This window comes from Colletes gigas, unplaced genomic scaffold (genome assembly GCF_013123115.1).
Source record: "Colletes gigas isolate AHSC1104 unplaced genomic scaffold, ASM1312311v1 Colletes_gigas_Sc00010, whole genome shotgun sequence".
Lineage (NCBI taxonomy): Eukaryota > Metazoa > Arthropoda > Insecta > Hymenoptera > Colletidae > Colletes > Colletes gigas.
Window position 1 is genome coordinate 4,948,329 of NW_025106639.1, and position 144,179 is coordinate 5,092,507.

At 44.8% G+C, this 144,179-nt stretch overlaps 4 protein-coding genes across 12 annotated transcripts; all 4 read right to left on the bottom strand.

Annotated features, from left to right (window-relative positions):
* Positions 1–5,594: 5,594 nt before the first annotated feature.
* On the bottom strand, positions 5,595–11,564 carry LOC122398037 (RNA polymerase-associated protein CTR9 homolog). The gene is made up of 14 exons (XM_043397635.1): positions 11,474–11,564; positions 10,873–10,971; positions 10,557–10,796; positions 9,907–10,479; positions 9,712–9,831; positions 9,322–9,632; positions 8,725–9,250; positions 8,454–8,648; positions 8,261–8,377; positions 7,881–8,191; positions 7,466–7,806; positions 7,212–7,392; positions 6,524–7,132; positions 5,595–6,341 (listed from the first exon to the last, which is right to left on the bottom strand). The coding sequence occupies exons 1-14, from the start codon at positions 11,513–11,515 to the stop codon at positions 6,242–6,244; spliced, it is 3,765 nt and encodes a 1,254-aa protein (XP_043253570.1). The 5' UTR covers positions 11,516–11,564; the 3' UTR covers positions 5,595–6,241.
* A 758-nt stretch (positions 11,565–12,322) lies between these two features.
* LOC122397840 (solute carrier family 35 member F2-like) lies at positions 12,323–16,428 on the bottom strand. Of its 2 annotated transcripts, none has more exons than XM_043397279.1 (8): positions 16,292–16,428; positions 15,698–15,807; positions 15,398–15,591; positions 14,656–14,818; positions 14,426–14,582; positions 14,014–14,224; positions 13,707–13,834; positions 12,323–12,530 (listed from the first exon to the last, which is right to left on the bottom strand). In XM_043397279.1, exons 1-8 carry the CDS (start codon positions 16,408–16,410, stop codon positions 12,323–12,325), a joined length of 1,290 nt encoding a protein of 429 aa, XP_043253214.1. In that variant the 5' UTR covers positions 16,411–16,428. The 2 variants fall into 2 exon arrangements, with proteins under 2 accessions (XP_043253214.1, XP_043253212.1); XM_043397277.1 differs by lacking the exon at positions 12,323–12,530 and adding an exon at positions 13,178–13,407 and having other exon boundaries at positions 16,292–16,422.
* A 594-nt stretch (positions 16,429–17,022) lies between these two features.
* Positions 17,023–55,431, bottom strand: LOC122397745 (ryanodine receptor). Of its 4 annotated transcripts, none has more exons than XM_043397110.1 (58): positions 55,254–55,431; positions 51,979–52,374; positions 43,020–43,124; positions 42,158–42,256; positions 41,257–41,271; positions 40,642–40,719; positions 40,496–40,571; positions 40,304–40,416; positions 39,771–39,970; positions 39,284–39,466; positions 39,028–39,199; positions 38,728–38,897; positions 38,447–38,571; positions 37,993–38,363; positions 37,605–37,936; positions 36,434–37,542; positions 36,159–36,367; positions 35,304–35,403; positions 34,051–34,249; positions 33,605–33,978; positions 33,152–33,383; positions 33,053–33,082; positions 32,779–32,923; positions 32,357–32,652; positions 31,748–32,281; positions 31,451–31,683; positions 31,286–31,388; positions 31,057–31,212; positions 30,773–30,888; positions 30,146–30,691; positions 29,267–30,085; positions 29,049–29,203; positions 28,820–28,988; positions 28,162–28,439; positions 27,872–28,092; positions 27,539–27,629; positions 27,154–27,470; positions 26,774–27,077; positions 26,551–26,704; positions 25,698–26,489; positions 24,621–25,639; positions 24,185–24,556; positions 23,940–24,052; positions 23,341–23,434; positions 23,012–23,257; positions 22,003–22,414; positions 21,520–21,924; positions 21,233–21,449; positions 20,316–21,174; positions 20,052–20,257; positions 19,737–19,980; positions 19,377–19,664; positions 19,024–19,310; positions 18,894–18,954; positions 18,536–18,814; positions 18,309–18,465; positions 18,081–18,246; positions 17,023–17,999 (listed from the first exon to the last, which is right to left on the bottom strand). In XM_043397110.1, exons 2-58 carry the CDS (start codon positions 52,030–52,032, stop codon positions 17,837–17,839), a joined length of 15,363 nt encoding a protein of 5,120 aa, XP_043253045.1. In that variant the 5' UTR covers positions 52,033–52,374; positions 55,254–55,431; the 3' UTR covers positions 17,023–17,836. The 4 variants fall into 4 exon arrangements, with proteins under 4 accessions (XP_043253045.1, XP_043253048.1, XP_043253047.1 ...); XM_043397113.1 differs by lacking the exon at positions 35,304–35,403 and adding an exon at positions 35,831–35,930; XM_043397112.1 differs by lacking the exon at positions 41,257–41,271 and having other exon boundaries at positions 17,024–17,999.
* A 9,326-nt stretch (positions 55,432–64,757) lies between these two features.
* LOC122397611 (tyrosine-protein phosphatase 99A-like) lies at positions 64,758–92,469 on the bottom strand. 5 transcript variants are annotated; one of them, XM_043396872.1, is made up of 17 exons: positions 92,121–92,469; positions 87,046–87,612; positions 76,045–76,245; positions 75,358–75,638; positions 74,680–74,936; positions 72,961–73,232; positions 68,441–68,661; positions 68,193–68,318; positions 67,776–67,948; positions 67,377–67,668; positions 67,129–67,300; positions 66,921–67,045; positions 66,575–66,852; positions 66,370–66,505; positions 65,761–66,187; positions 65,631–65,708; positions 64,758–65,040 (listed from the first exon to the last, which is right to left on the bottom strand). In XM_043396872.1, the coding sequence occupies exons 2-16, from the start codon at positions 87,194–87,196 to the stop codon at positions 65,641–65,643; spliced, it is 3,180 nt and encodes a 1,059-aa protein (XP_043252807.1). In that variant the 5' UTR covers positions 87,197–87,612; positions 92,121–92,469; the 3' UTR covers positions 64,758–65,040; positions 65,631–65,640. The 5 variants fall into 5 exon arrangements, with proteins under 5 accessions (XP_043252807.1, XP_043252806.1, XP_043252803.1 ...); XM_043396871.1 differs by having other exon boundaries at positions 67,776–67,951; XM_043396868.1 differs by having other exon boundaries at positions 67,776–67,951; positions 72,961–73,256.
* Between the last annotated feature and the right edge of the window lie 51,710 nt (positions 92,470–144,179).

The window sequence follows — 144,179 nt, forward strand, 5'->3', positions numbered from 1 at the left end:
TTGTGGGACAATTAATTTCTCGGGTAATCGCGCACGACGCGAAGATCAATACGACAGACGAACCGAGATAAACAATTTATAAATTGTACTTAAAAGCTTTTGACCGTACGATGCGATCTAGGTAAAGAATTAAAAGCTGCTTTAATGTTAATCGTCGCCATTAGTATTTATAATTGTATATTGCACGGCTGTATGCACGCAGAAATGTCAGTACAATAGATCGACCCTGTAATATTTCGAGTAAAACGCGTAATAGAACGAGTTACGTCGTCTGACGAATAATGGCACTTACTACTACGAACACGTTACAGAGACATTATATCGTTCTAGTGCATGTCTGCTGCCATTAACAAGTGCTGCCCTGTAAAAACCAATATCGACATAAACATAGGTGCAAAACTGTATCTCTGAAAACGATTATATAAATAAAATGGATGAAAATGTTACGTGTTTAAAATTACAATTATTTACTGGGACGAGTTAGATAGTATTTTCGTGGCAATATTGCGAGCTCTGTCGCGTGGGCATTAATTTTGCTAGCTTAATATCGGGCTACCGAGCTAGATTTAGAACTGTAAGTCGCTATTGATTAAGCGCGCTAATTACTCAACCGAAGACAAGACAGGTTTCGTAAGGCTAGTCCGATTACAGATTTAACTTCTTAACATCTGTTCTATGTTACGATGTACATACGTGGATTTTATTTTTCGATACATAATAATTTCTTAAAATAGCGCGATAGAACATTTTTTTCTTATCGACAACGTTTATTGAATTCTGTATAATTCGAGACACGCGAGGACTATGTTTTCCACACATTGAAGAAAATTCAAGACCGACAAGGTTGCTATTACGCCGTCCCGGACGCCCACGAATAAAAACTGTTACCAAAAACAAACGTGTATTTACCCGTCGGCGACGTCGCGCTGCACGGCGTCGATGGATCTAATAATAAAGCAAATCAAGTTCGTTCCAAGTTCAATTTGTGTCGTTGGAAAGTCATTCGTGTAAAACATTCAAATCAAACTAAACGATCCTGAAACATATCTCCAACCCTGTCCGATCAATAACGGCCTGTTCTACTGCGAACAGTATTTTAGTAGGCTCGATTATTAAAACGAGTTCTACCGAAAACTTCTGCTAACATTTTTGTTTTAAAATGCCCGATTTTAGTCGCTGCTCTAAATATCGAAACAATTAACGCGAAATCAGTTTAATGGAAGGTGATTGCGTCGAAATGGTATCTGTTTTGTAAAGTGCATAATCGATCTGGGTCGCTGACGATTTCGTTGTGCATGCAGACGACAATGCGGATTAAGGGAAGAAAACAGACCGTCGACTTGCGTGGAAACTTGTAATTGCCAGATTGGTACGGTGGAATGAACATAATCCTGTTCTCACCGGTGCCATGTAACTCGAGTTTACCCTTTCCGCTCCGCGAGGATTGCGTCGGAACCTTTTGTAAGCGAATTACGTCACGGTTATTCAAATGGTTTCGGTTTTACCGTTAGTTTTTACAAATCCCCCTGTCGGCGGTAATTTGATCCTTTTCAGAAAGTTGGAGGGGCCGGCCGTTCGCGGTTTCCGCGATAGAAACATTCCGCGGAATAATCCAGATATGGAACTCATTTAGCAGATTTAAAGCGCCTGGGCTCGTTGCGAACGGCAACGAAATATTCCGCGTTTCGTGGTTCGTCGGGGAGACAAAAGAGGGGAGGAAAGAAGTTGAGGTTTTCGAGCAAAAACTAATATTAATAATTAGCCATTCGTTAAGCAAATTGCGAAACGAGGATAAAGACGGAGGACGGTACGATTAATTTCAGCTACTTGCCCTCTATAAACGTAATGAGAATCTCGCATTTCGAGACCAATATCTTTGCAAAACGTTGCAATATCGCTTAATACGGAAAAATCGGAATCGTTCTTGGCATCGGTGCTCCCGCAATTTCAATTTAACTCTCGTTACTTCCATGCTACCGTTTCCGGGAGATCTGTGTACGTTTGGTTCCAATATAATTAAATCCGTATTCCGTGCTGGGCGCGCTTCAGCTTCCGCGAGCAAAGGAAGTACCGCTAGGCACTTTTTATCTTCGACTTTTCGTCAGCCTTTTCAAGATCCAACGAAATTCCCCTGCCCCGCGGACCGAGTATCTCTTCCTTTCGCGAAAAGATGCCGTTATCACTTTGCCACGGAACTCTTATCTTCTCTTTGTCCGTTATTGCGTCGTAATATGCGAGCTATCAGCTATTTCACGGTCGTATTTTCATATCCCACGCGGCCATCAATCGCGCTCGAGACTTTTATCCTTCGTCGCGAAGCTGATTCAACGTCAACCGCGTATATCAATCTGCGTAAAACGTACACTGCGTCTACGCTTGTGCCTTTTCACGCGTACGCGTATTCAAATATTAATAAAAGCTTCCTCTCCGTGAAAGAGCACGGAATTGTTTAACTTTAATTAACGTTTTAAATGGAAATTGTATATTAAATATATCGCAGAGGGGAAGAGATATTAGTTCCGGCGTGAGTTATTTCTCGTACCGGGTCGGTCCGACTAATTGTGAGCACATTCCCCTTACCGATAATTCGAAGAACGTATTTAACCTGTACTTGTCGGGCAATGATACGAGAACTGCATCGAATTTCAATGATAAACGGTGGAAATTTTCCGACCGTACGGCGCGGTATAATGCGAGATGCAGTGCCGATTCGAAGGGATCGTTCGAGAAAACGTTCATTTTTCACATCCCTTCGGTGTATAAGTGGGTCACCGGTGTCTGCATAATATCGCTCGATTCCCTCTGTGCAGAAGAAATATTGCATTCCGCATCTTTTTAAAACGGGGTCGAACGTAAGCTCGAAAGTTATAGAAGGTGGTAGGTTCCCTGGATTTCGTGCACTCATTGTTATCTCACGGATACGTAATGGAGCACCGTGTCCAGTGAATAATGGACGGGGCTTCTGTTTTTTTCGAGGGAAAAGTTTCGCGTACACTTAACGTTCCTCGCGAGAGAGGAGGTCGAAGAATGTACCTGTATCTCGGAGGATTAAAAAGGAACATTCCTGTGAAAGTGTCCGTGGAATCGTCGGACCGTAATTGATGAACAAAGAAATCTGTATCGTACGGACTAGGGATGGTAGAAAAAATATTAATTAATGATACTTCCAGGTTTTTGTCAATTGCTAATACGCTTTTATACACGGCTGACCCATATTTTCGGAACGTTCTCGGTGAAAATAAAATGTTTCAGCGTGGTCACGTTCGCCGGATTCCACTTTTTTTCGGAGAAAACAGGAATGAGAACGGTTAAGTTTACAACAACGAATGGGATTAGTTGCATATTTCCAGAGTGAAAATAACCCGGACTTAATTCTGACCTAAAAACGATGCGGTAACGTCCGTAATAATCGTATCGCCGCATCGGTAATTAACGAATTAATTAAATACTCTGTTCCGCGGAAACGGGGGTTCAATTACGATGAAAAAATTCCACCGCGTTCTTTTCTATTTGCTGAAATCTTTTCGATGCAGCGTTGTAAGTAGGTGGAAAGTTGAACATGCAAACGAGCAAGCGTAACCAAACTCGCAGTCGCGAAACTATTCTGTTATCCAGTTTCAAGGTACCCGGAGATAGTAAATAATTCTCTTCCGGAAGTTTCGAACTTACCAACGAAGGTAATAATGCCCAAATATCCGTCGTACATTATGAGTTATCGCGCGAAAATTCAGGAAGACCGATTAAAAACTTCTGTTTCTTTCTATAATAATTAACATACTATTCTATTTCCGTGCTAGCCCATAAGTAATGTTTCTCGTTTTAATGTCAAATGTGAACTTCGACGAAACTGGCTTAATTAAGAAAAATGAGGATTCATTCGTGGTCAACAACGGGGGAAAAAAATCTGTGAATTAACGAAGGTCTTCGTTACGGTCTGTGAAAATTATCACGCAACCAGGAGGTATTAAGGTAATTGAGCGATGCGACGGAATAGAAATACAAAAACACGGTAAACGGGGAGCACCATTCAATGAGGAACGAGGATCGAGGGTTTAGTAGGCGAACAGGAAGAATGGGGGAAATAACTCCACACTCTTGGGAGTCGGATCGGAAGAGTAAACATTTCGAGCTGCGAGTCTTCGTAGTTTAGATAGAGCTGGTATTCCTTTCTCCGTGCCCTTCTATTTCCTTTTACTCTTTTCTCTGTTGCTTTCTCAGCAAACTGGCTTAAGATTTCGTCGTGTGTACAGCGTGTACTATACGAATGATGTATACCCAAAGGCTCAAACGCTATAACAGAACGATGAGTGTTAGTTCCAAGGTGATATCCACCGCGTACCGATTTTTCAAATGTTATAGTTCTGTTCCCGGAATACACAATATCGCTTCTGAGGATAAACTAAAAATAACGTGGATCGATGAACGACGATTATTTATCAAAAATTTAAGTTCCGAGGAGAAAGGGTACGAAGAAAGTTTCGACGTAAATTTTGTTGGACGAGTTTGAATAGCTCTAAATTGCTCACGAGGAATTGATTCTATCGCTGGACAACGTTGTTATGTTTGTACGAAATATAATCTTGTATGAAATAGAGAGCGAGATTTGCCGAGGTTTATGCACCGTCGGGATTAAAGCAGCCACGATAAACTACACTTGTTTCCCGGTTAGGAATTTTGCCAGCAAATAAAGCGCAACCGAGTCTGAGCGTATGCTCGATGAAATTGTTTAGCAGGAATGCAAAGGGGTGAGAAAAGGTCATTTCACTGGAAACGGGGATCGAGCTGGCGTACAAGGCGAGCAACGAAACTGTTTCACACTTTGACTTTGATGTTCCCGAGGGATGAACTTTTAAACAGCTTCGTGTTCGAAACGATTCTACAACTGAATATTATTCTCACTTTCCCTTCTACAATTTATCGATAAATAATTGTAACAAATACAACGATACGGAACATTAGAATTTTTCTTTTATTTCAGAAAATATATTTGAATCTTCCCGCCAAACTAATGGGGCACGATAAATTTGACCAAGTACACCCTGTATAACCTCGAAATGCAAAATATGTGTATATTTGTACTTTTCTGGTAATTGTTGATTGAATTCGACGATTACTAATAGGAATTATAAATTATTGAATAATTTGTATTTACTAAGAGACGCTGCGACAAATGATGACACAATTGCGTCGCGGTGTCGGGCGTTATGCCTATAAAAACTACGATAAACAGAGAATGTACGAGTGAAATAAAGTGAGAGGTCATTACGAGTATAGACACTGGAAAATTGATGTTAAAAGCAACAGGAACGCGTTATTGGAATTGTGCAAAGTGACGCTGTAGGCGTGTCACTCACCTCCAGAGAACGTTCATAATTTATTTTGTATGACCGTTACGATCAATACGCAAATATACAGCATACAAGAAGCATATACTATATGTACACGGAATACCTTAATCGTACATGTCAACACGGTCAAAACGAACGCAACGACGAATCAATTTTAATATTTTTTTTATTTGCGATTTTTCAATATAAAACGATTCGTTCGTTGTTAACACAACCTTGTTACACTTTACTTGCACAACGATGGCTAACGTAATCGAAAGGATGGTTTTACTATATTTTTTTGCACTTTGTTTAATAATAATAATCAACTTCAATGTATAATATCGATTAAAACTATCTGTTTATTGTACAAAGTATCAATAGACTAATGATGAGGAAGAGTAACGTCTGTTTACAAATTAAATTCATTTACATATGAAATCGTAATAATTTTTAGTAAAATTATGATTCGTATGTAAAAAAAATAATAGTACGTACGAAACATTGTGAACACAAAAGATACGGTCATCATATTTCCGCCGTTAAAAACTGAAACTAAATAATACCTTGTCAGATTGCGTACGAAATAAAAATTACCTTGATGCGCATCTACGCTGCAATGTATAATACCATATTTAAATCAATCGATTCCGTGATCGTTTTAGCGCGTCCAGGGCGCGCGCTTCGATAATCGAAATAGACGCGCGATATCGAACGGTCAGCCAATAGCTCTCGCACGCCATCTTTTTGTAACGGACTTTCTCCAGCGAGTGTTCAAAACGTCCGTTGAGAAATATCGGGAAAATTGTATATTTCATATGTAAATTCACTCTTACAAAAAAGTATATATGTGATTCGTCCCGACAGTGTATCTCTGACGTGTATCGACAGTTATCTTCGACCGAATGATGAATTTATTCACTTTCGCTTCCACCGCCAGCCCTTTCCGAACTCGAATGGCGGGAACCGACATCGCTGCCAGAAACCGATTTTCTGGATTCTGGAGTAGCAGACCTGGAACGAACAAGTTACGATTGTCGCGATTCAGGGAATGGACCACCATCGTTGGAGATGCTGCATTCAACGGGGTACGATTATGCACACTAAAATTATCCTAATTTCTCGAACTCGAAAACTTTCTTTGCTCTCGTATAAGAGAGAAACGGGCAGGGGTAAATGAGATGAATATTATTTACCTGGCTGATCCACTTGGACTGCGACTTCGAGATCCACTCTTTGACCTTGAACCCGACCGGGACCGCGATCGCGAAACAGATTTAGATTTCGATCGACTTTTGCTTCTGGATCTATGTTCCTCTCTGCCTGATTGCGAGCCACTCCTTGACCTCGATCTCGATTTCGATCTTGACCTAGACCTTGACATTGCTTTTCTGGAACCACTAGGCGACCTCGATCCACTGTGCCTAGACCCTGATCTTGATCTTGGCCCACTTTTTCTTGAGCCACTTCGCGATCTTGACCGTGACACGCTCTTCCTCGACCCTGATCTTGATCTAGAACCCGACCTTGAACGGGACCCACTCTTCGCCGAGCCCGATCTCGATCCGGACCGACTTCTCGATCGCGAGGGGCTTCTAGATTTCGATCCCGATCGAGACCTGGACCGCGAACGAGACTGTGATCTCGACTGTGATCGTGATCGTGATCGCGATCGCGAACTGCTTCTAGAACGACTTCTAGATTTTGATCTAGAACGAGACCTAGAACGCGATGCACGTGAACCTTCGGAATCGGATGTAATTTTTCTGCTTCCACGTGGGCGACTTTCGTTGCCGCTCTCGCCCCTGAAAATATATTAAAATACATCAAATGATCTCCTCAGTGTGCAGTTCAATATAATTTGTTTCTCAGAATCATATTCACCCGCTAGCAATTTTAAGACCACCCGAATCACTGTCGGATTCACTGGTCGATATCGTTTCCTTGGACAGGAAACTAGTTTTACCCTTAGAAGGCTCGGATTTATTTTTTCGAGAACCTTTGTGCTTCTTAGTACTTCCAATCTTCCTTCCACGTTTTGGTTTAGGTCGATCACTTTCTGAACCTGAATATCCAAATGTTTAATTTAATCCTTTGAACACTGACTAGTAGATGGGGAAAATATTGGTTTATCTTACCACTTTCACCACTCGACATATCCTTCTTGCGTTTCCCTTTACCCTTGCCTTTTCTTTCCTTACGTTCCCCGCTTGCTTTCCTTTTACGTGATTTCCGTTCTCTTGGAGCTTCCTCTCTCCCTTCGTCTCGTCCTGAACCACCGCTGTCGCTGATGTACTGGTCTGTACGTACCTTCTTTCCTTTCTTTCCTACCTTCTCCGAAGGCATACCTCCAAAGACCAAAGCATTCTTAGTCTTTTCAACGTACTCTTGCCGTTTCTGTAACATCTCCTCTTCTTTCTGGCGTCGCATTTCTTCAAGCTTCCTTTGTTCTTCTGTCTGGCGCATTTTGAATGCTTGTCTATAAAATATTTAAAGGTTGTCGATTACGTTAGACTGATTACTAGAATCATTTGATTATATTCGCGTTATTACCTTTCTTCTTCTTGTTTCCTTCTAAGCATCTTCTCTTCTTCGTCCAATCTTCTAGCTCGAGCAACATGATATTGTGCTTGCGACAATAAATCTTGACATCTTCTGGCTTCTCCTTCTGCGAGCTGTTCCATCCTGTCTCCATGCGTTGATAAATATTGAAAATATTTATGTGAAAGTCCCAATTCGTGAACTGCCTGCAGCACAGTTGTTAGAGTCGATTTCTCGTCTTTCAAAATGTACGTTGCCAAACGTTGAAGTACAAGTGCAATATTGTACAACAATACGGTATCCTGTGGAGCTACCCTCCTAGCCTAAATAATAACATTAGTTATTTAACTTCTTCAATAGGCATGAATATTTATGGAATCTCCTTTATTTACCTTCAATAATGTTAATTTTGCTTCCTTTAATTTGCCAGCCTTAAAGTATGCCCTTCCAAGGTATTGCAGAACTTCAACGTGGTGATATTTATAGAATTTGCGAAGGCAATTTTCGTACTGTAAAAGCACATTTATTTTATAGTATCATCACTACGAATCAGTTTGTAATACTGATTATGAGATAATGAATTACCATTTGAATAGCGCTAACAAATTGTTTTTGTTCCACATAAATGTGTGCGATATTTAACCAAACGTCACAAAACTCTGCCGTTGCTTCTCGAACTTGAGCGAAAATATCTCTGGCTTCATTCACACATCCTTTATGTGCTAATACCGCTCCAATGCCGTTCGCTGCCCAAATATTTTTAGGATCATTTCGTAAAACCTATAAATTTCATATACACAGTGGTATACGTGCGAACAGCACATCATAAATTTTGTAATATTTCATATTGCAATACCTGTTTATACATAGTCAATGCTCTGTCTTGATGACGTTTTTCTCGGTCCTTATCTTTTCCGCTTTGATGTAGAGTCTGCAACCAAATGTTGCCCAACGCAATCAATGAATAAGCATCTGTACTTGTCGTTGGATTTTTGAGAATTCTCTCGAATTTCTTTTGACCAGGTCCCCATTCCATCTTCGCCAAATGCAAATTACCCAGAAGAGACCACGCATCTGGATGTTCGTTGTTGATTCTCAAAGCGTCTTTAAACCAATCAGATGCTTCATAAATTTGCCCTTTATCTCTAGCCATGCAGCCAAGTCGTAAATAACAATCTACATAATTTGGATGCTCCTTTAAAATGTCTTTGTACAACTTTTCTGCTTTATCAAAGATACATAAAGCTTCGTTCAGACGCGCCAAATTATAGGTTGTTGTAACGGCAATTGAATTATAGTACACAGAATCATGTAAGGCATCTGCTTTGGAACGTGCCAGAGATTCTTCCAAATTTTTTCTAGCTTCCTCTAAATTTCCAAGCCTTAAGCATGACGGTAAACGTTGAATTTAAATAAAAAATAAAAGTAAAATTTAGAGAACAGAACAACTTACCTATAGTGTAGAGCCCCAACATTATTTAAAATTTCGGGTGGTATATCCGCTTGAACTTTCTCTTTTAAAATTCTAGTTGCAGTACCGTATGCGTTTAAGGCTGCATTAAGGTCACTTTGTTCTAATATTTGTGCAAGCTCAATCCACGCCTCAACATCATCGGGGAATTGTTCTGTTACTTTTCGGAGATGATTTTTGGCAATATCACGTTTTGACTGAGAACTTGAGTTAGCATATAACGATCCAAGAATTTTCATTGTTTCGTAATTTCCTGGTTGAGCTTTCAACACTTTTTCAAAACATTGCGCCGCCTAGAAGAAAATAAGAATTTTATAAATCTGATTATAGATCTTCTTTATTCAATTGCGAGAAATAATACGTAAAACCTACGTTTTCGGCATCGCCACGATAAACATACATTTGACCTAAGCCAAAGTGTGGTAATACAAAAACTGGAGGTGCAAATTGAGTTGCCTGGTAGTAGTACTGAAAAGCTTGATCATAGTCGCCCTAAAAAAATTTGATTTTTTGTAAAACGAAAACGCTCAGAATTTCCGAATACAGTTTATGCGAAAGCATACTTACTTGAACATGAAATGCCCTGGCTAGCTGGTAGCAGCTCTCCGCGCGCATAGCTTCGTTTTCAGTATTGTGAAATGCATGGAGTGCCAAGTGTTGCACTTTGTTGTAATCTTTTTTAAAGAAAAAATGATTTGCCAAATGGTTTAACACCATGGGATTTGTTGAATCAATTGTATAAGCTTTAGACAACATTTGTACTCCAGTTTTGATGCTATCAGGCTGTTGTTGATTCAGTTTCAAAACCGAAAGCCCGACCAATGCTCCAACACATTGGCCATCTAATTGTAAAGCTCTTTCAAAGGCTAGACGCGCTTTTTCTTGGTTATTTAATTTCATAAAACAGTGCCCCATTCCCAATCTAACAGCAGCTGGGCAGTTCGGATTTGTTCTTAAAGCTTTTTTATAAAATGCAAGGGCACCACGGTAATCTTTTTTATTGAATGCTATACACGCTTTACCAAGTAAAGAAGGAATATTATTCGGAGACTGATTCAGTACAAAATTGAATTGGGCATCAGCTTGATCCATTTTATCGCCTTCCAAGAGGCAAAAGTAAGCTCGGCCAAGCAAATGATTCTTTAACATAAATCATGTTTATATAAGTCACTTGAACATTTAGGAACATTAATGGAATTAGTATGAACAAGATATACCTGGTCATACATAATGATCTTATCAGCAGTTGTATACAGTAATGTGGCTTTTGTAAACAGATCTCTTTTTTTATCTTTATTCTTTTCTCTGTTGGCTTCTTGGACATAGTAAGCAGCCAACATGTCCAATGCACGCATTTGATCTTTCTCATAGTCACGGTAATCAATATTTGCATCAATCCGAGAAGATTCAAGTATTTTAATAAAGTCTTCAATTTTGTGTTGTTTATAGTATTCAAGCTGCAAAGAAAGGTAACATTTTACTTTCTCTGCCGTTTGATTATGACTATTATAACTTTGTACATTCAATACGTACGGCCAAATTGACCCAGATATTAAGCTGGGCATGTTCTTGGCGTAAAATTCCAAGAACTTCATCTCCTTCTGGTAATTGATCAAGGTAGAGTTCTATTACCTAACAGAATGCAATTTGCAAGTTAAGAAGAGCATCTATGCAAAATACATTAATGCAATGGCATGGTGAGGCATTCAATCACACAAAGAGTAGATAAAACATTCAATTTATTCGAAATTTTTAATTAACAAATGGCTAGTGTCCAATATTTTATCATACATCAATAAACCAAACATACTGAAAAGAACATGAAAAAAATAAAACTAACAAGATAAAAATAATTTAATGAGACTACGTAAAATGATAGCCATATATGTGTCGCATTATAGAATAAATTCTGATGTATTCGATCAACATTCTATGCATGTACAGCTACGTTGTATGTGTACGCTTTATTGCACAAGTATCCCTGATAGAGGTTAGGTTCATTAAAAGGTCTTCTTTTCAGGACTGCAGAACAAACTTTAAGTCGCAATTAATGAACACGTAACAGGACACGTTCAAGTTTCTCCTAGGGGCTTAATAATAACAAATATAGTGCTCAAAAACAAAAAATATTCACCTCGTCTGTATCACGAAGTGGAATCTCTATGGAACCCGCCATTGCGGCATCGTCACTGATTTTCACGTAGCGTCACGTAGCGTGGCCAACAGATGTCCCATTAAATGAATGATATGTACAGACTGCGGTCTTCTCTCTCACTCTAGTTGTGAGAGTGGGGGAAGCGGCCATGTTGAGATTTTCCCATAGTAAACACCTCGAACACGCGGTCGATTTAAAATTATCAGGCTACAAATAATGAAGAAACAGCCTAGAACTACGTCAAAGTTTCCGTCGAGGCAGAAATTGAATCTGTTTTGACGTATGTTTATTAGTTTATTTCAAAAAAATATACACAATACATGAATTAACGTTTTGCCACGCGAATGGACGATACAATTTAAGTTCAGCGCAACGCGGTTGCGAACAAAACCAATCGAGAGAATCATAAAAAGTAATCGTCATCGATTCTTATTATTTCATAACGAGAAATCAGTTCGTCTCCGAATCTATTATATAAATTCAATAACAATCTGTTGCGTTACTCTTATACTTTACAAACTATCTTGAGCAACAAGGGTATATAATACTTATATATCGATAAATATTCAAATTAGCAATAAATATCGCATTTATATCACTGATCGATAGTAAAACGGTTACATTCTTAGAAAAACGTTTTGATTAATCGTTACACGATAACGTGCGTTACAAACTTCCGCGACGAACGTATTATCTATTTGTTGTCGTTATTTGGGGGTAACATCGTATACGCGGTGCGGCGCTTTTCCGCCGTCACCGCTTTAAAATTTCGCGTAAAACTTTAACAGGGACGAACTCTTGGCCGCTCTGCGCGTTTCTCACGGTGGTTCAATCGTAGTAGCTTCCGTAGAAGGAGGTGAATTCCGTGTCAGAGCTTACGCTCGGTGGTAAACTCGTCGCGTCCATAGTTTCCCTCTCGCTCCCGACCGTAGACGCCCTTACGTCCAGGGTGCCGCTTACACCGGACATCCCTGAACTCGTCGCCATTTCCACTTCTTCCACGTCGGGACGATACATGTCTCTTAAAATGACGTCACTTTAATTCACAGTCAATTCTTTGTTAATTTCTTGTCAGCCGTAGAGGACCGTTAATGGTAGTGGGAGTTAGGTAGGGGAGAAACTATTTCTGAAACGTGCAACGGATTCGAAGACTGCGTATTAGTAGAAAATTTGATCGAACTTGCGCTTATTGCTGCAATAAATTCAACATATGAAAGTCACAGAACGTAAAAGGGGGGCGTTAGAATGTCACGGAGGAAGGATGATTGCGTTAATGACATTCCAAAGTCAATTATGGTTTTCGGTGATTGTGTACTGTGTCGACAACCCCATCGATTTCAAATTTGAAATATATTGAAGGGAGAAGTCACTGAGTGTTTAGAGGTTGAAACGAAAATTAGGATATCATTATTAGATGACTTTAGTGATCTCTACGGCTGTCGGTATTCGTGGTTCTCATACATACACACTCATACGTATACATACAAATGGATCAGAAATTAAAAGAAACGGTGGAAGAAGGGTTGGTTCGATAAAAAAAATATTTTTAAAGAAATGCGAACGAAATAAGTCAGACAAAAGTTACAGTGTATTTTCGAAAAGTGTAAATAATACATATACATAATGTACATTATAGTAAATAATATAAGTATATATCATACACAATGTATATTCTCGTCCTTATCTATGATTCCCTGAAGAACACTTTCCTTTCCCTAGCCTATTTTATTCTAAGAATATAGTACATATATAGATATGCATATACAGCGTATATAATAAGGTTTCGGGTCAACAGTAGCTATGTATGTAATAAAGATTTGTGGAAGGAGTGTGGAGGGGAGTTTCAAAGTTGCGCGGATTGTCAACTACGCGGTACGTCGACGTTCCGAATCCCTGCGTTATTCGAGGGACAACTGTAATTATTAGAAAAACTTGAGTTATAGTATGATTCGGAATATCTCAAACTAGGAAAATCTTAATTGGAAGCACGAAGAAGAAAATTACTTTCAACCTAGAGTATTACTTTTTGTTATATCGCAAGGTCGTCGACACGATACATAACAACCATTCATTTTTTAAGTTCAATACTTTTCGAGCTTCGAACAAAAACACTTTTGACCTCCTTCGACTCCGTCATCCCCTTCGTATTTAATTCGTTCAGTTTTGAGGTACGTTTGGAGCAAAATTTATTTTCGATATTGAAAAATATTACCTGTAATCCGGAGCAGGGAGTTCGATGTGCTGTCTCCGCGGGTTCGAAGACATCGGCGTTCTCTTTATCGCGTAAATGTATATGCCAGTCATAGTAAGCGTGTACGAGACGAAGTACAATGCGTGAAACTGGAACAGAGATCGAGGGAGCGCATTAGCATATGCAGATATACCGGCATTGTGCGTCACGCTCGTTGCAGACAGTTTTGCAGAATTTGTTCGGAGCGTATAGAAGAAATTGAGAAAGGAAAACCGAGGATTTCTCCATGAATTGGAACGTTCGAAGAAAGCTCAAATGGAAGAAGTACCTTGTATTCGTGGATCAACATGCCGGATAAAACGTTGAAAGAGTCTGCTGTCAGCAATGCCAGCTGCAACGCCGTCGCGCCCGACTCGAACAATATAACAGGCACCAGAGAGAAAAACACGAACTGCATGATGCAGTAAACCACCAAGAACGTGATCACGGGCGCGTTGTTCCAATGGAACGACTCCAATTTCAGACTTTCCAGCACGGCCCTGAAATATCATTAGCGACTATGAGTTATTATCTATGTTGTACAATATTCAGACACCATGGAACATTTTTGTCACGTTGATTTAACCCTTTTTGTATAAATAATAATATACGGAGTACCATGGTGTCCAAATATAGATAAAGATTTAAATGTCATCTCGAATAAAAGTTTGCCCATCTTTGATCTTTTCCAGCGGACTTACGTTTGCAGACAGCTCAATATCATGCCGAAGAAACCGATCATGCCCAGATACTCGATGATATCGACTGTCTTGACAGCCAATTCCTGCAGCACCGTCGTCACCGAGAACAACACCGCTCCGCCGAGGCACAGCATGTCACCGACAAGCTGATTTTTTCCTTCACAGAGAGAGTTGGACATTTAAAAACGCCATCACATATTCTATCAGCGGAACGGCGATTAAACGATCACCTGTGGATGCAGGATCTTTATTGTCGTCGATCCCCGCCCAAACCAAACATCCCACCCCCATCAAGCAAACGGAAACGCCGACGATGTGCACCATTCTGTACCTCACGCCGAGGACCAAGCACGAGAGTGCCAACGCGACTGGTATGGCCACACAGTCGAGCAGCTGAAACAAATTTTCCAACGTCAACCATCGACGGACGTTTACATCATTAAAACTTCAATGCTGTGCGGATGACAATGACGAAGTTTGCGAGGGCTGCATCCACGTTCGATCAAGAATAGCCCGCCGCGGGGCGAGCGTATCGGGTCGAAGACCCGGCGTCCTCCTTTCATCGGTGGTAGTATATATTCGATACAATGGATGTTTCGCGCCATTCATTACTTCCACGAATACTACGGCCCTTCGATTGACGGCTAAACGACAAAAGTTTACGCGTTAACGTCTGCACGTAATTTCACGAGGATGAAAATCCCCTTCTCGTCTTTTAATTTTCTCCAGAATGAATCGTCTCGAGCTAGTTTTCACTTGGAAGTTACTTTTTAATAATCAGGCGAAAGCTGTTCTCTAGTTAGAAATTGAAGAAACGAAAGTAGTAATTCGTGCGTGGCAATTTTTGCTCGAAATATTCTCGGGGACGCTAAAGTCTCGTTCGTGCGAGCTGACCCGAAAATCACGAACTTCGTCATCGTTTTTTTAGCGAGGTGCAATGCTGAAGTCACGCGTGACATCATTAGCGCATACCTGTATACTAGCTAGGCTGGTGAATTGATGCGAGTATGTTACAAGTGTGCATGCTTCGACGTCAATGAGTGCCAACAACAAGTACCTCCATCCGCGGGCCCTTATGACTGAAATTAGGCCGTTCCCCACTCCTCTGCAGGACATCCAGGTTGTGTACACAAGGCTCATCATAACGTAATGCGGAATGTTTTGTCCTGTCTCGCAGAAAGCATTTACCAGCTTATGATACCGCGACATACCGCTCGATCCCTGCTCGTACAACAATAATTTCGCGCGAACGATCGCTCGTTAGTCACTTACCGGTCGGAAGCAAAAGCTGCAGCGAGGTGTTGATGTGATGATTTACGAGCGTCATGAAACACATCACCAGGGACAAAAATTGCCCCATTATTATCGTTCTCCATATCGCCCTGCGAATACAGAGAGAAAACATCGAAACATTTTCGAATATTTATATAATCCGTAACCGCGGCGTATTTTTCACCGCACGGCATCGTTTATTTTCTACGAGCAAACAAATGAAAATGTACTGAAGGATCGAGTAAACAACCGAAGGTACACACTTGCGGCCGACAATTTAAACGAAAACGCGTTTGCATAAACGAGACGTTCGATCGACCGACAGGAATCGATTGATGAGATCGGAAATTGTCGAAAAGAAAGAATCGCCTACAGCGAAAAATCAAGTGAAAATTAACACTGCGAACGTATGAATAAATCGTTCGTACGGGTAGTCGAGGTACGCGTGAAAATTCGTCGCGAACACCCGCCACTTTTATCCTCGAATTCAACCCCTCCCGCCCCCTGGTTGCCGCCGTGTAGCCGGTTCGTGGGCGGATCGACGGTTTCCTTCCAGGATCCTTCTCGCTGGCCGACGATCCATCACTTACGTACCACTGTCCGAGCTCGGATATGTAATTTTCGATTTTGTCGCAGATCCCATTCCTCGCCTGCATCGCCGTATTTTGACCGCAACAACGATCGCCCGTTGACACTCCCATGGCATGGTGCATTTTCGCCCTGAGGCTCTTAACCACCGGCGCTAGAATAAGGGCGCTTGCGCGACCTCTTTCCCTCTATCGGGTCTTCCAGCAAGGAGGGACCTCGGGTTTTTCGTTTTTCCAAACGCGACGAGAAACTGCGTACGCGGCCGAGAACACATCACTGCCGTGTTGCTTCGCGACGTCTTCTCGTTATTCTCGAGTTCGCATCGATCGCGAGACGCGCGTCACCGGAAGGAAGATCGATGGATGTTCGACGGTGCAACAGCACACGCGTCCCTATTCCGCTATTAAAGCTCCGCGCCCCTTAGATCGATCGATCGTTGACGACGAGCAACTTCCGTCCATTCCGTGGACAGTTTCACGCGATAAATCTTTACTTCGAGTTATTTTTTTTTGAAAGAGAACGTATTGAAAATGAGTTGGTTTTGTTTCGAGGGTTAATCGATAGCTTGGCCTCGTTTGCCGCAGGCAGCGATAGTATCATCGTTAGGGGAGGATTGGTAACGAGAAAGGCGATTTACTACGAATATAAAAAGAAAAAACAATACCTAAGTGATGTAATAGCTAAATAAAATATGTGTAGTCATAGGACTGGGACAAACTAGCGATCTTTTGGCGTCGTTAGAAACGGTCGATCGATAGAATCTCAGGACAGAGTAAAGAAGTATGTCTTTCTTTATTCTCAGGTAATCTCGTCGTAGATCGTTATTTACAACGTATTGACATCTTTGATTATATCGTAATTTCAGTCGTCAATGATCATTTAAAAAGTTCCCCACGTGTGATCGCAGAGATTCTTTCCGCAATTTATATAAACTTTAAACACCTTCAACTTACGTAATTATCTTATGTATGTATATCTCAAACATTACGTTAATGAGTTAAATTATTTATGCACAAGTGTGGTCGCCCGACGTATGAAAAGAAGGCAATCGTAACGTTTATGATAATGTAAGAATTTGTGCAGTCGGTTCCCGTGATCAATGATTAACAACATTTTGCAATTACCTATCTAAGGAGGAAACTGTTGGTTATACGATCCAGTCACCCTTACAAAGTTGGAAAAATAGGTTGGAAAAATATTTCACCAGTCTCCCAGCCTGATTCGCTCGTACGCGCGCACGCGACTCTGTAAGATTTTTTTTTTTTTAATGACAACGCGCTCTACGCGCGGCTTAAAAACTTGGCGCAAGACTCGAGGTAACGATAAATGTCGAATGCAAAACGTTCCGGTCTATCTAAGCAGCGTACGAGCGAAAACGTAGCTCCCTAAAGTTCGATCTTAGGTAGTCAAATGTTATTAATGCATCCCTTTTTGCGTGAAGAAGTTAGAGACTACGATTATCGAAGACGTTTCAGGGAAAGAAATCTTCCTCATCGAGTAACGATCGATTGGTCGTCCAGACGCGTGTACAACTACACGAGCTAAAGAATTTTATTTCTTCTTGGCCTCGTCCTCTACCGCTTCGTTCTGTTTGCGGAAGCAATCACCGACCGGGAAGAAGTCCCAACACCTTTGCTGATACATGTTCCACACGTACGTCTCTTGACCGGTGTACTCGGTGTCTGGTTTGTTGATTAAGTGCATGAGGAAGAACCTGGAAATAGAAATCAGTGCGATCGAACGTTTGAACGTGACGAGATCGATCGTATACGAGACCTTTGCATCGACGACTCACATATAATTAGCAAGATTATGCTCCTGTTGAACGTGCGTATCGAATCCATGGGGAACCGTGTCGAAATATTCCTTTCCTAAGCCACATATGAAGCAGTTGCTCTCCATGTTTGTCTTAACGTTCTCGAGCTGGTCTCGAAGCTCACCGAACGCGTCGATAATCAAACCTGAATGGGAAACGAAGGGATGATATTTCAGATACCCTGAAGGAATTACGAGTAAGACTTACCTTGAATAATAGCCAGCAAAATAACAATAACGAAGAAGAAGAAAGTGATGTCGAACATGATACGATAGACTTCGTAGTCGTCGCCATCGGGTTCTCCAATCTCGTCACCGATACCACCACCAGCTCTGACACCTTTGTACAAGTGGAACACGAAGCACTGCGACAAAAATATTAGTTAAATATTCGCAAAGGACAAAGACACACGTATAGTTTCTTTTAATTCGTACCGTTAACATGTCGTGACACTTCTTGTCCACCTCGTCGTCTTCCTCTTGGATATAAAATTTCCTAAAGAAGTTAAACGCTATGACCGTGTATATGTAGACCACGATAGTCAGCAACATCACCGTCAGCACCAATTGTTTGCCGTTGTGCGTAACGGATTGCAAGATCGTTCGTAGCGTCTTGAATCCAACCGCCACGTCCAGCAAGTGGGCCGCGAAGAAGAAGTTGTTGTAATTCCCGAGGATCGAGAAGATGAAGTACCACAAACTGTACAAAAATGCCTGAGGAAACACCAACACACGATGTAACGTACAAGTCACGACGCGATATTGTTTACAATCTTGATCAAACGTCACTCACATTGTCCGTGATGGTGACACCGGCCTTCCAAACCTGATACCTCCAGTCGATATTTACAATGCTGAAATCAATCGACGTATTATAGAAATTGAAATTGTCGCGTCCAAATTATCACGATAGTTCCACTTACAAGTGTATCAAACCAGAACCCTCCTCTTCCTGTTGGCTGAACGAAGTCTTCTCCATACCAAGCAGATTGCTGATGTAGTCGAAGTCGTAGGTCTCGCTGTACTTCTGTCGAACTTTCTTCTTCACGAATTTGTCCCAGTAATTCACGGGGAAGGTTTTCGCCGATATCACCATCTTGTCCCAGTGTGCCTTGATGTCGTCCTCTTCCGGTGTCTCGGCGATGTACAGACCGTCGAATTCCACCCTTCGCGCGATTTCCTTTTCCCGTTTAAAGATGGCCAGCGGCACCTGAAGACGTATTTTCGTAATTCGAAGCTCTAACGCAGCTGTTCTCGAATACCTTGGTATTCTTACCTTGAGGTGATAGTAGGCGACAAGCATAGCAAGCGAGACGATCGAATGTAAACACGCCATGAGCCTCATAACGTGAGCCATGTAATAGAAATCCTCGGACACTTCCACGTATTCCAACGCGTACGCGTCCTCCTCTTCCTCCGATTCGTCCTCCCCGCTACCGCTTCCCATTTCCACCCCGCTGCCACTTCCGGAACCAGATGGACCCTCGCCAGACATCTCTGCCAATATGTCCGCCATCACTTGACCACTGCCCTCCTCGTCCGAGTCGCCAGCCAAAGACGACACCTGTGAAACAATTTATGACGTAACGAGAATCTCACTCGCGCCAAGGTTCCGCGTGCATAGAATCGTCCTTGCCTTGTAGAACAGCAACATGAAATTGATGCAGAAAGCGAGGACCAGAGCGACGTATTTCAAGTTGTAGAAGTTCCTAGCCAAGAAGGATACGATACGATGCGTGTACTCGGAGAAGTCGATGCTAGAGGACGACGTCTCCGTGGTCGTTTCGTGTTTCGCCTCAGCTTCTACAGCAGCCATTGCTGCTTGTTGCGCGGCTGCTGCTTCCGCAGCTGCTGCAGCCTGAGCTCTAGCCTGTTCGCCACTGTTGACGAGCAAGAATATTTAAATCCACGTTCAACGTTGGTGCAGGAAGTTATAGAATATTTATCGTACCCTAGCAAGTCGGCCAAGGAAACGGGAGCTTCCGAGTCCCCGGTACCAGCTTCCGCCCTCGCACCTTCTTCTCCAGCAGCCTCTTCCGGCGTGCTCTCTCCAGTTTCCTCGATGCTCGATTGCGGAGTCGAAGCTGCCGATTCGTGCGGCGCGATCTTTATCTGGCCGCCTTCCTCTTTCGTTATATCCATTCCGAAGGCTTGCACCTGTGCAACGTATCGTTAAAATCCTACCTTATACATCGAGATAATCCAACAATCGTACCTGTAAGTTAGACTCGTCCGGCGTCGGTGGCAAGGCGGGTAGATGTCTCGAGGGTTTCTCTTCCTCTTCCTTCACCTCGACGACAGGCTCCTCCACGTGCGGTCCCTTCATCAATGCCAACAGCAGCCTCATAAAGTACCCAAGTATACAGCCAAACCCGAACCCGGAATAGTAGAACGCGTAGAATATCATTTTGAAGAATCCGATGAAGAGTTCCAGTATCGTCATCTGTTGCATCTCGGCGATCTTGTTCTTGATGTTGCTGGGCGAGAATATGGAGAAGAAGAAGTAAATACTGTCCTTGAATGTCTGAATGCCTCTTCTGATAGGATCCTTGTTCCTCTCCTCGTCGTCGTCCGTCATGTAAGTGTAGGACGACTCTCTCGCTTTTCCGATTCCTCCACTTTCTTCCACGGCCATCAACGCGCTCGCGTGTTGCATCTCAAAGATGGCATCCTCGCAGAAGTTGATGAAGGTCTCCAGCTTCTCCTTCTCCCCTGCCTCCACGACGGTGTTGTAGAAGTACGTTCGCTTCGACTCTTTGATCTGCGGCTTCTCCCATTGCTCGATGTTCGACTCCTTGATCTCGAAGTAGACACGCTCGATCTTCTTGTTGCCACCCAGGATCTCGATCCTGCCGAGGAAAGGCTCGAAGTAATTCAATACTGAGCCAGCTGTTTCGAGGAACCTCGCCAGTCTGGGCTCGTTGGGCATGTGCTCGGACAAGTTGGTGAGCAAAACGGCAAGATTGAAGCCGATCTCTTTCGCTGGCTCGTGGAAACGGTCCATGAAGGCCACGTAGTCGATCTTGCCGTCGTGGTTCGTCTCGCAACAGGCCAGTAGAAACTCGATCTCCTCGCTAAAAGAATTTTATTAAAAGTCCTGTTCGTCTCTATCCAACGATCCGAAGAACTTACTCTGTGTAACTCTTCTGCTGTTCCATTTTCTCCTTGAAATCCTTGGGGTACACCCAGCCATCGCTGTTGAGGTCCACTTCCAGGAAGCTGGGGGACGATACCAGGTCCTTCAGCTTCAGGAACATGTCGAAGTACTTGAGAATTAATTCCACGTTGCCCGCAGACTCTACCAACGTGTCCACCATCTGCTTTCCGATCGTTCCATTTACAACGTTACCTGCGACGAAAAATGTTGTAAGAATCGAAGTAGAAGTCATCGAGTGCAATTTAGAATCTGGGAGGAATACCTTCCAGCATAGACAGCATCATGGTGATCATGTCTTTCTGCAAGTTCAACAACTCCTTCAGAAGATCCACTTGACTCGAGTGCTTCGATAGTTTGTCTTGCATATGAGAGAACAGGAAGAGGAATCCACCAACGGCGTCCCACAATCGAGAGTGCGCCAGTGCCTGTTGATTCTGTGCACAAGGTCCCTGGATCACTTCGGTGAGGGTGTTGAAGACTTGACTGGCAACGCCTATGGCTTTGAAGAAGTTAGCCTTGCCAGCAGGGTCGATGAGCTCCTTGCTGGAGTAGTGCCAATAGAAGTCCATGATGGACTCCTGAAGTCGCAGAAGGTAATCGACGGTACAAATGACCACGTTCACGGTTGTCGTGTTACCAGCCTGCGTTCTCAGATAGTTCTGCCAGTCTATCAACATCGAAAATCCTCAGTAATCGTGTCCTACAGTTTCGTTATTGCACGAAATCTTAATATAAAGCAACGTACCAAGATTGTGACCCTCGCAAGTCAGTTGGATGAATCGAAACAGAGCACACGTGAACTCTGCGTCGTGCATGTTCTTCTCACCAGCTGCACCCTCAGAACCAACACCGAGTCCTTCAGCTTTCGTGTTCCTTTCGAACGCGTCCAGGTCCAGGACGCTGCAAGAATTCATCAAACCAGCGATCGAGGTGAAGAATCCCACGTCCTTCTTCTCCTTCAAGTGGTTCAGCATTCCTCGTTGGATCTCTATGTTACCGCCGCGTAGAATGGAGATTCCCAGTTCCAAGGTCTTCATAACCATCTCGCTGGGCAATCCTTTACAGGCTGATATATGAAGCAACACCATCTCCGCCACACCGCGATTCGCCAGACGCGTTTGGTGGAAGAGAAGCTTCTGCTTCTCCATTTCTTGTTCCTGGAAAAGCAACGCGAATCGAAGGATCGCTAATGCGTTCTCGAGTATTGATCTTTAAGCATGTATGCAAGTGTCTTACCATGAGTTTGTACATTGGTCGCTTCGGGAAAGCATTAAAAAAGCATCATAGTGTTGGTTAATGAGATTAGCAACAGGTCGAGGTTCGGGTGAAATGAAGGCAATCAAAGGGGAGTGTGATTAGGGATTCGGACATCATCGACGCAAGCATAATTACGTATCGTTAAACACCTATGACCGTACACAAGTTAATTTTGATTGGGTAGTCTATACGATGAAGGTTGCTTTGCACTTAGCAATGGTAGCATTTCCAAGTCTGAATTAAGGAGCGTACACATGGATGCGAATGAATCTCCGCGATAACTACTTATTCTTACCATAAGTAGCTTATGTGCCGCCTTCTACAGGGTTAGTACGTGAGAAAAAGACAGGAAGTTGTTAATAAGTTTCACGCATAGCGGACAATTTTCCGTAATTCTCATTTTTTCTTAAGCATCATGTAATTAAGTTTACGTATCGTTTACGACTTTCGAGAGTCTCGTTAGCAAAAATTGCGACAGAAGCGTTTCGAATACTTACGTGGATCGAGGCACCCCCTTCCTCTTCACCTCCCCCACCCTCGTCTTCGCCTTCCTCTTCCTCCTCGCCGCAAGATTTCGATATAATTTGAGCGTAACTCATGTACAAGGGATCCTCTTGAAGAGCACCGGACCGTTCTGTCATGGCGCCACGGCAGAATGTTGTTACGAGTTGCGTCAGAGGATCTGGTTTTCCCTCATCCTCGGCTTTGTCCATCTTCTTCAGTTCTGCGTCCTCGAAAGATTGCTACGGGAATACGAAGGGATCGGTTCTACGGTTCTGCATCAAAGCGTACAAAGATCGTTTTGGGTAGAATTAATTAGAAGTACCGTAAGGTCTTCAATCATAACTTCTTGACCGACGTTCTCATCCTGCAACCAGAGCTCGTAGTACGTTCTCGCAAAAATGTTTATAGCCCGATGCCTGGAATACCAAACCCCAATTATTGTATACAGTAAAGCGTAGTATCAGTATCAAACAGTTACTTTACCTTCTTAACTTGTAAAGCGGCTCGCTACGCAGACATGCAATTGCTGCCCTCTTTCTGGCCGCACACAACACGCGCTTCCATCCATCTCGAGATGGTGGAGGTTTCGTTGCCTTTTAGCAGCATGCACACACAACTATAGTTGTTAGATCACTAGCAAATAATCAAAGGATACGTCGTCGACGGTCAACGTTACCCATTGCTACTCTTACGCAAGCTCTCGTGAACAGTACGAAAACCAACCGAAGTACTTGGTCACTGGTTTCCATAAAAGTAGAACGCAACACAAACAGAATCAAACGTAAAACAAAAACGATAAGTTCCTAAGATGCAACAAAGGCATAAGGAGCGAACGGTGAATTCGATTTCTCGTCGATCACGATCGAAGCAAACGCAAGTCTCGCGTAACACCAGTAACGCGATCGAACCAAAAGAGGATACCTGGGCAAGGAATGTAGGGAAGTTTGACGGAAACAAGCGATCACCGCTCGTTTACGTTGTATCGACACCACGGATCGATATTGACCCTTGCTCTGCTGTTGCGGATGATCTATCTACTCGAGAACACAAAATTACTAAATGAATCGATCGAGGTCTCCAACGAAGCAGCTTCAACTATTTGAGAAACAGTGGTCGTGGAATAAATTATGTTCAGCTACCGGAAGGAACATCGAATCTCTACTCACCATGTGAAGACCGTAAAGAACTTTGGCCATGTCGGTGATCCTTGCAACGACGTCCTCTAATTGCTGCGCCTTAACCGGTTCCATGGAGTCCTTCTTCTGGCCCAACTTGGAATACAAATAATGCTGCCAGGACATCTCATCGGCTGGATCGATCTTGTCCGGCAACGTCAGCTGCGTCTTGGCGAACTCGGCGATGTCGTATTCCGGCATCTTCTTCAGAAACCTGTCCTTGCAATGCTGCACCAGCTCCTGCTCGCGTCCAGCGAACAAGTTCAAACCGACTGGTAGCAGCCTCTTCAAGCAGGCTACCATCAAGGACGCTTGCACCTCTTTGTCCTTGTCCCTCTTCTTGTCACGGTGTTTCTTCTTTTTCTGTGGACCAAATAATATTGCAAGTTAAAATAACTTCTCTCTCGAATAAAATCTTGACACCGACCTTGCCTCCGCCGGATGGTGCAGTTCCATCGGAAATAGCGGCAGGCCTCCTGGTCGCCGTTGGCATAATGAGCACCATGTTATCGATCTCGTTCGCGGATATGAAGTTCTGTTCCTCCCGCAAGAAGTACTGGGACTTGGACCAAATGTTAAATATCGCCGCCACGTGATTGTAAAGGTCCTCGGCCTCGGAGATGTTATTCCTCAGCCAGTGATTCCTCTGCAGATCGACGTACTTGATCAGAAGAGGATAGAACGAGTAGATATCGCGAACCAAGAGTTGCCAGTCCTCCTGAATCTGAGCCTCGACCTGCGACGTATCGTCGGTGGACGATTTGATAAAACCTCGTAAAGATTCTTCTTTGTGGAACATGTTATCGGTGCGTTTCCTGACGCGTTCAGCGAGTGGCAAGAAGGGATCCTTCAGCAGCTCCTCCGACGAGTTGATGATGATCTGTTGAGTATACGCGGCGATACGTGTCATCCACGGAGCGTTCTCGTTGCCAATGTTCTTCTTGGTCAATTTCAAAACATTCTTCAGAAGCTGGTTCATGTGATCGCTGGTGACCATGCTAACGTACGTTCCCTCCGTTGGATTCACGTTGTCCGGTCCCTGTGACCACCAGAAGGGCAAATAGGAGCAAAGCAGAGGCAGAATGACGTCGACCACCTGTGGAAGATCGTTGTAGGTCTTATCGGACTCGACGAACTGATCAACCTCTCCCAGGATCGTTTCCAGCGTTGGCATGCTCGACTCCATCTTCGACATTATGTCCTGGGCTTCCAAGGAATGGTCGGCGATACGATTCAGAAGGGAAAACTGATTGTGCTTGTTCAGATGCGGCTCCAGGAAGGCTACGGGGAAGCAACTCGAAAACGCGCCCAGACAGGAGCCCAAGTTAGGCTTGTGGCGTTCGATCTCCGTCTTCAAGTACTTTCTGTCGTGCGTCAGGGACGAATCCACGCCCAGGGTGTACAGGGACGCCAGCATTTTGTAGGACGCCACTTGAATTTCGTCCACTGTTAAGAAATGAACGAATTAACGCTTGTCGATTTAACACGAAGATCGTTTACTTACGTAACAGATCGCTGCCATACTCGCATGCAGCCAGATGATCGAACATGGCTGTGAGTACCGGTAAGACGACGCTGTTGATGTACGACAAGGACGTCGAGGTTTTCAAGTGCGTGCCTCTGAGGTGGCTGTATTTGCCCTCTTGAAGATTCAGGATCGTGTGCCCCAGATCGTCAGCGGTGTTGTTGAAGAAGGTCAACATGGACGTTCGAATGAACTCGGGGCAGTTCTTCACCAAGCTCTTCGCGTCTATGCCTTTGACCAGCACCTGAAGACAACGGACGGTGATCCTAACGTCAGGCCCGAAAGCAGCGAGTCTGGACCTGAGCAAGCTGGCCAATTTGCAGAAAAGGGCTGCCACCATTTCCTTCTCCTTCAAGGACGCTGCCCCGACGTTGTTGGTAGCCGTGGCCACGGCGATGAAATAATTCCTGTGAGTGCTGAAATACTTCTCCATCAACGGCAGGACCACCTTGCTGAAGAACTTGATGTCCCGCGTGGATGTCTTGAAACTGTTGCGTCGACTGAACGTGTCGGACGGTTTCAACAGTTTCATGTTGATCGTCGCTTTGTCCAAATAAGCTATCAGTTTCTCCAGCAACGAGTAGGCGAATCGTAGTTCCACGGAGGCACCAGCGGTAGTAACCTCGGATTCACCGCCTCGATTAGGTTTGTGAAGCTTGTATCCTTGATACTGCAAATACTTGAGGAACTCCTGGGAACGTTCGCGATCCTTTCGTTTCTCTTTGTCGGTGAGCAGATCGTACGGTACCAACTGTGGGTGGATGCCACCTCCTACGAAAGACAACAGATATTTATTCGAAGAAGTTATTTTGGATTTTCTATCGACACGAACCGCAAGTGATGAGCTCTTCCTTCTTCTTCTTGGCCCAGATGTCGTGTGCGTTGTCTGCGAGACGCTCGGCCATGTTCTGCATCTCTCTGCTCAGCGTCAGGTTCGTCATATCGACCGGATGAGGATTGTAATTAAACGGATTTGCAGCATCACCCTAAAATTGTACGGTGACGCAAAAATCGACACGTTGAGAGAAATATTTCTAAACGAAGCGTCGACTCACTTGACTTTTCGATGATCGTCTCATAGAACTACGATTGGTCGAAGGTACGTCCACCTCGGCGTGTTCAACGCTCCATCCTATAGCCAACAAAGCTTTCAAGCTCTCCCTGACCGGTTCTTTGTAGCGTTCCCTCTCGTAATCGTTCAGCATGTTGTACGGTTTCAGTCTAGGATGAGTTTTATTTGCATCTGACCACTGTTCGCCATAAGTCCAACCGTTTTCTAGCTTCCGGCTGGCCCAAGCGTCGTGATAATGCTCGGAGAACTTTTGTACGATTTGATTAAGATCGTTGTTGAGAACCACGCTGTCGAAAGTAGAGAAAATTTAAGCGTTACTCAAAGTTGATCGTTGTATCTCGCGTGTTTAGGACAGTAGAATACCTAGAGGTGTTGATTGGTTGCGGATTGTAGGGTCCATCGGGCGATTGCGTGGACGCGGATTTGCTTCCGTACCACTCGTCGTCGTAGTTCTTAGACAAGGAATAATCGGGCGGCAGAGCACAACCAATGGCCGTGAGACAAGGCAGAGCCTTTCCAAACAATTCCGGATCGTAGTCCATTTTAGACAGCGAGTCGAATATGTTGCTGAAGAGAACCATGGTCAAACGTTTCTCTTCGTCGCTCGATGCACCGTACGCGCCTTGCCCACCGGTCGATCCGTAGTATTTTGCGCAACGATCGTAATGCAGAGTCAGCAACTGTCACAAAAAATAATTTACACGTTGCTCGAATTAGAGAAATGAATTATCGAGAACGAGATTCTCACCCGTAGAGCGACCGTAGTGTATTCCGAGAGCTTGGACACGTCCACGGTCAACTTTCGGAGTAGCTTCAACAGCATGCTGGGTTGCATTTGGCTAAAAAGAACCGGGTGAATTAGGAACGACTCGTCGACGGATTGCGTTGATAATAAAGAATGCTATAAGCGCTGATCGCCCTCATAGCTTATTATCTGTGACGTTTATCGTAGGCGGGGATAAGCGGTTTAAAATAATGTTGGTAGAACTTACGAGACATTTAACTCGTGGACTTCTCTTGTTAAGCAACAAAACGATTCCGTTAATTATTTTAATCATGTGTCAAAGAAGCTCGTGTTTACCTGGTCAGTGCCACGAGGAAGTCCGACACAGCCTCTCGCTGACCCTTCGTTAGCATTCTGTTCTTGCTCAATCTATAGACGGTGTGCAGCGTGGCGTCCAGTAAGCTGGCGTAATTGTCCGCCTCGTTGTAGAATTTGGAATGCTTGATCAGCAGAGGCAGAATACTGTTTCCTATGTAACGGTTCATCGCCAGGGCCATGTCGGATTCGTAACCATCGTTCTGTAGCAACGATAATAATTTTCAATGAACAATCAATGATCAATGATCGATGTCCAGAGTTCTACTCACCCTGTCGAGCATAGTGGCGGCTCTCAGGTCGGGCAAGAAAGCTTCCTCGAGTATCTTGAAGAACAGCTCCTGCGTTTCGATGCCGTAAACGCGTTCCAAAAACAGGACGATGCTTTGCTTGTGTCCTGGGATCAAACCTGACGGCATGTCGCTCTTTGGTTTTTCTTCGCCAGCCGCTGGATTCAGCAGGGTGAACCTCAGAGACAGGACACCCTGTAGGTCGTCGAGGGGCACCAGAGAACGCAGAATAGCCCTTGCTCTCAGAGACTCGTTCTTCCCTGAAATGCGTGCTCGACCTCAGTGTCGTTCTCAGAATGCGATCGCAACGAAAAGAAAATTTTTATTACGTATATATTACCGACGGATTCTGTAGAAGCCTCTGTAGCTCGATAAAAAAAATAAACACTCTTGTTAGATAGTTCTTTTCAATAACGAGTTTTTTGTGGAAACATGAAGGAGTTCGTGATACACTGGGCCACGGTTCGAAAATGAAAATAATCGCGTCTATCGCTTCCGAGGTTCTGGATTTGTGTAAAATGACGAAGCAAGTGCTACGATCACGACACACAATGCAGATATCACCGCCATGCTTATATTACAAAGAGTAAATCCATGAGAGTATGGTCGAGGGGTGCTTGTGGTCCCAATTTTTACTCACCTTGTTCGATAACGGACGAATCAGGAGCACAGCGTCCTAATAGATCTACCAGGGTACAGTAGAAGTTCAAGATCGCTGCTCCAGTGTCTATGTAGTCTTCGTCGTCGTCTGATTCTGGGAGGGGATGCTCGAACTGCATCATTGATGTACCTTCCGCTTCGTCGTGCACCTGTGTTATCAATTAATTCGATATTGTATCACTCGTTAACGATAACACGATGCAACCTACTTTTCGTCGATCAGCGATGCGTTCGGACATTTTGTTGGCGTCTATGATGGCCCTCAATAAACCTTCGCCCTCACCTCGAAGGGCTGGTCCCAAACATTCTGGTCTTCTGATCAGCAAACGTATCACCAGATTTGCGTTTTCCTCGACGCTTTCGCCTGAAAAGATAAATAAACAATTTACATATCTTAGCTAGAGGAGTGGTCAAATTCGACACTCACCGTTAACCCAAACGCAGAATCTCAAGAAGTCCAAATATCGTTCACCCTCCACCGGATCCCATCCCAGATCAGGGTAACCTTTCTCCACGAGTTCAGAGTTCGATTGCAAGCCACAACGGGACAAATAGATGGCGATTTTCTCGAGATAGTGTTCCCTGAGCGCCAACGCGAGTTCCGTGTTCTCCATCAGCGAGGAGTAAGCCACGTCCAAGGGCGTGGATCCTCTCAAAGATGGCCTCGACAGCAAAATATTACTGTTCTCCAAGAGAAAGTCGAAATGATCGAACATCGCCTTCTGGTTCTGCCTGGACGTGCGACAGAAATAGCAAAGGAATCTACAGCAGGCTACCACCATCTCGTGAGACGTGTCCTTTTCCTTGGAAGCTGGTTCGCCTTCCGTGGTTTGAGGCTGCGTCTGAGCGTCAGACTGAGCCTGCGCGCGTCTGCCCAGCGTGTTCATCATGATCGCCATCACGTTCTCGTGAATCCTCAGCACTCTGATCAGATCCGGATGCTGGAAGAAGGTGTGATTGTTCACCAACTTCCAGAGTCGCTCTCTGACCAGCTCCTCTTCCTCCTGAGACATTTGGACGGGCAGCAACGCGCGAATCTGGCTCAGACCGACCCACATCAGGGCAGCGTCGTCTCTCGTTTTACTGTTGATCACGTACGTCTTCTCCAGAGCTCTGATCAGTTCGCCCACGGTGTCGTACTGACGCACCAATAGACTGAACATCTCTCGAACCAACTTCGGAGTCTCGATCTGGGATTCCTCGGCCCAGCTAACGATGGTCGATATGAGGACTTTACGGAACACCTCTGCAAAAAAGTATGAGCACAGTTTGAGAATGGAGACCACCACAATTTTAATCTACTCACCTTCCGGAGTCTTCCTTTCCGGTTCAGGTTCTGGCTTGGGCTCCTCCTCCAACTCTTTCACAGCGTTGATGAAGTTGAACAGTTTCTTCATAGCGCCAGGCTTCTGAACGTCTTCTTCCGGCTCGTTGGCGGCGTCAGCAGCGTCTTGAAGCGCGTGCAGGGACACGTAAGACATCAGATTGGTGTGGAATTCGTTCATCCTGCCTATCAGATCCTCTCCGCAGGGCACGTTGTCCGGATCGTCCGCGAAGTCCATGTTCTTGAAGCTCAGAATCGAGTTCATCTGCTCGCGAGGAGGGCACCGAAACTCCTTGGTCTTCTTGGCGGCCACCGCCGACGGTAAATCGGACTGCTTGATCTCGATGTAACGACGAAGCTGGTCGGACTGCAGGTCGCCAACGAAGTCGTGGCTGAAGGCGATGATGGACTCGACGCGATGTCGTAGCTGGATGTCGTTCAGATGATGAAGCAGGTAGCACATCTGCAGCTTCGCTCCCTCCGCCATTTTCATGTGGAGTAGTCCCTTCTTGTGCTCGTCTTTTCCCTCTGAAATTCGTTTTTAACAAAGCACTGAGAATAATATTGGATGTCTTCCGTTTAGGGATCAAGGCACGGTCAAGTGTCTACCTTTGTCGAACGTAGGGTCCCAAGTTTCAGGATGAATCATGATGAGAAGCTTCATGATATCTTCGTTCCTAAGCATTCCAACTAGGAGTAGTCTATCAACGAGTTTCAAAAGCGGCCTGTAAAGCAAAACGATTGTATCAGTGAAAGGCGTACGAACAAGGTTTGAGCCTGTAGCAGTAAGCAGCGCAAATTATCCTGAAAGCGTCTTCTTCTTGTCGCGATATCGTCGAGTTTAATCATGCAGAACATAGCCCAGGCGTGCGCGCGTACAGAATCGTACATACAGGAAAAGATTCTCATTGCTGCCGCCGATCGGGTCTCGATTGTGAACTTGATTGACCTCGACGGCTTCGTTTAAAGCCTCCATCACGTAATCTCGCACCACGTCCAGCGGGAAGTGCGGACTGTAGAGGCTCCTTATGTTCTCGATCGTTTGGTCGCTGGAAGGAATTTCCCTTGATGTCGACTATTAGTTACGGGGTTCACATCTAGGTTTCGATTAAATACACTTACCTGATGTCCGTCATTTTCATCTGGGGACGAACGGACTCGGTCTCCAGGTACCTGAGGCTGTGCCTCATCTCTTCGTTTTCGTATAACTCCTTCAATTCCTGACCTGGAAACGTTTATCGGTTGGACGTATGGGAATATTTATCGAACAGATAACGAAGGTCTTACCTAGAGGAATAATGTACTCGTTCTTGCACACTTCCATCGTCGTTGCGTGCGACTCGAGGTGCAGAGCGATCAGCAGGTCGTAGAATCCTTGTCGTAGGGGCCCGGACATGTACTCTGCTCGGATAGCGTACAACAGTTGTTTCTGGTCGACGTGTTGGCACAGAGCGTGGGCTGCTCTGTAGTTCGACTGATAGCACAGAGCTGCATACAGCGTCAGGGTGTGCGCGTGGAAGCTGTTGCAATCGAAACGTTAAAGCGTTGTGAAACAGTATCAAACATCGTGTCTTTACAAATTACCTGAGTAATTTGTCCATTTCGATGAGCTCCAAAATGTCGATGCACCTGTCCTCCTCGGGGATGTGCAGGGCCAGCATCGATATCGCGTCCTCGCACAGCATGGACCAGCCTCTGATGTCGGAGAGCTTCAAAGCGTGCACCTGGAGCGACTGATTGGGCACTCTGGCCCACTGGTGGGGTTTCAAGCATTGCACCTTCAACCTGGGCGGGAACTGCGGGATAACGTGGCGTTCAGAGTTCTGCAAAACGGCCGCGGACAACGGCAGCGTGGTCGAGGTTCTGCCTAGCTCGATTTGAAGTATCTCTTTGCTGGTGGCCTCCACGAAGATGGCGGGGAACAGCTTCGTGTCCGGTTCCATTTTGAACTTGTGGCTGGTCTCCTTGCCCTCGCAGGTGAAGGACACCCAACCTGTAGCTGTGTCCACGAAACAACCGACGAACATTCCCTGGGACGCTCCTTTACCGGAAGCATCCTGCGTGACTTCGTTGTAGAGCTCGTCTGCTCTCACCATGTAACAACTCTGTCTGTCCACTCTGTAACGCAAACGGGGATATTATATTTGTTTATTAGACAGCGCTTTACGCGCGGAGCAAGTGATTTTAACGTACTGTTCCACGGGACGTTCGTAGTCGTCGGTGATGACCACCGATCCCTTTCTCACGCGAGACAAATTGAAGTCCTTGGTGTGTAGGTGGTATTGAGACGTGACCCAACCAACGTAAACGTGAGTTGGGTCCTGTCCAGGGAAGATCCTCACCCCGTAAAAGTACTCGTTCATCAGCTTCAGACACTCTGCGTCGTATATTTCGTTCCCAATCGCCTCGACGCCAGATCCGCTCAAAACGGACATCGCTTTCGGAGCGTTGCGTTCCGGGATCTGCGGTGGTATCACCTTCAAGTCCGTCTATGGAAGAATCGAACGGTTTAATCGAAATTTCAAAACGAGTGTTTCAATTTTTGTTCAGTTTTGCTCTGAAGATTTAGTTCCGGCTGGATCGCAAAAATAAATAAATAAAATAAATGTTTTTACGTTTGATATGCGAACTTGAGGTGGCCGGCTACTTGCTTTGTTCATCTGCAGAGTTTTGGTGCTTTTGTCGGAGACGTCGGAGCGCACCGGTGGTTCGGGCGTTTTCGATTTCGCGTCCGGGGACTTCGCTTTGCGCGAGAAGAACCTACGAAATTTCATAATTATCCTCCGACGTTATAGATAATTTCACATTAAATTCATGCATAGAGAATCGAGCTAGCAAGGGGGAACATCTCTGAAATTCTAATAATGGAAAATTTCTAGTTTGACTTACGGTGCATCCTCCATCTCTTTGCTAAGTTTGCTAGGAAGGTTCAAATATCAGAATTCGTCCCAAAAGTTCGCCAGAAATATTTGTTTTGCTTATACTAACCGGAACGGTGAACGCCCACGCTTCTTCTTGTCATCCTTCACGTCGCCGTTCATGTCGCCGTATCCGTTCATCTCAGTCTCGCTGATGGCGTTCTCCATGTTCCCAACCCTCGAACCATAAAGGGAACCTTTTCTAGGAGGTCTGGTGGGTTTGTTTCTCTGCATGGGCAACGGCGACTCCTTCATCATTTCGTCAGCTTCCACTGCATCCTCTGAATAGTTCCTCTGCAATCCTGAAACGATCAAGATTTTATCAATTTTAGAATTAGAAATTTTTAATCTTTGTATCCATGGACTTTCTGTTACTGTATACCTTCGAGGAATTCAAACGTTGGATAAATATACACTTTCACGCGTCCAGAATAGACTTGCTCGAATATACGAGCCATTCCTTTGACATTACTCAAACTCGTTTAAATCTGGAGGGATCGACTGTGCTGAAAATAAATCCTACCTTTAATGTCACTCATGCTGAAGCCAGACTTCATGATCTGCTCCATGTGAGCCGATGGCGCGGCCTGTTGCGCTTGTTCCACTTGCTCGGACAGCAGTCTGTTCTGACGCATCTTGATCTCTTGCCATCTTCGTAACTTCTCACTCTCGGAGACGAACGTCGACTGACAGATGACTGGCAACGACAATCGTAGGAATTCCCAGTTCGCTTTTTCCATGGTCTCGAAGGTGTTGTGGGAGATCTTCAGGCATGGCGGAGTATCGGAACCGGCTGGTATTCTGGCGACGTCTATCCTCGTGTCGGCCATGTCGTCCGTGTTCTCGAAGATCGGCTGATCCTTCGTGAACCAAAATGTCACCGGGCGATTCATATTTCTGGAAGATGAAAAGACTATTGAACACCTTGCAAATTAATAAGAGCTTTGTGAGAACTAACGAATCACTTACACGCAAAATGGCTCGTATCCTTCTTGCAAACCGCAAGTCGTGAAGAACTTGAGAGTGTTGACGTCCTGTCCGAATGTTAATTTCGCTTTTTGGCCAACCCCGAGCGTGAAAGCTGGGACAAAACAGTCGCCCTGCACGTCGGCGAAAGACGTTTCACCACCGAGCGCGTCCATCAGCAATTCTCCGTTGAGAGAAAAGCCTAGACGAGATTATATTATATTGACACTAACGTCGATCAACTATAGAGACTAATCGATAGCAAGAGAATGTTCTAATTAAGAAAATTTTTACTAAAATTGTCACTGAAGCATCGTTAACACATAGATATAAAAGAACTACACAAAACTATGCAAAGCAAGTGCAAAAATTAGTCGACTAGAATGTTAGGCATGCATAGAATACTGGTTCGAAATAATAAAAAAAAATATAAAAGTAAGGCTCCGTTATCGAGATGTGTAATAAAAAAAATAATAATAAAATTTTCAGAAGAAGATATAACGAAGAAGTAGAAGGGTGGTTAATGTTTATTCAAAGTGGGATTATTTCTCCTCGAATCAGATTCGTCGCTATATATTATTCGCTGTTGTTTCTTAATTTTACTATTGTTTTGGAGCAAGCAAGCGTGGCAATTTTACAGTAATTCGGGGTCACCATTGTGGTTAGTGAGTATGACCAGTATGGATTACGTAAGCGCTGTTGTCGCTGACTGTACAACACTGACAATGAGTAGAATACTGGATACCAAAAAAAGACAATAACTGACATCAAGCTACGTCGATAGGACATGATTTTATTAACAATGGTAACGCCAGGATTAACAGGTTGATTGTGCTATGAAACTTAAACGTAAGCGCAGCTGCAGCGAAAGGGTGAAATAAGAATTGATAACCAATGAGTACTTGCTCGTTTCGCGAAAGCAATTCTCAGAGTCTATTTTATTCTTTCCTTGCGGAGTTGCTGCTGAGTTTGGACGATCAAGCGAACAACATTCGCGTCGACTGTACAAAACACGATAAACCAATCAATACGGGATGAGAGAACCGAAGGAGATTTTGTCGAATGGAAGCTACTAATTCTTGGGTGTCCAATTAGTGCGTCGTTAATGGATTTGTCCGATTTTGAATCCTCGTTTGCAAGTTTGTGGCTCTATGTTTAGAATGTCTGTATCCAGTAGTCTATCTCTGTACTCAAATTATACGTGTATAATAGCTTGAAATGGCAGCTGAAGCGTTCGCTTAAAGATTCCGTCTTACTAATCGTTCGGTCAATTAGATCCAGGAATACCCCGACAACGTCTCCAACCTGCCATTGTTTGCCAAATGTTTCGGCTGTGCCCGAGTATACTTTTTCCTCCTTTAAAATAAAATTTCACCAATTCAACACTTCCTCACACGTGACGTGACGCGAACCGTGGCAGCCATATAACAATAAACTACTCCATTCAACGTCGATTTCGTTTGTGCGCCATCGCGATAAACATCGAGACTCGAACGAAAGGGGGCGGGGGGAGGAGACATACACACTTGATCGGTACACTGTACAGATGTAGCTTTGAGAAACGATCTCCGCAGATTCCGGCGACATCGATAGAAATCAAGCCACACGTTCGAATGAAATTCCCATCGATTTCATTCACATCGGGGACAAGGATGCAGAAAAAAAGTAAACAACCAAGTCAACATGAAATAAACATATAGAGACAAAGACAATAGTAGTAGACGTGAAAACTCAAAAAATAGTGGACCTTTTAGATCGGCTATTGAAAATATTGGACTCTTACTGATCGTTCTGTCCGCGACGTCAATGAAACATCCAACAATGTCGCCCACTTGATATTTGTGGCCAAACGACTCGTGGCTACCAGCGTGTACTTTAGTCACCTGATGTTCACGATGGATATCAATTATTCATCACTTTTTCACGCAAACCGTCGTCGATAACGCGAAACGATCTATGTTTATTGACAATTTTATCTTACCGTGGACGCTGTTGATCGTAAATGCATACAATTAATTCTACTCGCGTCGAGAAACGCGCTGTCCAGAAGCTAACGTTGTCGCGAAGTTAATGTTCATCACGGTTTCGAAAGACAATATTTGAGGACTTACGTTGTAACCGTCGAAAGCCCAAGTGTTCTCGTCGCTTCCCAGCATGCTTCCAGGCATACACTCAGCTTTGGCCCAACCTACGCGCATTGGACCAGCGGTTAGAACCTCGAACTCGAAGTACCACTTTCCGCTGCTTACAGCATAGTGTTTCTCGACTCGATAGGTCCTGAAGGACGATTGTCGTAGTCTGCTCGCCTCCAGCAGTAGCGCTGAAATTTAACGAACGATTCCACGATGAGTCAGGACTGGAAACAATTCTCTTAGCAAACTCTCACCTTCGTGCTGCTCCCCTGTGGGTGGTTCCAGCATGTATCCGTAAACTAACAGCGTCCTGACGGTTTCGCTGGCGGTGTCGCGATTAGCTTTCTTGATGGCTTCGTCTACTTTCGGATACGGCACCAGATGAGGGCTCCTCCTCATCTCGGAGTCTTCGTTCAGCGCGTAAGTCCAGCCTTGGCTGATCCTCTCCTTCGCCCACAAATTGTGTGTGTTCTCTGCCAGCTGATCCACCAGTTCCTCCATCTTTGGAGTGAGCGAGATGGCGGTGAGGTCCAGAGGAGCTGGCTTGTAACCGCTGCTCTGCATAAAGGGTTCGTTCGGAAGCCTCAAGGTCTTTATTCTGGACGGTGGTTTGTCCATGGTTATGTAATATCCCAGGGCCAAGATGGTCTTCAGCGTCTGCACGGCCAGTTGTGTGTCGTAGCGTTTCTCCGCAGCCGGTAGCCTCTCGAACTGCACGATGCAGGGATGAATCTTCCTCAGGTCGTCCCTGTGCTCCCCGTAGATCCATCCGGCCTCGATCTTGTTCATCGCCCACATCTCGTGGATGTTCTCCGCCAGTTTGTCCCTGATCTGTTCGACGTAGGACGGCAGGTTGATCATGGACGTGTCGACCGGCGCGGGGACGAAAGCGGTGTCATCTTCGACCAGCCACGGGCCAGCCAACACCACCTTGTTCATGTTCCCGAAATAGAAGCAAGGGTCCAGCGACAGGATCTGCTGGGGCAACAGACTCTCCACCAAGGGCGAAAATTCTTCAGGGGGCTGGAACTTTAGACGACCGTGGTCGCCTCCCAGGAGGAATCTGCAGGACAGTTTCGAGGAGCAACTGATCGAGGGGAAGAACATCCCGTCCAGGTTGAAGTTTCTGAACGATCCAAGGATGGGCGCTCCGTTGAAGGTGAACGTGATGATCGGAACCGTCAGATCCAAAGCGCACCCGATCACGTCGCTCTTCCTGATGTAAGGCTCCGTGGCGTTGAGGACCACCTGAGTTTTCCTGCCACCGGTCCACAGGTGCGCGCCATCGAAACCGAACGAGTAAAGATCGTCGCCCACGCCGTTGCCACCCCATTTTTCGCCTCCTCCTGGATACGGCATGTACCTGATCGAAGACAGAAACGATGAATCGCCAAGTGTTGCTACGAAACGAACGAACAAACATACCCTGCCGTGTTCGCCCAGCCTATTCTCAAATGAGGCATCATGTGCGTGGTCTGCTCGATGTGGTCGACGGTGACTTCGAAGTACCACTTCTGATAAAGCGCCGATCCCTCGACTCTGCCGACGAATATGTTCGGTCTGATGCTGGCCACGTGGTCCACCAGCTGGGTTTGAAGGAGAAGATTCTTCCCTGGCAGCAGGAAGTCGCATATGTTGTTCTGCGACGATCGAACCGCGACGCCGTTACCCACGCACAGCGAGCAAAGGACGTCCAAGACTTTTGGGTCCCTTCCGTGCTTCTCCAGCAGCGAGATGATGACTTTGATGTGTTCGTCCTGCAGAGGCAAACGCTCAGAAAAATAATTCGAGCTTAGAATAACTTTCTGCTTACCCTCATCATGTTCAGAGCCTCTGGCGAGTCGATGAGGACACAGTGGAGGACGTCCAGCATCCCAGTGCCCTCGCTGGACGCCTGCGAGCCAAGGCGACTGAACAGCCAGTTCAAACGATTGCTGTTGGCGAATTGCGCGCAGTTCGTGTGATTTCCCTTGATGATGGCGGCTAGCAGCTGATACAGGTATCCGGATATTTGGTCCCAGGCCTGGCCGCTCTCGTCGCCCGAAAGCGCCACGAGGAAACCTTGCGATGTGATTACGTTGATCTTGTCGATGGCCTCCAGAATGAGATTCAGTATACCCTCCTCTTGGAACAGGTCCTGACGATTCCTCAGAGCACGGAACCTGTTCTGTTTCTCCTCGTGTTCTGAAAGAGTCGACGTGTTTCATAGTTTACGACTTCGTCGAAAGATTTAGACTACAATCTTAGATTTGGAACGTTTTCCTTACCCATGTCGTCCTCGGGTTGAGCAAAATAATTAATCAAGTCTTCCAGACACATCACCATTTCGTTCAGATTGACATTTTGGAAGAACATAGACGCTCTTCTATCTACTTGCAGCGTCTCTAGGCCTCTAAAACATATTCGGTCCTTTTAGCGATCTGCCTGTCCACGTTAATTTATCATTCGGTTTGTAACGGCACTGTACGGTTCCATCCAAGCCTCTACCATTTTTAATTTCGTATTTTAATATAAACGAATCCACTACGACTGATCGATAGACACTCACGTGATGAACTGCGTGAACAAGCTGCTGCACTTTCGAATTACTCGCGCCGTGCGTGACTCCTCTTCTTGCGACCGGGAGAAGTCCAAACCGTCGTCCATCTTTCCTTCCTCGTGAAGTACTGCTTGCTTCTCCTCTACCTTACCCACGCCCTTCTTCTTCGTCTCGTACGACTGTCATCATTGTCCAAGTCAAAAGTAAATATAATCTTTTCAAAGACCCCTTTCAACCCCATTTGTTTAAAGCCCACAATATTAAATTGCTCCTTTGCTCGTTTCACTCTACCGATGGACGAACCCTCACCTTGTACGAGACCCAGAGACAAGTAGTGGCATGCTGCATGATAACAGTCGAGTCACCATACTTGATAATCGGCATACCGATGACTTCGAGGTCCTTATCCTCGAGAATGATCTTCTGGTCATCCTTCTCCTGTCGCAGCCAGAACGTCGACGTCTCGATCGTCCCCTCGTTCCTTCGAACGCATAATGAAAAATTGTTCGCGACTAGGCTAGACATTCGCCGTGACCCTTGAACTTTATTAAAAATAAGTGTTCACCTATCGACCAGATACAGTTCGTTGTTTTCTTTCACGCCTAGATAACGTCCGGTGGTGAGGTGCCTGATCCTCATCGGGTGTAGCCAATTTATGAAACCGCCCGCCCATTTTGTCCTCGCCAGCTCCAGCCTCCACAAAGATCGCGCCTGGCTCATTACGCTTCCTCCTTCGTAGATCACTATACTGTAAATAGTGTACATTAAGTATCGGAAGCCTTACGGGTCCCGAGCCGTTCTAATCGAATTATTGGCAAAAACGGCTATCTCGACTGATGATGAAAACAGCGATATCCGTGACTGTTTATCGAGATTTTGCACACAGAGAACGCTCAAGGTTTAGCTTAAAAAAGTTCTTTGATCTTCGGTAATTAAATGGAAAGGGACGCTTCGTGGTCAAAGGGAGACAGATTTCATTCTTTTATAACACGCCAATTTTTCATAGTTTGCATAGAATCTCTCAAAGTATTTCGAATCGTTTTAAAATTTACTTTTGGTTGGTCGATGTGCTCCAGGACGACGGTATAGTGAGGCACTCGTCACCGCCGTGGAAAAATCGGAGAACATCGCCGCCGAAAACGTAACCGACGTACTTCATTCGGCTGATCCCAGTACCGTACGGTTGCACCGACCAATGGGTCACGTGGAACGAGGCGTTCACCACCGACAGATCGTTCTCTTTCGTAGTGTGCTGAAAGAAACCAGGTATGATCGATGGCACGAAATTTCTGGCACGGCGAGAACTTTGATGGATCAAGCGGGCGAAGTGGTTACGTGCGGGCACAGAGCCAACGAAATATATCGATTCTTTTCATTAAAGCGTAGAGAGAGATTATCGTCAATGAATTTTCTACGATTTATATGCCAGGATCATAAAAGGGAGTGGATGGGTCCTTGCGATCGGTGAAACTTTAACGGAGCGATTTTTATATCGGTTACGTTTCGTAATAAAAAAGCACTTCTTTCTTTATATTGAAGGAATATTAATTATTTATGTGTTACGATATTTTAAACGATCGTTTACCAAGTATCTCTCGGTGGCCACGGATACTAGAATGAGGTCGTCACCGACTCGGACCTTTTCACCCTCGGACCTCTGTTTCGACGCTGGATGCACCGTCCACCAGCATGCCTCCCCTAAACGAGCGATAGTGTGCTTGAAATTACAAGCGGGAGCTAATGCGAATTCTGAGTAAATAATATTTCTTTAGCCAACCTTGAGAATGTTGTTGCAGACCGACGTCGAAAGCCAACTTGTCGTTGGACGAACTAGTCGATAGACAAGCCAAATACTGTAACGAGAACGGGGATACTCAGTCTTGTAAAAAAATGTTAAATATCGTCCGTTAACAAATATTTTACCATGTCGCTGTTCTGATGCCTCAACAGAATAGCATTGCCGTACAATAACGTTCTGTGCCCGGATCCGGTGCCTTTTCCCTAAAAACGTAACGATCCGTTGTAAAAACAGTAATCCGTCCACGGTTCGCCTGAGATGTTCATAGATCGAAAATCGATTAAAAGAAGAGGAGAAATAAAGAAAAATAAAAGTCAATAAGCGTACTGATAAGAGGAGGCCATAAATAACGATCGCTAACGAATAATCTTAAAGGGACAGTTTGGTCGTTTCAGGATCGAATCATCGTTTTTGCATTTTTCTCGAAATAACGTTCGTTTTTTTTTTTTGTATACAAAACACCAGACTGCCCGCTCAAGTAACAAATGTCGAGCGTGTTAAAATTGTTAAACGAATGAAACGTAAAATACGCAGTTGCGAATGCATGTAATCATATAATATACAATCTGTCAGCGTAAACATAAAAAGCACAAGAACACAATCGAACTGAAAGATTAACGTTCAAAAGAAAGAAGAAAAAGGAAGGAAGAACAATAAATATAGAGAGAACGCAAGCGAATGATGTTACCTAAGCACGAACATAAACGGTGTCCTGAAGTGATAACGGAAGGTATACTTACTAAACTTTCTTGCTGCTGCAAAGAGAAACATAAGAGTTGTAAATCTCGTTCTTTGCCAATCGTGAGTGTAGAGAATGGTGGAGAATGGTAAAACACGCCTACGATGTCGTTCGATAGGTAAAGAATCGCTTTGCGGACGATTCCCGTTTAGCGAGTTGCGTACGCTTCGATTTAGCGCAACGAAAATAAATAAAAAAAGAAAAAAAAAAGTAGTGAACGAACAAAATTGGACAACAGAGTGGGACAAAGACAATGCGAATAATGATGAACATAATTCGTGACTGTTACACGGCTACATGGACGCATGCCACAATTATTGGAACAGGGTTTGCGTGCGGATGCATTCAGAAAATCGTTCTTACGCCGTTTTTTTCTCCCCCCCCCCTCCCACAAAACAAAAAAAAATCGTTTTTGCGAACCGTATCGCAAGGAAAAAATTTGCACCGCGAGCGTCTACTTTCTAAGTGCATCGTTCAAGTTTAGTGGATAAATCTGTACAAAAAAACAGGACAGCGGTTTTGTTGATTAATCTCTCCTGCGTTCGACAAGACTTTATGGCCCACTCCTATGCAGGTGATCTACGTACGGTGATTTATCTTTCATTTGACATTAAACGAATGATGCAAAGGAGGAGTCCTGTTCGTCGCGTGATTAGGATCGCGTGTAAAAATCCTGTAAAATCATTTGCTTTTCGTCTGGTCGTCGCAGCCGACCAGGGAGAAAAATTTTAGTAAAAACGGAACACGAACGTTTGCACAGGAAAAACAACGCAGTGCCGGTGATATTCGCTAGAATAACGAGCAACAGATTCCCTGAATCGTTTCACAGAGTATCGCTGATTAAGTCGACAATGTATGAGAATCTTCGTATAGTGTAGGGCGTTAAAGAAGTGGTACGTTACCGTCTCGGAACCGGCAGCAGTAACCAATTCCTGCAGCGCTCTCACCGAGAGAGCTTGTTCTATCACGAATACGCATTGCGACAGATCCGGAGGTATATTCTATAACCATAAAACAGACCAATATTAAACCACATGATTCCCAGTAGTTAACGAATGATTACTCGATCCTATTTTCACGGATTCAAGCGACTCAGAATGGTCTCAAAGTTCAAAATTTCGCGTTAAACGACCCAATATACTCTCATTTAACGCACTGACTGTCGAGAATAATTTTATTTTAACTACGAAATAGTGTCTTTAAAATTGAAATGTTAAAAGCAGTAATCATTCGAGAAAAGTTTTAATATTCGATAATTAAAGATATATGTGATTTTATACCTGAGAAAAATTTTAATGGGAAATTCTAGAGACTTATGATCTAACTTAAACGTAAGATGAACGAAAGGATACTGTTATTTACACGAGGAAGACGAAAATTTAATATTATAGGAAATTGGGAGGTATAAAATCGAACTGCACGATTAAAGAGGGTGTAGGAATCTGTGGAACGTATATTGATTAGGGGAGAGTTATAATAGTGGACACCAGAGTCGGACAAATTTTATTTAAAAAATTTCCCAACTCTGACAAACCCACAGGAAATGAATTGATCGAACTTTTTATTGATTTAAAATGTGGATGTTAGCTGTGATGGAAGTCAATGCGTTAATTACGGAAAGTTTCGATCAGATGTCGGATTCGTAGGATTTTAATTGGCTACTTGAGCTTTAAAACCTTCTTGGCGTTCCGAGGTCTAACGTTTCTCCAGTCAGTGATTATTTGGTCAGTCGACGCGTGGATGGAAACAATGAAGAGCGATTACCTTGTCTGCGATGTTCTCGAGGAAGCAGTGCCTGTTACCGAAACCCTCGGCCGCGAGGCAAACCCTTTCGCCCGTTGCGGTGCAGGACAGACACACCATATCCTCCTGAAAATTTCATTTCGACGTTCAGTTTTATCTCCTCTTTTCATTCTCGTCGCGTCGTACCACAATCTGATTCAATTTTACAAAATTGCTTCTCGCCAAACACTGATCCGTCTCCCAAAATTGCCGCGGAACGACATTTCCGGACGGGCACCGGGGAATATTAGTTTCTTAACTCTCGAGCAAACATTTTTATTACTTTCTTACTAAAAGTTTGTTACCTTGAAAAGTTATTCACCCAAAGACTTTCGAGCCAAAGCATTTCTAGCAACAATCTCATAGTTTCTATCAAGCAAATATGCATCCATGGACGATGCATTCGGAGTACGTTATTTCTCTGATTTTGTTGAAATTAAGAATTAAAAATTATTGTTGAAGATCCGATTCATTGATGCGTTGGATGCACGGGGAGCTTCGACGACGACCTTTGCGAAACGTCGAAATATGATGTGAGCCAAACGGCAGACGCTACCCACAGTGCCAGAACCAATTTGGACGCGCTTAGGAATGCGTGAACGGGTTTACACAAGCATACTGGGAAACGTTTCTCTAGATTTTAGACGTGGACTGTCAGAGAGACGGGTTTTGCTACGCAGACGACCGAGACGCGTTACTTAAGAGGCTGCAATACCACTACACGAAGTAGACGAAGACTATGAGTCAGACCGCGCTTAGAAGCGATATGAAGTTACATTTCACATCGATTTCTTCTATCTCCCTTCCTATCTTATTAAGAAAAATATGTTATTCAGAAAATTGGAAAGTGCAGGTTTAAAGTCTTCTACTATCTTTACGTCATGTCACTGACATCTTGTTTTCAACTGTTATAATAATGTAACTAATGACTCTCTGTTAAGTTGCCAAACGTTACTGTATATCGTATCTTCAAACGTTAATGATGTCAAGTGGGACTATCGAGAGGTTTATATTTGGTATTGCAACGCCCAATGTTAGCGATTCCATATGGTTCTAACCGAATATCTAAAAAATCTCTGTTAATTCTCAAAATAGGTAACCTTTCGAGTACCCTGTGCTATGTTTTCAATGTCCGTGCTTCAATTCTCCTACGTAACGATGAGAAAATCGATACATGCAAAAAACCACGCATTGTTCCAGTTAAAACACAAGTACAAGTGCATATTGCGAAACGAGACATTACAATTCCATCAAAAGACAGTTCCCATCGCGGCATTCAACATTTCCCCCCAGTCAATTTTTTTTTTGTATCTTCGTTGGGGGAAAACCGCTACTCATTGTCCCAGTTTCTGGAATCACACTGCATACAGAGTGATACCGAAATAGGTGGTCTCGCTTTAGTAGCATATTATACTTCCTCCAAGGGTGAAAAAAGGTCGGGTAAATATATGCTTGTCAACCCTTGCGTTCCGTGACGTAAACAGCTTTTGTTTACGTCGAAATTTTTCATGAACAGCTGTTAAGCGTACAATTACGTCCACGCTCACCTTTGTTCCCAGTCGGTGTCCGAATCGGGACAATTTATTTTAACACAATACTATCCCTTTTCTCGAAACGAAATTGGGACAGCCAGATTTCGTACGAGGAGGTTTAAGACTTTGTTCTTGGCACTGGTCGAGCTCAAACGGGCCGTTTAAATGCATTTTTAATTACTGCTGGCCACTCGAGTCGAGGGAACGTAAACAGCGATGAGGGCGAATCGTTGCAAGTATCCCTAACGTAGGTTGATGCAACAAGCGAGGCGGCACTGTATCGACCGACAGAAGTATTGCAAAAGTAGTTTTTGAATAACATTAATCCTATCTAATGATATCAGATTAGAAAATAATATTATAAATTGGAGCTTTGTTTACTTCAGCGATATATTCATTGCATTACGGATCCAGGATTTCAATTTCAAGGTACGGATTCTCACGAGTATCCAAAATTAGCGCATCACATTCGCTCTGTCGGACGGAAGGGGGATGATACGCGTGATAACGCGATTATCCGCTTGCAAATGTAATTGCAATGGGTCTGGTGAACAGCGTAAACGTAACAAGGTTATTTCTATCAGCGTCGAACTCTAATGCAGCATATAGCTCGCGAAGTTCCGTGTCGTTTCTCAATTTACAATTCGCACCGTCGCAAAACGCCATTTCCGCCCCTTCGCTTTGCATACTTTCACGCGGATAAACCCGGCACGCGCGTGTCCGCTCCTAAACGCACTGGAAGTAACGAGTACGCCGGGTTGCATAAATAATGCCTCTTAGAGGACGAATTAACATGAGCCACGGTGGTGCGTCGTACGAAAAGGCACGCGACTCATCCGTGCAACGCACAGCGTTTCGAATCATCGATCTGGAGGGACATTGATCAAACAACTGTCGTACTGTCGCTTCGAATCGACTGCATAAATAGTCAAAAAGAAATTGTCATTGGTAGTACGTAGAAATCGCGAAGCAATTTTATTTTTGTGCACCGGGTATATTCGCAATTCCGCCATCCTAGGCGTCTGAAGTCTTTAGAAATTTCCTCGAGGAGACTGGTGATTGTGCTCGAGACCTCTCGAGGATTCTCGAGATTTTTTAACGAAATTTCCATTCCCGTTTCTCGAGAAACTAATTTCTCTCGACGAACTTTAGAAGATGTAAATTTTATATTTGAACACGATTTGTTTTTCGAGAGTTTTCAACTACGATCCTCGAACTCCCAGTAGCAAAACGAGAGGCTCGAACATCGAGAAGCAAAAAAAGGTCCCGGGGAATGAGTAATCGCTAGACGAGATCATAGATTTTCTCTATTTTTATCCTCCACCCTCGTTCGTCGAAGTGGCGCGCAATTTCCGGTCGAACCGTACCGCCAATAATCTCCGCGACGCGCATCGTTTATGGATAACCGTGGTCGAAACTTTCAGCTACGTTTCGTTGCACGCGAACGTTTGTAAACAATACGCGACGAGAGCTACTCTCACGCGTAACGAACCAACAAACCGATTATTTCCGCCGTCTGCGGAATCAAGCGCGATCGGAGCTGCAACGTGTTGCGGTATAGGTCAAGGGTGCATCTATATTTTCTTACCGGATAATCCGGCGCAATTTTGTCCCAACGTAAACATAAATCATCTGGACTTCTGCATCCGCGTCGAGGAGCTAAACTCCACGTGACCTGTTTTCTGAAAAGTTTGATTAAGGGGTCTTCTCACGTCAACGATCTAAAAAATGGGTCAGATTTTTTTTTATCGACAATCCGTAACCCTGACCTTTCTCAATTTTCGCTCGATCTTCCCGATTACTTAACGAAGCGATATCGAGACGCATCCTACTTCGAAAAATATTCTCAGAAAGTAATATTTTTTTTTATGGAGCGGAGGCGTGTACGGTTGATATACGATGATAAATTTGCATCTCTCGTTGATGTTTGGCGGCACTATTACGGAACGATGCAACGCTCGTACGAAAATAAACTTACAAGTCTCGTCTGGTGGCGAGTTTCATTGTCTGGCTTCGGAAGCAAACGAATAAATTACGTGATTCGAATCTATCGACGATGCTAATTGCCGATCGATATCTATATTACCTTAGCGAGCTTTTAGTGCTTGCTAAAGCAAGTGCGTCAGTTGCTGCCTACGTTACAACTATGACGCGCAACCACTCACGGAGTCACCGTGTCGCTAATAGGCTCTCTACACGTTACGATTTCTCCTAAGAGAATTTCTGCTCGATACAACACACTAAACGAAAGTCACAACGCGTGTGATCTTATATAATTTATCGTACGACAAACTGTACGAAATCAAAGGCCAACAAACGGTCGGTCGACGACTAACATCTTAGAAAACGTTCCAAACACGTATGTACGCTGATATCGCATCGAGAAATACACGTTCCCCAACAAACGGTGAGTTCTAACACTCGCACGCAACGTGCAAGGTGCTTCTGGTAACTGGGCCATGCTATAGTTCTATTTTATATCAAGATACAACAAATCGTACAGAATTTTCTATGGTTTAATAACCTCAATTATCCTATGACACGACTTTTCTCCCAAGTCCATTAATATAGTTACAAAGTCCAATTACACTTTTTGTTTTAGTGGAACTGTCCGATTTCTGTGATTCTCCGTAACAAAAAACTATTCCGCGCATTCAACAGAAAACTTATTAGCCTGAACGATATGTGTCTAACTAGTTCTTCATTGCATTCTGAATATTCTCTTTTCTCTTTATACGTGAAAAGATTTCTCAACTTTAATGTTTCACACGAGTGTGCTGTTTCGTACGGAGTTGTTATTTTCTGATAGTTACAGAGTAAACATACACGCTACGATTTCGTTTCTGGGGATGTTTAAGGAGTCGAATCAACGGATTGATCGTACGATAAACCGTAACAAGCGTGGCCAATTTCCTACGTGGTTATGTGCTCGTCTAAAAAGTTGGTAAGACTTCTTGTACTACTTCTCGAACGAGGAATCGTAACGTGTATGGGCCGTTTAACTCACACGACCGCTTTTCGACGCGGAATCTTTAATGAAGAGTTGCCTACCCGCATGCTATATTATTGATCATACGGAATAATGTAACGTCGATTGCTAAAATTAACTGTCGCCACGCTCTTAAAGAAGAGCGCCAGGTAGCGCCGCGGGAACAGCGCGTATAGGTTTCGTGTGCAATTAATAATTATTTTTAATTACCGACGTCCATTTACTTGCACTCGGGCAAGACGCGGCGAGCGAAAGTGGACGGTAATTTTGAGTGGCGAGATACGATGCCAACAGTTGTTGACTTAATTAAGGATCATTACGAAGTAGCGAGGCGCCCTCGACGACACAATTTCCTACGCAACATTGTGATACACGAGGCGTTTTGTTCTCGAATATACGAAGCGATTATATTTAAAACAATGTACACACACACACACACACACGTGGTCGCACAGACGAACGACACATTAAACGTCGCGTTCGTTCGAGTCGATTGTTCATAGCGTACGAGCACTCGAGATCGAGATCGGCGTATATTAAAAAAAAAAGGCGGGAAAGCGAGTCGACACTCTTTCTCTTTTTAAAATGAGATAAAATTGACTTACTTCCATTCCCAGCTGCTCATATAGAGCAAGGTTAACGCGAACTTTAAAAAGAGCTTATCGATTTTCATCGATACCAAGGGATAAAACCATCGTTGTAAATTTCCATACGCTCGCAGGCCCCGTACGTTTTCAAAGTTTCGAAAGTAAGAGTGACGCGAATCCCGACGATAAAGTGAAACGCGCGTGAAGAATGTCGACGTCATATCGATAACATATTCTCGATGGGAATCGAGCATTCGCGATCGAGATACCGTGCGAAATCAGCCGATGGAATCTTCACATGTTTTCGGCCGTTCGGACATTTTGGTATTCTGACACACCCATCAAATTCTCAAGTGAAACTTAACATTAAATTACAGCAACAGGACATGGAGGGGATGTACAATTATGGACATGATCCGGAAGACAGGTGAGATCGCATGACTCGATTAACGAGTGGATTATATTCGACCGGGGGAAACATCGTCCATCTGGAACTCGACGCGATCGTCCCTGCGAAACTGGACTGAAAAAGGGAGGACACGGTTGAACATACACCGATTTCGACAGTACTCACTGAATTTACATAAAAAATTAGTCGACACGTGTTCGAGCGTTTGTGAAAATGAGTATTTTTGAACATTGCATCTCAATTCCGATTCTAACCCTTGTATCATCATGGGAAAAATGAATGACAGAATATCGTGCAATTGTTTATTACGTTCGTTCAGTCTACTAGCAAACTTTGGACAAATTGACGATTTATTTTCGTTCATTTCCGGAACGAAATTGGAGCACACGAAGTTCTATAATAAAATTCAGAAGGCATAACAGTGTCACCGGTAAAAATACTCTTCAAGATCGTTCCTTTTCACTGTACAAAAACGTTTCGTTGCAATAATAAGAATGTAATATTGCAGAAAAGAAGAACTCCAGTAACTATTATAGCGTTGAAATTCGGAGTAACGATAAGGCTCATTCGCGTAAACACTTATTTCTCGATTTAAATTCACCGTGCAAAAGCCCGTAACTATCGGTTGGATGATCAGCCGCGTCCTTCCTTTGCAAGCCTCTTTCCGGAAGTCAGATCGAATTTTATCGAGACGCGGATCTAATAGAGGCACTATTACTCACGCGATACCGCAAACACCGAATCGATCGCAGATTCCGTGTCCGTCGGGTTTAACCCTGCATACAGCAGGTCAACTAGCAGATATCTACTCGATAATACATATTCTTCGGCCACAGAATCGATTAGCCCACTGCTCGCTGTGTCAAATTTGGGTCAGAAATTGTACACATCTCTAGAAACTCTCTAAGGTGATTACAACGCTCGATTATAGGGTTTCTCTATGATTTTATTCGCTCAGACAAAAGAGAAATCACTGTAGAGATCAGTGATTTAGCACGTTAATTCAATAAGAAGGAAAGGAAATGTTGTAGTTTCCCCTCGGGGAAAAGTCTTAAAGCCGCCCACTACTGGTGCTTTTACCTTATAACGATTTATTTTCCACGCTTATTTGATCGAGCAGCTACTCGGATAAACTCTTACTCGTTCAACGCGAAACGTAATTGGATCGTTCGATTTAGAGTAGAATTTTTATTGGACAGCTAACGGATCAAGTTACCTTTAATTCGTCGAATGAAACTTTCGTATGCATTATTCATTATTTTTTTTCACATCGTCTGTATACTTCTTTACGAGGCACTAAATTTTTACGCGTTAGAATTTCGCCCGTCAAAAGCGTTGCTCGCTCGTAAACGTTTCCCTCGTCGGTCCTAAGAGAGCGCGAAATTTAAAATGGGGATCGATAACATTATTTTTCCCGAGAGTACGCGTTATGTTTCCGCGTCACGAACGGCTCTGGCGACCGTTTAGCACGTTGTAACTAAGAGAAACGGCGGTACACGATACCTTACGATTTCATTAGCGAGCAATTTTCACCGTTCTTCGCCTCGATTGGCCCCGAATAACAATCGCGTATGAGTTTGTAAGGACGACAGAGATACGCAGCAACGATTGTCGATTATTGAGTAGCACGATCGCGCAGACTGCCGCTTTCAGGCACTCCACGGCATAGTAATTTCCTGCGAGGCCTTGGAGCCTCGACGAGTCCTTTCTAGGAAAAACAATGCACGGTTCCAATGCATTTATTTCTCAAATTGACTTTTCTCTAAATAATCATAAGTAAGAGCCGCCGATTTTAACGAGGTTTTTATTTTCCTGCAACACCATATTACGACTACGCACGTGCACGTTTGGTGTCGACATAGTTATTTAATTACCTCCCGCTCGAGAGTACGCTACCTATTCGGGTCAGGTGATATTTACACGCAGAAAAGTTGGGGATTCACGCCCTCAGTGGAATTATAGTTTCCACCCTAAAACGCTACGCTTCGTTAACGCTAATTTGATATTAAAAAATATCAATTTAATCAAAATCCTCAGGGGATTTCAGCTCGAAAGTTCTTTTCTGAGAGCACACATTTCAAAATTAACGTTTCTCGACGTCTCCTCAGGACAGTGGAACCGCAGGACGACCAGGAACCCGACAACGTCTCGACGGGTCCGGTGGTCGAGAGGGGGCACAGATCTCGAAGGGGATGTCGGCCCCGTAGACGACGATCCCAGAGACGAAAGTGCATTTGCAAGTCCCGCAGGAAACGGAGGAAACGAAGGAAGCTGCGTCTGTCGAGCAATCCCTTCCTCATCTTTTACTTGGAGATGTATTTCAAATCGCCGGGAAGGCACGTGACGAAGGTGGCCCGCGAGGCTGGCAAGAAATGGTGCGCCTTGCCCAATAAACAAAAGGAGAAGTACATACGACTCGCGAAGCGCGTGAAATGCAGGTGCAGAAGGAGCAGGAAATAAACCAGAGGTTTCACACGAAACGATGTCGGAATGCTGGAGAAGATCGACGCTAGAAGAAACAGTGAGAAGTCGAGAACGAGTCGTCTCATTTTAAAATCGCAACCCCTAATATTTTGCGTCCCAACACGGTCGTGTCGTGCTTGACTATTGACCAAACGAATCTTGTGCTTTATACGTGGGTACAAATATACATGTTGTTTGTTGGAGGGGAAAAAAAAGAAAAACAGAGGGAAAGAAAGATCGATAGACACAAGCGCGTGTAACGGAACCGCGTGCATCGGGGGATGTATTTTTATTAGGGCCGGGTATTAAAGAGTCGAGCATCAAGCGCGTGCAGCTTACGGAAGCTCAAGGCTGCAGCTACCCTCTCGGTCACCATGCTACTGCTTGATCCTTGCGGGTCGAACGGGGTCAAGGTCGTTCGGCGCGAGAACTTTAAGTGCTTCCACGATTCATTGAATTCATCCCCCGATGGCGTACAGCGTATCCTTTGCCACGGCGAATGTCGCGATTTTATGCAAGACTGAGGCCCCCAAGAACATCGTAAAAACACCGCTCGAGGGGTGCTAACTTTAAACCCAACTAAGAAGATTTAACCCCCCCTTCGCGCCGCGGTGCGTATTTTCCGTCGAAACGCCCTCGAGCTCGAACGACTGCTTGGCCTTTTCGACAACCAAGGGCTCCTTCGTCGCTGAAATCCTTTAATAACAACGCGCGCTTTTCCCCACGTGATTCCTCGACGTGGTAACTCTCGAACGAGAGTTTACCCGCGCGATGCTCGTTTTTTTGACGGATCGGTGCTTGCGAAAAATCAACCCCCTATAATCGCGCTTTGGCCTGCATCAAAATGGATACAGTTTATCGCGTTGATCGTACCTAGAAGGCAAATGCAATTTGGGTTATAGGGGGTTGAGACACTTTCGTGGCTCGTTCCAAGTTTGACAAAAGAAACGGAAAAACTCACCGTGCGGAGGAAGGATACGTCATCCTGCTCGGAGCCGCCCTCGCTGTCAGCCATCCCTTCGGTACGTTTTCACGTGACCTGGACGAGCTCCTTCGCCGCCTCGTTCGCTGGTGTTTTCCTCGTTCGTGTCCGCACCTCTTCTCGCTGGTCGACCGAGCCCACCTCGTAGTCGATAGGGCGCGGATGGTCACACGCGGTCACGGTTCGACATGTTTTGCCCTCCGCGCCTCGCCCCGCCTCGCTCCGGTAGCTCTCTCGGCGCGGTGCAGAACGTTTCGTCACGTCGACGACGACGACGACGACCACCACGGTGTCGACGACGTCCTAACCTCCGATGGTGCACCGACGATCAGCCACTACTGGCCAGAGGTTACCTCGCGCTAACTCGACCAGCTCCTGCGCAAGCGCCCGTTCCCTTCAATCAAATTCCGCATGCTCGAAATTCCGTCGTTACGGCCGCGATGCCGTTCCTGCTCCCTCTCACCACCCCCCTCGTGTGTACACCCCTATTGTTCTACGCTTTTTAACCCCCTCGAACAACCCCATGCTCGTTGATTTTTTCCCGCACGAGAAGTGGTACAAGAACCATCCACGACGGTACTGCCCGAGTTTCTGTACGGTTAGCCATTCGAACACGGTTGCCAGAGAATCTAGAAAGAATTCGAAAAATAAGGACACTTTTGAAATTAAAATCTTTCGTTCCGTCGTATCTGGAATCGTACGATCTCTCGCGCGAGAAGTCGTCAACGCTTAGGGACGTTATTAGATCTATATTGGACTCTGCAGAGATCCTTCTGGAGATTTCGTGACTTTAAGTTGTTGCAAACTTCTCCTACTCAATTTTATTATTAGTACCGATTAAAGGATCTTCGAGGATTTAGATTCTCGGACGAGATTAACGAGCACCCATTCTTGGAAGTCCACGGACGGTCTGACAATATTAAATATGTAGTATTTGCGAGAATTTCTTAAAATAAAATTATACCAAGAACGTAGGAAGATAAACGTGGAAATATTAAATTGTAGTAGGACTGAATAGGTTGCGTGACACATTCGATATCAATAAATATGATAATACCACCGATCGATTCAAGCATAATAGAAGCAAATAATATATTATCCATGTATTGGATACTTTACTGCCTATAAAAATATTCAAATAAACAATAATATTTTACCCGTATGGTTTTCGAGACTTTCCAAAAAACACTTTACTCAATCCTGATACGTTCTCCGAGTATAGTTTCGTCTAGTAAGGGCGAACAAGCGAGAAAGCGGATCCCTGGTGATGGGAGGAGCGGGAAATATTGCGTCGAGTTCTGATTCTGAAGATCAATATGGAGGGATACAGAAACTGCATCTAACGAGTAGAAAAGTTTTCGGTCTGACGTTGCTTGCTTAGATGCCGACCGAAAGCAAGTACGGTAACCTGAAATCGCGTCTATTTCTCGTATATTTTGAAGCCAGAATACCGTGTATATTTACGCGAAATTCGATCGGATTGAAAATCCCTTATATCCGCAGAGAGTCCTTGCCGGAAAAGTTATTTGCTTATAGAATTACCAGAGGCGCGATTACTCTCGCGATATTAATCCCACCGAGATCGATTCGCTTTTATTAACAAGGCTATCCATTTTAATTCCGTAGTCGTCATCCTGACGCGTACGTTGATTAATACGAAAGTGGCTCGCGTATAGAAATCTAAATTGAGTAAAATCTCCGTTATACCTTCGATATCTCAATGTTCGACCATCCTATTCGTTCTATTATCCAAACGAAATAATATTCCAAGCGCGTATACTCGTGTCCCTTTTCTTATCGAAGCATCGTTCCACGACGATAGAAATTAATTATTACTGCCATCGAGAAAAAGAAACCCCTTTAAATTTCACTCTATTAGGTCGGATAAAGAAAGTTTCGTTGTGTTTAGTAATAATCCATCGCTCGTTGGGTTCAAGTAAAAATAGTTTTAGAGCGCCCACCCATCCCCCACGTTACTTCCGGAGTAATTTCAGACGTAACGTCCCTGACTCACCGAACGAACAGTGCTTCCCTGTCGCATTCATAGATTCGAAAAATCGAGTCCAACACGCCCCGGCGGCGTCGTCGCGCGAATCGTTTCAGTTACGCGGGCTTCGTTTCTCGATCGATATCCGAGAACGAGGAACCGTTCGAGCGTTGGTTCGGTTAATTAAATAATAATGATGACAACACGGCGAGCAACGACGCGGACAGACACGCCGAGCCGGACCTATTTCATTCTCGCGTCTATTTCCAGCAACCGGTCAGAAATAGATGCATTTACGAACACTCGTACGGCGATCGCCGTACGTGCTTGGCCGTGTTTCCGCTCGAATTAGAAGCGGGTAACGCGTCGAAGGTTAAGGATAATCGCGATCGTCACCGATGCACGCCGATCCAGGACCGTCCTGGATCGCGGGCCGCGACGCGACGATAAATCGTTCACTGGCGAAACGACTGGCAACGAATCAACGGTAAATATTGTTCGCGCGCTAAATATTTCCTCGGGGCGATTCTCACGGCTACCAGCTAGAATACACACTTTGTCATCGGCGCGAAGCGTCAATGTGCGCGACGCCCGATCCCGATTTCGCAATTTCGAAAATTCGCTGCCAGACTGTACGAACCATCGCGAAAAATTGGTCTTCCCGCCCGGTTGCGTAAATCGATCGACGGGAATTCAACACTTTGCGGTCGATGACAAGAAAGTCGAATTGGGAGGGAAAAAGAAAAGATCGTTTGCTTCGCGACCACGCCATCCGACGATGCATCTTGTCGTTTAAAAATTGACCTAAAATCTTTAGAGTACCGCGACAAGATATAAATTTGACGATGCATCCTTAACCTAAATAATTGGTCCCCCGGAACGAGATGTCCAATTGCTGGGAAAAAGTCGAGTAGTGTCACCTGGATTAGCGTCGACCGCAAAGTGTGCTAAAAAGAGTACGCGATAGCGACGAGGGGCGTCCTTGCTGGAAGCAATTTCCACGTCTGAAAATCGAAGTGCACGGTATCGAGCACCTGATTGGATCCAGCTGGCGGCCGAGAGAAAACTACTCGACCGCGTTCGTAATTAAACAGCCACCAAGTTTCGAGAAACCGCCCACGCACACGCACGTCTACACACACCTATCGTAACGCAAACGCATCGAGGTCGGCTGCAACTTCGAACTTCACGGTATCCAACCACTGCGATACACTGTTACCGCGCGAATGATAACGGGAAGAGGCCAAGTAACACGTTTGAAATTCACCTTAAGGGGGAGGAACTGACTCTTCACTGTCGGCGCACTCACTTGCGATTCGATTCTTTCGGTTTCGACCTCGATCGGGCCCAGGGGAGTGTTACGTTCGGGGTGGCTCTGGATCTCTCGATTCCTCTATCGGGGCCCCTCCGACGAAATTCGTATCGAGGCTCGAGCAGTTCTGCCGGAGCGCGGAGCCGAGCGGAATGGAGCGAGCGAGCGGCTCTACGCGGCTATTTTCAGCCTCGAGCCGAGCCCGCGTTGGCTCTCCTCGCGCGACGCGTAGCAGACGAAAGACTCGACGTTGGTACTCGTTCCACGGTGGGACCATTTATAAAGTGACCATTAGAGCGGACCTCGCGTTTGGTGAACGCTTCTCCCTGATTTTTCTTCGCCCAAAAAAAAGAAACCAATAAACCCCACCGGGGGGTTTTTCGATTCTGTACATTCCAATCTACAGAAACTATTTAGGGAAAAGATCGATAATCGATGAATTATGTGTACTAATCAGTATATTCAACGTGTTCGACCACCCTTGGGAACAATTTTAATGGAAGATTCTAGGGGCCAAAATAAGACGAAAATCAAGAATATCAATTTGTCGATAGAGGCTTCGTTATTAACCTCTTCCCGTGCTTTAACGAGACAGTCTTGTGATGAATATTTTGGCCCAAACATGAATATCACGAACCAGGCTCGCGAACAGAAAGTCGGCCCAAACGTAAACATCGCGAGCCAGGCTCGCGGACAGCAAATCACGTGATCGAGTTTTAGTTTCTATCGGTACGCCACAACAGTCGGTCGCGATTCTTGTAATCTCTGTTGCGAAGCAGTTTAGTATCAGTCTGGTCTGTTTACCGCGCGTTAGTGCCTATAGTTTGGGTCCGGATTCCCTCGAGGTAAATGACACGGGAGAGGTTAAATTGAGACGTAGTCAAGCGTATTGCGATATCCGCAAATTTAGGAATACGAATGCTCTGCTAACGCGTAATTATTTCTAATTATTCTTGTTGCTCACGGTTACTATCTATCAGTTTGATATCAATTTTACGCAAGATATTTCGAGTTCAGCTTCTGTTTGATTATAACGTGGGTATATTTGTTTAAACAAACGTACTTTTAATTCGTTGCTTCAGCTGTTACAAACCGGAGATTGAAATTAGAGCGCCATCGTCGTTCTATCGATACCATAACGCGTCGTGAAAGTTTACGGGCTGTTGGTAACATCATCCGACTGGAGCAGAGTCGACATGGGTACATATATTTTACCTTTACTGTCTTTAAATTGATTGTTGTTTGTTGGTTCAGAAGTATACATGACTTCACAGTCACTCAGTTCGAAGATCCATTAGAAAAAAGATTAATTTAGACCCTATTTTGACTTCCCAATTTCTGAGCTCATTTAGCTCGGTTTATAGAACAATAACGACTAATAAACAATGTTAATTTCAAAATAAGTTGTAATTATCTAATCATGATTCTCTTTGATTGAAAGATACGAATTTCTGCTAAATCTTAAGAGTAACAAAACAATTATTTCTTTCATCATTCAAATAAATTATATATTTTCCCAACTATTGTGCAACAATTATACTTACTTTAAAACAAAACACTGTTTCTTTTAGAGATATTCAAGGAACATCAGCACTCGTCTGCAACTCTATCACCTCTTCTTTTAGACATTTAGACACTTTTGTGTAGAATATTTGTATTGTTTTTCAAATTACAGTGGTTTCAAATAGAGTCTTATTTAGATTTAGGGTATACTGTAGAGTCAGTGTTTTATCGTAAATTGTAAATTCACTCTCGAGCATCTCAGCTTCTTTCGCTTTTCAATTGCAATGATAAAGTCACCGTTCGAAAGCTATAATCTTCGGTGGTGTCGGTAGTTTTTGTTTTATTCATATTTTTCCATTTGAAAAGTGCTTGTTTCCGGTATTAGAGTCAGTGCATCACTGAAGAAAAGCATCGGGTTATGCTGCACAACTGAAACATGTAAGTATCTTCGTACTTAACATTTAAAGATTCAAATTTTGATCATCAAATTATCAGAAAGTGTTCTTTAATATCAAGCGTAGAGTCTTATACAAATCAAGTTTCAATGGATCAGAATATTTATATCGTTTTATTTATGAATTCAGAGACCATCTTCGATGACTTCTCCGAGGACTTCCGCAGAGTCATCCACTGGGCAATATCATTGAGGTACTTCTCGATCACGTTCAACGATCGGTGAGTCAGTTGCATATAATTTTTTATTATACTTGGATCTGGACATTTCATGAGAATAATTTTGAATTTCTAACAATCTTTCTTCGCGAACTTTTCGAAAGAAGTGAAAATTTATCGACACAAATTGTTCCTTAATAATGGGAGACTGCTGTTACTTGTCTGTGAAACAGCCTGGGAGTCAAACCAACTATTCATTGCCAGAAGAGACGTATTCTGGCAAACTATCAAACTTGTTCGTGTTTCTTTGCGAAAAGGCAGTTTGTAAACTTTTCTATCATTCTCTTTCTTGCAGAATTATACTTATGCAATGTCCCTTCCATATAAAAAAATACAAATTTTACTGAAGCGAGTACACAACATAAACAAGCTACAATTTATAAAGATCGAACAGAGCTTGAAACGTAAATAGATTGTAAGAGAAAAGGTGAATACTGCAGGATTTAATAAAGTACATTTATACTTAGTTTCTGCTCTCACCGCTAATCGAGTTGCAATAAATCAATTGATACATTTACCTTTAAACTTTGACGAACATCGATGATAGAAAACAAATACAGGAAGGAAAATAAAATAAATACTTTTTAAAAGTGGGTGGTACGATAGAGGCAATAAAAAGTCACGGTTTTTTCGATAGTAAGAAGTGTATATTACTACAACATACTTGTTGGATATCGATTGCAACATTGATCGCATCGGAAAAAGGGGGTTTTTGGGGGTGGGTTCGGAGGGCGAGGTTTCGCTACTTTTCTACACGGCGGATACGTATACAACAAAGAAAAGACACACATATATTTAGCTGTGACAATAGTTTTTTTTTTTTTTTTTTCGCATATCGATACGTATCGTGTAGTCGCATTATCAGGACAGATTGCAAGGATTCGTTTCGAGAGAAGAAGAACGGAAACTATTCCATCGAATCGTGGTGTGTAAATCGCATCGAACGCGGGGTGGTCGCGTGAAAATGACAACCCCGTTTTCTCGTCTATAAAATTATCGTAAAATAGCATCGTCGTATGGCAGTCAAACAATGTCGTTTCGTTGATCGTCTAAAAAAAGAAGGAACGGAATGTGTCTGAACTTTTTTTCGTCTTTTTGCGTTTATCATCTTCGTTTCCTCTAAGTTTTACACCTTTTCTCGCTTTTGATTATTCGTGCTTCGCTTGTTCTCGTTGAAAAAAAAAAAGAAATACGGGGGGAAAAAATAAACGAAAAGAGAAGTCCGCTCGAACGATTGGCAGACGGTCGGTTGGCGATGTTTCGTTTCGCGTAATTGGAAGAAAGAAAACCGTGAAGATTCACGAGCGAGGACAATCGTCAAGAAACCTGAACGAGGGTCAGTTCGACACTTAACATTGAGTATTACGCAGGTAACTGGTTAACATTTATCTCAGTGTGTATACATCCATGCTAGCTTAGTATTTAATTGGTCAAGATACTGTAACTCTGAAAGGACATACGTGTTTCTTTCTTTCCGATTAAAGGATCCCGTGACGACAACAACTGATCGATCTCGAGGCGCGCGTACGAGTTCTTTCTATCCGCGGACGCGAGTTCGATATCGCTCGAGACGCCGTCGGTTGTTCTCTGTTTCTGTTACGTTCTTCCAATGATTCGTCGAATATTTTGTACTATACATCGAATTGAAACGTCGCACGGTGATCGTAACGCAGCCACGGTTGCGGCACCTCCGCAGCCGGATTCCTACTCTCGAGAGCTCTTAATGCGAAAGACTGTCTGGCGAACGTGATCCAAAAACGCGCTGTGTCCCCCGATACGTTGTACCTGACGTTTTCGAATACCCGATACGCTTCCCTCGAATCATTTTCCGAAACGTTGACCGATCTACGGATTCGACGATCGTAGGCAGGAGGAGAATAAACAGAGTAAAATGAGGCCTAAGAATGTTGACGAGCGACGTTCGCCAGTAGCCACGAAGAAAGTACAATAAATTACACACACTATATATTTTTCCATCGATAACACACATACACACAGCGACGCTGAGGATGAAATTAGCTGGTTCACTCGGGGTCAACGGACCGTATCAGCACTCTAGCAAAAATCAGCGAGAGTCGTTGCGTCGACCGTGAACGACCAGCTTATTTGTTCGGGCTATAGGATCGGTATACACGTAACATTTCGATTGAAAGACCGATTGCGTTGCTGAGCAGTCGAGGGAGGAACTTGTGCACGAAACGAGCAAGGAGATTTCGCGTGATTCGTATTCGGCATCGGACGATACATCTGTCGCTTTTCATTCGCTTTGTCTTCTTCGTTCATGTTTCTCTCTTCGCGCGCGATGCGGTGCATTTCCGTTTACGATGTCGCCGTGCTGGGCGGAAGTAGCATGACGTCCGATGATTCCGATGCACGATGGAGATCAGAGACGCCGTAGGATCCGTTGTATTAGGCCAATTGAAGAATCGAAACGCGTGGAGAGAGTTCGTTCCGCCGCTCGAAAGGGAGGCGCAAAAAGCTTCTCGTCGTTAATACCAAGACGTATAGTCTTGCTTCGAGAGCGCAACGCGATCGGATTTGTTTAGATTGAATGACAATTAACACGATATTTAATCGTACACGTGAAACATCATGGATACGTACATGAATTCTTATCGTAGGCCTGTGCGAATACTTGCATTTCGAAAAAGGAAACTCAAACACGCCCAAAACGAAATTCAACTCGAAGACGACCACGTGTGAACGGAGCAATCGTTGATACTCGTATAACAGTAAAAAATATCGTTCCGTCACGTCGTTTTCTTTTTCTTTTTTTTTGTCCGTTTTCCGTTATACACTCGCTACGTTCTTTGATCATTTTCCGATCGAATGTTTACTCTATCGCGCTAACGCTGGTACCGAACTTCTGTTCGTTTCTTTCGTTATTCGTTGTTCCCGAACGTTTCGCGGATTGGTGCAGCTCGTTGCAGTCCTCGTCGAGCAATTGTTCGTTAACTAAACTCCCGATGGCTGCGTCTGCAAGTCAGTTCATCGCAAAAGCTTTAAGAAATTCTCTGTTCGTTCGCGAGAAAACGAGCAAACGATAGCACGCGGCAGATTCGTAAGGGAAAAGTGAAACGTGCAACGCAACAATCACGAGCTCGATAATTGGTACGCGTTCGACGGGAAAGGGAGTAACGAAAAAAGGGGAAGTAAATCAGAGGAGATGCTGTGTACGTTATCCGTAGAGCGCGACTGCAACCGTGGTACCAGACGCGCGCGAGACACGATTCCCCGTGCAAAAGCGGAGCCACGGTTCTAAAATTAATATTTATAAATCGGGTTATTCGTAACAAAAGTTGGTGCGATGCTTCTGATTTCTTCGCCGAGGGAATCGTCCCGCTCGCGTTCCGACCCGCGCTCACAGCGACTCGCCTTAGAAACGCGCGACACACCCGGGACATTTTCTGTTGTTTTTCTTTTTTGTAAACGCACCCCCGTGCAAACGAACAGCCGTAAACGCAGCCACGCGTTCGCCCGTCCACGCGTGTATAAAACCCAAACGCGTCGAATACAGAGAAACAACAAGATGGTCGAGCGACGAGAAACAGACGTTTGTCGCGCGTCGAACGCAAAACAAATGAATAAACGAAACGAGAAACGTGTGCGTCCTCGATTACGATTGTGTTATTTTTGACTAGACTCTAAATTATCATTCTATACACACCTATCGTTATCCTCTCGAATTAATTATATATAATATTTTATACATCTATTAAACGATGCGCCGAGCCGGTCCTTGGATTCGGGAACCGATCGGCATACTTCAGCTGCTTGTTCGCGTTTATCATCAATCTTTTTTTTTTTTTTTGTCTATCTTATATTCGTATAGGTACATTTAGAGTTTACGGATATACTTATCGTAAAATACAGTACAGATCGCGTTCATGCGCCACGGGGTACCGTGGCATGCGTGAGAAAAGGGTCGTTTTCTCCGTCTATTCGTTAACTTCTTTAAATTCGTTGCGCCCAGAAGACGCGACAGGAGGGATTGGAATGGTGGTGTACGCGGATTGTCCACCAAACTATCACACGGCGTCCATTTCGACGCGACGCCCGATGAAAATCGCGAAAATGTGCGCGTGTACAAGCATGCCCGTCGCGATATCTCGCAGTGGCGTTATATCGAAGCGCCGCCGATTACAATTTTCGGTCGTGTTTATCGCAGGTAGGAAGAAAGATCGTGGGCCCGGAAGTAAGTCGTGTGCAGGGAGAATTCGCGTGTCCAAGATCTCGTAAACAAATATCGATCGACGCCATCCTCGGACACCGATCTTACCTCCTCCCCGAATATAATATATCTATATTTATATTTGCATTTATAATTATATTTATATATTTATATATTTATATATATATTTATACGTATATTTATATTTGTATTTATATTTATAATTATATTTATATACTTTTCAACTTTTTTTTATGTATACGATGCTTTATTATTCGCGCGCGATTTTTGTGTTTTTTACCGTTTCGTAATCGTTCGCTTAAACTGTAAATAAGAGTCAGTTCGTACGCAACGGTACTAAAATTGTACTAGAGCGAGAACGCTCGTCGTCGTTGATTTTTTCCTATAGGTTTTTGCGATCGGTATCGGTACGTACATATGTATGTATATGTGTATGTGTGTATGTGTGTGTGTTAATGAATTCGTGAATGTACGTATACTTGCGGCTCGTGTGCAGACAGAGACACGTCTTCGCACGTTTGGCGTGCAGATTCGTACGAACGATAGAATCGCTCGAGTCATTTAATTCGCGCCTATTTATCCCTAATTACATCGGAACCGATAGTACACGCATGATATATATAATATATGATACAAGACACCTTTAGCTCTCTTTTTCATACGGGGAGGGAGTCGATGGCTCGATCGGTTCAAAGGAATTATCTACTTTAAAGATGCATCCACCCTCTCGTTGCCCACGAGAAGGAAAACATCGTTTCGTTTCTGTCCGGCGCGAGCATTTCGCGGTCCCGTCGATCGTCACGACGGTGTTCGCGCCTCTCGACTCGACGATCGCTTGTCGATTATGCTTGTTCTTTGACCGCGAGGTTCGTCCAATTCGGCGAATATCGTCCGGGGCAGGAGCGACGCGGCCATCGAAGACAAAATGATTTTTTGTTTCGATCGTCGACGGTGTACGCTCGACGCCGGACGTGTCGGCTCGGTTTCTCTGATTCGCCAGAAGCGCCCGTCGGAGCGGGTTTCGCTTCGTTATTAAATCGAACATTTAAAACGAAGGGAACAAGTGTACCGATAAAAATTCCATCCAATCCGCGCGGAAACAAGAACGATCTTTCAACGACTCGATCAGCGAGGAAGCCTCGGATCGAGCAATCGTCTTTCGCCCGTTCTACCAAATTCACGCGTCTCCGAACATCGTCACTTCGATTTTCGTTGTCTTTTTTCGAGCACCCCCTTCGTCTCCGCCTTCGCTCGTCGTTTTGTTTTTTACGTTCGTCGACGCCCCCAAAAGTTAGCAAGAAATACGCGCGGTATTCGCCTCCTATCTTTTCGACGCGCGAACAATAATATCTAGTATATTTTAGATTGTAGTCTTAAATTTTAGGCGAGTCTTTTGTCGGGTTTCGACGGGCTCCTGCGAAACGCCAATCGACGTCCGGGCCTCCGACCCGAGCGCGTTGTCGAACATCCCGATATTCGTCGAGGATGTCGACCGATCGCTGGCTCGCGTGCGTTCCCTCGCGCCGATCGGCCCCGACGAAAGACGCGCGATTACGGTTAGAGGATTACGTTATACGAGTTAAAACGGACGAGCCGAGATCGTCCTCTTACGCACGTATTTCTTTTTTATTTTCCTTTTTACACGCATGCACACACACATATTCATATTTTTTTTATTTTATTTTGATTTTTAAATATTCGTTCGTTTCGCGTCGCGTCGTTGATAGGTAAATGGCAGTAAAACGGATCGATGGATCACAAATATTTCGTAGAAAACACGTGGTGGGTCGGTTTGTTTGTTTCTTTTTAAAGCTGTCCCGGTGCGCGTTCACAGGCAGTCTTCGTTTCCGTTATCACGTAATTTGTAACTTAGCGTATATATTCGTAAAAATCCTAGATGAGAACAGTCTTCGTAAAGGTGTTGTCGATAGAAAATGATCGCGCGGCAAAAGGAACTCGTTGGCAAGAAGAAACGGGGTACGAACGGTCGTCGAATTTGTTAATTTCGTCGATTTTTCCCTTTTGTCTGTCTTTTTTTCTTTTTTTTTTTGTATCACAATTAAGGTTTTGTTCGATCACATAATTTCGTACAGCGTTCGCCGTTGAGCTGTTCGATCGACGTCATCGTGCGCGATCGCGAGCACGCTCGTATAACTGTTAATTATCGAACGCTCAAGATTGTCGTCGCCGTTAGTGTTTTTCGTTCGTTGTTGTCGCGCCTCGATGGTCGATCGGCGTGGATCGAAAGTCGCGCGGGAATACGAATACTACCGTGATTAATCGTGTAAAATTGTTTACGTGAATGTTACGCGAGCGTCTTACGTTCGATCAGGACGTTATTCGTTCCCTTAATTAACCCTTACGCGTTATTAATCGATTAAGATATTTAATTATTTAAATTCTACGTGTTAGTTCCCGGACGTGAAGCATAACCATGCACAGACATTACACGTAAGTTTACACTTATATCGGTTATTAGTTTTTCACAGATTTAACTTGGTAGCGATCGTGTTTACGATTTTCTTTAGTTAGCCGTTCAATGATTTACATTTAATCGTTAAGCGTCTACGTCGCACGACTTTGTTATACGTTCTCGCTTTCGGTTTCGTTCGTTATCAAAGTCGTGTTCGGTCGAGCTCGACCTTACTGATCTTCAATTCCTGGTGACATCGCGTATCCGCGAACGATCGGTAAGAGACAAAGGGGGTGGCGTCGAAACGGCAAACCGGATCGTACGTCTAAATCCGGATGATCGAACGGCGCGAACTCGATCGATCGATCCTCGGCTCGAATAATCACAAAAAAAGAGAGAAACTTAAAAACGAAACGAGAGCGAATATTAAGCGATTCTTTGGTAAATAAGTGGTCGAACCAACTTATATAAACGTATTACGCGTAATATGTATATATATGCATGTATGGCCGTGCGTGGAGATTGTTTTGCGTGCATACGTGATTATGTACGTGTGTGTGTGTTACGCGTGTATGTACAAGTAACGAAGAAGAGCGTACACTTTTCACGATGAAACAACGTAAAACGAGGGCCTCTTAGGCGGCGTGCCTTAGCACAAGTGTTCTTGCTATCTCGTTTTCTTTCTCCTCCGTTTTTCTTATTTTTTTTTTTTTTTTGTTTTTTTTTTTGTGGCACCCAGCGACGCTGGAAACGAGGCCCCCGGGCGATTTCGTAAATGGCGCGCGTGCACACGTACGATCCTCGCGAATTTTTCTCGCGCACGCGCTACTATAACGCGAATGATTAATATTTACACTGAACGTGCTGGGGAGAGCATCCTTCTCTGGCCGATCCTAGAATCGAGTCGCCGATCGTCCGTTAGTGCGAAGACGTGTCCATTCTACAGCTTCTCGCGCTGTTGCCTGCATGAGGGGTACAGAGAGAAAAAGGTTCGCTTGTAAACACTCTCGAGCATCTGGCTGCGTATCGACGACGAACAAAATTTCTTAAATCTAAGCCACGTGTTTCGGTCCTTCGGCATCTCCGATCGCGTGTCTATCGTTTTCCATGTCGGTGGGAGGAAGCCGCGTGTTTTCGAAACTATCCTCGTACGTATAGTCCGTCGAGTCTGATGGCGTGTATTTGGTAAAACTGCTCGAAAAACGTTGGGTTCTCGGGGAGACTATCATCTTCCAGCCGTAGGCGTTAACAGCTGTTTGATTTCAATGTTTGCTCTTACTTGTTTCCGTGGAAATTGTTTTGTTCGAATCCTGTACATATCTGCGCGAGAAAATGATGGTAGAAAATTGATCCTCTGGATAGATCGAGGCTGACGTGCATAGTTCAGTCGGTATCGTACAAAGTAGAAAATAGCGTTCGACTCGAAAGAACCTCCCCCGTCGAACCGAACAATTTTCGTTCAGTTTCGTCGACTTTCGTTTACAAAATTCGTTGTAGCTCTTGAAGCGAAATCGAATTCGTGGGATTAGTGTGAAACGGGGAAACTACTCACAGAATCCGCGTTACCCTTCGGGCAGTCCAGAGCTCGGTCGATTACAGCGGTTCGGGCCGGCTCGAGGAATCACTGCAACTGAACATCAGCAGGCATCATTGAGGTAACATCTTGCAGCTCGTCTCCATACCTTCTGGTGGCACGCGCATGTTGCCGTTAGTGACGTATCCGTTCGCGTCAACAATGACAGAGACGCTGCCCGGATGATTGTGATAGCTGACGTTCCGGTGCCTCGCGACGATGTTTTTCTCGTGCTCGATCCCCGCGTGGATGGAGCAACTCTCGCCGCTTCTGCTGCTGCACGGCTCCATAGTATGGTCCATTAGGATCGGAATCGAATAATCGGGCATCGAGTTCACTTCTACGGTCGCGTTTTCGCGTATTATGTTCTGCGTGCAATCCATTTGCATGTGTTTCATCGACGAGGTCGGTACGTCGATCGGATCCATGATCGTGGATACGTGGCCGTTGGCCATGGAATTCAGATCCGGTTTGTCGTGATCTTTGTTCCATTTCAACATGGATTCTAGACAATGGTACAACAGTGCGTAATCCTCCTGCAAAGGACAGAAACGTTGAGTATCGAACGCATCTTACGCTCTCGGCATACTAATAGACAAACGGTTGGGCTAATTTTATTTGCCAGGAACGACCCTGGAAAGATTATGGACTCGATTCGTTCTAAAATAAAATTTGCTCAACCTTTGCACCGTTATCGAATACAAATCTCGAATCGAACCTTCGATCTGAAGACTCCGGGACGTTTCATGTACAGCAGCTTCGCGAACATGTAGACATCGGCACTCCTCTCGAATTCAAGCTGTTTGGTCAATGTGGTGAGCAAGATGAATACCGCAGCCTCCACGCCGCCATACCTGAATCCGAATTAAAATTAACGTCGTTTCCGTCGAAAGAAATTCCACGACCAGTCCGCGTAAAATTACCTGTCCATCACGACGATCGGACCATTTTGGTAATCCTTGTGTAACTCGTGGATCTGACTCACGAGAAGTCCTGGATTGGTGTTGTGCGGCCAGAAACCGGGCTCTGATCGCGGTCCTTGGACGATTTTGGCACTCAGTTCGTAATCGTCTTGCAGAGATCGGACTGCCACCTCGCGCAGGATCATTTCGTTGGCGGTTTCCTTGATCCCGCAAGACCGTACGCAGAACGTCTCCGATTCTAGATCTTTGCCCTCGGTTGGCCAAAATTCCGGGTACTCCTAAGAACGACGAAATCGTGAAATTGAAATTTTAACGCGTCAAGATCGACCGTGTTTGTTATACTCACGTCGTTGCATTCGGTTAACATGACCACGGTCTGAGCATTGTAGTTCCACATCATGTGCCAGAATTCCATGATCGTGTTCTCCGTTGGGTGTTGCGTGATGATGAACTCGCGATTGCGGTGGAAGCCTGAAAAGCAGAATTTGCGTCTACGTTCTGTGTCTCCGATTCCGTCGATCTAACGATGATCAGAAACCGAACAGATCGTTTACCAGCGATCCATGTTGCGTTGATGTAGTCGCTACCGTCGATCGCAGCTTTCGGCGTCAAATGGACGCGAGCAGTGTCCACCGAGATCACTTCTTGGTTACGGTTCTTGTGGAGGTTGCACGGTTTCATCGCCGACACCAGATGAAATTCCTTGGGCTTCCAAGATGTGACCAACTGGAGATTTCATTTCGAAGGTCGATAAAACGAACAAAAAGTATCCTTCTGATAGAATCGTAGCTTAGATCGATACCTTGTACTGCGCTTCGAGGTTGTTCCAAGCGTCGGTGTTCTTGTTGTTGGGATTCAACATGTCCTGGACGTACGTGATCAGTTTGTTCGTGTCGATGTTCGTTTCCCCGCTCTCGATAGCCTCTTGCAAAGCGTGATGGATGAACACGTACTGCTCCTCGGTCTGAACCAAGAAGTTTCGCTGGGTACGGATGTGTTTGAGAAACCCGAATACGTTCACTTCGTTCTTGTACTTGGCTTGCTTCAACATGGCGTCGATGACGATGTAGGTGCCGGTGCGTCCAACGCCAGCACTGAAAGAAAATCGATTTAAATATGCGTGTTTCGGCCCAGGGCAGGGACTTTTCATACTTTAGGGTAGCGTAGTAAACAATTGAAATAGTTTGATATATTTTCTTACCTGCAATGAACAACGATCGGTCCTGCATCCGGAGGATTGGCATTGGAAGATTTGCGGATGAAACTCAGAACAGGCAAAGGGTGTTCTGGCACTCCATGATCGGGCCAACCGGTATAGTGATACTGCCATACGGTGCGCTCATCCATGTTCACTCCGTTCTTCCTCTTCTTGACCTGCTTGTGTTGGACAGACGGTTTTCTATGGTATTATTTAATCAGAGAATTCACCGAAAGAAAGCTAAGAGGGCTGTTAACAATTTGGACGAATATTTTTTTAACGATACCACATCAAATTATAGAGGATGATAGAACCAATTTTTATACAAAATGACATACTGAAATATTGTGTAAACGTTTCACAATTTATTGACATCATTCTCTATAATTAAAATCCCCCATCGTTAGTAGATCAACCAACCTTCAGATGACGGATGTGGAGAGTACGAATGGTGTACGTTGCCATAACGTCCTCCCTCAGCAAAGTCACCTGAATGTAGCCGTAAATCTCGGTCCCCGTCTTAGGCCAGTACATATCACATTTTTTCTGCAATGTAAAGAAAAGTTTGATCCTCGACGATTCCCCGTTCTAATCGCGTGCAATCGATAGCGATAGGAACGAGATAACGCCAAGTCCCCGCGTAGCTTCAAAGGACAAACGATACTTACGCGTCCACGTTCGACGAGATTAGTGATCATCACGACGATCGATACTTTTTGCTCCCACACCATTCGCCAGAATCCGTCGAACGTCGGTGGAAGCGGGCCCTGGGTGCCGATGTAGGCCCGCGTACGCTGCCATCCGTCGATGTAATTCGCGTTCACGTAATCGTGCCCCTTTTTGGACGGACCACCGCCACACGCCAGTAACTGTACACGAGTATGGTCGTCTGCGAACGCAGAAGGAAAGAGATTTTTATCCTAACGCTTCGCCACGTGTTCTCGTTTCGCGACCATCCGCATTGCGCGATACGCGATCGAAATAGCTCGACAACTTTCGAATTGAACGAATCAAGGATTTACTTCGGTACCAATATAAAATGATATATCAAATGTTTGCTCGCGGTTTGAAATTATGTAAAAAGGCCAGCCGACGAGGCCGAGCGTACGTAGTTGCGATATATCCACCGTCATAAAAGTTTCCTTGCTTGCATTAAAACGTACACTTTGTCATCAAGTTTAATTATCAGTTATTTAATGTACATCGTTCCTTATTTGTTCAAACCGATAACTTTTTTTTTTTGATCCCCCGGTGAAAAGATTGAGTCTCTTCGGTCAATAAAAAAACGTTCTCGCTATCGAGTCGTTTAGTACTTGGTACTTAGCGTCGATTAGTGTCAGTTTTTATACTCTGTTTGTGAATTCAGGGGTTTGTCTGTAGGTCTTGAAACGTTTGCGATACGGCTTCCTCAAGATGGCGTAGAAATAAGCGATTTAGCTCTCGAAGTCGTATCGAATTTAGCTTTTCTTGCAATTGGGGATGTAAGCAATGGTTGGGGCGAGCAAATGTCTGGACAAGTATACAAAATTGAAAAAACACAGTCAATTTTATTACCTTTCGAAATGTTTTGATCGAAACCGCGAAGACGGTTTCGCAGAAATAATATTGCGAGACTCGCGGAATGCATCGGCATCAAAACATTTGCTTAACTTTAGACTATTGGTATTATCACCGTCTGCACGCTGAAATCGTTTACACGTGTTTTTAACGCCGACGCAGAAACCCTAAACTTCTTCATCGTTCAACTTCGAATTAACACGTCGATATTTATAATTTTGGCGCGAGATAAAACAGGCTTGAAATAAAAATGGCACAATAAACGATAGCAGGGAATGTAAAAGAATAAAATTCTATTTATCAAATAGCACTCGATTAGCGGTGTAGTGTGGGTACTACGATAAGATTGTCTCAATTTTATACAGTATCGTTACAACGGAGTTAATTCTCCCCATAAGCAAAATCGAGTGAAAAACAAGTATATACTTTTTCCTTCGCGTTATTACTTTCTCGAGTTGCTAAACGATTATTGCTCGTTAAATCTTGCTCTTAAAGATAAAGTTTCACGAAGATAATTACGGGCAAGGTGGATTGGTATCTCGTGGTATTAATTAAGTTTTGAAAATTCGACGATCGACATTGTAGATTTTTCGTTCGACCAGGTGATCGCGTCTCTCTTTTTCTCTCTTTCTCTCTTTCTCTCTCTCTCCCTCTTCCTTCTCTCGCTGATAGGCATTAACGAGCAGTGCCACGAAGCATCTGTGACCTCGTTGTCGAGTGCTGCCGGTCACTCACATTAAAAACGAACGAAGAGCTGCTCGTTAATCCGATAACATTGCGAACGCTCGAGACGAATGCTCGCAGAATCGCGAATTTCGAGCCGATTTCGTCGAATTCGCGGCCACGATGCTTTTTATCGCCACGGCTCGCGGTATCTTATCGGTAGAAAATCGTCAAGCAGTATCTTTTCTCGTCTCTGGACGAGCCGACTGATAAATTGCATCGGAGCCCGCGCTTGCATGCAGTCTGTAAAATCGAACATGTTGCAGGATAATACGGTAGAAACTTCGTTATCCAAACCATTTGGGACTGTAAGAAATTAAGCCACCCCCTTCCATCGACGAACAAAATCTATCATTTGAATTTGTATCGATTCAAGCCATTTATTTTTTTTATTTTAAGTTACGCACGAAAGACTGATTATCCGATTTTTTATTTTACGTTTTTATTTTGCTTGCAATTTTGAACGGTCGATTTTAGGAAAGTGAATGGAGGATTTGCCGAGACTCTAGACGCTAATTCGTCATTACTGCGTTTCATTCGATATGGTTTACTTTTCGCGCGCCGTTTGAGCATGACTCATGCAAAGTGGAATGAAAGTCGACTTAAAATATGTCAACGGAGACAGGTTCCTGTATTCTGGTATTCTAGAATGTCTGCTATCTAGCATTACAGTGCTCCGGTATTATGGAATTCTAATATTCCGATTCTACAGTACAGAGGTGGGGGACGTATTGAAATTCAAAGGTTGAACGCTTCGCGAGTTCCTTGAAAGGTCACGCGTCACGTAGAACCAATTTTGCTAAAATTAGAAAGAATTATTTAACCAAGTCTTTGCAAACATCCGTCAAAGAGCAATTTGAAGCGATTAACTTTCTAATATTGGGCTTCTTTCTCTGTAATATCGAGCTCTTTTTGAATATTGAAGTTTCTCGGGTCTCTTTAGCCATCTAGTTGCACTGTCCTCTTTAGGCATTCGAGAACGATTATATAATGGTAAAACGTTGTCCCGTGCAGTTCATCTATCTCGATCGTGATCGATTTAATGTCAGCTAAATTTCCAACAGCATCAAACAATGCTGGGTGTGGTTCATAACTTTTTCTATAGCTTAACTTCCTGGTGTTGACCTTTCGTTGTGTACAGATTTTATCCCCTTTAATGTTTATAGATTTTAATCGTTTCTATACCATCGAACTTCCACATTTTATTGTCTCCTGTCACGCAATTTGCCTCCAGCAACAGAAAGTATTTTACTATAGAGACTATTACGTTTATTTACTAGTACACGAGTACCCTCATTGTGCATTCATTGGTCGCTTCTCCAGTCATCAGCTACGTTCACACGCTTGACCGAGTAAATGAAAAAGAAAGTGCACCAACGTAAAACGTTGAATTGCGTTAATTATATATTTGCATAGAAATATTAAAAAAATTTCTTTTTCGTAATTACTCCTATACTTTCGTTCATTTTATTCCCGATCGCGATTCCGGGGACGTTTATCTTGGCAAACGAGAAACGACTTTGGCCGATTCGCGGCACGCGGAGTTTCACGAGACTCGAGGATCGTTTAGGTCCAGCCAGTTTCATGAATCAAACGAAAGCCCCGAGTGCCACTCGGAGTAGAAAGCGAGCGCTAGCGTAATTTCTGCTCCATCGGCGGCCGTTTCCACGCGAGGTTCGGCCGACGTAGCGACGATTGCAGACTTCCGATACGCGCGATTGCAATTGTCGCATTGTGCCAGCTCCGTTTCCGTCTCGGCGAAGGTGAAACGCATGATGACGAACCGACGAAAGATCGACGGAGACGATCCAGTTACCCTATCGACGGAGGGGAGTAAAAATCCGCGCTTTATTACGCGAAGATAATCGATTTAACCGAGGCGTGCTTCGATCGTGACTCGACGGAAGATCGCTGCTTCCGCGACAGTTGGCGAGGACCGAGAAAAATTAACGCTTCGTTGAAAAATGTGCCCTTTTAAAGGGCGAATACCGGATAATCTTTGGAGAATTTTCACACGATATTCTAAAATTCAACTCTTTGGCTGTAGCTGAGAAATTTGGATCGTAAGATCCGATCGAACAAAACACGGTGTATATCGCGAGGATAAAAGGGAAACTCGTGCCGTTTAAAATAGAATCCAGCGTCGGTGGGCCGACAGAAAGAAAAACAGGGGCTGCGTGGTAACGCGGACCTGTCGAAGCTTAAAACCGATCGAAATAAATTATTTCGGTATTCCACTGCCGCGATATTTTCGTAGTCTGATATCCAACTACTTGGGCGCTATAGTACTTCGTGGTAATTGAGCGTACGAGAGCTTCGGGCCAAGAGACTATTCTGCCAGAAAATATTACACCTTTCGTGATATTAATTTATTAACTGTGCAACTGTATTGTCCTCTTGTTCTTTGCGCTAAAAACAGCAGAACGTAAAGTAATTAAAGTGCACAGTATTTTCTGCCACACCCAAGTTTAAGAAAAAGAACAAATTACTATAATACAACTGTCTGTCCATCTGTTGCAAATTCGTTCGTCGAAGAACCGTCCGGGTACTGAAACGTGCCGGTGCACTGTCACGCATAAACCACATGCAACGCACATCTAATGGAACTTCCTCCAATAATTCATACAATTGTCTACTCAAGAAATTGACATAACATTGACTTGTTAATCCTCCATTAGGAATACTGGCTCATTGTCAGTTTGTAATTAAGAATTGTCCGGCTACGAAAATGGCTGTAACTCGGAAACAGGGTCAAACGGAGCGAATGTTTTAATGTTAACCGAAGTCCACGCGTTGAAACTGAACGAAGAGAAAGAGAATCGTGGGGATCGCGTTCTCGTATATAGAAATTTATTTTAGTACTCTTTTGGCCCGCGAGTAAACGTTAAGCGAATCGGGAGGTACTTACAGGCCAATATGTTCAGGTATCGGTTCTTCGCTTTGTTCTCGACGCATTGCGAGTTCTCCGCGGCGAACTTCCCGGACTCCGATTGTATCAGATCGTACTCCTTGCTGAACCTGAAGTCACCGTCCGCGTGGAGGCTGGTGACGTGCTCGACGAAGTTCTGTATTACGACGGCCGTCCGTTCTCCATCTTGCTCGGTGTTCTCCCATTCCTGGAGCGTCGGTACGCTCCGCGGCGGATAGCCCAAACAGTAATAGGCGGTGTGGAAGCATTTTCTGAAAATTGGCCTCAGGCAAGGCCTGATCAGTTTCACTATAAGCATGCATTTTAACGAAAAAACGTAAGGAGAACGTAACAGAAGAGAGGAGGAGGGAAACGTTTATCGCGGCGGGGTAACGATACGCGCAGTCACCCGAACGTTTCTTATCAACGTCTCGCGTTGTCGAAACCGAAGGCAAACGCAATAAACGTGTTCGAGGAACACACGACTGCTCTTCGACGTATTTCCTCAACTCACGATTCGCTGAACTTCTTCATCCCGTCGTCACGCTATTTCCATCGTCCGTTCCATGATCTACGAAGCCACGACGATCGGTACCCGCGAATCGAGATTGTTTCCTTTGGCGAATCTAATCACTGGTCTTCCAAAAGTTTGGTCCTCGAGCATCCACGAAAAGATTCGAGATCGAGACACACGTGTTTCGACGAACGGAGACGCCGTGTCGATCTGCTTCGCGAATACGCCGTCGGTCAACTGAGATATGTCGCGTCGCGGCGCCGTTCCTCAACTGTTATCGTGTCTGATAAGCGTCCCGCTAGCGTAGGAGAAGGAGGAGGCAAGGGTTGAGGGGGGAACCGGGGTCGGAGAAGCACCTAGAACGAATGTTTGCCATCCGTGTTATTGTTTTCCTGTCCCATTAGCGAAGAACGGGGCGTAGCCAGGCTAAATATCGCGAAACCAGACCGTTCGAAGGAACTCCACGCGATGACTTCCGAGAAGATTGAGCACGTACGATGCACCGGCCGAGTGCTTTTTAATACCTCGTTCGTGACTGCTACGTGGATCCGTAATTACTCGACAACGATCGACTTTGTCAATTTAATTCGAGGAGCCCGGTCTTTCAAGATTTTTGTTAGGTTAAATGTTGTCTTTTATATATTTGAGGAAGAAATATTTGACTAGAAACGATCGCGAGTCATTTCTGCACCGGACAGTAACATTATTTTACTATATACTTTATTACTGCTCGTTTCCATACAAATTATTATTTTCGTCGCAATCCTACGCGCTCGTACACGTAATCGACGGTTAACGACTGGTGTGACTCACTGAAAAGTGGCTTTTAATGGATTTCTGTCTACAGCCGTCGACATGACAGCAAAGCGCAAATTGTCCTCGGTTAAAAATAAGTTTGACATGCCTGTTTTAGCCAGGGGAACAGCAGGAATCGAACGTCCTATTATTTCCACTCTCACGCGTAAGTGGCATCCGCGAGCGAAACTCTGAATTTACGAAATTAGAAACTTGTAATTTCGAAATTAAAAAAATTGATAGAATTATAGAATTCTGATCTCTCTGCTCGAATTCTGTTCGTCGAAAGTTTGGTACCGATCGTCAAATAATCGCGATTCCGGATCGACGCGTATGGAATAAATAGGGGGGTGGAGTCATGCAGGATCAAAACGAATGGAGAACGTAAATAAATATGATTGGATGCTCACTTCCACAAGACGAAGGACGTGATGATCAGCATCACAGCCAGACAGGCGCAAATCATTCCGGCGACCACTCCGCTGTTGAACTCTTTGGTGACGTGTGGCAGTAATGGTGGAATTTTGTCGCAGTTACGGGTGACTCGTACTTTGCAGGGAATGGAATTCTCCCCGTTGATGATAACACGATCGTCAATAGTGCTTCGTGTGCCTCCGCGAACCTTAATCTCGTAGACGGTGTTCGTCGTCAGATTCGGTATAATCATCTGCGAATTTATCAAATATCCCTGGTAATGGCAACAATTAGGAGAAAGTACCGGGTACTAACAGATTATGATGAAATATTATTTGGTCCCAAGGGGAATATTTGCTGGAAATTTTCAACATTTTTCGCTAATCGGTGACGTTAGAAAAACAATGGTATCCGGTTGTGACTTGCTATCCGATTTTACCCTACTTTCCCTCGTATCGATATCGGATTAGAAGGAAGTCGATCCGCCTAAGGCCAGAGAAGCTCGACTGGTCGAGAAAACGAAAGGTTCCGCGTTCGAGTTCCCAAGTCCAGCGATATTTCCAAGCCGATAACCAGAGTGAAAAGATACGCGGAAAGTGGAAAATGACCGTCGGGGCCACGTTCGTAATAGCTGGACGCTCAGCCACCGCGACGGAACAAGAGGGAAAACGTACCGCGCTCTCCAGGTGATTCTTCTCGGACAGCACTTCAATTTTCTCGTAATGGTCGCTGTTTTCGACGCGGTAGTTGATAAAATAATAGTCGATCGAGCCCGAGAAGGTGTTCGGTCTGGCCCATTGGATGTAAATCGAGTCGTCGGTTTGGCAAGTGACGTTCAAGATCGACGGCGGGCTTGGTCCTGAAATGTCCGTACGACGAGTGATGTGGTCCGATGGTTCGCCCTCGTATTTCCAAGTGTGGACCTTCACCCATATTTCGTACTCCGTATCGGGATCTGCAAAGGAATCCGGTCAGCCCGAGAGAAACTACGATTTTTGGGGCTCCCCGATAGAACCAGGATTCATCGAATCGCGAAAAAAGATTTCCTATTGAGAGGCTTTCAGCGTACAGAAAAGTAATTTCTAAGTCGAATGATAAAGGTAGAACCAACGTCCGCGATAAAGATCGAACGCTTCCGTCGGTCGAATTCCCAATTCCAACTTGTTATCTAGGAATGCAACGGCCATCCAGCTGGGACACGTAACGCGTTCCGATAAGATTTTCAGCTTATCGACGAGCCAAGCTTTGTATACTCTCTTATTTGTTTGCCGGAACGACGATTCTCGAAACAGATATCGCCGTTGCAGTTTCTGTTAACGCGGGTCTAATCACGGGGATAGCTTTCCCGGGAGAGTACTCACTCAGTTGTTTCAAGACAAACTCGATGACGGGGCCATCGCTTTCGTTGGTTTTGTGCATCTGGACGTCGGTGTAGTTGGAATGCATATAGTAAACACGATAACCGGAAATGATCCCATTGGCGTTCTCCGGCTCGGACCATGACAATTCGATGGTCGTGGACGTGATGCCGTGAGACGAGAGATTTAGCGGTTTCGTTGGCACTGCAAAAACGAAATACGTATGTAAAATTAGCGCCTTCTAATTTGTTTGCCCAACTGGGTAGGGTATTTATTTTCTTGGCGTTCATCAAGCAATAAGGCAACAAATCGATAATTTCAAACAAATCGAAAGATCGATAATTTCACCCGTTAGGTATAACAAATTAGGGGAAAGACTCGCGTATGCGATTGTGAAATACGCGGAATCCAACTCGCGATTCAACCAATACCGATCGAATGCAGGAAGTGCACAGAGGTCGATCCACGGACCGAACCCAAGCACGAAGGAATTACATAGTAACCACGTCGAAGGGCAATGGGAGGAGTTACTAAATTCCTTATAAATATTAATCCGCTAAACAAGCTGCAGCAGAACCAGGTCTGATCGTTAATAACTATTAGCAGGCGATGAGACCATTAAATGTACAGGGTGGGGCATTCGAGATAGGTCACCCAGATAACTCGCCCATTTTTAAAAATAGCGATAGAACCTTTGCGGCAGAAACTGCTTAATTTCACGAGGGATCTAACTCGATGACGTTTTCATGGTTCCAGACGGAAGCGATAAAATTTCTAACGTCGCGCGTATATTTTTTTTCTCTGTCCTGTTTCTACGACGAAAACTTGAATTGTTGTTCCTTCTAATAATTTCATTTTCAAGCAGATATCCCGGGGAAGATATTCGCGGGTCCGTAAACTATTTTTCGGTCGATGCACTTGACGGGCGCGCCACTTTTTTATTTTTCCTTTTTCGTCAGCCGCTCATCATCTTCCAAGGTGGCTTTCCAATTTCCCACGCACAAAGACGAGAGCGAGCTTGCGACGGCCGAAGTCTGAATAATTAATTTTCGCCTCGAGTGTCTTCTCAGACCCCTCGCGCCGACGAGTAACTCTATAGACACCGTACTCGCGTTTCGTACCAACGACCGCAGCCTCTAAAATCGCGGTTGCATTCTACCCGGCGATCCAAAATGCTCTTTGAGCAAGCACACGCGGAGATACGATTACGACGGATCGAATCCCGGCGAATTTCGTTATCGATCACGTAGGAAAACGGGGATGCTCGCGTACGAAGGAACCGCATTGTATGGAGAAACACTCCCCCCTCGAGAGTCGGGAATTAAGATTACGAGGGTGGTCAGGGCGTCATAAACACTGACTTTTGATGTCGTCGCCCTCTCCAGACGGCTCGCCAGCGTTTACTTTTACCAGAAATAGCCTATTGCGACATACGTCCGTCTAATACGGTCTAATAGCTTACGAGAAGTTAGGATCGAACTTTCAGCCACGTTTCCACGAGAGCTTTTCAATTCTTTAGACACACAGGATTCTTTCCGGCGTATATAAATGCAACGCAGGTTATTTGATTTTAAATTTAAAACGATGAGGTTATATTAAAGTACAGCGAGCTGACCGTAGACAGAGATTCGTGGATCAGTGCACCGTACAGGCGTGGGGGTTGAGAGGTTAAGTGCTTCAAGTGCGTTCCGCGCCGTGAGTTGCACACGTACGAATGTGGCTTTAGACCTCGAAACAAGTTAAGAGTAATGGCGATATATCGAAGATAAAGCCGTGGCGTTCGATCTCAATACCGGTCCAATTAAGCTCGACTATTCGTATTAAAGTTCCGATTTTATTCGAAATTCTGACGTCCAAGTATCGGCAGAAGCGAGAGTTTCAAGTCCAATAAAAATAGTTGTCGCGGGGACGTTTAATGCTCCGCCAGCTACGTTAAATGACAAGCAAAAAGGAAAAGCTTAAATATGCGACGAAACGGGTCCACCGTTTAGCCCCGTGGAACTTCGTTTGGAAAACTGGATTACACACTTAGGAATAGGCCGTCTGTCCAGTTACGAGTATATAATTTCTAGATAGCGGGCTAATAAAATAGTTGAACAGAGATCCACCGTTTAGAAATGGGACTTTCAGGCACGCGTTGGTATGCAGTATTTTTAAAACCTCGCCACAAACATTTTATAGAAATTCTCTATTAAAAGTCGAGACAATTTCCAAGATTCGGGTACCTGAATCTGAATGAAAAATAAAATAATTTTCACACAACATACTACGAATACTTTTCTGGGTACCCAAGATAAGAAATAAAATTTGTGTAGTTTTCTCTTTCGAAGAGGATCTTTTTCAGAGCCCCGAAAATGTAAAATGTTGTAGACGTTTCTCGCGTCTGAAAGAACCGTCCAGACGTGTCTGACGATCGTCGATGTGTGTTTTAACGAGACGCACCCCTAATGCGGAGGGTTGAACACGAAAGGGGACGCACGAAACATTCTATCGTCCGTAGGGCTTCGCGATTGAATTTCGCGGCGTTTTAGCAACAGGGCTGCGATAGGGGCGGCGTTGAAGGTTCGCGCCATGTTATCTACGATCGTCGAATGGCACGCGAGAGAACCGAGTACGAATCTCGCGATCAGATTCTAGGGGTATCGTCGATAGGCTCTTTATCGAAATATTCGACTCGTACGGCGGCCCGTGTTTCCTATTTCAAACGATACACCGTACAAACTGATATCCCACGCGCACCAAACGGACTTCAATAACGCACCGTGTACCTACGGTGCTTCTGTGTAACGCGATACTCCTACGCCAACGAACGGGAATGAAACGTTAGGCACCGTGCGCAACTGGCGTCAAGCGTCATCTATTTGCCGCATATTTGGTCACGAATAACGTTTAAATACGAAATTGAGCCATCGCGGAGGGTGACGGGCAACGAACTCGACTTTTTGTTCTATTTTTGCATCGACCCGTCGACCATCGGGCATTCTGTACTCTTCCTACGGAAAATGTAGAATTATATTTTTTCGCGGGATGTTATCGAGCAAAATAACTTTGGAAAATCTGTTGGTCACGCTCGCACTTGGCTAATTGTGGACCTCGAGCACGGATCTCTGTGCAGAGGCTGACAACGACGCGCTAGATATTAAAAGCTCCCGCGTCTTATAGAATTAGACAGTTGCGAAGTGTTTCGAATGCTTTGGAAATCTCGACGTTCGGTAGACCGAGAGCTAAAGATAATTTGTGTATTTTAAATCCGTTGTACGAATTTTTCAAGGAATTTGATAGAGACTTGTTTCTCGTATCTAGCGGGACTCGAACGAGCCATTCAACAAATGGGTTTTTAATTGCACAGTTGTCGACCACTCGAGTCGATGGTCGCTCGAGCCGAAGAGACGTAAACGGAACAAAATGGTAGGGGTAATTCTGTCGCAAGTATCCTTAAGGTAGATTGATGCAAGAAACGAGGCTGTTCAGCCAAACTTAAAATCTTTTCGTACGATTCTTCATTATCGAGAAGTACAACTCTGAAAGTTTGTTTCCTGTTATTTTTTGTATCCGTTTCTTTCTATCGATATCTCTAAAAGTTGAATGAACGAGTAAATAAATAAATTAAATGCATAATCTCTCCGTAAGCAGTCGTCCACTTACAGAGGGCGCGTGTGTACACAGTCGAAGGGTTAATACGCCGTCATTGAGTAGTTGCTGAACCCTCGTGAGAACGGAGCTTAACGAGCGACACCGAACACGCGCGTCAGGTAGCAATTGAACGTGAAAATTGATTCGTGGCCTCTGGATAAAAGGTTACGAGCGAAAATTTCTGTTTCTCCGGTTACATCGAGATATCGATACGTTTCGACGACAAATCGCGCGCTGGAAATTTATCCGCGGGCTCATCGTATTCGTTTAAACGAGTTACGCGATATAACTCGTAGCACTTTGACACGGATACTTTATCTCTCCGCTTTAATTTACTCGCGATAGGATCTCCATTATACGAACAGACCACTGCTCGGTTAAGGAAATCTCTCGTTCACGGGAATTCAGATTTACGTAACGTTCCATTCAGAATTTTATATTCGGTGCTCGTTAGGAAAAATAAACACCCGAATACGCGATATTTAACCCGATAACCCAACTCTCACTTTTAACGCGATAACCAGCGAAAAACGACCTTTGGGAATTTAAAAGGATCGCGAAAGCCGTGTACATCCTTTTGGTTTCCCACGTTTTGTATACATCTGCTCCTTTTGTGAGCGAGTTGCAGTCGACGGCAGCAGCTTTTGCGAATCCCGGATACTCCGCGGCGTCTCCCTTCGAGCGAAACTTTTCCCAACCGCGAAACATCCGACCGCGGAACGAGCCGGGCAACGTTTCGTTTCGTATTCACGACGCATTAGCGATGAAAACGAAGAGGCGAGCCGCGACGATCGGTCGCGCAACCTTTAGAATCCGCGACCGGACGACGTTATATCGAGTATACGTGCACGCACAGCCTGAAAAATGAATACGATTACGACGTGAATAGGCAAGGTCGAGCGTGCAACTCGTTCTCCGCCGTGGCGGAGTGCTGGCCGCAGAAAAAGGGAAGAGAAAGGAGAGAACGAGCCGTCGATTACATCGAGGACTCGTGCCTTTTAGCCTCAGAGTTTTCCGGGTTGCTGGCTGCCACAGGAAAACCGAAACATTCCCTCCTAGCATTCGTTGCCTTCATCCGGGTCAAAGGCTTTTACATAACGTATTAGATCGACCTGTGAGTTCGTGTCATTCCCCCTTAGTAAGTTCATTCTCTCGAAATCTCGAATCTTCGAAATTTTAAATATTCCACGGCAGCTGTTTGCTAGCCTCCACCTTTGAGCTCCTCCAGATTCACCATCGATTCTAATCGACAAATTTCCAACAAAGTGTCGATAGGTGTAACGCGTCCAGAATTATTTGAAAGAAACAAAGATATTTTTTGCCTCGAAAAATTACGTGAAAAGTCGGATTTCTCTAGCAACGTGAACGTGTCACTCAGGGGCAATCCTAGCTCCGCGCAGCATTGCAGAAAGAAAGAACTGTCCCGGATTAAGGGGAATGTGGTACTACGAGTAAGTAGAATGTGGACAGCGTCGAATAATTTCGCCTTACGAAGGCTGACTATAACGTCTGACCCAATACGACTCGCACAGAAGGTCTCTTTTTCTCCGTAAAATAGAAGAGTTCTATAGACCAGATTGCCCCTTAAAGACCTATAGAATCGTAACTTCTCACGTTTAACGCTCGTGAAATTTACAATCTCTCGTCTTTTTCTTCCCAACGGGCACAGAAGTTATTAGCGATGGAATTAAGAATACAGTTAAAATCAATACGGAGTAAAAATTTTGTTTTTACCAGCATATAGGAATAATCTGTCGCGACCACTGGGTTTCGTAACCGTTACTTTTATTTGATATCTAGACCGAGGGTCTTGCCCGTTATGCGTTGTCCTCGAATCCCCCGTCTCCGTTATCTCGCGACACATCTTTCGCGCGGCTTGTCACGATGCAAATGAGAAATTGAAATTTGTACGAGCATCGAACGCCGCGTAGTGTAGCCGGTGACTCGGAATTTCAGCACCGTCGCGAATGAATGCGCGGAAATTGCGCTTCGGAGGCTGGTAATTGTTCGTCGCGAAGTTACCGTGAATTAGAACGTAACGTTCCTGACAGGTGACTAATCTTATACTCCGGAACGAAACGATTTTCGATGACTGTTTTCGCGCGTCGTCGTTCCCATTCGATTCCATTTCATGCGCGTCAAAGTTTTTTTCGCGAACTCTGACGCATCGAAGTCTTCGATTTGTTCTGTTCGAGTGGCTTCGGGACTTCTGAGATCAAACTTACCGTCGAGCAATGTGCAACTATTCGATCGATGCAAAGAAATCATTTTGAAACGAGGTAATTTCTGGCTAGACGCGCCACGCCTATTGGAAAGCTATGATTGACTGACCTATCGCACACACCTAGTTTTCGCCCATATTACAGAAATCCAGAATTCGTTTAAAAAGCCAACGTGGCCTTCGAATGGCCTTCGCGTCCCCACCTTCTTCTACCGACAAATTCTAATGTCTTCCTCAACCTCCTTAGACCCCTACACTTTCACTTTCTTCTCATATTTACTCAGGTTAGGTTTCATCGATAGCATTTTTGTTGCGTCTCCCTTCTCACGTACTTGTGCATTTCGTTCTCAGTGAAATTTATAAATCTATAGTGCATGTATATTTGCACGTATCAGGAACATAGAGAACAATGATTATCCTCTGTTATATCGTGTAATAAAAAAAGTGATTATCATCTTCCGTGACGTTTGTTCGTCGAAACGGACCACCCAGTATAGCCGAGCAGTCGTAATCGAGGCATTTCTGCACGCTACCGCGATGCATAAGAGAGGCGTTCGTCGAGGATATGAGAAATAGGCGAAAGTGCCTTTATTAGGATTGGTTCGCAATGAGCAGCCGTGTGCGAGTGAAAGGAAACGTGTGATAAGAAACAGAACGATCGCCGGTTGCTCGCTTCGCGTTAAACGGTTCTCACTTCCTGGTCGGGGCAGGTTTCTGAACTTGAAATCCTTTCAGCGCATTTTTCCGATCGATCGAATCGGCGCCGGACTGTGTTATTTAACGTTATCGAGCACGATCGCGATTTCATTGCGCGAAAGAGAAGGCAGAACCGCCATAGATCTCCGCAGCCTACGTACCTTGCTCTAATCGCGACATTCTGAAATTTCATCAACCGAACAAGCACAATCCAAGTCGAGCACTTAGTATTCACGGACGCTTACGCTGCTATTGCTCAGTGTAACCTATATATCGAAGGAGACGAAATACAATAGACCATTAAGAGTCACTTGTTTTAGGTGACCGCGTTTTCAATGATAATCTGCCTTCGTCGCTTGTAATTGGGTTTATTTTAAGAATTTCGCTAGTAACATCCTCCACCGTTTTAAGGGATCTTGAAAACCGAAAAATAGATAAAAATAATAGAAAGGCCAAGCAAGTTGCAAACTCTAATAGAGTAGCCATTGTTTAGCATGCCTGCTCCATAGCTTCCATGAACTCATTATACACGTTCTGTGCACTAGATCACGTTTCTCATACGTGCTTCGTCATGATGTAAATAAAACCAGTGCCAACTAGAAACTATAATATAAATTATCATCCACTTTCGTTACTCTGACCAACGAGGTCCAACGATCAAATTTCTTTCGATCAATAATCGAGTCACGTACAACGACTCTGCAGCGGCATGAACGCCTACAGTCGATCACGGTTTATCGCCATCGGCATTCGCGTCTTCGATCGCGAACGATCGAGCGCGTCTCTCCCACCGTCGCGACGACGAAGGTGGCCGCGTAAGTCGCCATTAATTCGTGGTACACGTACACCGACGATGGACATTAGCAATCGCACAAAAAGGCCCCTGGCTAGACATTTCATGCGAATTAGAGTCGCGACCTTGTCGGCTGTACACCTATCCTCCCCGCCCGGCCGTAAAAATAGAACGTCTGGATGGCGCGCGAAAGATAACGTGCTTTGACTTTCAAAATTGCAACCAGAAAAACGAATAAGATAGGAACGAGCAAAAACGCGCGACACGGCCGTATTTCCATAGTTATAATACGTAGGCCGACACAGCACCGTAAGGTCAGCCGGTACGCGATTGTTGCTGCAACGATGCAGAGAAGAGAAGCGTTTGCAGGCGGATCACGGATACCGCGAATGACTGGTCGTTCGAGGACCATTGCGAAACTGGACCAGAGACTGGACGAAGGAACGTCCAAGCTGACCATTCCTCCGGAAACGGGATCTGCTTCCCCCTAACAAGGACCAAAATACCAAACAGGATCGAAAGAGAACCATACGTTTCGAAATTATCTTGTTTGGAAGATTTCCCACTTTTCTGGCATTTATTTGAAAGAACATTCTCTGAAAATTACTGTGTTGCCTGGTGTTGAGGTTTCCGGGGTGTGAGTCCTCGAAGAAATTGGTCTGAATGTCTACTGATTGAGATAGATGGATTTTTTAGGGGTCAATGTTATGATCTATTGTTATTCAAATTGGGGAAACGTATGTAAAGGGGTTGGTGTCGTGCATCGAGAGGGGTTACACTTAATAGTCCACCAATTTGTTGATCTCTACATGGTGAAAATGAAGTGTTGCTAGCTTCAGGTGGATTTGCAGACTAATTTCGAAAGAGTTTTCTGGATCGAAGCGCGCGGTCCGTTGACGGGAGTGTGTCGACCCCTGATCTAGGGATTTCAGTGGGATCGCGTGACACCTCGTTTCCTCGAGGCGGTAACCGGTTCCGGCCGTTAACGTTTCGGAACTAGATCGCGACCGTAGAAGAAACGCGACGCGTCGTTTTCGCGCCATTATGATAACGCGTGCACCCGTGAATCCGCGATCGGTCGCTTACGCAACGCGCTCGCGGTTGCGTTTCAGGCGAAACTGGGTGGAGGAGGATCGGGAATGAGATAAAAGGAACCTGCGCGGCGCGCGTTAGGTGGACACAGAGGCGTGCCCGTGTGGTTTGCTACATACCGCGGGAGAAATGTAATACGCGAGCCGCGGCGCGTTCCACGAAATCGAGACGGAAAAGGAAATGAGTCGCGCGGCTCGGTTGCACGCTACTGGAAAATGTATCCAACAGGCGCGCGTTGCGATTACAGGTAGAACGATCCGCGGGGAATTTTCTTCACGATCGATTTCCGGTAGATCGAGGCGAGACGGTGCAACGATCGCGTTAACCCTTTCACTGCAGACAACGTGGACGCGGGATACGGGCTGGGTTATAAATACTCGATCGCGCGTAAGACTTTTTTCGCGTGTATATTTTTTTTGATCGCGAGAAATAAGTATGAAATTAAGAGGAACGAGAAAGCTTGCACGGGAAACGGGAAAAGTTCGCCGGCGTCTGTGGTTTTCGTGTTCTAAATTCGCATAACCGTTCGATCGAACGAACGTTGCGAATAAATCGCTGGAGAGAGTTATACGTTCACCATTTATTGATCTAATAAAATTCTGCCCATCTCTGGTCAAGGGTCAATAGGTGATACTGTTTATGGTTATAGCATACAAAGGAACCACATTAAGCGTAGTGCTCGGCATGTAATAAAGTTTCTGTGCGAATTGAGCGTCGTAAGTATTTGACACGTAAAAGTGTAGGTGGTCAATCGTGAGATATTTAACAATAAAGATTGCGACTGACCGTTGTTGAGCCAAGAACAAAGAAAATCTCTCGACTCGTGTCTACAATTTTTCTGAAGAAATTCCAATAAATTAATTGGCGCGAAAGGAACGATTACGCTATTTCCTGTATAAATTCAAAGACAGTGTAAGACACAAACAATTTTACCGCAGCGGGTCTCGACCCTGGCCGGACGGTTGGGAATTGTAACCGTAACCGCAAGGCTACTCATTCACTTGAAAACATGATAGAAGCAAGTTTTCTTAACGCAGCAGCGGACGATTACGATCTTTATTGTTAAATATCTCCTAACTGATTAACCGCCCACGCTTACGACGGCACATGGGTCAAAGACTTACGGTCCTCCATCCACCTACAAAGTTTCATTAAAATCCGAGCGTTGATATGGTTCCTTTGGTCCACAAGATGTTCTTCACAGACGTCAATAAATGCACTTTGTAATTTGGTGAAACTTTCGTGGAAACGTATAATAATTATAAATTGTGTAATTTATAATCGCAAACATGCAAATATTAAGCATAATCTATGATTTCGACGAGCCTCAAAATCAGTATCAATTCATGGAGATGAAATATTTAGGGGCTGACCAACGCTCTTGGTTTAACTAGTTTTATCGGGTATCGAAATATCCGATTAACCGTTTGGTGTCAAACTGGTCGGTTCTCCGGTGCACGAATAATACGGTTAACCGGACACATATGTATTATCGTAACGCTGATAATGGGAATTTATAGATTAAAACGGTATTTCGTGAAGCGAGACCGACAATGCTATCTGGGGCTTCAAATATTCCTCCACGAATCGATGAAAATTCCTCGAATAACAGTTGAATTAAAATAAAATTTATACGGAAGAATATGCAGAGTGAGGCTAGCTTTACCAGCGAGTAAGTAGAATCAGTGGGTCGTGGACAGACACGTCAGACTCAATACAATACATTTTCAGATTCAGTTATCTCAAACACCAGTCTCAAATTTTCAATTTGTTTTCCCATGTAGAACTCCACCCCCTCGATCGAACTGTGTATACTGGGAACCCGTTTCGATGATACCGTAGAATGCCCCCGGTGCAAAAAGTTAAGATCTCCAGGGGGAAACGGCGATTGTTTCCCGCGAATATTAAATTTATCGCTCGTATTTCGCCCGCGATGCTGGATCGATAAATTCTCGAGCGTTAATCGTATCCATATATTTCTCCCTCTGCCGATACGTCGAACGGGTTCGTTAAAAAGTCGCGGATAATGAAAGCTTCTATAGAAGGATTTTATTCGCCGAGGTATTACTTTGTCCTCGTTTATTTATCGCTCTGTCGAGGAACGTTGCTGGATCAACGATGCTGGCAATTAATCGGATAAATTGCACGCGTCTTCTGCACCTCTACGCGCGTCGCGAATTGATACTCTCTGCTCCCGACGTATTGAAAATTTTATAAAGTCACAAATAAAATTCGGCAGACACTACTTTTTGGAATCTGAGGCAATTTTCTAAAAAGATCCACCGTGTATCGTGAAAAGTGGGGTCACATTATCAAAGCATAGTGGGGAGCTTATGGTGGGGAGTCAAAGGGCCTCCTGTTTAGCGCTCAGACTCGACAACCGTCCCTCAACCTTCATTGACGTCGATACATTTCGGTTACAGTTGATAATTTCTAACATCTACGCATAAATTATCCACAAAGAACCTTTTCATCTATCACAAAAATAAGAGAAATCTAAAAAATAGAAACTTTTCGACATCCCCATCCTCTTAATAAACGAGTGATATAGAAGGCGGATACGATTTACCTATATAAACGTCGCTGCTGGTCTCAGTGGTTTGTTCGTATGACTGGTCCTCGGTGTACGCGATCGGATCAGCGGACGCGAATAGGATCCGCAGGATGATAGCCACCGCGGCCGCGAGTTGAGCGGCACTGACTATCCTGGCCCACAACATTTTCGTTTTGCAGCTGCGGCTGTGAAGCGGCTCGGCTCGGCGCGGCTCGGCGCGGCGTGGCGTGGCTCGCTCGCTTCTCCGGGCTATTTCACGAATTCGTCCATCCTCGTTGCTCTTGGCGGCGTTCTCATCGCGCTCGTTTCAACCACCCCCCGGGAACCCAGACACGGATTACGGCGACGGAGCAGGAGTCCCCGCGAACGTCCACACCGTTTTGCCCACGCGTTACATCGCGGGCCCGTGGTCCACGGGAGCCGTGTGTTTGCGTCGTCTCATGGCGCGCCGGTGATCGAAACGAACAACAAACCACCACCGGAGGATCGTTCTCCTTTTTCACCCCGTTGATCACGGCCGTTCTCCGGAATGGTTCACCAGCGAGCTATCGTCGATCGGTCGACATCGCGTACCTCGGTCGTCTGAAGGAATAGGAAACTGTCGAAGCGTATCGAGCAACGAGGACTCAGCGGTCGTCGATTGCATTCGCGCTGCATCCTCACGTACGCGCAACGTGGCCGGAATATAAACGCGTGGCTCGAGATCGGACGCCCAATTTGGTCTCGTCCCGACAGACACTCGCCCCCGCCGCGTTTCGGCACGATCCGTTCGTTGTTTTCCAAACCGCGAAACGAGAATCCGCGGCAGAAGAATAAATTCGACCCTCGTACGGACACGGTTCCCCCTCTCTCTCCATCTGGCTATGTCCTAATTGCGTCGTCGAGTGCCTCAATTAGTCGGAATTATGGCCTCGATTGTTTCTCGTCGAGAATACACACCGGGCCGCGTCACCGCCGGTAGCAACAACGAAAGACTGCCTCTGCCGCTGTTGCCGGCAGCAACGAGCGCATCAGGTTCGCAGCCCAACCAGCAATAATTACACGGCCCCTCTGGAAACGTTTTAAAGCGGCTTCCCCTTGTATTTTTAGTACCCGAAGACCGAGGGGACACGCGGGCGTACGCCGCCGCGGCGCGACGTGTCCGGAGAACGAGCGACATTCGGTTACCACCGGGGAAAGAGTTGTCGAAAACTGTTCCTGCCGGACGTTCGTCGGAATAGGGGTTGCCAAACTGGTCCTCCGCGACCTCGAAAAGGCTGATCGGACTCGTTCGATGGCCCCACGAGCCACTAGGTCATACGAAATTATGGACGTTCGAACGGGCGAAGATTAATCGCGATTTATATATTGAACGCCGAACGATTCTGTCCATACCGGTTAACTGGGACGCGCGGGGCTTCAAATTAGTTTACTCTTTACGAGAAGTTTCGTGCGTGACACTTCAGGATCATTTATCTCTCTTTCACTTATCTTCTACCAGAGATTTGTAAGAACAATGACCTACAAGTTCAAGGTTCTTGACTTGGTGCAACATTTTGCATAATCGAATAATCGTTTGCGCAATTTTTAACAGAAATTCGACCGTGTGTTTAGAAGATAGTATATCGAGCGTTCTGTAATTCAAGCGGTATAAACACGGCGGATGCCATGCACATTCGGCACGCATAATTACAACCAACGTGAGTAGAAAGTTGAATAATAATTGGATTGGTCGCTCAGGATACCAAAAGTGTCTCGCACGTGCCACGAGGTTTGACACCTATGGGCTTCTGTATGTGGGGGACACTGGAACAACAAGTGTACCTCGCGAGGTATCAACAAAAAGATGGAGCATTGGAGAATTAAATTTTTGAAACGCAACAGAGAAGACAATTCTTGGAACACAGCATCTAATTCTGAAATAAAGTATTTTTTCACCCGTAAAATTTGTATTCCCGGGTAGACGACATTTTTATTTTTATCTACGAAAACGGCAATTCCATCTTGTACGAGTTTATGTAAAGAATGCCTTCGAGCAGTGTTCACGATGCGAGAGAAACTTGTCTTCTCGCATATAAATTACGTTTTCACGATAGCAATCCTATTAGTTTATGCCAGCGTTTCTCAAACTGTGATCTGTTGATCCCTGGAGGACCGCGAACGTGTTCGTGTATTATTAGAAGAACAAAAACAGCATTTTTCTCGTAGCATTTTGTTTCTATTAAAATCGTCCGTCAAACAGTTTTTGTTCTCTCTAAAACGTGAAACTGGGAGAGCTTGGAAGTTTTATAAACGTCGTGTTGTACTTATAATATACTCGAAGCTTTACAGTCTGCTTTTGTCTCGTGCAAAATGATAACTTGTAATTTGTAAATGCTTTTAGTACAGCTATTTGTCCAACATTACTTTTTCACCGAACAATTCACATTCTAATAGCAGAATCCTGCAGCAATCGGTCGGAGATATGTGTAAATTGCACGCGGATCCCAGTTTTAGGTCACGCGCTAGAATCGTCGGCTGTGAAAGTGTTAAGGAGGTCTGCGAGGAGTCGAAGTTTGAGAAACACTGGTTTCCAATATACGAAACACTGATCGATAGCGAAATAACCAGTTTTAAAAATTCTGTTCGCCAAATCAGAATTCCATCCAGGGGCATTCCTCTCTGGTTCACCAACACACTAATAGTCATCGCTCGAATTGCATCGTATGGTCATTTAACTCCAATCCCAACAGTATACGACTTTGGATCGGATATCAATTTTTAACAACTTTAAGGTCTAAGCAAATTTACATTCCGTTTCATTCATCCGTTACTCGTAAATAAAAATGAAAAATTCGATTATAAAATGGTTTCGTTATACATATTATCTGAACAAAATTCTGTCGAATTGGAGGACAAATGTAAAGGAAACGTTGGGAATCCCTTTGCCAAAAAGAATCATAATCGCGATGGGCAATTATCGGAGAAAGAGTTTATAGATGGAGATCTATGCAGATCCATTTCGCGTAGCCACGGTGAATTAGCATAAGAGAACCAGGGGTTCGGGTACGATAGTCGACGGGAAATCGTTTAAATTATTCCAGGTGTTGGGAAGAGCGGTTCGAAACAAAGACGAATTGTTTACCTGCGATTGAATAGACGGGGCGAGCAAACGGATGGACGACTCGCAATTATGACTCAACGATTGCGATATTAACCACAAGTTAACCGAGAACCGGCCGCAACTGCGCTGCACGCGTGCACGATCACCGGCGAGCCTTGACATTTATACGTCACGGAGAAACTCTTTGGTGCCTACGTTCATCCTAGTTGTGTGCCCAGAAAGTTGGACGGGAAGGAAGACGTCTGTCGACTCGTTTCGACAACGAGCCGGCGAGGACGAGCGCAGAAAAACGCTTCCGTCGATCGGAGGATGAAAATTCAAGTTCTGCAATAAAGGATGACTCACTCGCGTGCGACGCTCCAACGCGTGCACCTATACAAGGTGTACCGCGATTTAACCATCCGCACCGACGCTCAGAAATCACCGAAAGGTGCTAAGGAATCGAAAAATTACCACTCGAACGTCGGAATCGTTTTGTTCGAGTCGAAACTACCTTATTCGCGATTATCGTGTCGTTAAAAAGTTGATCGCAAAATTTCGGAGCACCCTTCAATATTTAACAGAAATTATATGAATAATTTTGCATTTTTTATTTCTCAAATAAGAATAAGACTTTTGGTAGATATTTATTTATACATCTGTGTTCAGAATTTTCTGGAAAGAAGTTTGTACAAATTTCACGATACTCCAAAGAGACGTCTTACGTAACACCTAGATAATATGCTCTCACCACGAAAGAGTAAGATTTTTAGTAGTACAAAACCATAATTCATGTATGACGGAAGGGTGCTCGAAACTTTTGGGCGTTAGTGCATGGTCCGTTTGATTTCCTTTGTTCGAGTTACAAGCCGCGTTTGATGGAACCGTGTATTCGTATCGAAACGGTAATGTTTGTTTAGGAGTTTAAACTGACCTAGGAGAATATTCAAATACTGTTTACAGAATCGTTATCGAGGTCGTGGTTGAGTTACCAAGCGGCACACGGACAGACGGTCGAACGAAATCAAACGGAGCAACGGGTTTACGCGAAACTTCTTCTGGTATTTTCGTACGAGTCCGGTTCCTTTGGTCCGCGATACATCCGGTTTCGAGCGTACACATCCGTTAAATCCACGTTGCGCGTAAACGTTGCGTTTCTCGCGCAACGGCTGGCGACGACCTATCGACGATTTCCCGGCAACTTCCGTTTCAGAAGGACGTTGAACGATCAGAGCGAGAGAGAGATAGATAGAAAGAGCGAGAGAACACGGAGATAGCGAAGTGCAGAGAGCGAGTGAGAGAGGGAGAGAGAGAGAGAGGCTGTTTCCGATTCCAATATCCCTCGCGACGAGAAATATCCAATTCCACGACGAGTCGTTGGAAAGCGGACAAACTCGGATCGACTCGTGCTATGCATCGGTGCATTTGCATAGGTCGCTCGAACCGGTGACACCGTGTCGCGTGGGATCGCGACGATCGACGGCCAGAAGACTAATCGATTTGCTTCTGCCGAGACGTCGCTCTTTTGGCAGACGGATTCGAGGACGAGGGGTGTTGCCCTTTGTCATGGTCGGCCGTTCTTGTTGTCGCTACGTTTCGAGCAGATGCACGCCACACACCGGTGCTTTCCGATCGAATTCTCTCGTGGGAGGAGGAATCGTACGAGGTTGCGTTCCGATCCTGATCGTCATCGACGAAGAGACGACACACCAGACCGCGCATACGTTACGATTAAGGATAAGAAACGCATCGCCGATAGGAACGACATTGACACGTATCCCCGAGCGCGTCGAGCAATCAACGCGTTTCAAATCTCGAAAAGGTAGAGAAAGGACGCGTCTGGGCATAATTCGATCCCCTCGTGAAGGGGGCCTGGTTTCGCGTAGCCAATTGAATGCACCGTTTCAGCGTCATTTTGGCACCGCGCGGAGAACCCTTCACGCCATATCGACCCTTGAACCTCGAGCCACGATTCCGCCCACGTCGAACTCTCGTACCGGGGAGCACGCACCGGCTCCGGGATCATTACCACGCGAACCCTTTCGTATATCCGTGGCAGATTCGAGAAAAGCGATCGGAACCGGTCTCCGGGGGCCGGGGAATCACTTGGAAAACTTTCTCACACACGGAGGCGTCCTCACTGGCCGACGATGGATAGGCGTCGTTCGCGCGACGAATTAAACGCCATTTCGAGTCGCGGCACCGCCGGTCGGGATCCACGAGGGCTGCTGGGGTTTCGCGGATCACCGGTTCACGATCGTGAAGGGTGGAACGGAGCCGCGGAGGAGCGTCGCGATCCTGCGAAAGCGACACGACGCACTGGTCCACCGGCGAGCAACACGAACACTGGCATGCACAGGACCCGCTCCCACGGCCAACGTCCGTCGCGCGTACTGTAAACCGTGACTTGGTGGGTCTGCACACTCGCTCGCTCCGCTTGCCTCCAGTCGGGAACAGACAGACAGTCGGCCGGACGGGGGTACACGGAGAGGGAGAGAAACCGGGTGCTTTCGCGTGTTGGTAACCCGTAGGAGGGAAGGGGATAACCAGAGGGAAAGAAAGAGATAACTAGAAACAGAAAGAGCGGAGAGGGGGGAGAATGTGTATGGAAGAGCACGCGCGAGCGTACACCGACGGTAAGCTTCGCACACGTTTCCCCTGAAAAGCCGGCGTACACACGTGTACCGCGATAGAAAATGTGCGTCAGAGAAAGACCGAACGGTCAGGGGGAGTGGGAACGAACCGGCGAGGGGCGTAGAAGCGAAGCTACGGTGCAATGGTTGTGCACGGGTTACACACTGAGAGGAACAGCACCGCGTACGCGCGCGCGCGCACGCTCCCTCGCACGTGTGTGGGTTCGCTTTTCGTTCGTTTGTGTTCGTAACGCGTTTCCCTCTGGTCGGTTCTCTCCCAGCTTATCGCTTCTTCTTCGCGCCTGGACGAGAGAGACTTTGTCGTGTCGCGTTCACAACGCCACTCTTCTCGAGGAGGCACCGCACGCCGTAGTGAAAAATCGTGGAAAATCGACCGTGGGGCGAGGCGGAGCGCCGGTGGCGACGACCGAAACGCCGTGGCTTGCCCTCTCCCTCCTCCTCTCTCTGTCGTGTACTCTTTCTCCCTTGGTCGCGTTACTCTTTGTATATCCGTGTCTCCGTCGTTCTTTACCCACCCTTCTCTGTCTGTTTATGTACCCACGTTTTCGTCCGTCTTTCTCCCTCGCTCTTTATTTTCCTCCCCCCTCCCCACCCTGTACTTTCCCGTTCTTTCCCTCGCCGACAGACCTCGTCGTCCCTATTTCTCGTTCGCTGTCTCCTCTTCGATCCTCGTCGCTCGCTCGATTCTCCACCCGCTGTCTCCGTTCGCCACGGTCCCTGCCCTGTGCCAACGTATGGATTTTCAGGGTGTCCCGAGAAGGGAAATTCGGCGCTATTATTACGCGATCGCGAACCAACGACGACCGTGGAGAATCGACGGCAACGAGGAGGCGTACGCCTCGTACCGGCTAGCGCGAACGACGGACGTTGGGACGCTGAAAAAGACCCTCGACCGGCCATGAAAATCCCCGACCGTGCCCTACCCCGAGATCGAACCGACCACGACCACGACAGACACACAAATGACGGCCGTCACACGGACGCGTCGAAGAGCAGCTGGAAACCTGCTGGCAACCGGGGTTTTCAGGGACGTAGCAGTCGATCTTCGTACCACGTGGCCCGTAACTGTCATTGCCGGAAACGTGATTCGAGTGCCGAGTATAATCGTGATCTTTGTACGCTCGATCCCTATCTCTCGCGTGATCTCGAAACGATGTCATTAGAGACGTCGTCGGCGCTACCGTCGATTTCGGAGCAGATGACGCCCCGCTCCAAGTTCCTTTTAAACCATAATTAGCCCCACATAATCACGACCACGACTCTCATACACCGTTCTAATTAGTCGAAACATACTTCGAAGAATCGAAGGAATCTGAATTTTTGTATATATCACCAAATATTTCTGTCTTAATTAGATTCAACCCCCAAATACTAGACTTTCGTAGTCGTTTGTCAGGCAGTATCGAGTTTTGGACAAAACTGAATAATAAAAGTGATGCTCGTTTAAAACTCGAAACGAAATAGGTGAATCAGGAAACAGTAATACGCCACGAGCAATGAAGATTCATGGTCAATATTAAAATTTAACGGTACAGAGTACTCAAGTTACCCAAGTCGAACCGTAATTGTAAAACGATAATAATTGACGGAAAATATATTTATGCAAATCGTTAAATACAGTTATTAGTTTCTGAAGTTGCGGGTAATACCGCGATAATAAATTCCAGTTTATTTATTAGTAATAAAGTACGGACTATATAGTTCCTTCAATTACCTGCCTCGTGTACGATCAGTTATTTTAGACGAATCGTTAAAAGGCAATATTATTCCGTGTGATTTATCATACGCTATGAAATGTAACAGTTTATTTCCGATTGTCAGTTACCGCGTGCGTTGTTTATTAATAATCAATCGATCGAGGATGAGAAATTGCCAACGAACCCTCCGGGTTTTAGGTTTTCTTTCTTTCAATCAATTTTCACGCTGCGTCAACCCAACGCTGCGGCTTCTTTTTTGTTTCGTGATCGAACTGTTCGCGTGAAAGTAATCTCACGACCTCTTTGCTTGGATGCATTCCTAAGATTACAACACAATTCCTACTAGACACATAAATACGTATAGATAATGTATTTTTAAAAAAGTCTAGAGGGCCCATTTAATTAATAGAAAAAATGAAACCATCCTCGTTTCTAAGAAAACAGCTTGCAACAGTTTATTCGATCCACATGGTATGCACTAGAGAAATCTGTTTCAACTCATAGAAGTTCAAAAAGTGTCTATTTCTGTTTCATCGGTGCCCATAGTTCTAAAAATGACTTTACGGTTAACTCTTTTTATTCCAGGTAAAATTAGCAGTCTAAGAAACCCTTTCATTTGGTATCCCTTACTCTTTCAAAACTAGCACATTTGTAGACAAGACAATTTTACGAAAAAGATCGAATCTTTTATCCTCAGTTTATTCGCAGTTTCTCAAACCCAGGCACTATTATGAGCAAATTAGAAGCTTAACTTTTTGCGAACATTTCCTGTAGACTTGTTTTCTTGCCACTCAGTTATTTTATACCAGCGATAAAATACGTCCGTAGTACCAAAACCAATTTTATGTTCATCACCGCTTATTTGGGAACAGCTGTCATGGTCGGTTCCATTTATGGCTTCGGCTTCTAGATCACCCTCGTCTTTGTTCAAAATTTCGTTTACATCTTCTCCACCTTTTCATGTAACAAGTTCTTCTTCGATCAATCTTTTATTCCTAAAAACGTGTACTTTGTTCTTGCACCTTATCATAATAAAAGTAGAGCATTCATAATAGACTTTTACTGATATAATTGGACACTTGGTATGTTTTGTACTGGACTACGGAAAAATCTGATAATACTTCCGCTTATAATGAACAGTCAACAGGATGCGCGAGCCAGATACAATAATACTCCAAAAGCGGTCTGCTAACAGTGTTTTCTTGTATAGTTCATATTCGTTATACAGAAACCATACAATTAACAATTTTCTAAATCTGAAAATCCCTTTCGAAACAGGTTCAAATTTTGTTAAAGATCACGAAGTATTTAAATTTCAAACTCGACTCTGTTTAAGTAACGACCGCAAAATTTGTCCAAACACAAGTTGCTTATACGAACGAAACCGTCGCGTGTCGCGATGTCCAACTTCAACACCAGTTAAACCAGTTTGACACCAATGAACCAATTCCCACGAAATTTGGCACACATATACAGCATCTTAATAATCGAGACTACGACCAACAGCGGCCATTTTCTATTTAAGACACGTTCCCCTTTGAAATTTCGCCGCTTTTCTTTACGAAGCAGCCGTCTCAACGATTCGATATTTCTCGCGACCCGAGACAGTCGTAACTCGATTTTTACTTGCTCCGTTCGTCAACTGAGAACGGCAGCGTGTTTTAAACGACCCAAATCGGTGGGTGAACGCCAGTTTCTTGCACGCGATCTGTCGTTACACGGTTAAGTAGATCGACAACGACGAAGCAGCCGAACGAAGGAGATTTCATATCCGCGAAGTTTCAGGCAATCGAATTTTACGAGCCGTAAGGTGGTAGCTCGGCTTCCTGACTCTTTGTTCCGTGTTCTCACGTCGGTCGCGCGAACAATGGGGAACAACGTGGAACAAAGCAATGCTCCGAGTCGGCGGGATCGTGATACGACGTTCGGTAATTACGTATCCGAGGATACGATAGCAGGTGAAATTGATAAGGTTCGTCGTCGAAACGGTTGCTCGTATTAGATTACAAACAAGGGGACGCTTTCCTTTTCGAGACCATATTGTTATCATATCGCTTTAACTTTTCCAAGTAGGAGTAAAATTTTCATTTATACCGAGTCCTCGCCGACGTCAAAATCGATATAAACCAGAGAATTTAGAATCGATCAAAATAAACACGATAAAAGTCTGAACCAACGTAAATAAGTTTGATCGTGGAAAGTAGTTTTCGAGAAGTTTGAAAACCTGGAGCCGGAGCGGCGGAGATTTTACACGAAGTTTCTAAACCGTGAGCGTTCGTCTTTATCGTGGCTCGCGAACGAGGCACCGCCACTGACGTACCACGAATTTAAATGATATCATTGTCTGCGCCAGTTATGGCAAGATCGTATGGTCGCCTCATGGACGTTACGTCGCGTCGCGGACGCTATCTGGTCGTGTAATCGTCGTATTTGTCCGGTACATACGATCAAGCATATAGCGTTACGTACTGGCGTATAATTAAATTAATTCAGACCTTGGCTCCGCGTTTTAAGAGTCTTTTAAAGTGATTCGCGGAACATCCTTTCCTTGGGCACACTTTTACGCGGCGAAGATAAAAAAGCCATGATCTGGATACGAGCCTCGTAAAACTACACGCTCGAGAGTTGATAAATTCTTATCATTCGGCAGTAAACCAAGTGCTGGATGACATCTAGCGAAATACCAATCAAATTTAACGACGTTCTCCGTCCCACGATGGTCTACGATTTTATCTTTCGTCGACCGCGGTCCGAACAGTTCTGTCGCGGACGATGTATACGAGGAGACCTTTCACCGTATGGACTTTCGTGGCCAAATCTGACTGCCATACCGACCTGAGGTGCACAAATTTTTCGGCGAAAAAAAAAATTCAAATCGTTCTCAAAAAATTATTTTTAGCTAGAGGGGCAATTACAATCATTTTTGGTCAATAGACATACCCTCGAATTCCTACGCACTTTCGAGAAAAAAATTCGAGTAGGTGCCTAAAGTTTTCGTCGAAATTGAAAAGTTTCAAATCGTTCTGGAAAAATTATTTCCAGTTGCAGGGGTTAATTACAACCATTTTTGGTTAATAGACATACCCTCGAATTCCTACCCACTTTCGAGAAAAAAATTCGAGTAGGTGCCTAAAGTTTTCGTCGAAATTCAAAAGCTTCAAATCGTTCTGGAAAAATTATTTCCAGTTGCAGGGGTTAATTACAACCATTTTTGGTTAATAGACATACCCTCGAATTCCTACCCACTTTCGAGAAAAAAATTCGAGTAGGTGCCTAAATTTTTCGTCGAAATTGAAAAGCTTCAAATCGTTCTGGAAAAATTATTTCCAATTGCAGGGGTTAATTACAACCACTTTTGGTTAATAGACATACCCTCGAAATCCTACGGACTTTTGAGAAAAAAATTCGTTCCCGAAAATATCATGTCTGACCACAGGAATATTCTACTGAAATTTCATGCGTATGTATAACTTCTGAACGGATTGAAGAACTTTAATATTTTAAAATGCAAACAATGAGCATTAAAGAATATAAGGTCTTCTCGTGTACCTTGTCTGTGTTTCTATTTTCCCTTTCCTATAAATTTCCACGCGTTAAAAGATTTTTTTGGGTAGCCAGAACAGGTCGTCCGTTGTTTTAAAAACTTGTTCGAGAATTCCTCAGCGATCGCTGGTAAGCGTACCAGCTATCGTCAAATAGAGAATCTTGTAGGAACCTTCCATCGTGGTTTCCGTTAAGGCAGACACTCTGACAGTCGCCTTTATCGACTGAAGATACAAGGAAAACTTAGGAAGAGCCCTGTTTTATCGGCCTTAAGGCGCCCGACCATGAACGCGCTTAGTGCTTCGAACGGCTCGTACCAGAGTTTCTATCGTCGAACCGACCGTATCTATCGTTCGATTCTGTCGTAAAAACCCATTAAAACCCCTTTGAGGTTACGCAGAATCATAAAAACGCACCTTAATGCTAATTCTCACCGTGTACCAATCTCCTTTTACTATGTTCTAGCTATGAAACAGATGAAAATACCGAAAAAACTCACCCCCTTCATCGGTCATCACGCAGACCGTCGACGCAGGTCCGTGCCCCGCCGGATTGAAGACTTGCAACGAAACCAGGTACTGTGTGTAAGTTTCCAGATTGTTTATACTGTGATTCTGCAATGAGAAAGAAACGGTGAACGTAACGAAACGCAACACGACGGCGAAAAGAATGATCGAAACGCATTTCTATGCAACTTACGTCAACCGTTGGATCCCGTATGTATATGTTTTTCTCTTCCGCGTGTATTCTGTTCCGCGGCTTGTATCCGATCAAATAGCCGAGGAACTCGCCGTGGATGGTATCCCTGCTGGGCGGGTTCCATGCCAAATAGATCGACGTGGCCGAGGTATTGTAGGCGGCGGTAATTGGAGGCTTCGCTTTCGGGGCTGCGGGGAACAAAATCAAAACGCATACGAGTCAGTACGCTCGGCCGTAAACATATTGTCGGAGAGCTCTCGAGATTCTATCGGCGTTTTCATATCGAGTATCAGAAAAACATTCACCCCTGAACGGATATTTACCGTTCGATGCTTTTCATTAATTCGTATTTTTCGCTAACGCGGTGTTTACGCAGACGGCTCGGTTCCTGCGCCCCCCTCCCCCAACCCCTATCTCTGCCATTCGATTCGCGAAAAAATATTTTGAACGCATTTTTTTGCGTGCGCCCCGAGCTTCGTTAATTGGCGTCTCCCCTTTCGAGGCTGCTGGTACCTCTGTAAATCCTTTTTTCCTTTATTTATTTAACTACATTTTAATACCGCGGCCAGGGAAGAGAAAAAAATAATACGAGTGGGCGTGGTTCCGGGGGAATCGCTGTTTTCAAACCCGATGCCAGCCTTGATCGTCGTTTTTCTCGATCCTTTCAATACGTTTGGAAAATAGAAGATGGAGCAGCTCACGATTTTGGCGAGAGAAATTATTTAATTCCTCGAGCGAAGACGTCAAAATAGTCAAAGTATTTGGATGCCATATTTGAGAACAGGTTGGGAAATTGATGTTGAAAATAAATCGTAAGGGTTTAATAACACAGCCAGATAGTCACGCGTGTACGAGCCTTCTAGTGGATCCCTTAATTGGCTCCGTTGAAAATTTTCTTCCGCCTATTCCGTGCTCACTTCCGTGTCAGCGGTCACGCGCGAAACGCCTTCGGGATGAGCAAATGGTAACGAGAGTCCTTCAACCCTAGGGCTGCCTCTTTGTTTCGAGCTTTCGTTGCCAGTTTACAGTCGAGCAGGTATGCATCACGTTAGCGAAATGCCTCGTCGCCAGGGATTAAAGATCGTTGCCAAGGGGCGGTTTGAGGAGGTTTGATAAGTTTCCTAAGGGCTGTGCAGTAACAGGAAAGCCTGAGCTTACACACAGAAGCCTTCCTTAAATATAAACTCTAGGAAACAATCATCGTTATCCCTCCAATCCAAACACATTCGTAATTCTTTGATAAATCGCACGAAATTACGCACAAATGGTTTTTACAGAATTTTCTATCGTGTTTGAAAAAGTCTTTTAATAAAATTATCAATTTCTTGTAACTTCATCGGACCTTCCCCGACTGCAAACCATTCGGGATCGGAAGTTTGCGATTATCGATTACGCTGTCGATGCAGCACTCGACGCTACAACGCGCGGGGCAAAATCATACAAACGCGAAATGTATCGAAAGTATCGAAACGAGCCGGATTAACTCGAGCACCATTGAAATTTCATTTCTACCGGGTGAAAACATATTCCCGACGATTGTTGAACGATCCACTCGCAATAAATATCAGATGATCGCATTTGTTTTTCACCGTCGATCGCATTTGTTATATTTTTTTCCTATTTATTTTTCTTTTTTTCGAATCGTCGATCGCATTTGTTTTCCACCGTACGATCGTCAAATGACATTCGCTGATCGAACAAGTACGCTTAATCGCGTTTCCATTATCCGGCTCCCCCGTTCCTGCAACCAGGGTTTCAATAGGCTCTCCGTAATATTTTCGACAATTAATAGCTTTCGATTCGTTTGAAACGTTGCACGTGTGTAATTCAATTCGTTCGAACGCGGTCGGATACCCGTCCATACCGTAAAAAATATTCCGATAATTTTACTACCGAAAGAAAACAACACTCTCGAGCTTGTTCGCCCGTTTGTTCCGGAGATGTGTTTTATACAGAAAAAATAACGTTTCGTTTAATTTCTGCATTTCGTTCGCCTTTATTAAGTGGCGAAAATTTTTAAACGTTTTTATTAAAATTTAAAAATTTTACGTAGAATGTTTCGTATTAATGGATCAGTTTATGAGGAACGTGTATCGATTTGTGCTGAACGATTATCGCGCTACCATTAATATCAACGCTGTTTTCATCACTTAATTCCTGCGTAATACTCGTTGGAGTGGCCTGATCGAAAACTTCCGCTATTTTTTAACAGGACCTTTCAGAAATTCAGTACATTGAAAGACACTTTTTCTCGTGTGGTATTATTCATGTAACGAGGGATATTAGTCTTCTAAAAGTTTAGAAATATTTTTTATGTTCCTGAAAAATTTCGTGGTTCGCTTTATATGCGACTCCGACTACCCGACCGCTCAATTTCCTTCTGAGGATTTACGTTCCCTTATCGCTATCAACGAAGGCGAAGTCTCTGCCAGAAGGCCTCTGTCCCGAGTAATTAGCGACCACGTCGCTTACGAAACTCCGTGTTATCGCGCGTCAATATTCTCGCGGAAACTTTGTAAACTCCTCGGTGGAGGCACGTAAAGGAACGAGCAATTGTTAGAGAAATAATTTCAAGACGTTCAATGCGCCCCGACGAACAACTTGGAACGACGCGAACCTCCGTCAGTTAACAAAAACTACGATCGTGCGTTTAATCCCTGTAAATTCCGCCAACTTGGATGAACTAGACAAAATTCACTCGACCCCTGGCGAACAAATCGCGATGTAAAATATAAAGTATTTAAGGAACAACAAAACAGCAGATAATCGTAACTTTATCGCTTGGAAAATCTTGGAAACGAAATACAAGAGACTCGCGTTGCGTGTCGAAATACGTTCAACCGTAAATACTCGCGCTCTATTAAATATAGGTGTAATAAGGCGCGGTAGTTAAAACATGTGTAGCCGTGTATTTATATCAGGCGAAACAATATCTTGCGGTTGAAACGCGTACAACCTTAATTGCTCGTACACATGTGATCGCGTCAGAGGGTTTTGCTCGTTGATGGCCACGAACAGCTGGATGGAGGATGACCGCCGTGAAAATACATGCGTTAAACCATCCGAGCGTGCCGTTGAGCGCCGTCGCGAATGAAAGTCGACGGTTAATTAATGTCCAGAACATCGCGAACGAAACTCGGAACAGTCCGCTCGAATAATTGGCTCGCGACGAACCGATTATCCGGCAGATTGACGGAGAACCGGGGCAAATTGCTCGAGCAAATCGTATTCGGAGTTATCGTTTCAGTTATTCGGGCCAGAGGAAATCATAGAATGGAAATTTCACAGTAGAAATTTAGTGTTTCATTTTGGAAATAGAAAACGCGTCTTCGACGATCGGGGCTTCGTACAAGCGGTAATTACGCGACGGAAACTCGAAAGAACGCGACGCGGAATGTCGCGTTTAAACGCGCCAAGTTCGCGATTATTTTCCAGCGCTTAATTTGGCCGGCGAGTAAACTTTCTAAAGCGCGGCCGGCTTACCTTCTATTTACACGCAAACTGCACGGAGAGCCCGAGTAATTTTTCCGGTTAGCGGACCCGTTGTCTGTTTTTATTTCGATGTCCCTCTGTCGCGCAATTATTCATAAGCCTCTGGACAATGTACCGTTTCAGCGTCTCGCGCGGATATTAATTACGCGGCCGTTAACTTCCGTTCACGGGCGTGCGGATTTCTTTTTACCTTTTTCGCCGGGCGGCTTGTTATCTTCATGGTGCAATTAACATCTCGCGCGGGGCATTAATAACTCGCCACGCTCGCATAAAACGGTCCTCGAATTTCCCGACCGCGGTGATTTCTAACTGTTGCTCGAAAATTGTAAAATATAATCTGCTTATTAAACGGTGGAAAAAGTTAATGAATACCGGTGTTACGCGCGACGCGAGAAAACCCCGGATCGTTTAACGCGAGACTGTCTGCGAAAATGTTGTTCGATGAAAATTACGTGAAAAGAATTTCTAAACGTTTCCACGATTTTAAAGATTCTGTACGTACGTATGTAATCCGTAGTATGAAGTATCGACAGGTACTGTCAAAAATGTCTACTCGATACACGTTGTCCATCGGGATTATTTGAAAAAAATCCGTCGTTCGTGGCCAATTTACGTCTTACGTTCGTTCATCTTCCGGGATCGTTGCCATCGTACGCCACGTCGGTCAATTAACGCAACGGTCAGCGTTATTAACGCACAGTTAGAGCCATTGCGGTGGGTCAGGCATTATGAGAATACGTTGGACGCGATAAGTCTTTCGCGCGATTCCGGCCAGGCCACTTCGCCGGGCAATTTAACTCCGTAATAAATGCGAGCTGCGCTTTTTTAGCGGTGCTAAATCTGCGTGAAGTTATTACGATCCACCGAGGGTCGACACGTTTATGATGGCCACTGGTCCGCTTTTATGCCCGCGCGATAAACTTACCAAGCACCGATTTCTTTCGGGCGCGCCCCTACGCGATGAGACTCGTCCTGAATCCTGAACTTTGACACAAAAGTGCGAACACTGATTCGATATACGCCCTAATTCGATGCTCTCGTTCTCGAGAAATAGTATAAACTAAATAGACACGGTGTAGCCTCGCGATAAAAACGTCGAGAGTTTGAAATGCGAAGCCTACAGTTCGAGAAAATCAAAGAATATTTTATTGGACTTGTTCGTAATTTATTATCGTTTACTATAGCTTTATACAAACATAACTTGCATCTTAGAGGAGATTTTCTAATCATTTACCATCAATATCTTCGCAAACACCGATTTAAGTAGAAATACCAAGAACTGGTCAGACGCGTCGGCCTTGATTTTGTTCGTACTACTTGAATTTTAAATTTCAATTTTCTCGAAATCGAAGCCCGATAGGAAAAAATTTCGTTCTACATTTTCGACTTACTTTTGCACGAGGAATCACTCTCGTCGTCTACATCCTAGATTATAACTTTTTAATATTGTCGCGATGTTTGTATCGCTAACTATGACTACAAACACGATAATGGGCAAGTAATCTTCGTCCGTTGGACGAAATTTGTAACCAATTATTAAGTACGACGTGTTCTGCGGTAGTTTACGATTCTACAACCGCACCGCAGGGTTTGTTACGTAGTTAATGGGTTAAGTGGAAGTTACAGCATCAGCGTTAGTAAGTCGAAGTTAGAAACTATATTGACGTACTCTGGGATGGGCTGTCTTTCAAAATGTGCCAAATCCCGCTCATCTCGGCGCTCGCGTGTCGATCTGCGATGTGGCGGGACGTAAGAAAATTGGACCTGGAGGGTTGCACATCTGGCAAAGCCACCGTGTGCAACCGTGGAGCCGTGGGTTTACGATACGTCAAACGCTATTGGGGACGAAGCTTTGAGACTTTACAAGTGCACGTGGTCGCCAGCAGCGTCTAAAGTTCGCTGCAACGGAACAGGTTCTGGGACCTCAATCAATTTAATTGTCTTTAACCCTTTTATAGATAATTTCGACCTACCAGATTCTATGTAACAAATAACGACCGATTCTTTTTTGAGTAATGCCCTTATCGACTCCAAAGGATGAGCGTCGAGCGTTCAAGTTCGTAGCTCAGCGCGATGTTATCGAAATTAGCGCCGCGACGAGCCACGAAATCCTCCAATTTTCGCGCGGAGTTGCCCGAACGAACTGAACTTAGCAACCTTCCGGGCTGTACGGGCGTACGCCTACACGGCTGTCCCGATGGCTAATTGGTGGCTCTGTTACGCCATATATTTATGGCGGGACAGGCGAACGACCGCCGGAAACAGGACCGAGAGTCCGTTGTACGTATTGGCTGGGCTCGAACTGGTAGGAGAAGTTTTGTTGGTGCCCTATTGATCTGGCCGAGACAGAGAAACAGAGAAAACACGGAAGAAGGGTTGCAAACGGAGCGAGCGAGAGATCACGAGGAGAAAATGTGGGTTGAAAGGCAGGCTACAGTGAATGTAGAAATATCCAAATATACTTGGAACGATAGACGATCGATAAAATTAACGCGCGGCGATTCCATGCATCCACTAACGGGGGCGCAAGAGTTTATTTTCGATACGCAAAGGGCTCGATTCAAGATGTTCGTCGTTCGACGGAAGCTCCGCGAAATGATTAAAAGTGCTCGCGCCCGCCTGTTCCGCGTCGAGTTAAGCAGAGAGGGGTAGGGAAAAAAGGTTTGCAGCATCTCATTAACTACTACAAAGGGTTGGAACGTTTACCGTGCTGCAAAATTAATTATTCTCTGAAGGCGTATCTATTTGCGCGGTAAGATTGTAGCCAGGCCGAAGATCAAAGAGGCTTTAAGCAGACTCGCGGAAATGTAATTAAAAAACGAAGCACGAAGATATGAATACATTTATCGGACATTGTTTAAAAATGAAAAAAACTGAGTCGAGGGAGGCGCCCCGGCAAGATTATTATTAACGTCGACGCTCGTCGTCCTATTTAGTTTCCGTATTTCTATTAAATGCCTCTGTTTACCGTTTCACGTTCATCGACGGCCAAGCGGCTCGTATTGACAGTGTTAAGCACACACGTGCCCATTAATTACCTGTTTATTACCCTGATAGTATGCCATTATCTCGTTATTACGGTGGAATTATTGCCGCTGATCCGAGCTTTTTCGTTTCTCGTGTACGTTAAGCTTCGTACTTGGTAAGATAATAATAGCAAACGGCCAATTTCGATGCTCGTTGGACGGAAGAAATTTTTTTAAAATAGCAAGAAGACTTTGGACAAACGTTGGAGTCGATCCCTATACGCACATGGGTGCATTTATTTCACGCGCGAAATTTCTAGGTAATCGGTCCATTTGTGCCGGAGATATTACGTCGACGGGCTTGAAAAATGGCGGCACGAGAAAAACGGCTTTAAAGTTTGGCGGACAGTGTCAGAATGTATAGAGAGTTCGGCTCGGAGTTTTATAACTTTGCAAATACTTTGAATTTCGCCGTAATACTTTGCAATTATCTTTCTAAGACTTTGAACTTTAAGTACGAGAGAAAAAAAAGGAGTTCCCGGTATCGACGCAATTACAGTGGAACGTCGATTAACGGAAATATCGATTATAAGGGAATCGTTTCGTCGAGACATTCTTCTGTACACCGATTGCACAATGATAATTTAAATATCGCTGTAAATTGATGGTCATTCTATCTGTACGATTTCGACGTGCGTCGCTTTAGAACGAACAATCCAGAGTCGGGTCTCGTTTAGGCGGTCGAACGAGTCGAAATTCGACGCGGAGAGTGGTTCAAAAATCGCGTGGTTCACTTATGGCTCGGTCGATACGGTATCGCAAATTTCATTGCGCCGAGGCAGGCGCAGTATCATGGATTTTTGTCGGTTCTGAACCATTTTTTTGACAAATTCATCCGACTCCGTCACGGGGAACGCGCGCTGTCACGGTTGACGTATTACTCGTCGCTCGCTATCGAGCAAAGGTTCGTCGTACCGTTTCAAGTGCGGGTTTACCATGCTTCAGACAGGCTTGATCGATCTCAGCGATACGGTGTCACGTCAGTCGCGAAAGGAGCAGTCGAATTACAGTTTCTAATTAGCCGCGTGATTGACACCCGTTTTAAATATTAAACCCAGTCGAGGTAAACAGGATCCGACTGGAACAACGCTCGAAACTTCTTTCGAAGACTCGTTCGAAGGGTGATTTTTATCGCTGTGTATCAAATAGCTCGATTTGGAGAAATTGTTTTATTATTCGAAATAACATCGAGACGCGATCCGGAAATACCACGATTGTGACAGGGGTTAGCCCAAAGCAATTCTCTAACAATCAAATGAAGTTCGTGTCGTGGCCCCAGGTAAACAGTCCGTCGAAATATTTTTCTCTCGACGTTCCAAACACGCGTGTTTATTATTTCTGGTGTATTCAAAGGAGCCGGATCGCCGTGATTCCCGGCGATATTCTTCAACTCTGATCGCGTCAATGTTTTGCACGTCCACGTTATTGTTGACTGTTACAGTTGAAAACGCTGCTCAAACGTCGCTTTCGGTCGTGAATATACCCCGGGATGGTCGAAGGAAAATACACACGCGGGGGAAAAACACACCGCGTAGCAATATCGCGAAACGAATATAGTTGCGTTCGATGGAAGGGGGTGGTTCTGTCTGGACACCGGGGGGAAAATACGACATATTCAGTACGCAATAACGTGAACACTTTAAGCAAATTTTAAAACGAGCACAATTCATCCGGCGCGTCCGACCATTGTTCGATGTTTCCACTCGGGCTTCAAAATTTTATTCTATTTTCTAAATCGATTTTTTCGATATATTTCTTCACTCAGAGCGACCTATTTTAGAGAATCATTAGTTTGAGAGATATTTTAATTTTCGTGCGCCCCTCTGAAACATTTTTCACGTGTGGTGACTTTGTATTTATGCTTTTAATTTTAGAGAATCTCATGACAGTCCCGACTGTTTTCTTTCCCGTTTGGAGTTGTTTCTGCGTGTTCGAGCACGGTTGACGCCGATATTTAAATTAGTTATTGACACGAGTTCGCGGCGGCCATGCAATCGTTCCCCGATGCGGGCCGGGTCTTGATAACTGGATAATTATTCCTATCTCACGTGCTGCCATAATGAACCCGCCGCTGGCCGTGCGTTGCCAGTTTATGTATTTAATAGCACCGATTCCCCGTTGCTCCCTTCGGCAACGATCGCCCCCGCAATTGGCCCTGTTTCGATTCGACCAAGCACCGAAAACACGCCAGAGATTTCCAATCGGGACAATTCTCGCCCGCATTTGGCGTCGAGTCAAACGCGTTCGGATTTTTTCGCTTTCGATTCGACGCTTGTTTTGTGGACAGTGTACGATTAATTCCGGTTGTTTAGACGGTCTATTAGCGTGATCGATATTGCACGCGTCCCTGGATGATTCGCAGTACTCACTCGCAAATAAATCCTTTGGTAATGAAACGACGTTTCGGGTTAAAAAATTCGAATTCGTTCGAATGAAAAATCTTTGGTATCCTGGAGATTTAGAGTCTAGAAAGGTTTAGAAAAGTTGTATCTGAATAGAGACTCGTAGTCTACGAAGCAGGCAGAGACATAATGTTAATCGTCGATACAAATTCGTGATAATAGCAATCAACGTTTCGCCAATTACTAAATTTGAACAGTGAGTTTATTATCAATATTAGCTTATTATCATTCTAATATGTAAATCGGGGAACCGTACATATCAAGTGTGAACGCGAAACAATTGGGCGATAAACGTAAGTCACTTGAATGTTGCTGATTATCGTAATAGTTTCTGTTACAATTTAACGAGGACCATACGTAAACAAAATAGATGATCTTTTTTTTTAATTTAATGCACAAGCCGTCCAGTGTATTTGTTATAATTGTTTTTGTGGAATGTACACAACCTTTAAAACCATTGGAATTGTTTATCAAATATTTTTCTCGCAATCGCAGCCGGAGTAGATGATTGCACGAACCGTTTCGAGTGGCATGTCGTGTTTAAATTTCATTATATTCCGGGAATCGAGACTCGTAATGCAATATTTTGCCAATTTTTTTTTTCCCCCGATTTTCTCGGAATTATTTGTACGTTGCCGGGCGAATTAATCGAGCAATACGATATCAATCATTTATTCGATTCTGACGGTGTAACGCGCTGTTTACTTGACGTGAAATATATTGTTTGAACACATCGATTTTCGCACATTTAATCTTTCGTTCGACGGAGGCGCGGTTTAATTAATTTGTATGTTTAGGTATCGTTAGAGCAGAAATGTAATATTAATGGTCGCCGTATTATTGACGCGACCGAGCGAGACTTTCTGGGAACGCGGGCACATTTCCGCGGATTTTTCTGCCGAACGTTTCGACAATGCGCGAAATTCATTTTCCGCGTTAATAATAGAGGAATATTAATAACATGCGCGACAAAACGCAAAATTAATCAATTGCGTGTATTTATCGTGTTTACGGCGTGACAAGGCAAACTGCGGGGAATGAATCGTCGAACGGGAATATCTGAAAATTTATTTCGCGCCTCGAACATCGACGGGAAGCTGATTACGTGTGTAAATCGACTCGATCAAACGATATTAACTTCCCAAAAAACAAATATCTCGATTCGCGTCACGGCCGCAGGTATTCCCCGAAACTTCCCGCGTTTTGAGCGTTCGTAACCACGACAATGAATTCCGATACCGATCCCAAAAAAATACACTACTCAGTGGTTTATTATTATTTTCAGTTTACGAACGATTGTTGCTGGTTTCACGAATTCCATCAAATTGATTCTTTTGACCCACATTAGACCTCCTCGAGCCGCGAAAAAATCGCGAGAGGAAAAGAAATCGATTTCTACTCGAGGCAGGCAACGACTCACTTAAACAGCGACCGAAGGAACTCACCCCCGTGTTGCGGGGGTAACACAGAAGCCCGTAACAAATTCCATGTATACTAAAAGCATCGTCCCCGCCGCAAGCTGTCCATCGTCTACTCTCTCTCTCTCTCTCTCATTTTTTACGACTTCCTGATTGTCTCTGAGCACCCGGTCGCTAAGAACGCCGACTAACAAATTCTATGTATACTAAACTAAACCAGCCTCTTCTTCGACCCCCATGAAATATTCACTCGCGGAAATCTCCGTCAGGTAATCCCATCCACGAGCCGTTTCCGAGTAACGTGCTAATTGCTGGCACGATACGCACGGGAATCCAGGTCGACGGTACCTGGACGGCGTCTTTGTCGTCGTAGCCGTCTTCGCGACGCAAAGTTTGTCGAGCACGGTCGTATGTATACAGCGGGCCTCGGCCAATCCAGCGGCGTCGACAGAATTTATAGGGTTTAGGCTGCTCAACCCATTTCTCGAACCAGAAAGACAAACGGAGGCTTCCGGCAGCCCTTTGCGCTGGAAAACGAGCCGGACCCCTCGAGCTAAGGGCACCTGTGCATTCCACCCTCCTTTGCTCTTGGACGACGTTCCCCAACAAGTGCAAAATATCTTGCAAATTATTCGATTTTTCTATATTTGATAGGCACAATTTGTTGACCCCCTGACAATGGCCAATAAGTGGGTCAGACTTGTAATTGTACTCCAAGGGGTTAATGACTGTCGTACCGCTGGATTATCACAGAGTTTACATTTTACGTAAAATACTAATTAACCGATCCTCGACCAGCCCAAAAGCCAGCGCGTCCATCTTTCTTTCCGGACACGGGGCGTTTGTTTTGCGGCCCCGAAGATCGCCCCGAAGGGACTCGTTCCGTCGGATACCTCTGACCCGATTATACGCCGACTATCGTCCCAGAGGGGGTTCCGTTCCTCGTGACTCAAAGCTTCCACCGGGGCTTTTTCCGGGGAGTTATGGTTTCCCAACGGAACCGCCAATACGATCTTCCCTGTGCACGGATTCGCGAATCGCGATTTTCGCGACGTATCGTTGCTCTTAACGCGTCGAACGACTCCCACCAGGTCGCCAGTTGTCTCGACGTGGGTGACATACAGGGTGCTCGGCCATCCGTGAGAAAAATTTTAATTCTTGAGGCCAAAATAAGACGAAAATCAGGAATACTGATTTGTTGATTGAGGCTTCATTAAAAAGTTATTGTACATGTAGACCTTACCTTTTCTGGCCCATTTTTCTGGGTCTCTAGAGCTCCCCTGATACGCATTGTTTGCGTTTCGAAACATTAAAATCCTCCAATCAGTTCAGAAGTTAGGACGTTTTAAACATACGTATGAAATTTCAGGGAAACAGGTCAGCGATATGGTCAGACATTAGATTTTCGGTAAGGAATTTATTTCCCGAAAGTACGTAGGATTTAGAGGGGATATGTATTGACCAAAAATGATTGTAATTGATCCCCGCAACTAAAAATAATTTTTCCAGAACGATTTGAAATTTTTTAATTTTGTCGAAAAATTTGTCCACCTTCCTGAATTTTTTTCACAAAAATGCGTAGGATTTCGAGGGTATGTGTATTGACCAAAAATGATTATAATTGATCCCCGCAACCAAAAATAATTTTTTAAGAACGATTTGAAAGTTTCGCCGAATTTCAGGGAAACAGGTCAACGTATGGTCAGACATTGGATTTTCGGTAAGGAATTTTTTCCTCGAAAGTGCGTAGGAATTCGGGGGTATGTCTATTGACCAAAAATGATTGTAATTGGCCCCTGCAACTAAACATAATTTTTTCAGAATGATTTGAAAATTTTTTTTTTGCCGTAATATTTGGGCATCTACTCGAATTTTTTTCACGGAAGTTCGTAGGATTTCGGGTATATGTCTGTTAACCAAATATGATTGTAATTGACCCCCGCAGCTAAAAATAATTTTTTCAGAATGAAAAACTTGATATCGATAGTTTTGATTTTCGTCTTATTTTAGTCTCTAGAATCTCCCATTAAAATCTTTCCCCGAGGTGGTCGAACACCCTGTATAATTCAATAAAACCATTGATACGTTTCGAAGAAAATTCGTGAGAATACAGGTTATTTTCTAAACGCTTCTAGTGTGAATTATATGCTGTAGTTGGCATTTTCAACAACCCCCTTAAAATTAAAAAAAATGCCAAATTTTCGATAGAGCTCGCAGGAGCTTAGACACTCGAGAGCTCGATAAGAGGAACAATGGCGATTGCAATTGGAAAAACATACGTTCACGGAGTGTGACGATGTAATAAGACTCCAGACTGGGCCTGCTTCGTCCCATGGCGTTCACGGCCGACACCCGGAAGCTGTAGACCGTAAATGGCTGCAACTTCTCGATGGAGTAGTAGGTGTCGTTGTTCGGAGTTATGATCTCTTTCGTTGCGTTCCAGGGTCCGTTCTCGCCGGTCCTGAAAACAATCGCGTTGTCGTTACTGCAGAGTCTCTAAACGTATCGTTAGTTAAATATTCTCGTAAGTTTCTGATCCAAACGAAACTATATTTAGCCGATTATTAAGTAGATTTGCAATCGCGCCGTGACGGAAGCATGTTACGAATTCCGAAATTAACCGGAAGGGGCAACAATGGCTCGTCGATAAGCAGCCGGACGACCGTGTTTAGATGTTAATGGCATCGACGGATCATTGGCGGCTCGAATGACCATACGTCGATCGAACAAGCGCGATTAATTATTTCCTCGACGTAGCGAACAATAGGGGTTTGCGCGTCAACGTTGGATAACGAGTGGCCAAAGACGTTTCGTGAAATTTTACCGATTCCACGGGACCCGTTTCGCCCTAATTAATACTGGTTATTAATCGCCTACGCGATCCGTCACGGGAAAGTTCCTGGCGCAGCTGCGTTTCAGATAATTGCTGCAGTTTGTGTTCCCTTGATTCACCCTCGCGATAGCGTGTCCGTTCGAATCTTCGATCGGATTATTAAAAAGAAGCTTCCAAATGTATTAATTTAAAAAATAACCATTATAGTTTCTCAGAAAAACCAAGTCTTTACAATTCCAAGCATTTTTCCGCCAATTAAAACAGAATTCGAAACGCTCGGTTTATTTTTTCAAACGATCAGCGAACGGTTTCTTCCATTTCCCGCAACGTGTACGCGATTTCGCGTTCGGAACGTTGCGTCGCCATTAAATTCCGACGCGGCTGGCAGCGTTTTCGTAAAATCAGAGCTCCATTTCGGGTTTTTAAAAATTTCATAACGAACCGCGTTGCTTTTCCTTCTTCGCAGTTTTCCTTTCATTTCTTCCGAAACTCGGTTAGCTGGCCGGGGGCGGTTAAAATTACAGAATTTTTAAGTGCGCGTCGGTTTCGTTTCAGTTTCCGCAAATGTTTCGCCGGCGCTCCTCCGTTTTCCCCGGGATATTTTGAAACCGCGGCGGAAATTTATTCCCGCGGCTCGTTCGAGCCCCGATACTAAACGAGTGGTTTCAAAGAGACGGAAAGGCAAGGGGGAGGGGAAAAGAAGAAAAAAAAAGTTTCGTGCACTTCACGATTTTGATACGCTTGTTACGAACGTGATTACGTTCCGTTGTTCGACGGTTCTGTTTCTCCCGGGGCGTGTAACGCGATATATCGTTCCAACTTACCGCGCGCAAAAATGGAAAGCGGAATCGCGTGCGTTTGAGGAGGGAATTGCCCGAGCACCCGTACTCGTTTCACCACGTAATTTCATATTTAACGAATACAGATACGCTCCGCTGTAATTACGCGTTTTTGTTTTCCACGCGCGCGAGCACAGCGTACAGTCGTACAAATAACGACGTTCAAAAAGCAAGACGAAAGAAAGAACAGCCTCGATAAAACTGTCGATTTTTCGAACGTTCCAATGCCAAGGAATTTCCCAGACAACGGAACCTTCGTAACAAACGAAATCGCCTGCACGTTTTATTTTCGAGGCCTGCAATTTCGCGGAGCCCCGCACGAACGCAAAACGGAAAGAAAAATCGAAGGGACGGTTGCAATCACGGGCGTCGACGTTCGGCAAATCGTTACCGCGGAGCCGGCGAAACTTCTAATCGGTACCGCGAGTTTTTACGGCCAATTTTCGTCGTTGCTTTCAAGAAAAATAACGGGCGCTTTTATTTTGCACGATTCGGACATGTTATTTAAACGGCCCGCGGCGGTCAACTGTTTTCGCAGCAGATTTAATAACAACGTGTTCGACTATATGTTACGTTCGGAACTTGTTTACCGAAGCAATGGCGAACGGGAGGAGCGCCGGGATTTTAAGCACCGTGTGTATTTTAATTCTCTCGTTTCTTTCCTGTTGTTTCTCCGAGCACGGGAACCGTCGACGGTGGAGGGGGCACGTTGTATGAAAAAGTAATAATAATACGCTTTCATAGAGCAAACGTGCGCGTCAGTCGTGACGTGAAACGCGATAAAAAATAAACGAAACAAAAGGACAAAAAACTCCCGGTGACTGTTATCCGTCCGATCCTCGAAACTACATATGAAATTAATTTAAAATTTTCCTCGAACGGAAACATCGATGGCCCGTTAAATCTCGAAAAAAGTGTCATCGAGGGGAGAGCAAATATTTGTTCGTGACATTTTCTAAAACGCGAAATCGTGCTGATTGAAATCAATTACCGCGACGAGACCCCCGGTATAATGTAACGTGAAACAATATTCGAGAATAAAAATGATTTTCAACGGTCGCGATGCTCCCGTTCCCGCGGGACCGTGACAGCAAAAATAAAGCAGATAACTCGTTTCCAATTAACGTCGCTCGCTCGCAGTTTACCCGGCTCTTCGATTTGCTTATCGTTTGTATAAGCAGATCATTTCAATTTTGGTCACGCTCGGGACACGATCGTTTTGCCGGGCTTTTCCGACGCGCCGCGAAATCGATATCGCTGTTACGCGTCTATTCGCGTCCATTCGCCTCGTCGACTCCCGGCCCCGCGATCCATCCCGGGATCATTATTAGATCCCCGTTTACCGATCGAACTGTATCGGTTCCAAATCTATTACCGTCCCGTTGTCTAGAACAAGTTGAATCGGAAGGAATTGCCGGCGTTTTATCCTGTAAAATGTTTTCTACGTCGTTTCGTTCGGTGCAAATCGCTCCGCTAACGGTGTAACCGCATTTAGACCCGTTCACGGTCGTTTGCCTGGATGCTCGATTGTTTCCAAGAGGTTTAACGACACAAGTCATGTACCGCACGCTGACATGTTGCAACACTGTTTCACGAACAATTTTAGTCACCGGATTTTATGGGTTTCATGGAATGATTTAAGCATCTTCTCGATCCATTGTTTCGAAGACGAGAGAGAACGTTATTTTCCGCCAACATTTGATGTTTAATATTATAATGATACGAAAGGGGTGTACGCTTAAAATATCCAAAATTTATGTATTTTATTTTACCAATTATCAGCGTGGTTTTGTACGATATTGTTGTTTACTTTCGCAGGGAGTTATTTCATAAAACACAATTTTGGGAAACGCAGTGTTACACGAAGTAATTAATGAATATTTCAATATAACGGTTAGTGGTTTGTATCGCGGATAAGCGTTATTGTTTGACGAATACTTAAACATTCATAATGGAATAAATTTCATTTGTTGTAATAATTATCTGCAAATCCGCAACGTTGAATTATTGCGTAATTCCTCGTTTGCTAATTATAATTAAAAACAGTTTGAGGTATCGAGTGTTCCGAAAGAATTGTTTCGATGTATGTCATTATGGTTATTAATTAATTTAGGGGCATTCCATTTCTACTTAACTACAATTCCAAAAACCTAAACTTCTTCCACACTGTAAAAAATGTTTAAATTAGATTTGCTCAATGAGTGAAATAGACACGTCCCATACTGTGATTAATAATTCGAGTAAATTACTATTACAGTAATTATTTTCTACCTACGAACGAACCCCATGTTAATCATAAACCACAGTAATTTAACGACATAGCTTATACACGGTGATTTATATTTATTACAGCCCTTTTCGTTGCATACAGAGTAACTGTTAATTCCGTAGTTATTAAATAAAAAATTTTGTTAGTGTTTCGTTAAATTTGATTCTAGAACGCTTGATTTCACGAACTAATTTTTATTTTATACGTCGAGCATGTCATTTCTATCGTTGATCACCTTAATCTTCGTTGCAAAACAAATCTCCGTTGAATATTCATTCGCACAAAAATAAAATAAAGTCGTCAGCTCGTATAGGAAGAATTGCGTGGAGAGTAATTTCGTCCAGCAACGGTATGGCACTCGTCGCGTTAATATTAATTTCTCATCTACCAAAAATAACTCGAAGTATATCAAAGAAGTATATCAGCTTCTAAAAATTTCAAACGAAATTTAAGTTTTCCAAGAATCGTAATATACGATCGATTAAAATAAAAACACAATCTCGTTTCTCTGTATTTACTTTTATTTTCCATGAACCGAAAATATTTCGACTCGTTCGATAGGCGTGGTTAAAATCGCTGAAAGTTTCTTTTCACTCAGCCGCGATAGGACAACGCGCGAGGTCTCGGGACTTGGTACGAAAAGTTTCACCCTCGAAGGAATAAAGACAGGATCCGAGGAACGTCGGGAACGTCGTATCAGAAATTTTGATTCACAATGCGGTTCCCATCGCACGGTCGAAATAAATCGTCGTCTCTAACTTTTCGATCAATGGCCGACGCCCGTAAGAAAACTGTCGTCCAAGGAAATAGAGGGCATTCGTCTTCGAGGACGGAGATCCACGCTCCTGGAAACCCTCGACAGCTTTTATCCTCTTCGACTGCGGGAAGAATTAAGGGAACAGTTTAAAAACAAAATTATAAGTGAGTTTCACCTCATTTCAATATTGGCTCGAATCACTTTGACGAAACATATTTAATTCTCATCTTCGTACCGATCGAGCGAGTAATTTGAAAGTGAATGTTTCAAACAAAATTCTTTTGAAGTTTCATTTTAATTCACTTCTTTTTATCATCTCTGTGATCGAATTTTCGAAATATTGAAATAAAATTACTGTATACACTTTGAAAACTGCAGTCGAAAAAGGTACAAAGTGGATCCGAAATAGAGTTTGACGACCACCGTGCACGAAATTGCCCGGAACTCCGACTATATACTCGACAGGAAGTTAATGGTGTATCTTTTTTCGCTCGACCAATTTTTTCTGTTCATTTCAACGCCCTGTGATCTCGATCGGCGCCCGCGCGAGTTTGCCCCGTTTTTATATTCGCGAGGGGCGAACGTCGAACCGTTTCGCTCGAATTACCATCGGAGGTTCGGATTCCTCCTCCGTCGAATGGAGAATCGATACTGTTGCGTTATTTCTCTGCATACAGTAACTTAATACGTTTCCATCTGTCGGTATCGGGCTTTGTTTCAGCCACGTTCCGCATAACCAGCCGCGTTATCGAATACCGGGCTCTTTATAGTTCTTGCCGCGACTCGTTGCGTGTGCAGGGAGCTCCGTGAAATCGTCGACCCCTGGAACGGCAAGAATAACACCGTGACCGGGCTTCCACCCTGATTATCATAACGACGTGCTCTGCAACCTGTTTGATTCCCTCGTACGACGTGCTTTTTACTCGTTGCACGACGATATTGAATCGGTTCGCGTAACTCCACGGCGAAAGAGGCGTCTCGGGATCGTCGACACGGATATTAAGAACAAAGTGGTGTTTGTACTCCTTCGAATGGAAATCGCAGTCGTATCGATTCGTTCCGACACAAACTGTCCATCGAACGCGTCAATTTCAATCTGTTCGTTTCTTTAAACCCGAAGGGACGGTAATTGCGAATACGTTCGATATAGAATCGTACAAGCAAAAGTTAAAAAGTTTCAACGATTCGATTCGACTCTCTGAAAAACATTCGCGAAAATAGTTTTATCACGTTTCGGTTTCCACTTGATATAATGCATCGTACGCGTGCGTGCGCCATTGGCGTGTGTCCAGTTTCATTTTTCGATGCAATTAAATCTCTGATAGCTTGCCAATTGGGAATCGCAATATTTGGTTTCGCGGAAAGTTTCGATATCAATGGCCGATCTCAATTACTAATCGTAAGGATAGGCAAATTGGAGGCCCATAGATTCAAGTGAATGAAACATCAGTTTCCCGGGGAGAAGCGAACCACCTGACTCGTTTGTGACGAGACCCCCGGCCCCTCTATCGATTTCTATCTATTGCTACGCCCGAATTGGAAACTCGATAGAAAATTTCAACCAACGGAGAAATAATTTCTTTTTGATTTTTTCATCCGTCGTTCGTAATCCTCTTTAAGGAACATTTGCATCGACACGCGGTGTACGTCGAGACTGTGGGAGGCTATCAGCTGTCGCGCGACTCTCAGACAACCAATCAGTTACGTTAGAGAACCTGAGGCGTTGCGACAATATTATTACACATTACACCGTCGTTGATAGAGTATATCGGCTGTTCGAGAACAGACTCCGAAGATAATTTCCATAGGAAACTTTCCACCCGAAAACAAACAGTTTATCGCGCTTTCTATCGAATGTTAGGCGACCGGTGCCGCGTGACGCGTCGAGGGACGCTGAAAATTCTGCGATTATGGCATGACCCCGGAAGCGGACCGACGCGGGGGGCGTCGCGAACGTATTCCACTTGCCGAAGTTCGGTTAACGAGCAAATCACGTTACACGTGATATCGCGTTCTGAGAACACTATCTACGGCGTTAGCCGTGCTACATTAGCTCGCGCCCCCTCAATTAATTAAGTTACAAGCGGTTTAATGGGGATCTAGTTATCTCTTTGATTGGCCCGCTCCTCCGCGCGGCCCCGAATTTCTCTCCCGCACTTATTTCCGGCTTCTGCTCCACGGCTGCCGCCCGCCCCCGCCGCCGATCCCGTGAAACAAAGAGACCGCACCGGGAAACTGGGTCGTCCTGGAGATAGAGAGCTCCCTAAATGATCTCAATTATATTCTTAGTTAACCGGGAACGAGAGCTTTCGACCAGCCAGCCGGGGCTATATTTCCGCGCCCGGTTTCGGTGTTCCTTGCGGCGGTGGCCTTTGTTATCGAGTGAATTAACTCTCGATCGATGTCGCGTTGCTTTATCCGGCGTTCTGTTGATGTTCCCGCCGCCTGCTCCGCGGAGACAGTTCATGAATTTCGCACCCCTCGCGAGCCTCGCTCGGGTTACAGCGGTTCCTTACCTCGACAAACCCCTGGGATACTTTTCCACTTAGTCCCCGGTGAAATTGCTCTCGAACGTTCCACGAGGAAAATTCAAAGTATCTACTTAACGGAGTAGTTGGTAGGAATTCCGAGCCTCGGAAATTTCAGTCTATGGAAATTTAATAACCGTATATCGAGTCTATAAATTAGAACCGATTTACTCGATCGGATTCTAAGATCTCTTGTGCCACGTAGCCCGGAACCGATAGTTGGGCTTAAACGCTTGCCATTTGCACTCAGTCACGGGATCCATGCACGTGTCAACTTCCTACAATGGTATTACGTTCCCCATGATCCTACGACCATCGCCCTAGCTCTCAGCTATAGTCAATCGACCTCGAGTTTGGTCTCTTAACCACAGGTCACTGGTTTAGCTACTCATTTCAACGATCCGTTAGATCAGAGTCACCCTATTCCGTGAAGAATTCCCTGTTCCATGTAAAATTCATCTTTGATCAATTTCCAAGCTTTTTTCAATCCCTCTAAACAACGAACGCTTCGAGATGTTAATGGAAACAATTTAGGAACGAGATCTAGAGTCGAATGCTCCATCTCAGCCACTCGTGAACGAATGTTGCGTAGGAGCAAGAAGATTAATTTATGGTCGGAGGCGTAACGAAGGAGCACAAGTCTCGACGCTAAATGGCGTCTACGGATCGAAACACCGTTGTGGATAATTAATTCAGCCCCGGAGGAACGGGGATCGGACGATAATTAATATTAAAATTAATATTACTGGCGATGATTTTGCCGTAAATATAAAAATTCCCTGTCGTTGGACTCCAAAGAGCGGTTAAATGCAACCCCTTTGGCTCTCGATAAACAATTCGGTAAAACGCTTTCGATGCATCCGGTGGCCTCTGTTAATAACGCTTTATTAAATATCGTCCGTGATCGAAGCGTCCGTAGCGATGTTTTCGCCAGTTCGCGTCTGGTTTTTCCGCGGATGCACGCGTCGAATAATTATTTCCGTCAAACGTCGAGCGCGGGGAACTGTTTAAAAGCGCGGCATCTCGTTAGTTACACCGAACGCGTGGTATTAAAATCACGAGCCTCGACGGAACGGACGGGAAATATCACGGTCGAAAGGTAAACGCGAGATTTTCCCTTTTGCGAGGAGGAGACTCCAGTGGCCTCTTCATGATTTTATACGCGGCTGTCTCTCGTTCCTCTCTGCTAATTGTTACATTATTTAAACGGACCACATTTTGTAAATCGAAAGCTCCGTACGTCAAGCTTTCAATTTGCTATGTAACGATCGAGCCACCATATTATTTCGAGACTTTCCAGGATATTTACGGGGCAACGAAATTATTAATCAAACACGCGAGTTCGAAGGATTTCGTAAATTTTGAGTTTGCAAAGCAATCGAGCCATGATTGTATTTTATTTCTCGCAGAATGGTAGATCCTCGAGGGTGGCGTTTAAAAATTTTTCCCGGTCGCGGTGGCAACGCCTGCTAAATAGGTTTCGGTTTAATGGGCAGCTGTAACAACGGTAGATTTTTCCTGTCCGCTCTGCGAGCGACGAGGTCTCGACGAGTCTCGTTGTTGACGCAAGAATTATCCCCTGTTCGAGAGGGAGCACGGAATCTGCCGCACGAGTTCGATCTGGGCTCGTCGCGATTCCCGTCAGGGATTTGTGGATCTTGTCGACGGTACGTGGCAAACGTACAGAGAGATAGGCAGTCGGCTGTATCCACTGCGAGCACAGGCCCGCTGTTTATGCTGGTTCGAAATGGTAAATTGCTCTGTATTATCTGCTCGCCTGTGTATCGCGTTTCTACGGCTCGAACGAATCGGCGGAACGTCAATGATAATCCTGCGGCACGTTCTAATTTTGAGTGATGAACGCCGCCGCGTTTGTCCTTGTCTCCGAGCGACCGAATCTGCACACCGAGTTTGCTATTGGCCCCCGAACAATTTCCTGTCTGTTGTTTGGGACCGCCGTTTGCACTTCCCACCCACCCGCCCCCAATTCCAGACGGAATCCGATCGAAAAATGGACAAAATCCGCACATCCAAGTCCATCGTGCTTACGAGGATCTCGATTTCGAGTCTTGGGCGCTCGAACATCCCTCATTTTTCCGAAGAGATTCGTTCAGCGGATCCAACGTCGCGGAATCGACGAAGGGTCGCGAATTTATCGTCCCTTTTTTTTCGTCCGAACGGCAATCAACATAAATTTCTCTCCCCCCCCCCCCCCGGGGATTCGATGCACGGCCACGAATCATACGGAGCCCGACAACCCCCCGGGTCGGCACGAATTAAAAATAATGTAACTCGTCGTTGTCGCGGGCGACAGATCGCATAAATCAACGCTTCAGAAATATCCTCGATAAACCGTCGCTGGCGCGTTTATCGATGTAACTTCGAAATTCGTACCAACGGAACCGTGAATTTTCACATCTGGAAATTCTTTTTATCGAGAGATACAATTATTTCCATTTTTCTTGAATTTAAATACCCGGGGGAGAAGCTTCGAAGCGCCGCGGCTACGAGGGCCTGCACGAGGTAGAAAGCAGATAAATTCTGAAGTGTAATTATGTTTTACAATTGGCACAACGATACTCGGTCAAAGAGTTCGCAGACAGCAGTCTGATTCCGGCAAACAAAAGCGAGAAACAACGATTGAAACCTTTGACCGAGAGAAGTTTCGCCAACTAGGCCGAAGAAACTTACTTTTCGAAACTACGTCACTTTTTGCAAATTAATTCGTAACACTTCGCGCGGAATCCTGTGTCGGCGTTATGGAAAAAAAAAATTAATTTTCAGAGCTGCTGACCGCGATCTTCGATAAGAGACGTTTTTCGTCCTGACGAAATTTCCCGAAATAGAAAAAAAAGGGGAAAGAGGGAAAGGGACGAGCAGCGGCCGTGGAATAAATTCGCCGGTGATCCGTGCAATTATTTTCGCGTCGAGCTTTGTTTTTTTTTTTTCACCCTCCCCGCGAGAAAGGGGATTTCCCGTGTGGGAAATAACGTTAGGCGTTTCCTATTGCGTCCGTTCGAAACCCATTGACCCGTGATCGCCGCCATAGAACGCCGCTGACAAAGATACGCTTTTTTCCGCGTTTGCTGGCGGGTCGAGGGTGGGGAGGAAAAATTGTTGAATTTGTAAAGCTCGTCCGGTCAGGTATATCGACGCGTCCAGAACGCTACTAACCTCTCGTTCGATCGATTCACAAAGAAGAGACTCATCGATCCAAGGTCCACCCCCGTAGATCCTGCTATTTTCACTCCCATCGAGTTATCCAGCGATTTATCTTTTTTTTCACGGGTCACTGTGATCGCGATAATTGTCACCGATCGCGAGGAAAAGTCTCGGAAGTGCAACGTTGACTCCATGAATCTTTGATGATTTTTCAGAGACATTTTAGTTTAAATTTACGATTTCCTCTCTTCTTTCCGTGGTAAACATCTCACGAATATTGGCATTTTTTATCAGAAGATGAAAGTGCCGCGGAGAATTGTGAATCCATCGGTATCGCTAGAATGGAATTGAAAATATTTGATGAAACATTGATAGAAACACTTACCAAATTGATTTATAGTACGGTACGTAGCCTGAAGTGGGCACGTCGAGCTGATTGTTGCTGGAGGGCCAATTTGCACTTCGCTGTGACATTGCGAACCACGGGTGTACAATTATTTCAGTCGGAAATATTTTGAAAAACACTCTTTTCGGTCGTAACATCGTCAGAAAATACATATGGAAGCGATAAAATAGAAATAAGAAATATTCCACTAAAAAGTAGTTTCCTCTGACAGTTCCTGGTGAACTCAAACCTTTTCCGATATTTTTGAACGATTGGTAGCTTTTTCGGAAATCTTGCTCTCTGACCGTTTCGAAAACGAGCGACGCGTCGATGGTAAATCCCCGTAGATCGCGTTTCTTCTCACCCATCCGATTATTCCGCGTATTCTTTCGCGCGTGTCAATTGGTTCTTTTCACGGGCTACTGTGACCGCGATAATTGTTCGCGTCCAGTTTCGAGTTGTTGGACCGAACGTTTCGCGGAATGAAGCCTCCCTGTGTTCCGCAAAAACGGCCCGAATGGTCCGAAAAAAGGGCGCGCGACAACTAGATTGGAGAAACCAGTCGAAACGCGAAACGTGGATCGCTGCGGTATTTTGCTTTAAGGCAGCAATTTGCCATTTCGTAACAATTTGCCATCCATCGCAATTAAAACACACGTATTCTTTGCGTACTATAGTTCAGCGAGGCATCTATCATTTAACGAAAACAAACTGTTGTTGTAATTCAAAGCAACATCGTATCTTTGGAATAACTGGGTTATTGTTGTTACAATAATATCTGTTTAACCGAGGGTCGCTGATTGATTAATGCATCGTTAGTATGCACGATGAAACGGGGACAGATTCGTTACTGTTGATAATAGACAAATACGGGTAGATTGATATCGAATTCTACCCGCTAAAATTTTAACGGAACTCATTTTGCGAGGACATCAAATTACACGGTTCTGCATAATTTGAATAATTTCCATGAATATCGTATTATCGTCGCGCGTTGATTAACTAGTTTCGCGAATTACCTCTGCTCGGGGGTGGGTCAGATTTTATACTATTTACCGTTAAACAACGAGTAGCTACTTTTCGCGGCATCGGGGGGGGATCCGTTTCCTCGCGAACGAGGCTACAATTCCGCGGGAGTTTGCCACGTCGCAGTGTCAATAAATGCCGCGGGTGCGGAAAAGATAATGGAAAGCTATGAATTTACACGGAATATACCGTTGCACGTGGTTTTCTGCAGTATCGTGTCCCCCTTTTCGCTCAACGACCGACGGTCCAATTCGAATACGACGCGGAAAATTTTTCCAGAGACCCGTGCACCGAAATCTCCGGGCCAATGAGGTCGCTTTTCCCCCCGGCTGTGAATCGCGCCCGGCACAATTCCGCTCACCGCGTTACGCTTGTTCGTTCTTGTATGTTTGAACGAAACGAGTACAATACTGCTCGGCGGCCACGATTCTTTACAAATTTCGCTCTTTCACTGCTGGATTTTCTTATTCGAATTATCGAAATCCGACGAAAATTTTTAAAAAAAATTTTAAAATCTTAATATATTAACTTTGCAACCTCATATGAAGCTAAGATAATATATTTTCGTAGAGAACAGAATTCTATCAACGTGGTTTCGCTCGAATCTTCGAATCGAGAGTCTCTCTTCTCGTGGATTTGGAACTCGAGGGAAAGGTGTTAGGTTAGGTGTTCTTGACCAGTTTATTTGAGCAATCGCTATACGCAACGATCGCTCGCGTCTCGTTACACCGTTCGTGTACGGGGACGTGTTTCTCGTTGTTATCGTCTGACTGGGAGACACACACGACGCCATATCAAATTTGGACTGGACGCGTACCATAACCAGTCCAAACACAGAGCGATCTCGGTCGGCGCTATCAGAAGCACCGTTTCGCATCTGCTTTAACAACGTACAACCAAGCGTGGGGACGCGTGTACACAGTCCCGTCTTCCGCTCGCTCGTATTTACATGAGCGTTGCGACATGATTTACCGTTCTCCGGACGGTAATATGTCAACGAATGGCACCGACGATGCAGCACACGTTTTTTTCCCCCGATCTGCTCGACGCGGAAAAAAACCGACGGACGTCAGGGCAAAGCGCGACACGTCCGGTTAGCGACGCGATTCCGTTTCCGGGCGCGTTCGGTCCGCTCGTTTCGTCCATCGATTAGCATCTATTTTCGTGCAACTTCCAACCGGACGAAAAAATGCGGTTAACGGTGTCAAAGGCCAACCTCCAGCGATCGCTCAAGGCCACTTTATTATACGAAATATTATTTCGATTATCGAAGACAAACGTGATCTTATTCCGTACCAAATATGGTCAAATCTGCCAAAATATTTGAAAGACTTGGGAACGTTAGATAAAAATTGAACTATGAATCGCAGAGACAAGGGATCAATGAAATTACCTTGTTTCCGCGCTCGTATGATAGTCGAAGTCGCCGAAGGCGCACACGGAAGTCGGTCTTTTCAGGTTCGAGCGGTTACCACTCAGCGGACTCGTATTACGCGTACGAAATAACAAAATGGAAATGAAACTTGCGCGTTTGCCAGGCTGACTGGAAATATACCATCCGTTAAATACAGAATTCAGATTTAACGCGCTACCGCGAAAAGCACATTCAGCCAGTTCGTTTCGTAAGTACCGACGTTTGAATTTTTAATTTCCAACGCGTTATTCCTGTTTATCGTGCGTCGACTGGCGCGCTGAATGGGATTGGAAACAAACGTGTAATTACGTTTGCCTTGCGAGGCGTTTTCATTATTGTACTTCCCGTTGTACGGCGGTAGGACTCTTTGTTCCTTTCCATCGAAATCGCGAGCGAATCGGAAAAATTTCCCATTGTTGCACGAATAATTATGCGTTCTACGCGGTTTTTAAAATCCTCGTTTGGTTGTAGACTTTCTGAAATAAAGGCCCCTTCGTTACAGAATCATACAGAACGATAAAATAGAAGAAATAAGGATTTCGATGGAAGGCTGCCAATTTCGTTGCTAATTTTTCGATCTTATTTTGGTCCGCGGGACGAGCCCCTAAGAGGATTACCATTAGTAGCCGAATACTCTGTATAATTCGACGATGCTTAACCGGCAAATCCTCGACGAGGGACGCGCGAAAGTCGGGTCTGCTCGGAGGATGAGAATAGCGAGGCAATTTCTCGCCTTTGAATCTCCTCGCAGGCAAGTTGCGCGTTCGGCTTTGACTCTCTCGCGGATGGTTTTAAGCAGTCGCAGGAAGGAATTCGATCAACTTCCCCGAAGGTTCTTAATATATCTCGGGGAGCTACTTCCCACTCTCGGAAGCCACTTCGAATTGAATCGACTGCATTCTGCAGTCGGGCCGCGGAAGGGAGGATGAGGGGAAAGGGCACAGCCGTGAAATGGGAAGAAGGAAAAGATATAGAGTCGGCGATTCGCGAGGAAATGACGTCGATTTATTCAGCCGCGGGGGCCACGGGATTGAATAAGAGCCGAATAATAGGCTCGTGACCAAATTGTCCGACGAGACACACCTGACACCTTTCCTTTGCCGCCTCGAAAAAGCGAGGGGAATTGGAACGCAGGCCACCCCGATTGCGACAGCAATGTATTTGCCTTGTGTCACTGTCGGGCGTCCTGGGTGGACAAGATGGAAACTGGTCATGCAGAATGCAATAACGTAGCCTGTCGAAAGATTCGCGAGGCGAAACCGGAAATGCGGGACCCAGAGACGGGGAGACGAAATAAAATCGAGCTTCGAAATGTCCTCGATACCCAATAGTCCTTAGTTTCGGAATAAAATATGCGATCGTTATTATTTTCGGGGAAGCTTCGTTGAATTCTCATAGGGTAGAAAATAATTCAACCACCCTCGATCGGGTGGTAGGATCCGCAAACGGAAGGAAGAATCAAAGAGCGACGCTAGAGAGGGCTCGACGATTTTTCTCTTTCATTCTGTGAAGGGGCCGAAGTTCGCGGTTAAAAGTGGGAGCTGATTCCCAATTTGCCAGTATCAAATATGATATTCCGGCGAATGAGAATTGGGATCAGAAAGATCATCCGCGAAAGAGAGAGGATGGTGGAAGATGGAACCTGGAACAGAGAAAGTCCACGGTCGTTGAGGTGTCGGGGTGGTTGAGGTCGGGGAAACGAATAAAAGTTTCCCGATCCCGAAAACTTTTTACGGCTACATTTTTATCGCGTCGATAAACGAGCCTCGATCCTTAATAACGCCGCGACCCATGGTATCGTTACACCATGGGCAACGTAACTGCGCAGTCGACGAATGAAACATCTCTCGAGAAGTAACTTGTTTTTGATTGTGGATTCTGTAAGTCTGGGGGAAACGTCAAGAAAGCTTCTTATTTATTATTAGAGAGTTTTAAGGTGTAGGTCCTGTCAGATTTTAGTTACATCAATTACACTTTCATATCACTCTCTTTCTTAAGGCAAGACGTCCCGATTATCGACGGCTCGTGGATCGTTTTCGATCTCTTTTTCCAAGTTCACGTTTCATCGAGTCGATCGGTGTGTTTCGTACATGGAACGCGAGAACGTTGTTGGAAACGTTATCAAACTGGGAGGAGAAGTAATAGAATTACAAAGGGTAACCGGCTTTGAGCGTCGGCCTCGAGCGTGTTGCGCTGCAATTTCACGTTTCGCCGTGCCGTGAAAGTTAATTGGCAAAACAGCTGTCACGCGGGCCGTGATTTTGACGCTTTACAGACGCAACGGCGGCGGGGGAGGTGAAAAATATTATTGGCGTTTTCGACAGACCGGTCGCGGAAAATAAACACCGCCCCCGGCCGCAAATCTCGTTATTTAACTGTTTCGCGTCGGTCTGTCAATCGTGCGTTTGCGCCACACCCGCTCTGACGTCTTCCATCAAACGGATCGAGAACCTCGAACGGCCATAAGGGCGGCGAATAACACGTTTCATACAATCGACTTGAAATTTCATCCGCGAACAAGTTTATTTTACCGAAGATTAGCGAATCGTAATTTACGCGAACTGGTTACAGGGCGAACTTTAGCATAAAATACGCCGGGCGTACAGGGCAGAGAATATCGAACAAACATTCGGAGGAAGCACGTAGATCACGGGAGCAAGTCAACATAGCTCGTACACAACATGGACCGACACACTTCGATAAGTATATTTACATGGAACATTTGAGAAGTATCCCACGCGTTCGATGCATCAAATTAATCATTCGATAATTGCATCCCCAATAGTTGCCCTTACGCTATGAAATTGTATTATACGAGGCAATTCCAGCCGTTACGTCACGTTTCGACGAATGGGGAATCGTATTCAAATGAACCCCCTTGTAAATCCTCGACAAAGGGTTCCACGGTGGGGGGTTGTTCGGGCAAGAATTCGGGCGTTTCCCGTATTTGGCGGCGTCGAAGGGTGTTCGGGTAATTCTTGGACGCCTCTGGGGCAGAAAATTCCATCGTCGGATTAATCCCCGGTGCACCGAGGTCGGAGTTAAAAGCACCGCGGGTCACCGTAGGAGATCGATCGTCGCGAGATCGGTTCGGTGGCGGCGTCGCGTCGAGGCACTTGGCAGACCCTTGGCGGCATTATTTAACAACGAAGGGGTTCGCGGAGGCGCTCCCGGTACAATTACTCCCTGATGACTCGCAGCTGAGAGTGCAGAGCCGTCCGGAAGCCGTTCCCCTGGAATTTCGCGTCTTTGGAGGAGGAAGTGTCGGCGCAAATGGAGCGGAGAGGGTCGCGGAGAGAAAGGCGAACGCGAACATGACTGCGCCTCGCGACTATGCGAGCCAGGACGATAATCGAACGGTCGTTTGCTAAAGCGACGTCGAGAATCAACAGCTGACGTTCCTCGATTGCACCACGGGAATGGAACCCCGAGGGCCAAAACGACAGGAGATAAGGATACCCCCTGAATATCGATCATTCTCTTCCTTGATCTTCGCGAAACAACATTTTCGTGGTAACGAAGGGACGAGGGCTCGATTCGGGATGGAAACGTTTCGGTATTTCCTGGGACCGCGGACGAACAAAATGGAGCGGATGCCGGCATTTATGTAAATTGCTTATCCACGGGTTGTTAGATACATAATACTCTTCAAGTAAAATCTCCATATGAATATTGCGCGTTAATGAACGCCACAACGGCCCCGTTCATATGTTAATGGTATTCCAGCGACTCAGGGAAACGTGCAAATTAACGTCCTGGCGGAAAAATCACCTATTTCCATCGAGACAGCGCGCGTGTCCCCCGGCTTGATATTTCCGTGGCGGGCCTCCGTAATTAGCATTCGTCCGTAGGGAGTCGCGGTGTCGAGTGACGCTGGGGCGAGATTGATTTATGATAATGCACCGACGCCATTTGCCACGATTTCCCGTACGCCACGCGATACACAGGACCCACGGTGCTCCGAGCAACCGGAGCGATCTTCGTTACCCTTTGATCTCCAAAAACACCAAACGAATCGATTTCATTTTAACCAGAGTTAGAGGACACTCCAAGAGTTTCCTGCGAAAATAGTAAATTCCACGGTAATTTAAAACGACGGCGATTAAGCCGGTTCCCGGTGGCTCGGAAAAGGTTCCGTCGTTGGAACCTTGAATTCGTTGCAAGACTTTTCGGGGAGGGCCACAATTGCCGCGGGCTAATCGTGTTTGACGCTGTTCGCGAGCACGGAAAAATTTCTGCTCGGCGCATTCCTCGGGCCGCGCGTCGAGCAAATGCAATTGTTCGCGTTTGAAAGGAATCCGACTGCACAGACGGCGCGCGGGCCACCGCTAAAGGACCTACTACACGTTGTTGCGCGATGATGCGGAATTTGAAAATGAGGTCGAGTCACAAAAGGGCGGGCCGAGACGGGGACGGGGAAAGACGGCAGGAAAGAGAACGAGGGAAACTGCGGGACACTGTTTTAAAGACGAACTTTTAACGCGACGAAATTCTGAATACGTTCGCAGCGTCGACGACAAAACCGACGGAACGAATTTTTCAAGCATTATTAATTTCCACCGCGAGAGTCGCTCGTAACGTTTCAATTCGCGATCGAGAAGAAGCCTCTAAACATGGTCAGATATTTTGAAGATTACGTGAGTTAACCCCTTGACTTATAATTTAATTCCAAATAATTTTTAAATTAGTTCGTACAATGAATAGTAAAAAAATAGATTAGTTTCACGAATATCTCGTGAATGTAAAAATGTGTTGATTTTAATTCGATCGTGAAACTTGACATGAATAACTTGTGACGTGTCAGACACGTCGTTGCATCGCAAGGGGTTAAAAATCTCGAACCAATCCCCGAGGAGTCTTATAGTACGAGCATTATACAGGTCCGAGCGGGAGGACGCTTATGGGTCCATTTGTTACAGGAATTTTAATAAAATCCTCGGGAAGCACGGCAGCAAGATAATCTATATGAAAATGGAAAGAATCGATTTTGCCAAAGTGCTGGACTAGAACAACCCCTTGAGAGGATCGTCCGGGGTGGGGAGTGGCGTTTCCCTCGAGAACGGTCCTCGAAGTTTTAGGTCGCTAACCGTGGAAAAAGCTCGCGAAGGAGTGGTTAATTAAACTAATGCAAAGGTATACAAGGGATGAAGCGGAAGGGAAATACTTGGAGTTCGTATTCCGCTTGATCTCGACCTATAGGCAGACTTCCAATTGAGTTTCCTTTCAAGAAACACATCGCGAGGAAGCGTTTCCTCCTTTTTCTCCCCCGGTCGAACGACCTCTCGCGATTGGTTGCACGGGGATGAAAAGGGAGTCTCAAGCCGGTCGAACGCGAGAATGCACTATTGAAAATTATTTGTCGCTAAATTTCACGGTTCGACGCCCGTTAATCGCGTCGGTTGATGATTCAGCGATGATTTACCGAGTAATCGCGTCCGGGAATTATCATTGCTCGAACGAAACCGGCTCGCGTACGAGTTTCGCCTAATCTGACGCTATTATAACACGCGGTGTTTTCATATTAAAGGTTACGCAGCGCTAGGGGCCGACTTAAGCCGCTGAAGCTCGCTCGAATCCGGGGGATCCGCGGAAAAGGAACCGACGGTACCGTTTTCTGATAAAATAACGATTGCAATACTTTGCGCGGTATAAACAGTACGTTTGTATAAATTCTTTATCAGTGGATTCAGCGAGTCCCCTTTGGTATTTTTGGGTTAATGGAATTCATGAGATTCTTACGATAAACGCGATCACGAGCATATTTAAATGACCCGGAGTCGAACGAGAAATATGTTTCCAATCGTCTTCCTCGATCGAGTTTTGTTTCGAAATTAAAAGGGATTAAATTTCATCTGTCCGTTCTGGACTTAAAGGATATTACAGCGATCGTTTGAAAGTCGATCTCTCTTTTTCCGCAACGAGATATCTCGAACCTGGGTGTCCTTCGCGTTTCAGCGAACACGGTTTAAGAAATTCGATCGAGCCGTCTACGGATTAGTCTTATCGCTAGCGAGGAGGTCGCCGGGCATTAGCGTTAATTCAGCAGGATGATGTATTCGCATTAATTGGCTGGCGGTAATTTTACGATAATTAAGGAAGCCCGGCCGGAGTCTCGTGGTTTTGGCGACTTGGCGAAAGCGGATCTGGCGACCGTCCATGCGGAAGGAACGTCGAAAAAGTCAGCGGGGCGGTAAGTTAAAAATTACGAGGCGCGGTCATAAGCTAATGCGTTACCAGCTCGCAAAAAAACAATACTGAGACGGCGAGAAGACACCAGACGGTCCGGAAATACGGTACAGTTTTTTTCCAGCAGATGTAATTAACGCTCGGTCGGTGGAATGTCAAAATTATAACGCGAACAGCGTGACGGCGTTATGGCAAGCCCAATTATTAAACACAATTTAATACACGCTGAATAGATAATATTTCGGTGCATCAATTTTCGTAAGTTATTCATAGGCACCTGTCATGTCAAACGTGCAATATTAAATTAGCGTACATTACTAAATTCTTTGTTAAAACATACTTTTATTTCACGTGGGTATAGTTAGAATTATAGTTTGTTTTCCAACAATAAATTAAAAGCAGTTGAACTTCGAACGCAAGATATATCGCAGCGATCGTGTCTGAAAGGATTTTCCAAAAATTTGTTGGTACATGCTCTATATTCGGCCCGAATAATATATCGTCGAAAATTACACCTTGGTTACAGCGCAGATGTATCATTTCAAATTGTTTCTGAATAGCTATTATATATTCTTGCGCGACAGCTACTACATATGGGTCGATTACAAATTTGGCAAGCGACGTTGCTTTTTCACTGCATCTTTTGGAATTGTTTCTGAACAGCTATTATATATGCTTGCCAAACAGTTACTGCGTGCGGATCGATAGGAAATTTGGCAACCAACGATGCTATTTTAGGATGCAACTAATAGAAATCCGTAGTCAACGATAAAGATCGGAATTTATTAATTATTTACTCGAAGGGGTCAGAATAAACGACAAGGCAACGGTTTTCGTACAATTAAAGCTAAAAGTATTTACAGAAAAGGCATTTACTAAAACAGGATTTAACCTGCAATATTTATCTCACTGCATACTTCTATTTTTAATGTTGCCCTATACCATATCTGAATTCTTCTAAATATAAAAATACCTCCATTGATGGGGATTACTTTAGCAAGTAAAGTCTCAGTATGTACTCTGTCACGTTAATTGGGGGTTGAATAATTTCAAGAATTCCTGAAAATACGCTTTGGGAAAGCTAAATAATGTTGTTAGTTCTCAAATGCTTTTCAGTGTGCGTATTGCTACTTTGATCGAACCGTGGACGCCACTGTCCCGCTAGTCCGACTAAGCGCTGACCTGTTCTACTTGCCGGGTCATGCGCCGACTGATTCTGCTCGTTCGAATGGGCTCTGTACTCAACCGGTCTGCGTTAGAACTGTTCTACGCGTCTAAGCACGTACCGTCGTATTTTACTTGTCCTATCCGACGCTGTTCCATTCTACTTGTCTCTCTAGATACCGTTCCTCCAAAGAAGATCGATTAGCGGACTGTTCTATAAACATTTCACGGCGCGTGTACGATACGCTCGCGTGAAACTTAAACGTATCACTGCCATTCTCCAGCGTACTTCATTTCCCCCCAAAAAAACCTGCACGTAGAATCGTTTACGAATCCTCGAACTGCAAAAAGATTATTAAAATCATGGACGAAGGGTTTAATCGTCGATTAATATTCCAAAATCACGCTTTCGGGCGTTGTCTCGGTTACGTCGCGAACGTGTTATAATTAAACGGCAAAACTGTTTGTGAACACCAATTTTGAAATTCTCGCGTATCCACTTAACCCGTCCGCGGGAGGGGGGAACGTTGAACAAATTCAAAACAGCCATTCATCGGGTGACTGTTCCCGCCGGGTATTCCGGGGGCGTCGGTACGTCGGGTCGGCGAAAGTGCGTAATCCGGTGGGGTTAAGTGTGCTCGATAGACCGTTAAAAGCAACGACTGTGCTCGCAAAGCGTGGCCCTGTCGCGGAAGTTACGCTAAAACTTCTATAATGCCCGCGACCCGCCGGGGGAAAAAGGAACGAACGGGTCACGCCCGATTCAATCCCGTGGAACGCGGTCCCCGTTCGTCTCTATATACGCTGGCCATTTACTAATAAATGGCTGTTCACCAAACAATGCCCGGCGACGTGTCGGAGCTATCGCTGGACGAACGAAAGGAACGAGTGCCACCGCCTCCTCCAACGAAACTTTTCAAAACCGCGGTCTCGACAGTAGAAAATTAGAAAATCAAATATTATTGGACTTTTATTGGTAACTCAAGCTTCATCCCCATTACTTTTTGTGAAACACTGTTTTCGATTATTAATTCCCAAAGACAGCTCAGACTATGTCGAGCACAGTTACCAGTTACGTGATTAACGAGAAGAAAGAACGCGAAGAATGTTGTTCATGATTTGGACCGTGAGATGGTTGAGCTTAAAGCTTGAACTTCGTCGAAGGTCGTGGAGAAATCAAGACAGGGATTAGAGGGGATTTACCGGTGTTTGTCGGTATAAGCCTAGGATCGATATAAACGGCCAATCGATGGATTGACTTTGCCGCTGTTATTATAAAGTTTCGAGGCAACGCGATTATGTTTGCGGGTGGTCGCGTTTAATCCGGGGCGATTTCATTCTTAAGGAAACCGTGCAAACATCTGCTGTCAGAGGCGGGTAAACAATCGGTCTATGTAATTGAGAATCGTTGCGGGAGTGTCTCGGCGTGGTTTATAGGGCGATCCGCCCGGTAATTATTCCAATGTGTACTAATCGCTAATTCGGTGGATTATCTGGTTATCTACTCGCGCGACCGATATCTCTCTGGCTTCGATCCTCCCTCTTTCGCTTTCTCTTTGCGCTTAATGGCTTACGTTGTTCGACGTAATGGCGAATCGCTTCGCGGAGGTTTTCGATCGAGTTTCTATCGCTTACTTTGTCCTCCCTTCGTCGAGTACCACGATCGTGAAATTGTATTTTACGTAAAATCGTACAGACAACTGAAAGCCTCAATTTTTCGATGGTTAGAACGAACCTGCGATATCCCGCGTACCTCTATCGTGCATCCAATTAAAATTTTCCTGCGTTATTATCAAGCACGGAATTAGTCCTTCGCCCGATAAATGCGCGAACAAACGACTAAATAAATTACCGCCGCTGTTTAATATTATTATATTAATACGGCGAAGGTATAAGCGGATATCCGAGCGACGCCGGGCGTTCCGAATAAATATTTCTCCCAATTACGACGGCTAACGAATTTCTAATTTTTTAATCCGCATACATTCGTAAGCGTAAACATCACGCGGGGGAGAACATTTCCGCGAAACAACCGAGCAGATTGCAAGTCGCGAAAAATAGCGTATAAAACAGCGGTCGAAATTACCCGGTCCGCCGGCGGCGTTTAAGAACGTTAATAATAATTAATAAGAACGCGGGCTGGAGTTAACTGGACGGAAGGGGATTCCTTTATTACGACGAATCCTATTATCCTCCGCGAACCTGATTAAAAAATTAACCCGTCTCGATGATATTCGGATACGCCCACGTTCTACTTGGCAACGTCCAATCCGAGGCTTTCCACCTACGTAACACCTTCGAACCCATTCTAACGGGCGAACGATATTTACGCGAAATTAATTGCTAATTAATTTCCCCGGTCGAGGTACACGCGACTTAGGAACGCGCCAAGCGAGCAATTTCCAGGGGGGTGCGTTTTAATTAACTTACGACGGTTACGAGCTGTAAAACAAACTGAAACCAGGAGGAGGGGGGAAAAAGAACGAACGAAGTAAGAAATTTGTACGTCGCGACGGACAAAATAAAATCTAAATCGACGCGGTTTCACCGGCGGCCATTACGCCAGGCGGTTTAAAAGGTTTTAAGTATCAGAAGGCTTATAATACCGGTCGAGACCGCCGGGACGAGAAAGATTCGCGGCGGACTAATCTTCTAGAATTTATGGACCCGCCCGATAATGTTCCCGCCTTCCTTTTACCTTAATTCTAACCCAGCCTGCTCATTCCGTTCTCGCGCATTCCACCGGCATTTTTCCATTTCCAACAGACCCTTTCTTTTCTCTACGCACGACCGCCCCCTTTTTCATTTCCGTTTCGCATTAAGTCCCCCGCCGGCGAACAATAGAATTTAACGTGACCGCCGTTATCGATCTTGCATAATAACTTAGACGCAGTTACAATTATACTGTGTACCGGGTTGCCGACTTCTCGGGCTTCTTCGTTATTCCACCATGTTTTCCTTTCATTTTTCCACCGTCCCTCCCCTTTGATATATTTCTGGCCCGTTAAATTCCACGCGATTAAAATTACTTTACGTCGCGTGGTAATTAATTAGCAGAAATCGTATTTCTCGATTCCTCTGATTCGCAATCACACGGATGGCTACGTGGAACGGGGGATTTTAATCGACGAATCGTATGTTCTTTTTATTTAACGCTCGATAGCTTTTGTGTGAAATTCTCGTTCGCTCCGTAAACTCTTTAATAATCTTTCTGGCGATTAAAAGTTCGGATCTATGACTGCCTCCGCGAACTTTTGAACGGTAATGCGCGAGATAATGAAAGGAAATCGATACTATTGCACTTTTATTAATAATTTCCACTGCGTTGAAAATCAGTGAGAAATCGTATTATTACTTAAAAGCTTGCATTATGACTTTGAGTCACCATAAGGGTCGATTATGAAACGAGTCAAACCAAGTCACGGAACAACGACAAAATGTCTCCGCTGTATTTCGCTTACAAGAAGACTCGACGTTTCACCGCGCTCCCCAAAGTCACGTCTCGATAGAATTAGAGTTAAAAGAATAAAATTTAAAGTCTTTTGTGTCGCGCGGCCCCATTGTCCCGCGGTGGATTTGCAAAGGTGGATTGTACGTTTCTTCCGGCGAAAATTCCAAGGCGAGGTATTAACGCGTTCGACTTTGCCTTTTTGCGCGGCAGTTTTTTACTCGCGACGAAAATAGATCGTACCCCGACCGGATTCGCGCGTACGAGAATCCGCGGCGCGCGTGAATTTTTCCTACCCCCCTCGGTCGATCAAAAATCACGCATACATTGTACGACGCGATACGTTCGTTTCTCGCGAATCGCCCGGCAATTTCCCCGGACGATTTACCATTCGATTTCCGGCCTCCTTTTTTCATTAACCCCGCCGCCGCCGCGGTACCGTAGGAGGATCGTTTTCGTGGATCTTCCGCTCTAATCCGCGACCGCGATCGATAAATCCCCGGACAGCGGCCATTTATATTTATAGGGGATACGGGCCCGCGAGCTGTAACATTATTCAGCCGGGTAGGAAGCGCGCGATGGACAACGCGGCTCGTTAAAAATCGAATCTATTTGCGCGCCGGAGCTTGAAATTCAAATTCGAAAGAGAAATACCCGCGACGACCCGACCTTCCAGCCTATAATCGATACATATATATATATGTATTATATATATATATATATATTCGATGGTTGCCAACGAAGCGGCAACCGGCGTGTTCAGCCGTCAGGAGATGGAAAAAAGGATTCCACGAGCGCTGGGGACGGGGAAAAAAAGAAACGTCGCATCGAGCCGCATTTAGCACGATTAAAAATTTCAATCGGCATTCAGCGCGGCCCCTGTTCGTTCGTCTATTGATTCTTTGCTTAAAGGGGGTAAAAAAGGAAAAAAAAAAAAAATGAATTCAAACTCGAGCACATTCGAGGCGAACCCGTGCGCGTTCGTTGCATCGACAGAGACTGAGCGAACCTTTTCATTAGAGCCATCTATGGTTCGATGGCTTTCAGGTATCTTAACCTCTTGCTATCATAATCCCGGACGATTCGAGTTGTAGACCCGCGGAAAACATTGGAACTCGGGTATAACGTTTGGCTTGAAAGGGATTCGAGTAGTAATTCGCGAGTGGATTTGTAAATTAATAATTGTCGCGGCGATCCACTTGGTATTCGACGATTTTCACATTTTTTTTTTTAATTTTTCTCTCCTTCTGCGTTTCCAAGATATTTCCCACTTTGTTCCGAAAGGGGGAAGTCTCTTCTCTCCGTTAAATTCAAATTTAATTGGAAGCGTGATTAAATACTTGAAACGTCAGAAATGTAGGAAGGAATGCAATTTTCGTGCAAGACTGTTTTCTTAAGTGTATGTAGATCTTCAACGATATTGCATATATTGAAATCAAGGAGAAATTGCTATAATATTTATGCCTTGCCAATCACGAATATTATTTCTTAATTTCTCATGCGGTATTAAATACTTCGTACTCTTAAATCCTTAAATTGAATTCGAAATACATCCATTTTAATTTTTAATCGAACGAGCTATTTTCTGCGATATTCTCTGAAATTTAGAAATGGACGTGCCCGATTCCTGCTTAAAGCGAATTTTAATTATGTAAGAATGTCTTTAAAATGTATTCCACGTTGAAAAGAAGGTTCGAAGGACCGACGGGAATGTTTGCCGTTGAATAATAACGCCGCGCAACGACGATTTTCAAGGTGGAGGCATTACTCACCGGTTAACATGTCTGCCCGACGTCTTTCATTACGTTTAATTCCATCTCGCGCTGATTACGCTGGGAATACTTAAGCAGTGCACGGTATTTTTTAATTACGGCTGATGCATCGCCGTGGACGAGTCAGCTGGCGTTCCATCGATCGTCTTCCTGGGACTCCCGGACTGCTTCCGGGGAATATTGCAAAACCCTGAAGAAACCGCGAAAATCTTCGCCGTGACCGCTCTTGAACCGGCTCCAAAGGGAGAGGAAGAAGAGGGAGGGGATCAATTTCACTAAGGTCTGTCCGAAGCAGATATTCCCTTGTATTCCATTCGACGTCTCGCTGGAGTTCGCCAGCGGCTTATCTTAGCTTCCGGGGTAGGTCATCTCGACGCAGACGGTTAATCAAAAAATAATACCGAACAGTCACACCCCCGTAATTTAATTACCACCCATTGGAACGGTGTAAAAATATTTTCACAAACTCCAATGAATTCTAGTCGCCGCGTTTAAAATTGCCACGCCTCGATATTCTCGAAACGAAGCGGTCCGGTTAAAATTTCTTCGAACATATAAATAACCCCTGGCAATAATTAGTTTGGTACTCGAACGAAGCCGGAATAAACACCGGAAATTCGCAGACCGTAAAGTTTGGAAGAAACCGCGATCTCCCCGGTGATCAGTCTCGACTCGAGAGAGTGAAGGAGATTAATTTTGCCTGGATCTGTCCAGCACAGGCAGATATACCCCCGCGCATTCTGATCGTCGACTCAATGGAGACCTAGCGCCGGTTTATCTTCGCCTTCGAAGGACACCGCGACGTTGACAATTAATCGCGCGGCCGAACAATGGAAAGTAACCCGACGGTGTAATCTGCGCCTGGAATGAATTAATCGCGGAGGACAGCCGGCGCTGGGTCCGTTTCCGGTTGCTAGGCGACAAGTCGGACCTGATTCCTCCGACGCTGAAACCTCGGACTGCTTTAACGACTCTCCGAACGCTCTTACTTTATACCATTTCTAATTATCACCGCAATCGTGCGGTTACGTGTTTAGAATTATTTAAACACCCGTCTCCAAGCTTTCAGAAACTTTCTCGTTCTCGAAGAGTCTTCGCTGGAAAACTGAAAATATTTTATTCGAAATTCTTGGAAAATTGCTTTTATTCTTACGCTCTAATTTCAACGCTACTATCACAATCATTTTGCGTATTCAAACATGCGTTTTCAAGATTTCGAAATCTCTTTCTCGAAGTATCTCTGCTAGAAAACTGAAAATATTTTATCGAAACAAGCGTCGTCGAAGCGTAAGGCTCGAGTCGAAGATCGCTCTAATCTGAACGCTATTATCACCACAATCATATGGTTGCATATTTAGAATTATTCAAACATGCATTTCCAAGCTTACGAAATCTCTTTCTCGAAGTATCTTTCCCAGAAAACTGAAAATATTTGAGCATCGTAAGGCGTGAGTCGAGCGTACGGAATTATTGGAAGATCGCTTTAATTCTAAGCAGCTCTAATCTGAACGCTACTTCTGACTTGTCCCCCGGATGATTAAACGTTCCCGGTGTTTCCCGGGCGTTTTTGCCCGGCCTGCTTGGCCGCGATCGATCACCGTGGCGCGATAAAAACCTGAAGAATGAATATCCGGCGAGCGCGGCGCCGTTGACGTATCGGCCGACGTCCGTCCGGAAACGCGCGTCCCGAACTTTCAACGCCGTCGTAAATCCGTGGTTAGGTTTTTGCATGGGTGATTGGAGCCACGGGTGACGGAGGTTCTGCACTCGAACGGGCTTCCACGTTTTTACGACCGTTTTCTTGCCGCGTCTTTCCCGAACGAATTAAGTGAGCAATTTTCAGGCCGCTGGAGGAGAACCCAGGCGCAAATTATTCCGATTCTTTTTAAACGTGGCGCCCGGGGGAAGTCTACCCGGAGTCGGGAACCTTTTATGGCAAGAATTACTGCGATACAAACACGATTTACCACGATCCTCGCAACAAGTGCTGTTGTACCGCGTTTACGGGGGGCAGCTTTCTAAAGCTGTTAATACGTTTTAGAAAAGCGTCGCGGGGACACGAACTGCTTAATTTCTTGGAGAATCGCGTAGTTCCGTCTTCGATTAGAATTTCGACGATCGATGGCTGCTTTGCTCGCTGATAAGTTTGTTCCGAATTATCGGAATTAGGGAACGTTCGAACGATAACGGGTGTCGAAGGCAGGATCCGCCGCTGGCAGCCCTGAGGCAGTAATGCCGAGTCCACTGTTACTAGAGGTGACTTGTTGGCTAGGCTGACTGATTGGTTATAGCGTAATGGCGACACCACTACACGCATTGTCATTATTGGCTGAGTCGATCGCGACTGCAATTCTATCGGGGACGAAACATATCGAGACGGAGCAAGATAGCGCTCATTGACCTGAGGATCGGAATATTACCTAGAGATCGAATCGAAAAGCTGGTGAAATAATTGACAAGATCACGATTGTATATTCACAACACTTTATGCAGAAAGAAAGACGTGCACAACACTTTTATAAAGCCTAGATAGCATCAATACAATGTCTATTTCATGATAACAGAATTTCCATATTGCAACAAAATTGTTTTAAGCTTCTATACTCGCGATCCCAATTTGATTGTCCTATTATTCTTTCGCCGAATCGATTGCCGTGGAAGATCAAAGGCAGAGAAATGGCGGCAGACGGAGCCTCGTTAAAAACGCATAACTCCGCGCTAGGGAGCCGAGGGGGCGTGAATTTGGTAGGCACCTCGGGAAGAGAGATAGGGCGAGCGTCAAGAAAACGGCGAACCGGGAGAAAAAAAGGATAGAAGAAACGAACGGGAAGCGCGGACCATGGGAGTAGACGTCGACTGGAAACTAAAAGTAAGAGAAAGAGAAAAAGAGTGGGAATTCGGTCGGCCGCAATTCCACGGGTTACTTCCAGCACATATTTTCAGGTTAATGACAATTATTATCCGCACCGGACATGCGCCGCTGTCTGGGCAGCCGCGGTTCTCCCAGATAATTGCATTATTTATATGGTCGGGCGTGGGGCAGAACCCGGTAGCTCTTTTCGTAAAACGACTGGCTTTTTCGCCGTTTCCGCGCCACCGAAAACGCGAACCAGCCACTGATCATTCGTAACGACTCGCGGGTAAGCGAACCATCGCGCGGGACGTACAGTAGTGCCTCGCTTAATGAACAAAAATTGGGGACGTCGGCGGTTCTTTCATCGAGGGTCGATGGAAAATTTAATACCGGTTGGAATTTTTTATTAAAAATAGTACGAATAATACTAGTTCGAAACGAAGGGTTTAGTTAAATATTGGGGGAGGTTTGGATTTCTTGCGACTGACTATAAAGTTTTACCTTTGAACGAGGAATTACCGTACTGCATGGCACTCAATGGACACAGGCCGACGTTTTACGCTTTCCACGTGTCACACGAAATTTTCGCCCGTGGTCCCGTGATTTATTATTCTTTTCGTGGTCGGCCGTGAGATGAAATAATACTATCCGATTCCGTCTATTGTTAGCTTAATTCCCATTGGAATCGCGCGAACGAACTCGCTGGTTATTTGACTGTTCTTTAGACGATGATCCGCGCGATAGATAATTCTCGGTCTGTGAAATTCAGTCGACCGACCGTTTCGCCGGATTCGAGATAAAAGTGGCCCCAATTTATGGCAGTATGCCTTTTCCGGGCTAGCTGCGCGCGTTCAATGGGACAGGCAACGTTCAAACGTTTTCAACTTTGCCTTTTAATAACGTTATATTCTATCAGCGAAGGAAGAATAGATAGAAAATCTATATCATTTCTTTTGGCACGACGATTCTACGAAAAAGAGTATTTTGAGGAAATCGATCTATGAAAGAATGATAAAAGTTATTTTGGAGCATCAGCAGAAAAATTGAGGAGAATGGTAGACGCAGAGGTCTCTGTCAATAAATCACAGGGATATTGCATTTTGAACTTTTGCGCTGTTCTCGCCTATTAGTGCAAGAAGAGTCGCAGAAATATTCGGGTCTATGAAATAATTATAGAAGTATAATTGTAACGTAACATTCATAAAGTTCTCCCATAAATGAAGTTTGATTATTTGAATATTCAATATCGTTTCCTATTAGCTAACTGATTCAACTATGATATGCGATATGAATGACATTGGTGTAGTTGTAATGTTCGATGAACTGAACCGCGATTGATTCCGTTATCTCTTGCTATTTGGCGAACACCGACCCCTGGATTTGCAGCAGCTACAGTCGATGCATTAATCGCATTATCGTCAATTGTTATGTACTTCCTCCTGCTTGGCGATTCGTGACATTCTACATCGTCAATACGTCGAAGACGGAATTGCAATCGTAAAACATTTTGTCCCGATCAAAACGCATTTGCAATCCATCTAGCAATAGAAGAAACAAAACAACTTTACACACGTGCAGTTCCGAAACTACTAATGTTTTATACATTATTGAGCCACCGTTAGAGGCGGCAAGGCCTCCCCTCTAAAATGGCTTTTAGTTTTTGACGATCCGACTTTCCGTTTTGGAGATATCGTAATTTATGTAAAAAGTAATTTTTTAATTCCACTGTATACGCTCTCTCCGCCTTGCGAGAGCTTATTAACGCGTATTAAAAATACTGAAACTTTAGATGCGTGCAGTTCCGAAACTACTAGGGTTTTATTAATAATTAGACCACTCTTGGCAGCGGTGAAGCTTCCCCTCTAAAATGGCTTTTGGTTTTTGACGATCCGACTTTTAGTTTTGGAGATATCGTAATTTATGTAAAAGGTAATTTTTTTAATTTCACTGTCCACGCGCTCTCCGTCTTGCGAGAGCCTATTAATGCGTATTAAAAATACTGAAACTTTAGATGCGTGCAGTTCTGAAACTACTAGGGTTTTATCCATTATCAAGCCATTGTTAGCGGCGGCAAGGCCTCCCCTTTAAAATGGCTTTTGGTTTTTGATGATCCGACTTTTAGTTTTGGAGATATCGCAATTTATGTAAAAGGTAATTTTTTCAATTCGACTGTCTCTGTCTCCGTCTGACGCGTCGGACCTCCTTGTCGCACGTTGACCCACTGACTGAGTGACCGAGTGACGTCACGTTTACTATTTACTACGCGCACGTGCGGTCAACGACCTTGCAAGGCCGTAGTAAGAAAGTTCATTCATCCTGCGACGTAAACAAGGGCTTCGGTCTCATCCGATCGACTTGAAATTAAAATCCTCATATCTCCGGAACTAATAAAGCTATCCACTCGTTCGAACGCTCATTTTAAAGGGCATTTCATCCCCTATCCGATGAGCATATCAGATGTAATTAATTATGTTTCCTTCAATGTTTATTTTGTAATTTATTTTGACGTTATATACCAAAAGAAGTTTCAGCAATTCCTATTGACTATATGACTATTGTGCGATAAAACTGGATTATAAAGACAGGTCGTTTCACCGGTTTAGCGTTAATAAATTCTGAATTATGATCAGAATTTTGTCCTGACGGTTCTAACGAGCGAAAATTCGACCGACGATCGTGACAAACAATTACGTGGATCCTTTTCATTAAACGTCTCGCGAACAATGCGCGTAGGCGTCGACGGTGTTCAGCGGTCTAATGTAACCTAATTAAGCCAACAACGGATAAACGGCGCGCACGGGACGCGCGCACGCGATTCCAATGGGTATCCCGAAGGAGTAGATAAGACCTTTGAAATATCGACAGGGGCTGAAGGGTGTATAGAGGTCGAGACAGAGAGATAATCCCCGAGAGAGGTTCCTGCCACGAAGCTTAACCAGTCAGGGATAATCACCGTGAGGCACCTCTATATCCACGTGAAACGGTATCGACGTCGACGATCTTCTCGAATTTCAACGAGGCCGCAATAAAGATTCGTCAGACGCTTACCCGGGATTCCTCGATGAGCCGAGTTCAGCGGCTTTTTCCTTTCCCCTTCACCCTTTTCCTCGCTCTAGTCGCCCAGAGATTAGAATCCACGGAACCGACGGGGGGTTGGGCGTGTCTGTAGATTTGTGGCCTCGAAAATTGAACTCGCCGATGGCGCGAAACGGTCCACGGAATATTTTCTACCCTCGAGTATTGGTACCTTCAACCCTGAACGACGTTAATCCTTAACTACGCTCATAGAAATTGTCCTACGTATACTGAAACGGGCAGCCACGTGAGTCTATTTTTTACGAGAGTTTTGGCTGAAATTTAATATAGTAATTTAGATAGTAGCACGTGCAAACATACCCCGAACGAACAGATTCTCGTTCGCGGGCAAACGCAATCGTAGGTAGGTTTAGTTCGTAACACGGTCCTCTAATCAGCAGCTTATCGACACTTTTCAATATGCGCGTGGCCCCGTCCGTGCCCCGGGCGAAAATAAAGATTTAATTCGATCGTCGATAATTAGTTATCTGCCAACCAAACGGGCCACTAATAACTGGATTGAGCGTAGAAAGCCGGCGAATTAGCGATTCATCGAAAAGCCGTAATTACCCCGACGGCGATAATGCCTCCGGAAAGCAGGATTTCAAATACGCTCCCGTTACAAATCTGTAAATTACAGCGTCCCCAACCCCCCTGCGTCGTTCCCCTCGTGCTTTCGCGTCAAAATTTCGCGCGTTGGAAGAACGATCCCGGCGCGGCGGCCGAACGGATCGGACGTTTTCCAGCGTCGCGAGCGAAGGAGCCGACAGTCCAGCGGAGGGAAAGAGACCGCGCAAAGGAACCACCCCCAGGGGGTGAATTTAAAACGTGAAATCTGGGAAAGTGTCGTTGAGCCGAGGATTAATCTATCCATAAAGGCTCGGACGCGTTACCGTGCCCGTAATGCAGATATGCAAACGAGCCCCGCGGCCCGCTTATCACGCGCTTATCGATTTTCGGCGCGTGTTTAGTGCCGGCTGCCGGTAATAAACTCGCCAGATCGACGCTCGAAAAAGCGACTTTCAGCGCGTGTTCATTCCAATAAATTTCCTTTTCGTTCCTTCGACGGACCGCGGGAACTCGGATCGTACGTTGCAATGATTTCCACAACAGCCTTAGAACAAGCTCGAGAACGGTCCCCCGATTCATAAAAATAATCGTGCGTTCAATCGGATTGGAACGAAGTCACGCGTGCTCGAGTTTTCGAAATTTCCCAGCACGTTAGATTATGGTTTTCACCGCGCGGAAAATTGATTCAGCGCCCGCGCTTTGAACAGAGCGCGTCTATAAAGTAGGCATTTAAACGTGTCGAATAAATCGCGCCGGGCCTAATAAATCTTCCGACGTCAGCCTTGGCCGATCGCGCCGAGTTTCGAGCGATTCTCTCGTCGCTCTCGCAGCCCTCCTGCGTTTCACCGTTAAGACCTCGCCCGGTTACCTTCACC

What these genes read in the sequence shown, in the direction of transcription:
- LOC122398037 (XM_043397635.1), bottom strand. Translation starts at nt 11,515, where the DNA reads ATGGCGGGTTCCATAGAGATTCCACTTCGTGATACAGACGAG. An exon ending in AGGAAACAAGAAGAAGAAAG is followed by an intron (nt 7,807 to 7,880) that starts GTAATAACGCGA and finishes AATATTTTATAG; the next exon opens with ACAAGCATTCAAAATGCGCC. An exon ending in AGTCCAAGTGGATCAGCCAG is followed by an intron (nt 6,342 to 6,523) that starts GTAAATAATATT and finishes TGTTCGTTCCAG; the next exon opens with GTCTGCTACTCCAGAATCCA.
- LOC122397611 (XM_043396868.1), bottom strand. Translation starts at nt 87,196, where the DNA reads ATGTTGTGGGCCAGGATAGTCAGTGCCGCTCAACTCGCGGCCGCGGTG. An exon ending in CCGATCGTCGTGATGGACAG is followed by an intron (nt 66,506 to 66,574) that starts GTAATTTTACGC and finishes ATTCGGATTCAG; the next exon opens with GTATGGCGGCGTGGAGGCTG. An exon ending in CATGCGCGTGCCACCAGAAG is followed by an intron (nt 65,709 to 65,760) that starts GTATGGAGACGA and finishes GCTGATGTTCAG; the next exon opens with TTGCAGTGATTCCTCGAGCC.
- LOC122397745 (XM_043397110.1), bottom strand. Translation starts at nt 52,032, where the DNA reads ATGGCTGACAGCGAGGGCGGCTCCGAGCAGGATGACGTATCCTTCCTC. An exon ending in CGGACGAGTCTAACTTACAG is followed by an intron (nt 20,258 to 20,315) that starts GTACGATTGTTG and finishes TACGTTGCACAG; the next exon opens with GTGCAAGCCTTCGGAATGGA. An exon ending in CATAATCTTGCTAATTATAT is followed by an intron (nt 18,000 to 18,080) that starts GTGAGTCGTCGA and finishes TTCTATTTCCAG; the next exon opens with GTTCTTCCTCATGCACTTAA.
- LOC122397840 (XM_043397279.1), bottom strand. Translation starts at nt 16,410, where the DNA reads ATGCACCATGCCATGGGAGTGTCAACGGGCGATCGTTGTTGCGGTCAA. An exon ending in ATATCCGAGCTCGGACAGTG is followed by an intron (nt 15,808 to 16,291) that starts GTACGTAAGTGA and finishes CTGTATTCGCAG; the next exon opens with GGCGATATGGAGAACGATAA. An exon ending in TAAAGATCCTGCATCCACAG is followed by an intron (nt 14,583 to 14,655) that starts GTGATCGTTTAA and finishes CTCTCTGTGAAG; the next exon opens with GAAAAAATCAGCTTGTCGGT.